The sequence below is a fragment of the Musca vetustissima genome, unplaced genomic scaffold, assembly GCF_032173495.1.
Source record: "Musca vetustissima isolate MV318-11 ecotype Yass unplaced genomic scaffold, APGP_CSIRO_Mvet_v1 utg8116, whole genome shotgun sequence".
Taxonomy (NCBI): Eukaryota; Metazoa; Arthropoda; class Insecta; order Diptera; family Muscidae; genus Musca; species Musca vetustissima.
The window spans coordinates 94,196-238,374 of NW_026878450.1; the positions used below are offsets into that span (position 1 = coordinate 94,196).

Consider the following 144,179-nt stretch of genomic DNA (forward strand, 5'->3'; position numbering starts at 1 on the left):
TGTGTCTGTTAAATATGGTTAAAAAAATTACAGTATTTGGTGGAATAGGCTCGTACTGCCGTTATACCTTTCATTACTAGTACACCAAGTAATTGTTTTACAGTTCTAAGAGTACTGATGTCGTCTTTTAATTCTTCCTACTGGTGATAAAAGCGTACACAAAACATAGAAGACTTGTATTTGATCCATTGATATTGTCTATATCTGGAAAGGTGCTCCGTACAAAGAATAGGTCTAGATGTAGACTTTAGATTTCATATAGTAAACCAAAATTTAATCGGGTAAACCGTATATATAGTAGCCCTTTAGTTTTGTCATAGCAAAACTAAATGCTTTCTGCCGCCAACGTATATTGCAATGTTTTACTATTCACAAACTCAGTACGGCCATACGTACCACCAAGCCTTATGTTCTTTACATTGAAAATCAAGATCATTTTCATTTTCGACAAAGTTAAATACTTCAAGAAAGGTACAAAGACATTTTGAGAAAATAGAATCTTCGAGCACATGTCACGAATCATGGATCTATGTGTATGAGAGCATTTCAATGAAGATCGGCAAAACTTGTCATGTTGTGACTACTTCCCTTGAGTAACGTAGGACGGTCAATTATGAGTGGTACACCACAATTTGAATTCAAAATATCTAATTACAGACGATTCGGATGCAAAACGTGTCTGAATTCGTCAAAATTCCAAAAATTGGGAGATACCGTTATATGGAAGCTAGACCTAAACGTAGATGCATATTCATGTCCGTCCGTCTGTCTGTCCATGTTAGATTGTGAACAAAGTACAGGTCGCATTTATGATCCGAATTGGATGAAATTTGGCATAGGGCTCTTATTTGGCCCAAAGACGAACGTTATTGAAATTGGAAAAATCGGCTATATCTATCTCCCATATATATTTTCGTCCGATTTTATATAAATGGTGTACCAAAGTCCCTATATATCTTTCGATTTGCACGAAATTTGGAACAGCGTACTGAATTAGGTCTATAATGATGTGTGTTAAGTTTCCTGAAAATCGGTCCGGATTTAGATATAGCTTCCATATATATTTTCGTCCGATTTAATGTCAATGGTGTACCAAAGTCAATATATAACTTTCGACTTGCTCGAAAGTTGGCATAGCGTAATGAATTAGGTCTAGAAAATCGGTCCGATTTAATGTAAATAGTGCCCAAAAGTCCCTATATATCTTTCGATTTGCACGAAATTTGGCATAGCGTAATGAATAAGGTCTAGATTGATGGGTGTTAAGTTTCCTTTAACGCCTTTAAACGCGTCTAACGCCTAAAAATCGCATTTTAATTTTCTGTGGTGTAAAAGTGCATTGTAAGGCCTTTAAACGCTTCTAACGCCTAAAAATGCATTTTAATTTTCTGTGGTCTAAAAAGGCATTTTAAGGTCTTTAAACGCTTCTAACGCCTAGAAAACGCATTTTAATTTTCTGTGGTCTAAAAAGGCATTAGAAAACGCATTTTAATTTTCTGTGGTCTAAAAAGGCATTTTAAGGCATTTAAACGCTTCTAACGCCTAGAAAACGCATTTTAATTTTCTGTGGTCTAAAAAGGCATTTTAAGGCCTTTAAACGCTTCTAACGCCTAGAAAACGCATTTTAATTTTCTGTGGTCTAAAAAGGCATTTTAAGGTCTTTAAACGCTTCTAACGCCTAGAAAACGCATTTTAATTTTCTGTGGTCTAAAAAGGCATTTTAAGGCCTTTAAACGCTTCTAACGCCTAGAAAACGCATTTTAATTTTCTGTGGTCTAAAAAGGCATTTTAAGGCCTTTAAACGCTTCTAACGCCTAGAAAACGCATTTTAATTTTTCTGTGGTCTAAAAAGGCATTTTTAAGGCATTTAAACGCTTCTAACGCCTAGAAAACGCATTTTAATTTTCTGTGGTCTAAAAAGGCATTTTAAGGCCTTTAAACGCTTCTAACGCCTAGAAAACGCATTTTAATTTTCTGTGGTCTAAAAAGGCATTTTAAGGCCTTTAAACGCTTCTAACGCCTAGAAAACGCATTTTAATTTTCTGTGGTCTAAAAAGGTCTAAAAAGGCATTTTAAGGCCTTTAAACGCTTCTAACGCCTAGAAAACGCATTTTAATTTTCTGTGGTCTAAAAAGGCATTTTAAGGCCTTTAAACGCTTCTAACGCCTAGAAAACGCATTTTAATTTTCTGTGGTCTAAAAAGGCATTTTAAGGCCTTTAAACGCTTCTAACGCCTATAAAACGCATTTTAATTTTCTGTGTTATAAAAAGGCATTTTAAGGCCTTTAAACGCTTCTAACGCCTAGAAAACGCATTTTAATTTTCTGTGGTCTAAAAAGGCATTTTAAGGCCTTTAAACGCTTCTAACGCCTAGAAAACGCATTTTAATTTTCTGTGGTCTAAAAAGGCATTTTAAGGCCTTTAAACGCTTCTAACGCCTAGAAAACGCATTTTAATTTTCTGTGGTCTAAAAAGGCATTTTAAGGCCTTTAAACGCTTCTAACGCCTAGAAAACGCATTTTAATTTTCTGTGGTCTAAAAAGGCATTTTAAGGCCTTTAAACGCTTCTAACGCCTAGAAAACGCATTTTAATTTTCTGTGGTCTAAAAAGGCATTTTAAGGCCTTTAAACGCTTCTAACGCCTAGAAAACGCATTTTAATTTTCTGTGGTCTAAAAAGGCATTTTAAGGCCTTTAAACGCTTCTAACGCCTAGAAAACGCATTTTAATTTTCTGTGGTCTAAAAAGGCATTTTAAGGCCTTTAAACGCTTCTAACGCCTAGAAAACGCATTTTAATTTTCTGTGGTCTAAAAAGGCATTTTAAGGCCTTTAAACGCTTCTAACGCCTAGAAAACGCATTTTAATTTTCTGTGGTCTAAAAAGGCTTTTTAAGGCCTTTAAACGCTTCTAACGCCTAGAAAACGCATTTTAATTTTCTGTGGTCTAAAAAGGCATTTTAAGGCCTTTAAACGCTTCTAACGCCTAAAAACGCATTTTAATTTTCTGTGGTCTAAAAAGGCATTGTAAGGCCTTTAAACGCTTCTAACGCCTATAAAACGCATTTTAATTTTCTGTGGTCTAAAAAGGCATTTTAAGGCCTTTAAACGCTTCTAACGCCTAGAAAACGCATTTTAATTTTCTGTGGTCTAAAAAGGCATTTTAAGGCCTTTAAACGCTTCTAACGCCTATAAAACGCATTTTAATTTTCTGTGGTCTAAAAAGGCATTTTAAGGCCTTTAAACGCTTCTAACGCCTAGAAAACGCATTTTAATTTTCTGTGGTCTAAAAAGGCATTTTAAGGCCTTTAAACGCTTCTAACGCCTATAAAACGCATTTTAATTTTCTGTGGTCTAAAAAGGCATTTTAAGGCCTTTAAACGCTTCTAACGCCTAAAACGCATTTTAATTTTCTGTGGTCTAAAAAGGCATTTTAAGGCCTTTAAACGCTTCTAACGCCTAGAAAACGCATTTTAATTTTCTGTGGTCTAAAAAGGCATTTTAAGGCCTTTAAACGCTTCTAACGCCTATAAAACGCATTTTAATTTTCTGTGGTCTAAAAAGGCATTTTAAGGCCTTTAAACGCTTCTAACGCCTAAAACGCATTTTAATTTTCTGTGGTCTAAAAAGGCATTTTAAGGCCTTTAAACGCTTCTAACGCCTATAAAACGCATTTTAATTTTCTGTGGTCTAAAAAGGCATTTTAAGGCCTTTAAACGCTTCTAACGCCTAGAAAACGCATTTTAATTTTCTGTGGTCTAAAAAGGCATTTTAAGGCCTTTAAACGCTTCTAACGCCTAGAAAACGCATTTTAATTTTCTGTGGTCTAAAAAGGCATTTTAAGGCCTTTAAACGCTTCTAACGCCTAAAAAACGCATTTTAATTTTCTGTGGTCTAAAAAGGCATTTTAAGGCATTTAAACGCTTCTAACGCCTAAAAACGCATTTTAATTTTCTGTGGTCTAAAAAGGCTTTTTAAGGCCTTTAAACGCTTCTAACGCCTAAAAACGCATTTTAATTTTCTGTGGTCTAAAAAGGCATTTTAAGGCCTTTAAACGCTTCTAACGCCTAAAAAACGCATTTTAATTTTCTGTGGTCTAAAAAGGCATTTTAAGGCCTTTAAACGCTTCTAACGCCTAAAAACGCATTTTAATTTTCTGTGGTCTAAAAAGGCATTTTAAGGCCTTTAAACGCTTCTAACGCCTAAAAAACGCATTTTAATTTTCTGTGGTCTAAAAAGGCATTTTAAGGCCTTTAAACGCTTCTAACGCCTAAAAAACGCATTTTAATTTTCTGTGGTCTAAAAAGGCATTTTAAGGCCTTTAAACGCTTCTAACGCCTAAAAAACGCATTTTAATTTTCTGTGGTCTAAAAAGGCATTTTAAGGCCTTTAAACGCTTCTAACGCCTAAAAAACGCATTTTAATTTTCTGTGGTCTAAAAAGGCATTTTAAGGCCTTTAAACGCTTCTAACGCCTAAAAAACGCATTTTAATTTTCATTTTAATTTTCTGTGGTCTAAAAAGGCTTTTTAAGGCCTTTAAACGCTTCTAACGCCTAAAAACGCATTTTAATTTTCTGTGGTCTAAAAAGGCATTTTAAGGCCTTTAAACGCTTCTAACGCCTAAAAAACGCATTTTAATTTTCTGTGGTCTAAAAAGGCATTTTAAGGCCTTTAAACGCTTCTAACGCCTAAAAACGCATTTTAATTTTCTGTGGTCTAAAAAGGCTTTTTAAGGCCTTTAAATGCTTCTAACGCCTAAAAAACGCATTTTAATTTTCTGTGGTCTAAAAAGGCTTTTTAAGGCCTTTAAACGCTTCTAACGCCTAGAAAACGCATTTTAATTTTCTGTGGTCTAAAAGGCATTTTAAGGCCTTTAAACGCTTCTAACGCCTAAAAAACGCATTTTAATTTTCTGTGGTCTAAAAAGGCATTTTAAGGCCTTTAAACGCTTCTAACGCCTAGAAAACGCATTTTAATTTTCTGTGGTCTTAAAAGGCTTTTTATGGCCTTTAAACGCTTCTAACGCCTAAAAATCGCATTTTAAGGCTTTTAAACGCTTCTAACGCCCATAAAACGCATTTTAATTTTCTGTGGTCTAAAAAGGCCTTTTAAGGCCTTTAAACGCTTCTAACGCCTAAAAAACGCATTTTAATTTTCTGTGGTCTAAAAAGGCATTTTAAGGCCTTTAAACGCTTCTAACGCCTTAAAATCGCATTTTAATTTTCTGTGGTCTAAAAAGGCGTTTTAAGGCCTTTAAACGCCCCAAAAAGGGTTTAATATGGTTCCATTTAAACTATGTTTACAATTCTGATATTTAACTTCAGAAAATATTGGAGAAATACTCAGTTTTAAGAAAAGGCTCATAAAGCGTTAACTATAATATGTTCGCCTTCAGATCCTTTTATACTGTAACTTCTTTTGATTTTTGCAGAAGAAATCTTGTAACTTGTACATTGACATTGCGAACTACAAACTGGCACAAGTATATCTAAAATCAAAGGGTAATAAATTAATACCATTATACTGAAATTCCAAATTCGATTAATAGAAGACATTTACATGACACACACACTGCTATTGTTCATTAAATGACATATTTACTCTTAATTGTGTTTCGCAAAAAATGCAACCCAACATTTATTTGATCGGCATAATTAGACAAATTAAATTAATTCGAAATGTGCACACATGTTTTGACATCCAGTTCGAACAATAGCACCGTTCGTACAATAACTGGAATTCAAGCAAAAAAGGGGTATCCCAATGTAATAAATCTCCACTATTGGAATAAATCAAAATAGTAATAAAGCATTTTTGTGATGAGTCCATTGGCAGGGAATCGATGTTTGTTTGCAAAAAAAAAAAAAGGGGTAAAAGAGGAAAGAAAAAGAAATTGTCTTAAAGAATCAAAGCAAAGTGTTAACAAATTGCAGTGACTACACAATTGGGATCGTCAATACACAATGATGTATTACTGTTTGCTGAGAATGTGACGCATTTAAGGATCTTCTTCAAGGGTTTGTTGTCATTTGCAACTGTTGTTATTGTTGTTGATCTTGAAAAGACGAATACAATCTGTTACACGAATAAAACAAGCTGCCACCTCCCTTGGTATGGGAATGATAAAAATCTAACACGCGAAAAGGGGGTTGCAGGACATTTGGTTGCATACTCCCTTATCTGTGGCAAAGGTATAAATTTAACGTTTGCCACCAACACTGCAGAAAAGATAATCCGCTGGAAAATCATTGCTGGCTATATGTGTATGTGTGTGTGCCTTTGTATTTGTATCGCGTTTTGAGGTACGTCACATGTTTGCCTTATTACCCCAAATGAATTGATGATGTCTTATGAATTTATTTCTGTTTAGCCATTTGTTGCAACTTTAATTAATTTATCGCCAACTTTGTCAATGTGTGACAGTTATGTTTCATGATTCCTGCTCAAATTTTATTATTGTCTAATTAAAATCTTTGCTTTTTGGGGATAGAATTATATGCCTATGTCAAGTGTTGCTAGCTTTGGATTAATATGATTTTATCAGATTAATATCAACTAGAAGTCTTTCACACCCTCCACAAAGTCTTAATATTGCAATTCTGTTAATAACTCACCGAAATATTCACTTTCAACAGGATTTTTTTCTTTATTTTGAAGGAGTGAGCTATATTATTCATAAGACAATTCCAATAGACAGATCCAGTCCAATTATTCATCTTTTTATGTCCCAAATTGCATTTTCCAGAATTCCCAATCACAAATTTCCATAAGGGTCCATGCATTGATAAAGTGTTCATATTAACCTAGCGCCCAATTTTCCATATTTTGCGGATTTTAACCGATTTTTTTACAAAGTGTCTGCAATTTTATCTTCCTGGTTCATAGGGGTTGGAAAATATGTTTAACATGGGCCAAGATCCCACCAAATTTAAGGTATTTTCATGGTCTAAGTCGCATTTTCTGATTAATGTGACTGTAATGGCCCAAATTACAGTTTGGTATTTTGGTTTGTTAGTGGATAAAAAATTGTTCACATTTCTATATAGATCCATATTTTGATATAGTACCTAAATATACCTGAATTTTCCAAGCGAAGTAGCTGTATTTTAATTGACCCAATACCTTTTCGTTATTTTTATGATTTTAGCCACGTATTCCTATCGATGTGACTAACTGGGTTCTTGAAGGATGAAAAACATATCCGAAAAATATAATAGACATGTTTAGTATGGACACATGTAGAGGTCTTAGCCCATTTGACTGCAACATGGCAATTCGAATTTGCGGTCAATGAAAAAAACTTTTTCCCACAAGATGTCCATTAGTTGATATAGCCACCATAATGACTGAAATTTAGCATTCCGGGAAGTGTAAATAAACAAGTGAAAAAGCGTTAAGTTCGGCGGGGCGGGACTTTGGATACCCTCCACCATATATATTCTGACAGGTACTTGAAAAGAAAATAGAGGGAACATACCAAAAAGTGACCTTTCTACAAACTGATGATGTAAACCATAATTTACACCAAATACAAATTTCAGCAATTTTTAATGAATATTTATACCCTCAGCCTTATGGCTATTGAGGGTGTATACACTTTGATACAATGAAAATGTGCCTCGTCGAAATATTGGTTCTAGTCCCCAATTTTTTTTTTTTTTTTTGGACCAAATCCATTTCCTTTATAGTACATTATCGAACCTTACGTTATATCCTCCGCAGAAATGATTGCAACAGAGTCTTAGAACCGAACCCAAAACGCAGAACAAATCAGATAACTATTTAAATATAAACAAGTGAAAAAGCATTATGTTCGGCCGGGCCGAACTTTGGATACCCTCCACCATAGGTATACTGACAGGTATTTGAAATGAAAAAGTGGACCGATATTTATAATTTTTAATAGAAATATTTGGTACCCAATAAGAACCCAATGTACCAAATTTCAGCGAATTCGGTTGAAAAGCGCGCTCAAGAACCCCAAAATACCGAACATTGGGGGGTACCCTTATATGGAGGATATCCGAAAAAATTGACCTATATTTATAATTTTTTGTGGAGAAATTTGATACGTACGGGCCGAACTCAAAATACAAAATTACAGCCAATTCGGTGTAAAATGCGATAAACCCCCCCCCCACCCAAAAAATACTGAAAATTAGGAGGTACCGTTATATGGGGTCTACAAGAAAAAGTGGACCTATATTTATAATTTTTTGTGGATACATTTACTACCCAACAAGAACCCAAGACCCCCAAAATACCGAAAATTGGGGGGTACTGTTATATGGGAGCTATACCTAAACTTGGACCAATATATCCCTATCTCAATTCCTTTAAAAGATAGCGTGATTACAACAGACGGACGGACGTGGCTAGATCATCTTAGAATTTGACCCTTATCAAGAATATATATATATATATCTTTATAGGATCGGAAATGAATATTTCGATGAGTTACAAAATTAATATACCCTCCATACTAGGGTATAAAAAACCAATTTGCAGAAAATGCTCGATATTGGCCCATGTTTTGAAATAGTTCTCATAAATTCACTGCCTTATTTTTATGATTTTAGTCGTATTTCTTCATCATGGCCCTTATATGATACCCGCACACTTTTCGGTATTTTGAGGATTTAAACGGATTGTCCTCGCCGAGATGGCCGTAATTTGTACTCCCGGGTTCTTGGATGATGAAAAAATCTTCACAAAAATGTTTTGATATGGTTTCATTTCCACATGCTTATATATAACCCCCCCACATAAAAGTTGCACATATTTTTCGGTATGTTTAAGTTATTGGCCAAAGTTTTATTCACAGTTCCCATATAAAGGCCCCTGGCGAATTAAGAAATTTTGAATGGACACCACATGCTGAAAGGGAGACCACTATTTTTCATTACGATCGATATACCTGGCAAAAATGCGGTTTTTAAATGCTTAAACAACAACTAGTGACAAAGAAATCATAGAACACACTTTTTCCGATTTCGTTGGGCGCCATGTTTTCACCGATTAAAAAGTCTATCAGAATTGACAGTGATACGTTGGGTAAGCGGGCAATTGTTAAATGGATATTTTTGCCGGAAAAAAATCCACTGCCTTTCCTTGAACCAATCGACACGAGCCAATCAAATTGTGTATATATACTCCCCTAAATACTGAAATTTGGGGTACGGTTTAAAGTATGTCTAACCTATTTATCAAAATATTTATATATTTATTGAATTATCGTCAAATTTTATTATATAGATTAATACTCGATGGTAACCCTAAATGAAAAACGTTTACAACTTCTGAAAATACAGATTATATTGAGGAGTACCGTGCTAACTAAATAGTGGACCGATAAATCCCATTCCTAATACAAACGAGGAAGGAAAGTAATAAAGTCGGACTGGGCCGACTATATGATACCCTTCACCCATACTCTATTCTACATATGTAGAATAGAATGAATATTGATATGAAATGTAACGAACGCAAATATATGATCTTTACCTATATGTGAACCGACTAACATGAATCCGTACACATCCCTTTCTCAAAGTCACTCAATTTGAATTCAATTTCATTCGGGCTGATTTAGAGTCGTTTGCGTACAATGGGACAAATTTTGGTAAATTGATTTACAGCAAACTTGATACATGCTATTCTGTATGACCCTCTGTTTAAAATCCGTTCGAAGTATATATAGAAGCTATATCTGCATTTTAACAATAAGCAATAACGTTTCGTGTTTATCGGACAAAAATTAGGAGTTTGGTATACTATTACCTAAAATCGAACGAATATATATATATACTAGCATAGGCCCGCTACGTCGTTAGCGGATCTTTTAAAAGTTAAAATAAATAAACACTAATTTAGCTACACAATATACTTTTGGATTAAGTTTAAATTTGAAACAATTTAAATAATGATAGGTCCCATATCTTCAATTTTGTAAGAAAATCTCAGATCTTACTCCGCATTTCTTTCGAACAGGAACATTGATGCCTCTATCCTACTAAATCGAGTGCAGCTTATTTATATTAATACTTTCGGAAAGTGCACTATTGTCTCGATCCTTCAAATAGACTAATATAAATAGGAAGTTTCTCAAATTATGTTGTTCCTTACTGTAATGGGAAAAAGTAGTAAGTTAAGGTACTTGTATATAGCACGAAATAGTAATTTTATATTTTGTACAGCGCACCATTTGTTATACAGAGACCTGCCTTTATAAGGAAGCAATTTCCATTAAATTAAAAAAAACTCTACATCTACTCGTTCTGTCGTATACAATATTTAGTACTTTAAATGTCAATGCCAAACAAAAGTCTAAAAATTGTTGTTTTTCATAGAAAAAGCCTTTTACCAAATTTAATATCCACTCGTACCGCCTTATACTATGTATTATACTTTTTCGTTCATTTTAGAACTTATTTCTGGAAAATATTTATGTATAAATGTTTATTTTTATACAGAATCTCTGATCTTACTCCGTATTTCTTTCGAACAGAAACGTTGATGCTTCTATCATACTAAATCGAGTACAACTTACTTATTTTTATATTTTCTGAATGTGCACTATTTTCTCGATCCTCCCGATGGACACATGCAAATAGTACCATAATACGTTTTTTAAAACATGTAGTAAGTTTTAGTACTTGTGTACCATTATCATCATTTGTTATGCAGAGACATGCTTTTATAGCGAAGATTTCCATTAGAATTGCAGAAATTTAGTATTTCTGGTGCATTACGTGTTAGAAAATCCCCAATGAAAAAACTTTTCGGTATTTTTAGTATATCCTCGTTTCCTATTTAGTAATTTTTACTAACAATTTTCAAAAAAACCTTCTTTAATTTGTTATAGCTAAATATACATATAAAATTTCGGGACTATACCTCTACTCGTTCTGTCGTATACAATATTTAGTACTTTAAGTACAAATATCATACATTGCGAAAATCATTGTTTTTCATAGAAAAAGTATTGTACCCATATTCTATATCTACCCGTACCACCGTATACAATGTGGTGTACTTTTTAATACATTTTAGGACTTAGTTCTACAAAATATTTGTGTATAAATGTTTATTGACATAGTTCTAGATAAGTATCTAATAATAAGTTCCTATATTTATCCGTTCTACCGTACACAATATTTAGTACTTGTATTCCATTCGTACTCTATTTGTTTATAATTTTGTATTGTTGGTGCCATATAGTACGAATTTCCAATAAACCAAGCCTCTTATTTGTATTAAGAATTGAACATTTTTGCACTCTAAACTTACATTTATATTTTTTACCATTCACTGTACAATATTTAGTACAATTTTCCAAAAATACTTATGCATATCGCTCTATTTGTAATAGTTTCAACTACAGACAAAATTTCAGATTTCAATCTTTTTCTCTCCCATTATAATTTAATATTTTGTACTATTTTTGTACTAGTTCCAAAAATTGATTACTGTATAGCATATTATTTGTAATTTCAATTCCCTCAGGTTTCATTATACTACAGTATATATTACTAAGTTTAAAAGAATTATGCATAGCATTCTATTTGCAATAGAGTAAGCTACAACATAAATTCTGGATTTCTATTTATACCAGTTCTATTGTACTTTATTATTTAGCACTAATTTCCAAATGTTATACATTAAATTATATTTGTAATAGTTAAAGCTATATGCGAAGTTTAACATTTAGGCTTTTTATAACTGTTTAATATATTCTAGTACGAATTTCAAAAAATATGTTTGCCCACCATTCTATTCGTAATAGCTTAAGTTACATAGTATAATATTTACGTAGTATAATATTTAGTACTTTTTAGTACTAATTTCCAAAATTGTTCGCACATTCTGAGTTGTTTATCATTTGCAAATCTGCATACAGAATTTATAGACTTGTAGTTCCAAGTGTTTCGACGTAGTACAAGTTTTAGTACTATTTAGTACCATTTTAGTACTAATTTCCATGAAATATTTTTGCACATCATTCTATTTGTAATAGCTTAAGCTACGTACCAAGTTTCAGCTATCTATCACTACCTGTTCCATCGTAGTATAGTATTTAGTACATTTTAGTACCTTTAGTACTAATTTCCACGCACATTCTTATTTGCTTATCATTGACAAAGCTGCATACCAAATTTCAGAGTTCTACTTCCAACCGTTCCGTAATAATACAGTTTTAGTACTTTTTAGTACCTTTTAGTACTAATTTCCAAAAAATATTTTTGCACATTATTCTATTTGTAATAGCTTAAGCTACGTACCATGTTTCAGATATATATTTCCACCGGTTCCATTGAAATATAATATTTAGTACTTTTTAGTACCTTCTAGTACTAAATTCCAAAATTTTTGCACACATACCACTTCACTCATCCTACGCAAAGATGCATACAAAATTTCAGAGTTCTACATCTAACCGTTCCCGCGTAATACAGTTTTTAGTACTTTTTAGTACCTTTTAGTACGAATTTCCAGAAACCCCGCCTTATCACACGACTACTCACCAAACCCGACCTACATTCCAAATTTCGATCATGGTTTCTAGCTTTAGCCGTTTCGTCTGGGCGTTGATGATCAGTCAGTCACTTATAACGCAACTCTTTTATATATATAGATATATATATATATATATATATATGGGAGCTATATGTAAATCTGAACCGATTTTTACCAATTTCAATAGGGTTCGTCCACGGGCCAAATAAATGGGCTGTGTTAAATTTTCTCAAAAGGAACCATGGGTCTATCTCGTTTCCTTTTGACTGTTACAAACAAGACATAATACCCTGTACCACAGTATGGCAATGGGTATAAAAATCGTAGGAGTAGTGGTAATAATAGGTTCACTCAAGTCCAAATTTTACAATTTAGTACATATCAATATACATTTTCATAACTAACTACCAAACCAATCAAATAAAAATTATATTTTCCAATTTCAGAATTTCAACCTGATCAGTTCACTCAATTCCATATTTAGAGCCATTTTGTACACATAAGTACGAATTTCCAAAACTACCTATATTATACAAAAATTGCACAAAATTTAGTACCATTTAGGACACATAATTACAAATTCCCCAAACTGCCTGAATTTTTATACCCTACACAACTATGTTGTCAGGGTATTATAGCTTTGTGCAGCTCCAAAAGTTTGTAACGCCGCGAAATATTGGTCCTGGACCCACCTTTAAGTATACCGACCGTCATATCTCGACTAGCTGAGTCGATCTAGACATGTGTGTCCGTCCGTCCGTCTGTCCATTATAATTTGTAAACACGATCGATTAATATTTAGGGGATGAAATGGACCAAAACATTAATATTTGTCGGTTTTTCTGGCCGCTCCTGAGTTTGCAAACAGCGCGAATTTTTGCATGGAGAAGGGGATCGGGCCAAAGAATAAGCATGCCTGTTTTGATAAAGATCTGTCAATATTTAGCGGGTCAAATGAACCCTGACTTTTGTGTGAAAAATGACAAAATTTGTATTCTATCGCGAATATATTTACCCCTGAATGACTAAGACCCGAGAAGTTTACAGTGTGTTCAAGAGGAGTGGTTGACCTTTAAATTGATACCAATTATATGATCGTATGTACTCAGATGTGGGAGTTACACTTAAATATTTCCAGGTGCTTACGTATTCAGACATTATTTAGTAACCCATTACCACACTAGAGGGAAATATAGCGCTGATCGCTTTGAAAATTTCCATGAGATTCCAGTTACGGTCAAGGACAACGCCTATAATTTTCGGTGATGATCACATAATAATTTTGGGACGAAGTCGACCGACTCAATATATTGGCCACACTTGAAAGCCCAACATCACAACATAACCCACGGTAAAGAGAATCTGGACAAGTACAGCCCTCGTCTACTGAATATTGCTAATATTTGTTGACCTTTAGTCGGGTGTCAAGAGGGTGCAAATAACGCAAAGTTAGATTTTCGTGGAAGTTGTGTAAGGCATTATATGGTCGGCCCCGTCCGACTATACTGCCCCGCTCACTGGTTTTACAATGCAGTAGTAATCTTTTTTTTTTTGCAAATTTCAGTGTTTCAGCTCTATTGGTTCACCCAAATAAAAAATTGTACCAAATATAGTACGATTTAGTTTTTTTCGTACATATATGTACACATTTCCAAAATTACCTTAATATCCCAACCCTACACTCTGACGGTAATGTTAATTTTAAATTTCAGAATTCCACCTCCATCCGTTCCTCCAAATTCAAATTGTACCAAATTTAGTAGTTGAGTAGTTCATACATATCCAGTTTCATACAATGGTCATTTCTGTGGCTCCATGTCATCCCGCTGGTAGTATGTGTATCCATCATAACGATTATATTTAACAGAAACTATAATCAATTGCCCTCAAAGCTGTCCATGTTTTTATGCTCGCCAATTGACTGAGTTTCATTTACATACATGCATATATAGTTATGAATTTATATACACATAACGTATTTCCATATATAAATGGATATCAGAATAATTTAAATTTTGTTGTGGTTATTAATTATATATTCTCTTTCTTTCTTGTTTGTTTGTTCGGGCGCCACCACAAATAGGTGGTTGCTACAAATTTTACATTCATATTTTGTTTGCAATTACAGCTGAATGATGATGGCTCACTGGTTGGATGACTGACTGGCTGTCTGTCTGACTGATATAATTATTCAGCACTTTTTTAACGGATTTTTTATTTTTATTCTATTTTGTTTTTTTTTTAATTCACGGTTTGATTGACATTTTCTTGTTTTCTCAGTTGTTCGATGATCCAGCGAATCATTCATACATTGTGGCAATTTAATGTTGCTGCTGCTCTTGTTGTTGCTATTGTTGTCATTGTGTATGACAGGACATTTGGTAGCAAAAAAGGGTTGTGACGTTCGTTGTCATGGAAATTATTTAATATTTTAATTGTATTTGTATTGTGCGAACTGATTTGTATGTTTGTTTGGTATTTTAAATGAACAAAAAAAAACGGCGTGTTTTCATAACTCTCTCATTTTTGCATAAACAAATATTATTGGTAATGTTATAAGGCAATGCAATGCGAATGCAAATATTTACGATTGTGCGGATATTTATTTTAATGATGTTTGTTTTATTAAAAAATCGGCAACATGCACTATATTAAACTGTGATGTTCTATTTGCAATGCGACGTCTCATTTGGATTTTTCGGTTATAATTCGAAATATTTCAATAATGTGTCAAGTGTGAAGAAGGGCAGTTTTGTTATTTATTTCACTGACACACAAACTATCCTCGATTATAATAGTTCCGTTCCAGAACCTAAAATAATCTACAAATTTTACAAGTTTTGCAACTTGTTACTCGAAAACCGTTCCTGAACCTACAAAACTTGTAAAACATTGAGTCAAATTTAAGAGAGCACAAAACAAAATGGCGTTCTCTTTGAAAACTTTTTACTCAAGAAATTTGGCCGAGTAAAAAGGGTAAACAGGAATGCCTACTTCTGATTGGCTTTTGTGTTGATTTTGAAGTATTGCCATCTAATTTTGGCATATTTACTTGATTTGCGTTCCCGAACTTTTCGAATTGTTTTGTACTCTGAGAGCGATTTTGAAATGTTTCCCTTTTACTAGCTTTACTATTAACAAGGTACTGGGCCAAATGTCCCGAAAAAAAGTGTTGCCCTTTATATGATTTCACCTATTGTGATAAATTTCACAGACCCCTTGACTGTCATTAAAAGCGGTTTTGACTGTTTTTTTTTTCTTCTCTATAGTTCCTTCCCACTAATCCATTTAGCATCTACCATTACCGAATCTGACCTTACCGAAAAACAAATTCAATCATTAATCCAATGTTTCCGTTGGCCACTTTTTGGTTGCATTGGTAGTGAACACAGAAAAAAACACCGAATTTGAACCACATCTCATATTCCGAGTTCATGACTTGGCATGCAACTGTCAGCGGCAGATATTCGAATTTGTAGTTTAATTAAAAATTACTTTCATCCTAAAGGCATTTCGCAAAGCTGATGTTTTGGGAAATAGAACAAACAGAACCAATTTAAAAATGACGAGCTGGTTTTTGTTGCAGTTTTAATGATGAAATTGTATTTTTTTAGTATTTTAGTGGGAAAACAGATTGCGTTCAGTGGAGCCGAACCATAAGGTGGACAGTCCAAATACATACAATCGACAGTCCAAATACATACAAATACAAAACGCGGTCAAGAACCCCAAAATACCGAAAATTCAGGGGTACCGTTATATGGGGGGTACCAGAAAAAATTGACCGATATTTATAATTTTTAGTAGGTTTATTTGGTACCCAATAAGAACTCAAAGTACCAAATTTCAGCGAATTCTGTTGAAAAACACGCTCAAGAACCTCAAAATACCGAAATTTTGGGGTTACCCTTACATGGGGGCTGTCCGAAAAAATGGGCCTATATTTATAATTTTTAGTGGGGATATTTGCTACCTAATAAGAACTCAAAGTACCAAATTTCAGCGAATTCGGTTGAAAAACACGCTCAAGAACCTCAAAATACCGAAAATTGGGGGGTATCCTTATATGGGAGCTATGCCTAAACGTGGACCGATATAGCCCATCTTCGAACTTGACCTGCCTGCAGACAAAAGATTTGGGGCTCTATCTCAATTCGTTTAGACGCTAGAGTGATTACAACAGACAGACGGACATGCATAAATCGTCTTAGAATTTTACGCTGATCAAGAATATATATACTTTATAGGGTCGGAAATGAGTATTTCGATGCGTTACAAACGGAAAAACAAAACTAATATACCCTCCATACTATGGTGGAGGGTATAAAAAGGGGGTTATATGGAGAGGACACCAAGAAGGGGGCGAATATTAAAATTTTTTGGTAGGGAGATCTGTTACCATATACGACTACAAAATACCAAATTGCAGCGAATTCGGTAGAAAAACGCTCTCAAGAACCCCAAAATACCGAAAATTGGGGTACCCTTATATGGGGGCTATACGAAAAAATTGGCCTATATTTATAATTTTTTTGCGGAGAGATTTGGTAACTATTAAGAACTCAAAATACTAAATTACAGCCAACTCGGTGGAAAAATACGATAAAAACCCCCAAAATAATGAAAATTAGGAGGTACCGTTATATGGGAGCTACCAAAAAACGTGGACCTATATATTTATATTTTTTTGTGGAGACATTTTGTACCCAATAAGAACTCAATGTACCAAATTTCAGCATATTCGGTTGAAAAACCCCAAAATACCTATTTTCGGGGTAGCCTTATATGGGGGATATCCGAAAAAATTAAAAAAAAATGGTATTCATCGAATGGAAAATCTTCCTACTAAAAGTGATCAATATCAATGAAACATTTTGAGGGTTTAAGTCATGCTTTCCAACCAAAGTGGCACTAATTTGTTATTTTCAGGACTATAGTCGGACGGGGCCGACCATACAAAACCCTACACAACTACAACGGAACTCTAACTTTCTGCGGATGTTTATTACTATTCTGGGCAATATATTGTGGTATTTGCACCCTCTTGGCCGATTAGATATCAACAGCACCTCTTTCTTACACTGACATATTTTCCGAATATTCCCAACATTCAGATTTGTCCAGATTTCCTTCACCATAGGTTGTGTTGTGATGTTCGGCTTGTGGCCTATAGATCGACTCGAAAAACAAAAAAATAAATTTTAAGACAACTTCATCCCAAATTGTTTATGTGATCATCACCGAAAATTATAGGCATTGTCTTTGACCACAACTGGATGCTCTTGGAAATTTTTAAGCGATCAGCGCTACATTTCTGCCCTGTAATGTTATTGGGTTACCAAATAATATCTGAATACGAAAGCACCTATAAATATTTAAGTTAACCTCTCACATTCGAGTACATACGACAATATAATTGGTCTCACTTTTAAGGATCAACCACTCCTCTTGGATATACTTTCAACCATAGAATACAAATTTTGTCATTTTTCGCACAAAAGTCAGGGACCATTTGGCCCGCTAAATAATGACCGATCTTTATTAAAACAGGAATGCGTATTATTGTGGCCGATCCCCTTCTACATGTAAAATTTCGCGATGTATAAGTTGTTGGTCCATTTCATCCCCTAAATATTAACCTATCTTTAAAAAAAACAATAGGAGTCTTCATTGGCCAGAACCCATCCTACATGCAATTTCGTAAAATCTGGCATATCAGCCAAAAGGTCCCGTTCGACTTTAGAGGATATGAAAAATAGAGCCCGTTAGAACTTAATGTCTTTTTTACTTATTTATCATTATTCGATCGAGTTTGAAAACGTGCGTCAGTCATACTGTTCACAGTGGCTACACTATATTATTCGATTATTAACAGACAGAAACGTGAAAATTTTAAATTTCCCATTCATAGACGCATTTAAATTATAAGATGATAAAATTACGATTCTCAGAAATTTAAAGTGCTTAGTCCCTTAATAAAGTAAAAAATCTTCCCTTATAAAAATATATATTTTCGAATCGATCTTATCGTCAAACCGAAATATGCGTATCATTTTCATACAATATACCTCAATATATATTACAGAATAATTATCCATCGACCACAAAATACCCCTCCCTCTACTGCTCTCTTTCACAGCTAATAATTGATTCATTAATTGCAATAATGAGAAAAATCACAATTCATTAATAATTAATTAATGACAGGAACAAGCGTAGCAAACCGAACCGAACCAAAAACAACAACAGCAACAAAAAGCGTCAGAAAATCATACTATATGAGTTGGATAAAAAAAACCAATTCCATCGACCATTGGCGGAATATCGACCATAAAACATGATTTTAATGTAGTTTTAAAACATTCCGACAACTTGTATATTTGGTTAATATGAACATAATATGTTCGTTCAACTCCGAACTTCCGAACTTAATAATAAATTGTAATGTAATCAATTATGAGTTTTTTTCGCTGTTGTTGTTCCTGTTGGTTTTTTATTTTATATATTGTTGTTGTTGTTTGTAAAAAATGGAAATATTATTATACTTGTTATTATTAATGATGTTGTCGAGCCTGATGTTGATGGGTTTTATTATTTGTTTTCCATTTTTTATATAACGTACATAACGAATACACTCGATTGAAGGTGGTAGGGGGAAGGATCAAAGGGACAGCACAATTAATAAATTATCCTTTTTAAAAATATATATATAGTTAAAATTTTTGGGCAAGTCCCAGCCGATAAAAATATGTATAAATGTTATGATCATAATTTCCCGACTAAATTGAAAATCTTCAGACGAAAATTTGTCCGCAACATTTTGAGAAAAAGCTACATGTTAACACCAACACTGCAAAGATAACCCAGAATCATAAATTACAGCCACTTCGTTTGGGTTACGCCCTCGTACCCTCAGCATATCTAAAATTGGGCGGAACTTTTATATGGATGTTAAAATATGATCCCATATTGACAAACTACATTAAAGATTTTGTTAATGTGGAAATCCGTTTCAAAGGATTCAATAGTGGCGATGTTCGATCAACGACGACGGACCACATTATGGCATTTAAAAATAGGCACCCATGTGTATTATATCGAAAAAGAAACAATCGACCCTATGAAGTTTCGAGGGAAAATCCTTCGGAAAATTTCCGAAGAAACCTCATTTGATGCAACACTCACATTTTGTCTTTGACTGTTCCGCTTTAACAAATATGGGAGGTTATTATTGAGAGGAAAACCACAATTTGTGTATCATGACAATTCGAGCTCCGCAACATGGGATCAAAGAAATATATTTTTTATCGCCCAAAACGTACCTACAATTGATGGTTCATCCTCCGTTCAGCTCACAGATTTCCTATGTATTACATTATTTCAAGACGGGGCCGACTATATGATACCTTTCACCACTTTGTGTATATCCAACAGTTGAATCCCAACAGACGTCAAATTTTTGAAGGATCTATATATATCGAAATCTAAACCGATTTCAACTAAACTTGCCACACGTTATATTATAGTAACTTCAGTACGTAGTGCAAATCGGACGAAAATATATATGGGAGCTATATCTAAATCTGAACCGATTATCAGGAAACTTAAAACACATCATTCTAGACTTAATTCTTTACGCTATGCCAAATTTCGAAATATATATAGGGACTTTGGTACACCATTTGTATTAAATCGGACGAAAATATATATGGGAGGTATATCTAAATCTGGACCGACGTTCAGGAAACTTAACAAACATCATTCTAAACCTAATTTATTACGATATGCCAAATTTCGTGCAAATCAAAAGATATATAGGGACATTGGTACACCATTTATATTAAATCGGACGAAAATATATATGGGAGCTATATCTAAATCTGGACCGATTTTAAGGAAACTTGCCACACATCATTCTAGATTTAATTCTTTACGCCATGCCAAATTTCGTGCACATCGAAAGATATATAGGGACTTTGGTACACCATTTATATTAAATCGGACGAAAATATATATGGGAGGTATATCTAAATCTGAACCGATTTTTCACAATTTCAATTGGGTTCGTCCTTGGGCCAAATAAGTGACCTATGCCAAATTTCATCCAATTCGGATCATAAATGCTATCTGTACTTTGTTTACAATTTAACATGGACAGACAGACGGACGGACGGGCATGCATATATTGATTAAAAAAGTGATTCTATGCATATTCTCAATAGGAGCCATGTGTCTATCTCGTTTCCTTTTGCCTGTTACAAACATATGCACAAAGACATAATACCCTGTACCACAATGTGGTGAAGGGTATAATTAATAACAAAAACAAAATGTTTGTTAAATTTTTGAAGATCGGACATAAGTAGCTTCTTTTGAGCATCACTAGCATCGGATAATATATATATATATATATACATGTATATATGCGAGCTTTATATATTTAAAGTGTACGAATCATTTCATATTGTTAAGAGAACCACAGCTCCATTGATGACCCTGCCAACACCTCATGATGTCTCTGCCACAAAATGGTCCATAATTTGAAGTGAAACTAATTAGACCCGGACTTGAAATAGTAATATTTATTCCAAGCCCACATCACATCCAAGGAAGGACTATTTCGATACTTTCGCCTTCTGGTACCGCATCCACATTTTGAAAGTGCTGGTTTTTATCCAGAACATGTGCATTGTAATGCTTTTATGTGGACCAAGTCATTTCCAATGATGCTACCTATCAGTCTACTTCTTCCGAAACTGTCAATATTTGATGAAATACGAAATATGTTCATTTCATCAAAGTTCTTAAATAACGGCAAAATAAAAATTTCTCTCACCTCATAATTCATTCATACCACATCGTCAAGATTGTCCTGCTGTTGATGATTATACGTATAAAATTATAATAATGTAACATTTTAATTACTTCCTTGTGACCACCCGCCAACGATGGTCGACTGATGTTGCTGCCTGTGCCTTCGGTAGAATGGTCGATTTCGTACTTCCATATTTTCCCTCTATGACCAAATTATTGTTAACACTTCAGAGGCAAGTTAGTTTAACTTATGGCACAAAACACAAAAATTTAACCTTCCCTTACTTGATGTCTATAGATGTATATGTATGTGTGTGTGTGCGTCAGCTCGTAGCTTTTCAAATCAAAGTTAGTCATAAAAAGTTGTTAGATGTCGTTGAATGGTTGCTGCTGTTGGTCTAGCAGTCGCCATTGGATGGATGATTTTTTTAACGCACATTTACAATCATCGTCATCACAGCAGCCTTGGCAGGCAAACCCACGCATACATACATCCAACCTCTCTCACACACACAACCATAAAACAATTGTTTTGTAATAAAGATGCAATTTTTATTAAAAGATGTCTAAAACAGATGTTGTACGCACACACACACACCACATCCATTCATCCAACGAGGCCAAGTCCTTTTTGGGGGTTTTCTACTTTTGCTCACATTTTACTCAGCGACTAAATCATTTACTGTCATATAATTATTTTATATGCGTTATACACTGTGCACAGTGGGGAGAAGTCGGACTATTCGGTGAAGTCGTGACATTCGTGATTTTGTGACATTATTACTATATGTAGAAAAGAAGAGTACATGGTACTAGAGTAATAATTTTTGTTATGTGAATCGCTAAAAATGTTGAGAAATAAAGGTGGCCTTTCCAATTCTACTACTATAGTACGATATTGTACAAAATTTAGTACAATAAATCATGATATTGGCATTTCAAACCATAGACTTTTGTAAATTACCTGTCAGGGGTAGAATAGAGAGTTTCAACATTCCGACAATATGGACTAAGTGAAAACACGGATATTTTTAATAGACATGGTTAAATAAACATAGAGTTTTACTCTGGTCAGAAGTATAAATATTTTTATACCCTCCACCTTAGTATGGAAGGTAAATTAATTTTGTCATTCCGTTTGTAACTTATCGAAATATTCATTTCAGGGTAAAATTCTAAGACGATATGGCCATGTCCGTCTGTTGTAATCACGCTATCTTCTGAAGGAATTGAGATAGGGTGCTGAAATTTTGCATAAGGTTGTCTTTTGTATGCTGGCAGGTCAAGCTCAAAGATGGGATATAGCTCCCATATAAGGGCACCCCCCAATTTTCGGTATTTTGGGGTTCTTGAGCACGTTTTTCAGCCGAATTCGCTGAAATTTGCTACATTGAGTTCGTATTGGGTACTAAATGTCTCCACAAAAAATTATAAGTATAGGTCCACTTTTCTGGTAGCCCCCATATAACGTTACCTCCTAATTTTCAGTATTTTTGGGGTTTTGGTCGTATTTTGCCACCGAATTGGCTGTAATTTAGTACTTTGAGTTATTAATAGTTACCAAATCTCCCCACAAAAAATTATAAATATAAGTCCATATTTTCGGGTAGCCCCCATATAAGGGTACCCCCAATTTCGCTGCAATTTTGTATTTTGTAGTCGTATATGGTAACAAATCTCCCTACTAAAAATTATAAGTATTCGCCCCCTTTTTTGGGGTAGTCCCCATATAACCCCCTTTTTCATATTAAAATAGTTATCTGATTTGTTCTGCGTTTTGGGTTCGGTTCTAAGACTCCGTTGTAATAAATTCACCTGCGGAGGATAGAACTTAAGGTTCGATAATGTACTATAAATGAACTATAGCCCGTATTTAGGCCTAGGCCTAGCCCCTGTAGGCCTAGCCCCTGTACCAGAAGGAGTGCACCGATATTTCCCATCTTCGAACTTGAACAAAGTTTGGAATAAATAATAACAGAGGCAAAGTTTGGATGAAAACTAATTTTTCTGAAATGGATTTGGTCCAAAAAACGTGGGGTCTAGAACCAATATTTCGACGAGGCACATTTTCACTGTATCAAAGTGTATACACCCTCATTAGCCATAAGGCTGAGGGTATAAATATTCATTAAAAATTGCTGAAATTTGTATTTGGTGTACATTATGGTTTACATCATCAGTTTGTAGAAAGGTAACTTTTTGGTTGTTCCCTTTATTTTCATTTCAAGTACCTGTCAATATAACTATGGTGGAGGGTATCCGAAGTTCGGCCCAGCCGAACTTAACGCTTTTTTACTTGTTTTCATTTATTTTTACATTTTTTTATTTTATTGAATGAAAACAAAAATTTCAGAAATAGCAGTCGGAAATTTCAGAATAAGTTTAAAATTATTCAAATTGGTTACCTTTGGCAAGAAATATGGCCTTCAAACGGCCAATGAAACCGTCACACGCTGCCCGAATATTGCTCAGCGGTATTTTGGCCCATTCCGCTTGTTTGAGGTGATCGACACTTTGGTATTTTTTAGTGCCAACCTTGCTTTCCAAAATACTCCAGACACAATATTGCAACGGATTTCCAGACAATATTCGGCATTTCTTCTGATGCCACGGTCGATAAATACGAGCGACCATCGGCTGTTATGGCGGCCCACACCATCACTATGGCCGGCCAACCGAAGGTGGACATTTTCAGCTGACACATCTTCGGCACGTAAACACGAAAATTTGGTTGGTAACAAATATTTTCTCATCGGAGAAAACTAACTTCGGCAGTTCACCACATTCGACCAAGCGAAGCAACACTTTAGTTCTTGTGAGTCTATTTTCTTTCTGTGGCGGTGGAAGTTATCGTACTTTTTCGAATTTCAATGGCTTTACCCCGAGCTCATTTTCAATATAATACACTATAACGCTTGAATTCCATCACGAATAACTTTTTTCTATAAAATTATCACCAAAATGCTTTTGTACGCTTGTAAACAATATAATGAGCTATGACTGGAATAATTTTAACAGCTGCCGATCGAGTGGCATAGAGATGACAGCAGTCTGAAGTTGGGTGCAGTTTTTTCATCTCACCCTGTATACCTCATGGGATCTCCTACGTATATTTCAGATTTTTACAAACGAAGTGCCACTTTTAATTGCAAAAGATATCGGTATAAATCTTTAACCATTTATCCTCACATAGCTTCCGGTGGTTTGGTTTTGGACAAATCACATTTAGAAAATTGCAAATAAGATATTAATCCACTAATTTGTCAAATTATTGTTGAATATAATCAGTTTCGTTCCACTGTACCACCACAGCGATATGTTCACTAGCATTTGCCAAGCTAACACTGAATCTGATGGCAGTTTGGCTGATACGGATACTGATACTACAATAATGACGTTTATGATGGCTATGTCGAAGTCATTGGTTATATACAAAACATACACACAAACAGACATATATATTTGTATATACAACATATTTGCTTTTCTGTTTCTATTCGCTCGAATTACTTTTTTTATAATCTTTTATCGCAGTTTTGTTTTTTCTTTCTAACATATACGAAAATGATCCGCTCAAAAGAAAATCCACCAAATGTCTGTCTAAATGTGACAAAGATTGACTTTTTCTCATTCCTTTTTCTCAATTTGTTATTATTGTCTTGAATGAAAAATGTATAAATGGGAATGTAATGGGTATGGAGACAGGCCATAATTTGTGAACTGATTTCTCATATTTAATGGTAGTCGCTTTTACAATGAACTTGATTAGATAATTTAACTTTGAGATTTTTTTTAATTTTAAAGTTTGATAAAAATCGGTTGAGGTTCCCGCGTTATGTATACCTCTAATATAAAATACACTATGTCATTGATTTTTTATTCCGTGTGTAACTCATCGATATATTCTTTTCCGATCCTATAATGTTTCTTGATTAGGGTAAAATTCTTAGACGATCTAGTCATGTCCGTCGGTCTGTCCGTCCATCTGTCGGTCTGTTGTAATCACGATCTTCTGAAGGAATTGAGATAGGGTGCTGAAATTTTGCATAAGTTTGTCTTTTGTCTGCAGGCATGTAAAGTTCGAAGATGGGATATATCGGTCTACGTTTAGGCATAACTCCCATATAACGTGCCCCCTATTTCGTTATTTTGGGGTGCTTGAGTGCGTTTTTTATCCGAATTCGCTGAAATTTGGTACATTGGGTTCGTATTGGGTACTAATGTCTGCACAAAAAATTATAAATATAGGTCCATTTTTTCTGGTAGCCCCCATATAACGGTACCACCTCATTTTCAATATTTTAACGTATTTTTCCACCGAATTTGCTGTAATTTAAAATTCTGAGTTCTTAATAGGTACCAAATCTTTCCACAAAAAAAAAATTATGAATATAGGACCATTTCTTGGATAGCCCCCATATAAGGGTATTTTGGGGTTCTTGAGAGCGTTTTCTTCCAAATGCGTTGCAATTTGTTATTTTGTAGTCGTATATGGTAACAAATCTCCCCACCAAAAATTATTAATATTCGCCCTCTTTGCGATAGGGTGCTGAAATATTATTATATTACATCATTTCACCTGCAGAGGATATCGAGAAAAAAACTAGAACATAAGGTTCGATAATAAACTATAACCAGCATTTAGGCCTAGCTCCTCTGTGGGAGGTACCAGATGGAGTGGACCGATATTCCCCATCTTCGAACTTGAGCTAAGTTTGGAAGAAATAATAAGATGGGCAAAGTTTGGATGAAAACAAAATTTTCTGAAACAAATTTGATGCAAAGAAACATGGGGTCTAGAACTAATATTTCGATGGGCTCATTTTCACCGTGTCAAAGTGTATACAACCTGATTAGCCATATGGCTGAGGGTATAATTATCCATTAAAAATTTCATGAAATTTGTATCTTGGTTTACACAATCGGTTTGTAGAAATGTCGGTATGAGTCCGCTTTTTGGTATTTTCCCTAAATGTTCATTTTAAGTAGCTGTCAATATATCTATAGTGGAGGGTATCCGAACGTAACGCTTTTTCACTTGTTTTTTTTAAGATTTTAAATGGACTGTTAAATGAAAACTAAAGCTTGTTAAGGTTTGTAACTTTGCACATATATATTTGACGATTTAAAAAGAAGAAAAATAATTTACAAAAATTGTTTGTTGTTGTTCTTTGTGATCAATGAAAAGTCCTTATTTTTGATGGCGGGCATGACAACTCCTCACTGGAACATCGGAATTCGAAAATTCCAACAGTGTTAGAAAGAATACATGTCTGGCTCTCGTATGAGCTAGGATTATTGACTTCGCACAGCAAATAACAAAATGGCGGAGCTTTTTTGGAAAATCGCCTATTTTTGGCCACAAACTAAGTTAAAGAATAACCGCCCGCCCTTCGTAAAACACTGCTTCGAGAAAAATGCGTTTAAAGTTTTAGAATCACTCTTGCCGTCACTTGATGCTGAAAAAATAAGTCGGCTATGGCTGCAAGAGTTCTTGAGATTTTCACTTGAAATTTTGTAGGGACATTCTATAATTAGACTAGATTCGAATTGAATCAAAAAAAAATGTTGACACCGTGGTACAACATCTTACATGCGATAAGATGTTGTACCAACTGTATGTTTCAAACAATATTGACTGTGATTGTAAATTAAATTCAATTTAAATACTTGAATACTTACTAAATCGAACCAACCTATTACTTTCAGAAATTGTTACCTCTTGATATGCCTCAAATGGGAACACATGTACAAATAAATACCAATTTGATGTGATTGCGAATTGCCAGCAACTGTGACGGCATCTGGATTAACAAATCATTCAAAGTCACAACGACATATCGTTGTGATTAACAGTCAATAACACTGTCTGGTAATTTCTTTCATTCGGCAGAGGAAGTTCAGGAGGAACATGTATTTCCTATTAAAGATATTCCGCATATGTGCTTTGTTGTTACACATTTCATATATTTTATTTGATTATTTGAGCAATAAAATGTTAATTTAATACCATCGAATATGTAAAGAAGAACTTAGAACTTTGGAACTATGTAGGTTCATTTTTCATTTACTTCAAATTAAAATGTTTCATTCTTAACCACTATTCTGTTCATGTTTATAAAACGTCAAAAAATATTCTTTAATATAATCCACGCCTTAGTTGGTCCTCCAAAAATATTCTTTAATATAGTCCACGCCTTAGTTAGTCCTTGAACAAATTCTAACGAAAAACCCACATTTATAAGTCTGAAATCCATTGAAAACCCAGTAAGGAAAGAAGTAAAGTCGGACCGGGCCGACTATATGATACCCTTCGCCACTTTGTGTATATTCTACATATGTATCCTTACAGACGTCGTATTTTCGAAGAAACGAACTAAATGTGCGATCTTTATCTATATGTAAACCGACTAGCATCGATACCAACACATACCATTCTGCAACCTATTCTAAATTTTGTAAATATGTTTAAAGCTAACCTTACACACGCTATTTGACATGGGTCTCTGTTTTAAAATGTAATATCAATCAGGCACCCTTTTATTATTTGGTGTGCAATAAACATGAATAGGTCGAAACTATATATGGAAACTATGCTATATCTAAATCTGAACCGATTTCAAGGGAACTTGCCAAAGATTAATTTATATTAATTTCAGTACGTTGTGTCAATAGGCCTAGCTATGGGCCTTTATAGGGCACCATTTACTTAAAATCGGACGAAAGTATATATAGAAGCCATACGTAAATCTGAACCAATTTCAAGAAAACTTGACACACGAAAGGTTATAGTAACAGTACATTTTACAAAATTGTGTGGCGATTGTGTTAAATCGGTCGAAAATATACATTGAAGCTATATCTAAATCTGAACCGATTTCACGAAACTTGACACACGTCATTCTGGACCTAATTCAGCACTCTATGCCAAATTTCGTGCAAATCGAATGATATATAGGAACTTTGGTGCCCCATTTACCTTAAGTCGGACGAAAATATATATGGGAGCTATATATAAATCTGAACCGATTTTCTCGAAACTTGGCACACATCCTTCTGGACCTAATTCAGTGCACTATGCAAAATTTCGTATAAATCAAAAGATATATAAGGACTTTGGTGCACCATTTACCTTAAGTCGGACGAAACTAAATTGGGAGCTATATCTATATCTGAACCGATTTTCTCGAAACTTGGCACACATCATTCTGGACCTAATTCAGTACTCTATGTCAAATTTCGGTCAAATCGATAGATATATATGGACTTTGGTGCACCATTCATAAATCGGACGAAACTATATATGGGAGCTATATCTAAATCTGAACCGATTTTCTCCAAACTTGGCGCACATAATTCTAGACCTAATTCATTACGCTGTGACAAATTTCGTGCAAATCGAAACATATATAGAAACTTTGGTGCCTCATTTAATTTAAATCGGACGAAAATATATAAGGGAGCTATATATAAATCTGAACCGATTTTCTCGAAACTTAACACACATCATTCTAAACCTAATTCATTACACTGTGACAAATTTTGTGCAAATCGAAACATATATAGAAACTTTGGTGCCTCATGTACCTTAAATCGGAAGCAAATATATATGGGAGCTATATATACATCTGAACCGATTTTCTCGAAACTTAACACACATCATTCTAGACCTAATTCATTACGCTGTGACAAATTTCGTGCAAATCGAAAGATATATAGGGACTTTGGTACACCATTTAACATAATTCGGACGAAAATATATATGGGAGCTATATCTAAATCTGAACCGATTTTTCCCATTTTTAATAGGGTTCGTCCTTGGGCCAATAAAGTGACCTGTGCCAAATTTCATCCAAATCCTAAATGCGACCTGTACTTTGTTAAGAAAAATACATGGACAGACGGACGGACAGACCGACGGACGGACATGCATCGACTCAGAAAGTGATTCTATGCATACTCTCAAAAGGACCCATAGGTCTATCTCGATTATTTTTGCCTGTTACAAACATATGCACAAAGACATAATACCCTGTACCACACTGTGGTGAAGGGTATAAATATGATACGAACCCCATGATTACAGTTTAAAATACCTGAAAAATATCCTGAAAACCCAATTTTAAAGGTATGATAATCCTTTAACCACTCTTCTTAAAAATTCCACAAATTAGGATCTGCAGAACCTTGAACCAGTATTCATAAAAACACCTACCCTTAGAGATATGACGATCCTTGAAAATGTTTTTCATAAACCCACTATAAAAAGTTTGATGACCTATCCGCACTTTTCGGTCTGATGATATATGAAAATATGCATTCAAAACCCACATTTGGAGATCTGATGACCGCTAGAAAAAAATTCTACGCGTATAAAACTATTGATCCTTGAAAAATATTTATCAAATGTGATGATCCCAGTAAAATATTTGTTGAAGCCCACGCTTGTAAGTCTGACGATATATCTTTATAGTCAGATGATGCTGTGATAATCCTTGAAAAAATCTCCTCAGAAAAAAAACAAAAACAAAAAAACAACAAAAATATCTATAAACCCAAAATTGAACCACTATTCTTGAAATAATCACACCATTACAGTTCAGAAGATCCTTGAACCAGTACTCTTAAAAAACGACATCCTTAGTGATCTAAAGATCCTTAAAAAAATATTATTGCAACTTATGGACCTGATCATCCTTGAAATATATCATTTAAAAATATACACCTATACCAGTGCTAGTTATCAAGGGTTCTTAAATATGCTTAGAAAGCTCCACAGGTTGTTGAAAATATCCTCATTAACCCACTGAAAAAAAATATTCTTCGAAAATCCGCGCCTTTAGAACAGATGGCCCCTTGAAAATATTCTTCAAAACTTCACGCTTATAAATCTGTGATCCTTCATCCTTGGATCATAGACCAACGCTAGTTGGTTTGATGATCATTGAAAATAACTTCATAAGAAGTTATCATTATCCCTAGAAAATATTTTGAAAAACTCACGCTTGTAGGTCTTGTGGTCCTTGAAATAATATATATATTTTTTTAAACATCACTATCTTAATTGTGATTATCCTTTTAAAATCTTTAAAAAAAAACCCACGATCATAGGTTTAAAATCCCTGAAAAAATATCCTTAATAAACCATCGCTTGTAGATCTGAAGCTCCTTGAAAACCCAATTCATGCTTGTAAATGAGGAATATTCATACAAAAACCCATTCTTTTAGCTCTCATTACTTTGAATAAATACACTTAAAAACCCATGGCTTGTAGGTCTTTATGAATTCCAAAACAATATCCTTAAAAACCAAAACGATATTTGAAAAAAAAAATCTTATAAAATCTATAAAAAAAACACTTAAGGAACCCCCCCCCCCCCCATTCTCGGGGTCAAATTTTTTTTTTGATTTAATTCGAATCTACACTAATTCAAGAAATTCCCTACAAAATTTCAAGTAAAAATTTCAAGAACTCTTGAAGATATAGCCGATTTATTGTGTCAGCATCAAGTGACGGCTAAAGGACTTCTCAAACTTTAAACGCGCTTTTCTCTTTTGCGAATGGCGGGCACGATAACTCAAAAACTAATACCCCAATCGATTCCAAATTTTTACACGTTTCTCTGGGAATGTATAGCTATCGTATGAACTAGGATAAAGCCAATCGGTGAAGATCTTCCTTATTTTTTAACTTGGTTTTTGGTCAAAAATCGGCGATTTTCCAAAAATATTTTTTCAAAGGTCCGCCATTTTGTTAATTTAAGAGCGAAGTCAATAATCCTAGTTCATACGAGAGCCAGGCATGTACTCTTTCTAACACCGTTGGAATTTTCAGATTCCTATGTTCCAGTGAGGAGTTATCATACCCGCCATCCAAAATAAGGACTTTTCTTTAACTACAAAAAACAACAACAAAACAATAACAAAAATTTTTTGTAAATTATTTTTCTTCTCTTTTAAATCTTCAATTATATATAGTAACAAACCTTAAAAAGCATTGGTATTGATTTGTCAGCCCATTGAAAATCTTGAAAAATTAAAATCCAGAATGGGGGGTTCCCTTAAAAGGTCCTTTTAAGATTAAAAATCATTTTATTTTCCAACTTGACCCCCCTTTATTTCTTCCCTCTACCCAAATAATGAATAAAATATTTAATTGATTAAGCAAAAATAACTTGATGCTGCTGTAACTGACAGCAATAAAGGCAAATAATAATGAGATGAATATGAAAATACGTATCAAAAGCTGTTGTCACAAATAAATAAAGAATTTTATTTAAGCCACAATACAACTGTGAGACAGAATGTTGTAATGCACAGCATGGCTTAAATTAATACCTTTGAATAACTTAATAATGTTCACAGCATCCAGATCATCGCATGAATGCCACAAAAGTCAGAGCACAAGAAAAACAAATCTCATTTAAGCAAGAACAAGCATTGTGGGTGGATAAAATTTAATCATTATTATCACATATTTATACGCTTATATGAGCATGTTTTATGTACTCAAAGCAATCCGCAATGGCATTGTCGGCAACAGCAAAAGCATCATCGTCATCATCCGCAGCAGCAGTAGCATCCACATCAACAACATCATTGTCGTAATAGTCATCAAGGTTTTTATACTTGTCATATGTTTCATATATAAATATCCTTTAGTCGTTTGCCGCCGCCCTCTCTCACCCCATAACCATCATAAATGTCCTTAAAACCCCCCCAAAATAATTGCTGGGTTGGTTGTATACAAAAGACACATAGGAACGAAGAGAGCAAATATCGGTGCATTATTCTCGCACACTCGTTATGACCAAAAATAAAAGAAATGACGATAAAATAAAGAAAAAAATCATGGTATGGCTAACAATACAAACAAAGAGCCAAATAAAAATGAATGAAAATACTACCACAAATGTCAGAGCAAAATACAAAGCCGTTCATGTCGAGAGACAATATTTACTCAGAAACTTGAAATCGATGGCCTGAAATATTACTGCTCTATAGAAAAGTTACACTACAACACAAATGCATAAGAACACAATACAACTCTGATTGATGCCAATCTCTATAGAAAATAGCCCAGTTTAGGGTAGGACAAATTTGTCCACAAAAATTGCCTTTGTGATCCCACAACAAACACAGAAAGCCAAAATATAGCGATTGCCTTTAAAAAATTTACGCCACTTGTCCTTGAAAAAATTGTATTTAAAGAAATTCACGGCTATGACTGAGATGGTCTAAAAATCCAGGATGACCCTTGAAAAAATATTTCTTGTTTTAATCCACGATTAATATGATCCTTCAGAAAAAACCCTTCACCCTTGAAAAAAACGTTCTCTAAGAAATTCACGCCTATGTTCCTCGAAAATGTATTCTGTAATATTGATCCCTGAAAAAGAATCCTGAAAACATAGACTTTAAAAATCCATGCTTAGTGTTGTAACGATCCTGGAAAAAGCCATGCATGTAGCATACATGTTCCCTGAAAAAATATTGATTAAAAAATCAGAACCCTATCTGATGGTCCTTGAAACAAAATTCTTTAAAATATTCTTAAAATAAAAAAAATAATCCCCACCTATGGTTCTGATGATCCTTAAAATATATTCCTTAAAAATCCCTGCCTATTGTTTAAATGTACCTTGAAAAAAATCACCGTTAGCGTTCTGATGATCCTTGAAAGAAAATTATTTAAACATCCACTCTTAATATTATCCTTGAAAGAAAATTCTTTATTATCATTGAAAGAAAATTCCACGCTCAAGATGATCCTTGCAAAATATTTTTTTAAAAATCCACGCACAAGATGATCCTTGAAAAATATTCTTAAAAAGATGATCCTTGAAAAATATTCTTTAAAAATCAACGATCATGATGATGCTTGAAAAATATTGTTTAAAAATCCACGATTAAGATGATTCTTGGTTCTGATGATCCTTAAAAAAAATATTTTAAAAAATCCACAGGTTGGGTTGTGATGATCCTTGTTGATAAAATATTCTTTTAAGATGATCCTTGAAAGAAAATTCTTAAAAATCCACGCTTTTGGTTATGATGATCCTTGAAAGAAATTTTTAAAAAATCCATGCTTTGGGTTCTGATGATCTTAAAAAAAATATTCTTTTAAAACCCACGATTAAGATGATCCTTGAAAGAAAATTTTTAAAAATCCACACTTTTGGTTCTGATGATCCTTGAAAGAAAATTTATTAAAAAATTCACGTTTATGATGATCCCTGATCCTTGGTTAAGATGATCTTTGAAATAATATTCTTAAAAAATCCACGCTTCGGGTTCTGAGTGTCCTTGAAAAAAATAGTCTTTAAAAATACTCGCTTACAGTTGTGATGATCCTTAAAAAATATTCTTTAAACCAGTGAGCGGAGCAGTATAGGCGGACGGGGCCGACCATAAGATACACTATACAACTTCCACGAAACTATAACTTTCTGTGGTTCTATATTCTGAGCTTGGGCAATATTTCGCGATATTTGCACCCTCTTGGCCGACTAGAGGTCAACAAATTTTACAAATATTAAGTACAGCCCTTCTAATCACTTGTTCAGATTTCCTTCACCGTGGCTTGTGTTGTAATGTTCGGCTTTCAATTGCGGCCTATAGATCAACTCGAAAACAACACATAAGATTAAGTTTTCGGTCCACTTCATCCCAATATTATTATCTGATCATCACCGAAAATTATAGGCGTTGTCCTTGACCATACCTGGATCCTCATAGAAATTTTCAAAGCGATCCGCGCTATATTTTCGCCCTCTAATGTGGTTATGGTTTACTAAATAATATATGAATACGCAAGCACCTATAAATATTGAAGTGTAATTGATATCAATTTAAAGGTCAACCACTCATCTTGAACATCATCAACTTTTCGGGTCTAGGAGGGTCCAGTTGACCCGCTAAATATTGACCGATGTTTATCAAAACAGGCATACTTATTCTTTGGCCCGATCCCCTTCTCCGTGTTTGGGTCATAATTGCGGCCTCTGGAGCGACCAGAAAAATCGACAAAAATAAAGTAGTTGGTCCATTTTATCCCCTAAATATTAACCGATCTTTTCCAAAAACAATAGGGGTGTTCATTGCCAGAACCCATCCAACATGCAAAATTTCGTGAAGATTGGTCCATAACTATGGCCTGTATCGTGTTTACAAATTATAATGGACAGACGGACGGACGGACGGACACACATGATTAGATCGACTCAGCTAGACGAGATATGACGATCGGTATACTTAAAGGTGGTCTAGGACCAATATTTCGCGGACTAAACTTTTGGGGCTGCACAAAGCTATAATACCCTGACAACATAGTTGTGTAGGGTATAAAAATCCACACATATAAATCGGATTCTCTACATAAATTTATACCAGTGTTGTTAAATTTTTGGCATTCTTATTGTTTCGTTCTCAATATATGTACATAAGTCGATGTAGAGAGTGTGTTTCCTAGTCCCAGTTAGTGATAATAACAATGAATAGAGTCAATTCCATGGTAATTTCAAGTGAACTTACAAATATTGCAGCGTAGTTGTATGAAGAGTATGTTTGTTATGGTATTGTGTGCTAGAGTGTATGTGTGTGTGTGTAGAATACGATTATCCTTCCTTATTCTTGGCCATACAATGACTGAGAGTATCGTATTATACTTGTCCTGTTTTTGCTCATAAACCACGCCTACCATAAAATGCAAGTACACAAATACTCACACACACACACACAGCCACTCTCGCACAGGCACTAAGAATTTCAACCACTTATCCTTTGTATTCTTTCGCACGCACATCTACTGGGGTAGTTATTTTACTCTTAGTGTAGTTCAAAGTAAACTAGTACTAATACATACATGCCATATCTAGGCGATAGGTAGTTTCAATGTGTTACTGCTTGTGAGTGTGTCCTTGGGTCCGAACGATATGAAAAAGAATCACAAGCAAAAGTCAAAAGGACATGCCTATTATGAGAACATATCCCCACTTAACATGTGATACACTATCTGCAAAAGTATGTGAGAGTGATGTGATGTTTGTTGTCATTTATATGTTTGTTATCATTCCAAAGGACTTTTTTCTCTCTTTTTGATATCCTTGAATGTCGGACTGACGGGCATTGTGTGATGCTATTACAAAAAAAGCCATTGGGGTCTGTTGTGTGTACGTCTTTTTTTATTACTTCTTCAATCCAATTAAAACATAATGTAAATGTGTGTGTATCATCTGTTTATTTGTTCATCTTATATACTTGACTTTTATACACTCACATACATATATCTATTTACTAACAATAAAATCGTTTTATTGTTGGCTTTTAGTACGTCATCATATATGTATATATATATTTGGAAACTTCTGAGTAAATATTCGTTAGTAGTAAATTTGCTCGATGATGCGGATGGTGGTAATGGAGGAAGGTGTAGGACAACACTAGAATGGTTAGTAGGCGGGATCTAAGGATTCAACAAAGCACAACAATTACAATAACTACAACTAATTTGTGGTCATAATAAAAGTTAATAATACGAATATTGCCATAATATGTTTGTTTTGTTCTTTGGGATTTATTCGAATAAAAAATAATAATTTCAATTATTTTTATATGTGTGACAGTGGATCAAAATACAGTGGATCAAAATAATTAAACTACTAATATTTCCATGATTAATAAATTTACAATTACAATTCTGCAAGTCATTATTGAAACGTTTTTTTCTGAATTAATGGATATTCTAAAATAATTCCATTCGATTCAATTTAATTATACGATAATTAATGATAGTACTATAAATATAATTACTTATCATTTATCGTTTGACAATAATGTCGTATAAATTATCTTTACTATTAATATAGACTTGACTATTTGTTTCAAAAATGTTTATAAATAAAAAATAACTTTAAACCCGTTTTTACAAGGGTGGATTATTTAGATCTTATTGTGCAAGGATCATCACAGCTATAAGCATGGATTTGAAACAGAAAATAAAATAATTGTTTTAAGGTTTATCATAAACGTTAGCATTGGTTTTTAAAGAATATTTTTTCAAGAATCTGCTAATAATAAGTGTAGATTTTTTAAAGAATATTTCTTTAAGAATCACATTTTTTTCAAAAAAGTTCTACTAAGGATCATCCTAACTGTAGGTGTGAATTTTTTAAAGAGTATTTTTTCAAGGATCGTCTAAGCAATACGCTTGGATTTGTTATATAATATTTTTTCCAGGATCGTCTAAACAATTGTCGTGGATTTTTTATATAATATTCTTTTAAGGATCGTCCAAACAATAGTCGTCGATTTTTTATATAATATTTTCTCAAGGATAAACAATAGGCGTGGATTTTTTATATAATTATACCCTACACAACTATGTTGTCAGGATATTATAGCTTTGTGCAGCCCCAAGAGTTTGTAACGCCGCGAAATATTGGTCCTAGACCCACCTTTAAGTATACCGATCGTCATATCTCGACTAGCTGAGTCGATCTAGACATGTGTGTCCGTCCGTCCGTCTGTCCATTATAATTTGTAAACACGATACAGGCCACAGTTATGGACCTATCATCACGAAATTTTGTATGTAGGAAGGGTTCGGCCCAATGAAGACCCCTATTGTTGTGTTGGTAAATATCGGTTAATATTTAGGGGATGAAATGGACCAAATACTTAATTTTTGCCGGTTTTTCTGGTCGCTCCAGAGGCCGCAGTTATGGCCTAAACATCTTGAATTATTAAATTGAGAAGGGGATTGGGCCAAAGAAGTAACATGCCTGTTTTGATAAAGATCGGTCAATATTTAGCGGGTCAGATGGACCCTGACTTTTGTGTGAATAATTACAAAAGTTGTATTCTATAGCGTATATATTTACCTCTGAAGAACATAGACCCGAGAAGTTGATAATATATCCAAGTATAGTGGTTGACCTTTAAATTGATACCAATTGTATTGTCGTATGTACTCGGATGTGGGAGTTACACCTAAATATTTACAGGATCTTAAGTATTCAGATATTATTTAATAAACCATTAGCACACTAGAGGGCGGAAATATAGCGCGGATCGCTTTGAAATGATGCAGTTATTGTCAAGGACAACGCCTACAATTTTCGGGGATAATCGGATAATAAAATTGAGATGAAGTGGACCGAAAACTTAACGTGTTGTGTTTTTTTTTTCGAGTCGATCTATAGGACGCAATTGAAAGCCGAACATCACAACACATGTTCGAATATGGTTATATGGACAAGTAATTAGAAGGGCTGTTCTGAATATTGGTAATATTCGGAAAATATGTCAGTGTAAGGAAGAGGTGTTGTTGACCTCTAATCGGGCAAGAGGGTGCAATTATCACGAAATATTACCCAAGCTCGGAATAAAAATCCGCAGAAAGATAGAGTTTTGTGGTAGTGGTGTAGGGTATCATATGGTCGGCCCCGTCCGACTATACTGCTCCGCTCACTGGTATTTTTTCAAGGACCGTCTACACAATAGACCTGGATTTTTAAGGAATAGGAGTGGATTTTTTAAAGAACATTGTTTCAAGGATCGTCTAAACAATAGGCGTGGATTTTTGAAATGAATAGGAGTGGATTTTTTAAAGAATATTTTTTCTTAATATGAATGAATTTGGATTTTTAGGAAATTTTATATTTTCTCACAAGGATCATCATAGGAATGGGCGTTGGTTTTTAAGGATTTTTCTCTCAAGGATCATCATAAGAATAGTGGTGAATACTTTTAAAGATTTTTCTCTCAAGTATCGTCATAGGAATATGTTTTAAGGATTTTTCTCTCAAGGATCATCATAGGAATAGGCGTAAATTTTTTTTAAAGAGTTTTCTCTCAAGAAACATCATAGGAATAGGCGTTGATTTTTTCTCTCAAGGATCATCATAGGAATATGAGTGGATTTTTTAAGGATTTTTTCTCTCAAGGATTAGCATAGGAATATTATATGCGTTTTTCCTCTCAAGGATCATCATAGGAATAGTCGTGGAATTTTTGAAGATTTTTCTCTCAAGGATCATCATAGGAATAGGCTTGGATTTTTTAAGGATTTTTTCTTTCAAGGATCATCATAGGAATACAAATGCATTTTTTCTCTCAAGGATCATCATAGAAATACGAATGCATTTTTTCTCTCAATGATCATCATAGGAATACGAATGCATTTTTTCTCTCAAGGATCATCATAGGAATACGAATGCATTTTTTCTCTCAAGGATCATCACAGGAATACGAATGCATTTTTTCTCTCAAGGATCATCATAGGAATACGAATGCATTTTTTCTCTCAAGGATCATCACAGGAATACGAATGCATTTTTTCTCTCAAGGATCATCATAGGAATACGAGTTCAAGGATCATCATAGGAATACGAATGCATTTTTTCTCTCAAGGATCATCATTGGAATACGAGTGCATTTTTGCTCTCAAGGATCATCATAGGAATTCGAGTGGATTCTTTAATGATTTTTTCTCTCAAGGATTAGCTTAGGAATATGAATGCATTTTTCTTCTCAAGGATCATCATAGGAATAGTCGAGGATTTTTTGAAAAATTTTCTCTCAAGGATCATCATAGGAATAGGCGTGGAATACGAGTGCATTTTTTCTCTCAAGGATCATCATAGGAATAGGCGTGGAATACGAGTGCATTTTTTCTCTCAAGGATCATCATAGGAATACCAGTGGATTGTTTAAGGATTTTTTCCCTCGAGGATCATCATAGGAATACGCGTGGATTTTTTTAAGTATCGTCAGCATTTTTTTTATTTTTTATTTATTTATTTTTATTTTTTTTTTTTTTTGGAATTTCAGGGGATGTTCTGAAGGATAGTTTTAGGGATCATTACAGATTTTTAAGTATCATCTGGCGATATTTTTTGACGATCATTCGCGGATATTTTTGAGAATCATCAGGGATATTTTGAAAAATATGTGTATGTATATATTCATGGATTATTAGCGGATATTTTTGAAAAATATGTGTATGTATATATTCATGAATAATCTCCAGCAGTTACTTTTAAAGGTTCATGAACAAATGCTTCGAAGTATATCTTTTATACTTCGAAGTATATTTTTTATACTTCGAAGTATATTTTTTATACTTCGAAGTATATTTTTTATACTTCCTTCTTATAAAAGTGTTTTTGTTAATGGATAAATGGAAACATCTGAGCTATGACTTCTACTCCAATAACACTTCCCTCCGATTTCCATTCCACAGTCACAAAGAAGTTTTTATCTACTCCAATAAGAATGCAAACAAATCGAGTTATCTCATCAACAGTATTCCACTGAAAAAAGATACCAACTTTTGTATAAACTCACAGACACACACACCGCAGATTCAATCAAGTCAAGGATATTTCCAAATGAATAAACTCAGCACACACACACACTGCGAGTATCTGGTCGGAATTTCTGGCAACAAAAAAGCTGTGATAAAAGCCAGATCGGTGAAAGGAACACGAAAATTAAAATTTTATTGTTTCAACACACACAAAGCAGCCAGACAGCCAACAAAGAAAAATATGTAAATAAAATCAAATAAAATAATTGAAAATAAAAACGATAATACACAAAATGAGGGGACGACTGCCGCCAAAAAAAGAAATAAAATAAAAAACTGGAATAATATTAAGTTGTCAAAAAAAACGAAAAGAAAATGCGATAAAGGAAATAATAGAAAACAATGAATGCATTACCAACATACTCAAAATTATACTACCACACTAGGGAGGGGGAGGAGGATGTGGCAGGATAATAATATTTAGGGAGAAATGTATATTGATGCACGCACACACATATAAGGTATTGCTACCCATACCAACATCAACAAGGCCAAAGAAAAAGTACCATGGCCGACAACAGAACTTGCTGAAATATGGGCAGGAGAAACAGACCAACCACCGCCAAGCAACCCTTAAAATTCCACAACGCACACACTCACACACATTGGCAAATGCGCAATCCTCCAACGCTGTATAGGATGCTGTATACACCGACACACACACTCACACAGCCACACATTGTGTGAGAAGAAAAATGATGTTGGCACAGGACAACGAGACTGTTGGTTCACGGGGTTCACCAGGTTCAGTTCGATTTTTGAACGAAACGCGTTTACAAGTCTCGCAGTACGGCAGACTTGATACGACACCAGGATATATTTAGTGTTAATTGCGTGTTTCGATATAAATTACAAGAAAAATAAATAAAATTAATTCATGTCTAACAAAAATTAAGAAAAAAATAATAAATATTAAAACACAACTATTGAAACTGTGATTTTTTCGTAAACTACTATATTATTATCTAACAAAAAAATAAATTGTTTTGAATCTATGTTCGAAAAATGATTTTAAGTCGGAATTCATCATCGGTATCTTCACATGAAGATGGTCCCACAGCTTTTGCCAATGTCACAGCATCGGCCAGCCAAATCGCCACGAACGCCAATGACACCGATCAGCAGCATCTGACCTACAACAGTCACTCTCAGCAAATGGCGTCACAGCAGCAGCAGCATCATCATCATCTGAATCATCAGCACTTGACCCTAACGGCACGTCAGCAGCAACACCAACAACAACAACCCGAATTATGTTGTCAACAATGTGGAAATTTAATTCAAATTACAAATTTAAACGAAAAAAATAAATATGACAATTTGAAATTGGCCAACAATATGAAATGTGAAAAGTGTAAAGTAGGTGTTAATCGTAAAGTGATGCGAAAATCAGCAATGAAAACAAATCGAAAACGCAGTGCATCAAGTGAAAATGTCATGAACGAAAAAATCGCACGCGATGAAAATGAAAATAATCACATTGACAACAACGATGATGATATCGATGATGACGCGAACGATGATTTAGATGAAGATGCTGAGATCGATGAAGACATCGATATGGATGAGCTGGATCATGAGGACGACGATGGCGACGAGGATGAAGTTGATCTCATCCACGACGATGAAGATGAGGAGCTGACGCGACGTATACCCAAAGTTGAGAATATTTCTCCAATTCCAAATACAACGACCCTTTTGAAGGATAACAGCAGTAAACCGATTTTAAAATTTAGTGTTTCGGCAATATTGGGTGATACGCGAGAGGGAGTGCGTGTACGAAATGGTAAGGAATTTAAACAAAAGTGTTGTGTACGTTAGAAGTGCTCAAATGTATATTAATTAAAGTAATTGATAACAAATTACAAGAAAAGACTATTTATGGATGGATACAAATAATCATATGTTAAAAAGGCATTTTGAAAATAATTGTTGACATTACAAAACCCATAACGGCATAACATTCTATTCAAGGGTGGTGAATTATATTTGAACCTTCCATAGATAACTGTATGATTTTATGAGGCCAAAATAATAAAAAAACAATGAGCTGAGCAGTATAGTCGGACGGGGCCGACCATATGATACCCTACACAACATCCACGAAAATCTAACTTTCTGCGGCACTACATTCTGATGTATGGTAATATTTCGCGATATTTGCACCCTCTTGACCGACTAGTGGCCAACTAACAAATATTACTAATATTCACTGAAGCTCTTCTAACTACTTGTCCAGATTCCCTTCAACGTGGGTTGTGTTGTGATGTTCAGCTTCTGGCCTATAGATCGACTCGAAAAAACACAAAAAATTAAGTTCTCGGTTCACTTCACCCCAATATTATAACATAATCATCTCCGAAAATTATAGGCATTATCCTTGATCATACCTGGATCCTCATGGAAAATTTCAAAGCGTTCCAAAAACAATAGGGGTCTTCATTGGCCAGAATCCATCCTACATGCAAAATTTCGTGAAGATTGGTCCATAACTGTGGCCTGTATTGTGTTTACAAATTATAATGGACAGACGGACGTAGGACACACATGTCTAGATCGACTCAGCTAGTCGAGATATGTCGATCGGTATACTTAAAGGTGGGTCTAGGACCAAGATTTCGCGGCGTTATAAACTCTTAGGGCTGCACAAAGCTATAATACCCTGACAACATAGTTGTGTAGGGTATAATTAACCATGGGCATAGTCAGAGCATCCTTTTAAGTTTAATTCTGACTTCAATCTGATTTGTTTCCCTAAAGTTTCTGAGTGTCCCTAAAGTTTCTTTGGAGTAGCCTCCCTATAATGGTTCTCCCAATTATTCGGTATTTTAAGAATTTTGGGAATGTTTTGGGTCGTTGAAATTTTGGAATGGCCCACCATATAAAGTCCAACCACCTTTATATGATTTTTTTTGGTACTGATGGCGCATGTTCCTACCGAAGAGACTTTATATTACATTACGAAATAATGTAACATGTTATTCCCGAAAATTGGGGGTTAAAAAACATAATTTTACAGAACATTTTCAATATAACCCCCAATATAAGGTATCGTCATTTTCGCATATTCAAGCCCTATACCAATTTTCCAGCCAGGGCTTTTGGTATTTCGTTTTCTCCTTTGGGCATTTTATCGTGGCATAGCCACCATAAGTTCCAATCGTTTTGGATATTTTAAATGCCAACCTCATAATGAATGGTATACAAATTTAGGCCCGGCTGAACGTAACGACTTGCAAATTATTCATTAAGTTAATCCACTAATTTTTATTATTTATCTTTTTAAAATTGGAAAAACGCTGTGAAATATTTCTTGCCAAATATAGAAAATGTCACCCCTTCTATTTTTACAATATTCATATTATTTTTTAATAGAGTATAAAAAAAATAATTACCCAGCAATAAATCTGTAACAATAACATTGCCATTAACTTCAAAATGCCAACAATTCCAGTTGCTGTGGATCCTCTCGGTCATGGTCACAGATCACAGCCCTCCTTCTTGTTTTAAGTCCACTTTAGTTATGGATAAAGGATTAGCCAATGATTTAGATCAGTTGTTACTCTCTTTTTTGTTTTGGTGTCTCCTTTTTTACTCATCATTTTAATGAAGGTATTAACGGCATTGTTCGAAGCATTGTTGGGCCTATCAAAACACAATTCGCTTAAGCCTCGAGGCATTAAAACGCTGCTGTAAAAACAAAAAAATTATTTTATATACGTTTTTTTAATCATGTTTAAATTATTGGTTGCGGTAAGTTCCGTTTTTTTAAAAAATAGACAATGAAAAAGAGAGTCAGAGAGCCTTGCACATCCTTTAAATCCCCACACACACACATACACCGAAAATATGCTACAATGTAACAATGAATAGTTTTGAGCACATCTATTTCGTTTTTTAATTCTTATCGGGGGTTAATTTTCAACGTTGGGCCTTTTGACTGCCAGATTCTTTGTTGGGTAGATAAAGATCAACAAGCCACAATGTGAACCCCACACAGGAACACACCGCACACACATCAGACAATGTGATCACATAGAAATGCCCACCAAATGAAAGAGATTCAGTTCGTCATTCTTTCATTCATTTGGAAGGCGTAACTAAATTGCCCATCCGTCACTCATAAACTGCAGTTTTCTCTTCTATGTGTGTGCGAAAGTACACAGCACGCTTTCAATGGTGAGCGGAAATAAAAAATATTGTTTTGTGGTAGACAGTTTACGCAACGATTTTTTATGTGGAAATCCGCCTTTTTTACTAACCGTCGGTATTTATAGATTAATTGTCATAATTTTTTTTTGCGGTATTGGTTGCGTTTTTTTATTAGGGCAATTTTTTGGGTAATTTTATGATTATTTTTTCGCAAAAAAAAAATTAAACGAATATTGAATTTATTGGCATTGTGAGTGGTGATTAGGGCACGTGTGAGGGTTTTTGGGAATTGTTTAGGGCGAATATGTTTTTTTGTAGGTGTTTCGATGTCATTTAAGGTGATTAATTAGAAACAATAGTTTTTTATTGATATACAGGAACTACAAGCTACTACCATACTCCTACCATTTAATTAGAAGGTACCTACGGCATGTTTCTATGGATTTTTTATTCGCTCCACCATAAGGGGTAGACACGTGGACTTAAATTGAAAATATTTAGAGAAAAAGCTGTTTACCCACCAAGGAGTCTGAATGCAAAATTACAACCACTTCGTAATGCGAAAAAATATAGTCACTTCGATTGCAAAAATTGTTGGGGATCATCAAATTTGTCATTACGTTTGCAAAACATCGAAGTATTCACGAGACACTATTCGGTAATTTTAGCAGGTTATCAATAGATTTTGCTGTAATTTGGTATTTTGTGTTCTCATTGTTTGGAAATCCTCCTACCAAAAATTATAATATTAGTCCACTTTTTAGGGTAGCCCCATTATAACGGTATCTCGCAAATTTCGGTAGTTTGTGTTAGATTGGTCAGTGTTTTCAACTAAATCGGCTGTAAGCTCATATTTTGGATTAGCATTTTGTAGAATATTTCTCTATCAAAAATTATCAATATTATCCCAAGTTTCAGGGAAGTCCTCGTTTTTCGGAATTTTGATCACATTTTTTACAGAATTAGCATTAATACAATATTATTACCCTCATCCTTATGACTAATGAGGGAATATACACTTTGATACGGCAAAAAGGTGGATCATCGAAATATTGGTTTTAGACCCCATCTTTCTTTGGACCAAAACCGTTTCTGATAATTTGGAGTCGATTTACAAAAGTCCGTCCGTCCGCCACTCAAAGGGAGTAACTGATTTCCTCCAAACTTTGCACATCATAATATTTCTTCCAAACTTAGTTCAAGTTCGATGATGGAATATCGAATATCGGTCCACTGCTTCTGGTACAAACCCTCAAAATGGTCAAAATTTAGCTGAAATTAAATTTTATAATATCATACTAGCGGACTATACAATATGAACAAGACTTTGCACAATCTATTATCTTTACCAAGCCAATATCAAGTCCGAAGAAAAGACCCATTGGACCACTTCTTCTGGTACCTCTCCCATAAATGGTCAATATTTCCAATGTTTATAAATCCAATATCAGCCGAATGGAATGGCCGATTTTCGCCAAACTTTGCATGACCTGTTATATTTACAAAGCCTAGTTCAATTCCGAAGGTGGGAACCTCTCCTTCTGGCACCTCACCCACAAAAGTTCAATGTTGTATAAACTTGTACATTTAATTTTAAGTAAATTGAATAACCGAGTTGGTCTATAATAAATCCGAAGACCTCCGAATATTATAGACTGGGTGTCTATATCTGTTGGTAATATCGACTGACACTTTTTTACTTCTCATTGGATGGAATATATTCCTAAAAAATATAAATATCCGAGTTTACTTATAGCCTAAATAAATGATAGACCCAGTGTTCGAAATATTAAAGATTTCAGGCATGCTTTTCCACCGACATCTTGAAAAATCTTCATAACAAACAATTATAGATATAAGTTCACATTTTGCTATAACCACCCAAATAATGGTACACCCATCAGAATGGTACACCATTCAGACATATTTTTCTTTTTACCAAAAATGATGCATTTTTTAATCGAAGTGACTATATTTTAGCCTTCTGGGACGATGGTGAGTAAACATATTTTTTACAGAATATTTTTACGCGTCATTTTCGCAATTTTCAAGGTCATAGTAAAATTTTCCAACTTCAGTTTCGAGGGCATCAACAGCACCTCGTGGAAATGAAAATATAAACATTTTTGAAGTACCGCAATTGTATCCTCTATCACACGTATCCTCTATCGCTTTTGGACAACTTTCACGACCTACATCTTTAAGAGAGCGTCAGCTACAATTAAATAAATTTTTTGGCAAACTGATTTTTCATGTTACTGTAAACAACACAACACATGATCGCACGTTAACCCATACTTAGTAGTATTTTTATGCTAAAAACTATTACATTTTCCAATGAAAATTTCAAATGACGCCCAAGTGTTGCATAGGACAGGATATTTTTAATATATATGTAACGCTCGTTTTTCCAGACGTACTCTCAGTTGTCTCGTTTATGTGCACAAAACTGAATGAAAGAGCGACTCCACTTTACAATTGAGAATCGAATCACGTCTGCATCGAAATGATTCGAAAATTGGAAGACACACTGTCATAAGTGGATTATTTCTAGACGTAGCCACCCAAAGGGAGACAAATTAGGCATTACTTCTTCCAAGTCAATATTGAAGCACGTTTTTAATTTTTCCCCCCTTATAATTCCTAAATTTTAACATGTCTAAGGTTCTTGGGACAATTGTCGACCACCAGTGTGTTTGATATTTCACATTGTAAATATAGACCCAGATTTTGATATTGTCTAAATATTGCAGCTTAATTTTAACTCTTCACCGATCTTAACGCACCACCGATTCTAACATAAGTTTGGCATCTTTGAATAGGCAAGGAGTACTTCTCGCAAACAAATTTTCAATATATATCCTGGTTAGAATTATTTTTTATTTTCAAAAAAAGTATCATCTTTTGGGTATAGTAGATGTTCCGACGTTCTGACAACACCATATTATCCTATGATTTTTCACATCATGTTACAAAATCAATCTGTCTGCTATTTGTGTATAGTTGTTGAAGCTTCCAGGTGACATCCTGTTGCCGTTCCCGACTTCGCTAAATGAGTTAACCTTAAAACAAAGGATATTATTAAAGATTCGTACACATATCCTATACGAGGATATTTAAATCATTGGATGGCGGAAATAAACACTCTCTTGCACACTTTCACACACACACACACCCATCATCGTCATATGTAAAATTATGTGTGTATGTATGTTCACATATCCCATATCCGCCTGCAGGCAACAAATTATGACTTCAAAAGAAATTTTAATAATTAAATTTATTCCTTGAATGGTGGCAGTGGATGGGTGGGTGTTGCTGTTTGCTGCTAATGATTATATAACTTAAGTCATTATCGTCACAGTTCTGGGTATTGTTGGAAATAATTATACGCATCATTCACATGATTGTTGTTGTTGTTTGTGTAATCTTTTGACACTTCAAAGTGTGGATTATTTCACTTTTTTTGAGAAAATGCGAAATGTGATGTGAGTTCAACAAATTTATTCCAAGAAGTTGATGTCTGCGATGGAAAGTTTTCAGCGAAACCCTTTGGTTTTGAGACACACATGTAGTCACACACACATACATACAAATGTAAATTTATTTTAATATGGTGTCATTAGATATGAAACGTATAAGGTCTTCAAGAGATAGAAAGTCACTAGGGTCTTCTCTAGAAGACATTCTATATATATAGAATACCAATAAGAGCACTTCTATATAAACAACTCATAAATCTATATATACCTTGGACCTAAAGATTATTTTTTCAAGGACTCAACAAAATTTAAAGCATGGTTCCTTAAAATTAGAAGACGTGGAGTTTTTAAAAACAATATAAACTTTTCATGGACAATCTCACATATTAGGGTGGATATTTTTATTTTTCAAGACCCAACACTATAAGCCAGATTTTTATTAACTATTATTTGAAGGACCCACTCAGCCATGAAGGTCGATTTTTTAGAGATATTTTAAAAGCACCCACATAGCTTTAAAAATGTTTCTTTTTTTAATTTATTCTCCAAGGACCCATATAGCTTTATGCGTAGATTTTTATAACCTACACAACTATGTTGTCAGGGTATTATAGCTTTGTGCAGCCCCAGTTTGTAACGCTGCGAAATATTGGTCCTAGACCCACCTTTAAGTGTACCGATCGTCATATCTCGACTAGCTGAGTCGATCTAGACATGTGTGTCCGCCCGTCCGTCCGTCGGTCTGTCCATTATAATTTGTAAACACGATACAGGTCACAGTTATGGACCAATCTTCACGAAATTTTGTATGTAGGATAGGTTGTGGCCAATGAAGACCCCTATTGTTTTTGAAAGAGATCGGTTAATATTTATTTATTTATTTTTTTCGGTTTTTCTGGTCGCTCCAGAGGCCGCAATTATGGCCGTGAATTTTTGATGGAGAAGGGGATCGGGCCAAAGAATAACCATGCCTGTTTTGATAAAGATCGGTCAATATTTAGCGGGTCAAATGGACCCTGACTTTTGGTTGAAGAATGACAAAATTTGTATCCTATAGCGTATAGATTTGCCCCTGAAGGACATAAACACGAGAAGTTGATAGTATCTCCAAGAGGAGTGGTTGACCTTTAAAGTATGGTCAAGGACAACGCCAATAATTTTCGGTGATTATAATATAATAATGTTGGGAAGAAGTGGACCGAAAACGTATTTTTTTCGAGTCGATCTACAGGCCACAATTGAAAGGCGAACATCACAAAACAACCCACGTTGAAGGGAATCTGGACAAGGAATTAGAAGGACTGTACCGAATATTATTAATATTTGTGGATCTCTGGTGGGTCATGAGGGTGCAAACATCGCGAAATATTGCCCAAGCTCAGAATGTGGTACCACAGAAAGTTAGATGGTCAAGGAAGTTGTGTAGGGTATCATATGGTCGGCCCCGTCCGACTATACTGCTCCGCTCACTGGTTTAAGTTATTTTCCAAGGACCCACACAATTATAAGCGCGGATTTCTTAAAAACTAGTTTCAAGGACCCACACTGCCATAAGCGCATACTTCTGAAACATTATTTTCCACACAGCTTTACGCGTGGATTTCTTTAATTTGTTTTCAAGAACGTAGATTTTCCAAAAATAATAAGCTATAAGCGGGGATTTCCTAAAATTTTTCATCAAAAACATTTTTTTTCAATGACTATATGCAGATTTATTTTACAACTGCTGTAAGTGTGGATTTTTTTTTTAATAATTTACAAGGACCCATTCAGATAAATGCTTGGATTTTTTAATATCCTTAAAAGCTACCCGCAACTATATATAATATTACTTCAATTTTTGTTCAAGTATATTTAACAAAATATAAGCACTAATTTATTAAAATTTATTTGTCAAATACCCAAACTGATAAATGCTTGGATTTTTAAAAAATACAGATACAAGGGCAGATTTTTTTTAATTTTTTTTTAATAATTTTTCAAATACCCACACAGCTGTGAACTTGGATTTTTTAAAAACTTTGTTTAAATCTTTTCTAAAATACTTTACATCCTTTTATATTTTCTAACCCTTTTTTTCTGTTTGTTTTCCAATTAATTTCAGAATTTATGCAACCACAACATATCTGGCCTTATTTACAACAAAATTTCATACATCATTCACATTTTCCGCATCCAGCATTTCTAACGCAACATCAGCACAATCACAACAACATCCATAGCATCCACAGCAGCAGCAACAACAACAATGGCATTGTCGCCGCCAATAGTTGTCAACCGCAAACCACATCATCGTCATCACCTGGCAGTACGATTAGTGATAGTGACAATCATTCCACCTGCACCGCAAACAGTATCAGTACGAATACCAGTAGTAATAACAACAACAACAGCAGCAGCAGCAACACTTTATGCTCCAACAACAATGGCCCAAATGACAAGGATAACAGTCAACACCAGTCTCACGATTCAACGGAGGATAACAATCGAAGACATACAATGCCTTTGGGAACGACGGCGGGTCAAGAAAAGCAAACAATGCCTTTACACAATCCAGGAGGTGGTGGACCCCCATTACACAGCCAACAACAGCAACCGCAACATCCGCAAGCCGTAATTGCCAAACCCCTGCCTAGTCGACCAACACCATTTCTGCCGCATAGTCTTCAGCATCCACACTTGCATTCATTGTTGGCTCACTGTAGGAATCCCTATATGAGTGGTAAGTAGACACACATGCAAACACACCCACCCACACACACACATGTGTGTCTGTGATTTCTAAATATCCTTTCTAATATGAATCAAATGTTATTGGGTGTTGAAATGAATACAGCTGTGCGTGAGTGTTCTAATTGTTGTCAAACGACAACACCATGGACAAATTGCAACACAGCCATGCATGCAACAATTAAATGCAACTGCAACAACCATAAAATTCTCCACACTTCACACATTTGTCCCCAACCTGCTTTTCTCCTCTCCCCACCACCGATTCAGTGCAATTTTATAAATTTTCCCACGCATTTTCATTTCATTTACAGTTGGTGCTCAAGTATTCCCTCTGCCTCCTGGACAAGGCTTTCCCTGGGCACATTCAACACGTGGTAAACCACGTAGGGGTATGATGCGTCGTGCTGTATTCTCTGGTAAGTGTAAATGTGGCCAATACTGGTCAATGGGGGTAAAAACACTTTTAATTTATTGCTGTGGTTTTGTCACAGACGAACGGACGGACATAATTTTCGAAGAGCAAAAGAGCCTAACCTGTAATTTCTACAGTTTGGTTACTTGGGTGGGGTGTTCAGATTATTATTATTGTGGGAACTCTGTTATTGGTAGTTAATATTGGTAGCAATTAATTTTAATTGTTTTTTTTTTCTTCGGACTTAATTTTTGTTCATATTTCTCTTTCTCATTCTTCCGGCTTATTGCAATACAGATTCACAGCGTAAAGGCTTAGAGAAACGTTTCCAGCAGCAAAAGTATATCAGCAAACCGGATCGCAAGAAATTGGCCGAACGTTTGGGTCTTAAAGATTCTCAGGTAAGTTTTTGTAAAGTTTTTTTATAGGTCTTATAATTTTTTTTGCATATGAGTATATGGCGCACGTCCAACACGTCCAATTATATTTATATCGGGAGCAATTTGAAGGGAATATGGAAAGAAAAAAACTTATAAAAAAATAATTTTCTAGAACCTCGTGGATGATAAACATTATTTTTAAAACAACCACACAGTATAGCCTTTTGCCCGATCCCCTTCTCTATGCAAAAATTCACGGTGTTTGGGCCATAATTGCGGCCTCTGGAGCGACCAGAAAAACCGACAAAAATAAAGTTTTTGGTCCATTTCATCCCCTAAATATTAACCGATCTTTTCCAAAAACAATAGGGGTCTTCAATGGGCAGAACCCATCCTACATGCAAAATTTCGTGAAGAATAATCCATAACTGTGGCCTGTATCGTGTTTACAAATTATAATGGACAGACGGCGTTACAAACTTTTGGGGCTGCACAAAGCTATAATACCCTGGCCAAACCAGGACTAACGGTCAAGATGGTTCTGCTATACATTTGGTGGGACTGGAAGCGGATTATTTATTCTGAGTTGTTTCCATATGACCAAACACTAAATTTTGATCTCTACTGTCAACAAATGGACCGTTTGAAGATAGCAATTGACCAGAATCGGCCAGAATTGGCAAACGGTAGAGGTGTCGTGTTCCACCAGGACAACATCTACAGTTACTCGCCAGAAACTTCGGGAGCTTGGTTGGAATGTTTTAATACATCCGCCATACAGTCCGGACTTGGCTACAAGCGACTATCATATTTTTCTTGCATTGCACAATTTTTTAGCGATTAAAAATTGTTATCTAGAGAGGATTGTGAAAATCGACTACTAGAGTTTTTTTGCAAATAGAGATCAGGAGAGAGGCATTATGAAGTTATCTTTAAAACAGCAACAAATCATACAACAAAACGATGCATATTTGGCCCAAATCGGACATTCCAAAGCATGTTAAGTAAAGTCCTATAGTTCATATAATAATGTATTTATGTTTCCCCAACCTCATATTTCTCAAGGTCCTGTATTTTTTAAATAAATGTTCAAGGACCACACCACTTCATCTTCATATTTGGAGTTCTCATTGGGCAGCATATCGGCCTGCTTATCAATATTTTCCCACATTTTGGTTAGCATTGTAAATAAAATACAATAAAATACAAAACCTTGTAAAAAATTTACAATGGCATAACCCCCATATAATAGTCCCGATAAATTTGAGATATTCTGAATGTCGACTTTATGGTGGAGGCTATAAAATGTTCGACCCAGAAGAACTTAACGACGTTAAGCTATAATTAGTTTTCGTGGAACTTCAGAGTAGGTTGGATTTATTTAATATTTCTTTCATTTATCTGCATTTGTAAAATCAATTTTTATGGCGCCTCCAAGAGCGAAGTTTTAACCAGTAAGGAAAGTTCAAAAGTCGGTCGGGGCCGACTATATGATACCCTTCACCACTATGGGTACATGAAACACATGTTAATATCTAAAATGGGACGTAACTATATAAAGCAGCTATATCAAAATCTGAACCGATTCCAACAAAATTTCACATACTTCAGTCGGGACCTAATTTAGTACTCTGTGCAAAATTTTGCTTTAGTCGGAACACTATTGGGAGTTTGGTGAACTTTTACATTAAATCGGCCGATACTATAAATCGGAGCTATATCTAAATCTGAACCTATTTCAACAAAACTTGTCATATAACTATCTAGACCTAATTCAATACTCTGTGCAAAATTTTGCCTAAATCGGTTCACTACCGGGAGTTTGGTCCTTGGGCCTATTAAGTTACATGTGCCAAATTTCATCCAAATCGAATCACAAATGGGGCCTGTATTTTGACGGACATACATAAATCGACTCAGAAAATGATTCTATACATATTCTCAAAAGGAAACATGTGTCTATCTCGATTATTTTTGCCTGTTACAAACATATGCACAAAGACATAATACCCTGTACCAGAGTGTGGTGAAGGGTATAAAAATGTTCCTTTACGCACTCTCAGACGATGTTTTTAATATGAAACCACAGATCAAGCTTAGATTTTTGAATTACTTGTTAATTAATTTGTCTTTAAATTTCAAAGAAAAATATTCACGTTTATCGAACCTCAACATTAATGAATTTAGACCCTCAAGCCCACTTTATCACATCTAAAAATTTCATTTCGTAAAAAAAAAAATTTCAAGGACATCAGACATCTAAATTTGTATTTTTGTTTAAGAATTGATTTTAGACCTCCAAAATATATTTCGTGGTTTCAAAAATACACACAATATATAATAAATATATGCAAATAGTGAAAATTAAGTTTTCGAATTTAAATAACATTCGAATCAGTAATCCCCTATACGCGTTTTTCTCAAAAACAAATATAATACGACATAAAACCATACAATAGAACAACCAGCAGTAAAAAGGACTCCGCCCATTATTCTCTGGTCATATTCCACTTGTAAATAATGGAAATAAAGAAAACCAAAAACAATAAAACACAATCAAATAGTACAAAACCATAAAAATGATTAATAGAAAGACGACGGCAACAATGCCAAAGGCCGACGGTAAAACAAAGACCCATACTTGAAAGCACAAAAGGAAGGAATAGAGACGAAAACATAAAAAAAGTGAACATGACCAGCAATACATATACAAACAGCATACAATACAATGAAAATACATACAGCACACAACAACACATCATTGAGACTCCACTTAAGGTTATACCAAAATACGAATAACTCTCGAAAAGGATATACCAGTAAAATGTAAGCATACGTACGTTTGTGTGTATGTGTGTGCGATGAGAAACTTACAACATTATTTAACTCCAAATACCATAACAGCAGCAGTAGCAAGAACAACAACATCTGGTTAACACCCTCCTAGACTTAAGTGCGCAGTCTCAATCCCCCAGTGCGTCTGTGGAGCAAAATAAAAAAACGTTTTCCAATAAAAAAAAAAACATTCTTGTGGTTCACAGCCATTTTCTTTTACTTCACACACACACACACATATACACACAAATTTATTGTCGGCAACATTATCCCACTTTACATATTTTATTAGAGTAGTATTGCAATATGGAAAGCTGGAAGAAGAAAAAAAATAAAATAAAACAAAGATGTTGAAATTTGAAATCTGTTGGAAATTTATGCATAACCGTGTGGTGAATATAAAATAGGAGAGCTGGATACGAATCAAAAAAAGAAGGCGATATATATTTCAATTATCAAAAGAAATATTTTTAAATATTTTGTTTTATTAAATTGAGAATTAAAAGAAGTTGAAAAGTTTAAAACAAATTAACATTTTTAAAATATTCAATTTGTTTTAGAAGAGTGTATTTGTTAAATAACCAACACAACATTTTTTAAAAATATGCACTTAAACGTGGACTAAAAACAAATCAAGGACACTAATCTTTAAAGCGAGATTTTTAAAAAAAAATATTTTTCAAGCATCCACACAGGTATAAGCATAGATTTTATAAAAAAAAATATTTTTCATGGATCCCCATAGCTATGAGCGTGGATACTTTAAAAATTATTTAAAAAAATACTTTTATGATTCCATTTAGCCATACGTGTGGATTAATATATATATATATATATATATGTTTTTTATGGATCTGTTCAGCTATATGGTTAGTTTTTCATGGACCTGTTCAGCTAAAATCGAGGAATTTAAACAAAAAATACGTTTTCCAGGTTCATTCCTGGATTTATCAAAAATGGATAAATCTATAAGCTTCAATCTGTTACATTTTTTCTCCAAGTATATAAAGTATTTTTTAAAACACATATTTTTAAAAATCTGTTCCACGCCAATACGAATATTTAATATGAGTTTTTCAAGGATTTTTACTGATATATGTTTGAATATTTAAAGAGAGTTTTTTCAAAGACTAATGGTGGATATTTCTTGAATTCGTTACGAGCAGATTTTTAAGAATATTTTTTTGAGAAACTAGCGTTTTAAGGCTAAGATTTAATTTTTAGCACACTTTTTAATGGCGAAGTTTGAGATTTTGGTTGCGAATTGTACTGGCATTTTTTTAAAGATTCTGATAAATTATTTCGTTCAGAATCAAAAATAAATTTTTTTCTAGTACATCTTTTACATCGGAAATCAAACTAATAGGGTTCTAATTTTTATCAAAACTTTGCAAACCTAAACAGAGACCGAATATCGGCTTTATCGTTACACACCTTCTGTGCTCACCTATCCCACGAAGTATCAATATTTTCAAAATTTGTATATGGAAATGGAATTTGGAATTTAAACCTTCATAGCATATCGTAATATTTTTACGATTTAGATGACGAGTAGGTATAATATATTCAGAGGGTTCTTTTTAAAGGGTCAGGCTTATGGAAAAGCTTATTGTCTTCATATGTAACATACGAATAAAATACTATAAAGCTATTGTAGGAGGGCTTATTACAGAAGGCAAAGAGATCTTCTATTAATGGACCAGACTATATCTTTATAGAAGGCAACTTCGTTCTTTTATAGACATTTTAATGGGCCAATAGTAAATATAATGATTTTTAAAAATTATTTCGTCCAGGTTCAAAAATATGTTTTTTTCTGGTACCAACTCAAGTATTAGGTTAGGGAAAAATAAATCCATAATCCATGGCCAGGAAGGTTCTGCTATGCATTTGGTGGGACTAGAAGGGGATTATTTATTATGAGTTGCTTCCATATGGCCAAACCCTAAATTCTGACATCTACTGTCAACAACTGAACGGTTTGAAGATAGCAATTGACCAGAAACGGTCAGAATAGGCCACCAGGATAGGTGTCGTGTTCCACCAGGACAACGCTAGGCCACACACATCTACAGTGACTCGCCAGAAACTTCGGGAGAAGTTTTAATTCACCCGTCATACAGTCCGGACTTGGCACCAAGCGATTATCATTTTTTTCTTGTATTGCAAAATTTCTTTAATGAAAAAAATCGTATGTAGGGAGGCTTGTGAAAATCAACTACTAGAGTTTTTGGCAAATAGAGATCAGAACTTCTATGAGAGAAGAAGTTATGAAGTTACCTTTAAAATGGCAAAAAAAAGCACACAACAAAACGGTGCCAAAATCGGACATTACGAAGCATGTTAATGTTCCTTAAAATCTTTCGATTAGCACGAAATTTAGCACACCGTAATGACTTAGGTCTAGAATGATGTGTGTTAAGTTTCGTGAACATCGGTTCAAATTTAAATATAGCTTCCATATATATTTTGGTCCGATTTAAGGGAAACGTTGTACCAAAGTCCCTTAATATCATTCGGTTTGTACGGAATTTATAGCGTAATGAATTGCAGAATAACATGTTTATGGATCCAATTTCATTTTACTGGTCCTTTAAAAATGCGACGTCTGTTAGGATTCATCTGTTGAATATACCCAAAGTGGTCAAGGATATCATATAGTCGGCTCCGACTTAATACATTCCTTATTGGATTAAAGAAATATATCCAAACGTAAATGTAAGGAAAATTATTTCAATGAATTTTAAAGACGCTTCCTTAAGGGGACCCCCCCCCCCCATTCTCGGGGTCAATTTTTTATTTAATTTGATTCTACACTAATTCAAGAATGTCTCTATAAAATTTCAAGTGAAAACCTCAAGAACTATTGAAGATATAGCCGATTTATTGTGTCAGCATCAAGTGACGGCTAAAGGACTTCTCAAACTTTAAACGCGTTTTTCTCTTTTGCGAATGGCGAGCACTATAACTCAAAAACTAATAACCCAAACGATTTCAAATTTTTACACGTTTCTATATGAGTGTATAGCTAGCTCGTATGAACTAGGATAAAGCCAATCGGTGAAAATCTTCCTTATTTTTTAGCTTGGTTTTTGGTCAAAAATCTGTGATTTTCCAAAAATATTTTTTTCAAAGGTCCGCCATTTTGTTAATTTAAGACGAAGTCAATAATCCTAGTTCATACGAGAGCCAGACATGTACTCTTTCTAACACCGTTGGAATTTTCAGATTCCGATGTTCCAGTGAGGAGTTATCATGCCCGCCATCAAAAATAATGACATTTCTTTAATTACAAAAAACAACAACAAAGCAATAACAAAAAATGTTTATAAATTATTTTTCTTCTCTTTTAATCTTCAAATATATATGTGCAATATTACAAACCTTAATTATTATTGATTTACCAGCCCATTGAAAATCTTGAAAAATTAAAATCGAGAATGGGTGGGGTTCCCTTAAGAGCTAAATGCTTTAACGGACGAAAAAGTTATGTTTAAAATAATGTAGATGGATTTAATAATATTATTTAAAGAATACGCAATTTTGAGTTAAATTTTTTAGGAACATGTGGAGATTTTTATAACATTTTTCTAAACAACCAATATAATTTTGAAATATTCTTTTTGAAAATACATTTTTTCTATTTCTATAAAAATAATTTTTTAATTTTTTTAATAGACTGTAGTTTTTCTTCCATTTCTTCTTCTGCATCTGGCCAGATACATAACAATAATTGCCTTTTCATATTTCCAAAACAACAAAATAAATCAATAAATTAATTAACGTTAATAATTGTAATGACTATTGGGAATTTAGATGACAGCATCAGATGTTTCAGCACAATCTGATTTTCAAAAACGGTAAAATAATGAAAATGTTGCGTAGCAAATTAACGAAAAAGTCAAAATGTAATCGATCACAACTCAATTACAGGGCCAATAAAATTAACGAATATTTGCCAACATCATTATAATGTGTTCATGTGTGTATGTACATTACACACACACACACAACAATTCGTAACAGACATTTACCCACACCACACTCCATGGCATTACAGTAGCAAGAATTTGATTGTTCACAAATGATTTCTAAATGTATTCAATTACTCACATACCAAACACAAGGATAATGTGGAATGTGTGGTTGGATAAATCACACACACACACGCACACACATTATGGTCTCACAAGCACACACATCACACTCTCTGGCAACATATCCTTTTTATCGCCAACCACCAATGTCACTGATGTCACGCCAAATTAGTGCAATTCTTTGTTCAATGCTACAGATTGTGTTTTGGCGTTATTTGTTGTATCATAGTGTAGTTGTTGTTGTTGGCTTGCTTTCTTGCTCCTTTATCCTTGCCTTAACCATAATTACATACGTTGATAGTGTAACTAATTAGTTTTTGACAGCAATCGATCAAAAAACATAAAGATTTTTTGCTTTTAAACATTTGTTTGGTGCCTTTTCCATTGTCCTGTAATTTTTGACTAATGAAGTTATAATCTTGTGTAACATTTTGCTGCACATTGCCCCTTTGGGAATTTGTATAAAATGTTCGACTAACAACTTTTTTTTGAACAATTATGCATATCATAACGTTTAGTTTCAATGGATATCATCAAAACTGTTGAAAGCAAAACAAATTGTTGTTATTTTTTTGTGGCATCCAATCAAAATTTACATCTGCCAAAATATCATGCGGATTTTTGGAATATAAGCCAACATATTTTTTCATGTCAATATACGTACTTTGATACTGCGTATATTTAGTGTATATTGGGTAGAGATGCCAAAGTAGGTTAAATGGGGTTTTTCACCTCTGTAAGAACCTCTAATGAGGAACTTCAGGAACACTAGGATTTTTTGCATTTTGTAGACTCGTTACTCTAATATGGTTGATTATGATTACTACTCAACATAAATTTTAACAGCTATTCAAATGTCCTGAAAAAGTTTTGAAGTTTGAATATCGCTTATAGCGGCCAATTTCACCAGTCCCTTGACTTTTGTTATAAATGATTTCGACTATACCCGAAATCACATTATTGAAATTTTTACTTTTTGTTGACGATATAAAAATATTTGAGAGACTGGGATGTGATTTATGAATGTCTAGAAGATTCATAAATCACATCCCAATCTCTCAATTTTTTTTTATCGACATCCCTATTTCATACATATTTAATTAATTGATATCAATATGTCTAAAATGCATATATTCATATTTAGAATTATTATTTGACTAAAAGTTAATGAATATTTTAGCATTAGATTGATTTTGAAAAACACAATATTGAATTTCATTGTAAACGAATTCAAATTACGAACACAATCTATAGCACATAAATAATGTTGACAATATTACAATCATTTAGTGGATATGAATAGTTTATTGGTGTTTTCTTTTTTAAATATGGAATATCCAAAATAATTGAACATCATAAAAATGAATAAATTGTGAAATAAATTTTTTCAAAAATATTTGGTGAATTCGAATTAACAATAAGAAACAAAATTGGAGCGTTTATATTTACCTTAGCCTCCACATGGAAACTTCCACCTCTTTTATGAACGCATGTTTGAAAAGTTCTTAGCCTAGCACAAACAGCGCGATATAAACAGAAATGGTAAGTGTTTTGAAAACGTACATCTCTGTTATGAACACATGTTAAATTTTGTTTCGATCTGGCAACTCCTTCATTGAGAAAAAGATGTTCAAAAAAGACACATCCGCAACTTTTTACAATGTATAAATAAGGAAATACGCGCTTTCATTTAAAAAAAGTGTGGATGTGTCTTTCTTGAACACATGCTGTTATATGAAGGAGTTGCCAGATCGAAACAAAATTTAACATGTGTTCATAACAGAGATGGAAGTTTCCAAAACACTTAACTTTTTATACCCTCCACCATAGTATGGAGGGTATATTAATTTTGTTATTCCGTTTGTAACTCATCGAAATATTCATTTCCGACCCTATAAAGTATATATATTCTTGATCAGGGTAAAATTCTAAGACGATCTAGCCATGTCCGTCCGTCCGTCTGTCCGCCTGTTGTAATCACGCTATCTTCTGAAGGAATTGAGATAGGGTGCTGAAATTTTGCATAGGGTTGTCTTTTGTCTGCAGGCAGGTCAAGTTCGAAGATGGGATATATCGGTCCACGTTTAGGCATAGCTCCCATATAAGGGTACCCCGCAATTTTCGGTATTTTGGGGTTCTTGACCGAGTTTTTCAACTGAATTCGCTGAAATTTGATACGTTGGGTTCTTATTGGGTACTAAGTGTCTCCACAAAAAATTATGAGTATAGGTCCACTTTTTCTGGTAGCCCCCAATATTCGGTATTTTGGGGTTCTTGAGCGCGTTTTTCAACCGAATTCGCTGCAATTTGGTATTTTGTAGTCGTATATGGTAACAAATCTCCCTACCAAAAATTATTTATATTCGCACCGTTTTTGGGGTAGTCCCCATATATTTTTATATTAAAATAGTTATCTAATTTGTTCCGCGTTTTGGGTTTGGTTCAAAGAGTCTGTCGTAATCATTTAACCTGCGGAGGATATCGAGATAAAGTTAGAACGTAAGGTTCGATAATGAACTATACATGAACTATAACCCACATTTAGGCCTAGCACCTGTGTGGGAGGTATCAGTGGGGGTGGACCGATAGTCCACATTTTCGAACCTGAACTATGTTTGGAAGAATAATAAGATAGGCACAGGTTGGATGAAATCAACATTTTCTGGAACATGGTTTACATTTAGTTTTGGTATTTTCCCTACATTTTCATTTCAACTACCTTTTAGTATATCTATGGTGGAGGGTATCCAAAGTTCGGCCCGGTCGAACTTACAGCTTTTTCACTTGTTTTTGTTTATACTGCGTTGTGATGGGCAAAAAACTTTCCAAACTGCAGAAAAGTGCAGAAGGTTAGAGCCCAGAAATTCGTCATATAAAACTACGGAAATTATTCTTATAAAAGTTCCACAAATTTTGCTGGATTGCCAAAAAAACAAAAAAAAAATCAGGTGGTACTGTACAAATTCATTGCCTAAAAGATAATTTTACAAATATTTTATAAAAATTATACACCTTAAAAAGTATTGTAAAAACAGACACGACTTCCCAAAAATTCAAACATTTAAAAAATATTCTTAAACCAGTGAGCGGAGCAGTATAGTCGGACGGGAGCAGTATAGTCGATACCCTACACAACTACCACGGAACTCAAATTTTCTGCGGATGTTTCTTCCGAGCCTGGGCAATATTCCGAGCCTGGGCAATATTGTCCGATTAGAGGTAAACAGCACCTTTTCCCCACACTGACATATTTTCCGATTATTACGATTATTCAGTACATCTATTGTCCAGATTCTCTTCACCGTGGGTTGTGTTGTGATGTTCGGCTTTCATTTGTGGTCTGTAGATCGACTCGAAAATAACACAAAAAATTAAGTTTTCGGCCCACTTCATTCCAAAATTATTATCTGATAATCACCGAAAATTATAGGCATTGTCCTTGACCATAACTGCAACCTCATGGAACATTTCAAAGCGATCTGCGCTATAAATCCGCTCTCTAAAGTGATAATGGGTTACTAAATAATATACAAATACGGAGATACCTATAAATATTTAGGTCTAACTCCCACATCTGAGCACATACAACAATATAATTGGTATTAATTTAAAGGTCAAACATTCCCCTTGGATATAAAATGTGGTATATGTCCTTCAGGGGTAAATATATACGCTATAGAATACAAATGTCATTTTTCACACAAAAGTCAGGTTCCGTTCACCCGCTAAATATTGATCGATCTTTATCAAAACAGGCATGCTTATTCCTTGGCCCGATCCCCTTCTCCATGCAAAATTTCACGATGTTCGGACCATTATTGCGGCCTCTGGAACGACCAGAAAAACCGACAAATTTTTTTAGAATATTTGGTCCATTCCATCCATTTGGTCCAATAGGGGTCTTCATTGGGCCGAACCCATCCTACATGCAAAATTTCGTGAAGATTGGTCCATAACTGTGGCCTGTATCGTGTTTACAGATTATAATGGACAGACGGATGGACGGACCGACGGACACATATGTCTAGATCGACTCAGCTAGTCGAGATATGACGATCGGTATACTTAAAAGTGGGTCTAGGACCAACATTTCGCGGCGTTACAAACTTTTGGGGCTGCACAAAGCTATAATACCCTGACAACATAGTTGTGTAGGGTATAAAAATCCACCCCTTGAAAAATATTCTTTAAAAACAACACCTTAAAATCCTCGTTATTTGATCCTTAAGGAAAGTCCAAGAAAAAAATATTATTCTAAAAACCCACTCCTATACAGACCTTTAATAAGACTTCGTTAAAAATCAAAGTCTATATGGACATTAAAATATTCTTTAAAACATCCAAGCCTATAGGGTCCCTGAAAAAAAATTATTTTAAAAATCCATACCTATTAATTTGCGAACAAAACTTTTTCTTATAAAAGAACAGGAAGTCACCTTATAGAATAACGTTTGGTTTTCTTATAATTGCGCACAAGATCTACATATAAAAGAACAGAAATTCTTTTTATAAAAAATCAGAAAATTTCGCTGGACACTCATAACACATGAAATCAGAAGGTACTGTACAGTCTCTTACACGCCTTATCTTTTAAAAAATTCAAATTCAAACCTTTAAACAAAATCCATGCCTATAAAATGTGTTCTTAAAAACCACACCAATAAGGCCTTTGATAATTAAAACAACCTCGTCTATAAGATCCTTAAAACAATAGTCCTGGGGCCCTTGAAAATAATTGAAATATTGAAAATCCTTTAAAAAATCCAAAAATGTATATGCTTATTAAAAATATTCTTTAAATATTAAAGTGTACAGGGTCTCTGAAAAAATATTATTATTTTAATAAAAATCCACGCGACCACGAAAATTATCGTAGAATGACTGCTTATAAAAGATCAGAACGTCTTCTTCTAGACTTCTTGATTTGGTCTTTTTTTAATTTTTAATAGTTATGAAACTATCACACTCACACTACTCTTCCTAAATATTTTATCATTTATCATACTAAATTCCATAGCAGTCAATAGCAGATACATACCACAATATCGTTAAATATTTTTTTTTTAACATAAAAAAATTCCCTGGCAATCATTTGTCAAATGCATTGATTTGATGGCATTTCTGTCATGCTGTTTTATGTTTGGGGGTGTGTGTGTGTGTTTGGAGCCACTCGGTAAACTTAATAATTCTATAAATTGATTCAAATCAAAAACCAATAACACCAACAATATTTGTAGAATATTCGATGAACTTTAATGACAAAAAAAGAAAACACAAACAATTTTAGTCGAATATAACGATATTAAAGTCAAATTCAAATGTCCTTTTGAAATGAAAATGGTTGGGTGGAGCATTTTCGAACACTCAACAAAAAATAAAAATAAAAAATCCCGCTGAAAAAGTGTCACAAAAACTGTTGAAAATTGTGATGGCGTTTTTGGCCATAGATGACCGACCACAGCAGGAGACAGAGTTGTTTTTTTTTTGTATTTTTTCTTTTGCCTTACTTCTCGTTGTCCTTGGCTACCATAGTAATCCCTTTTCCCTTGTGTCACACATTGATGCTGACTGACCATGGGTGGTCATGTTGACCATATAACTCTAAAGCCCTGGAAGGTATATTAACAGTCCGGATTGCGTTAAATTTCACACTTGTGCCTGATGACCCAACACCACCAAGAAGTGAATGGGGACATGTCCCCGAATGAAAAAAAACCAACAAAACACTGCTAAAGGCATCGAGATTTACAAAGGACACAATCAGCAATGTGTCAAATGACAGGATATCAAATACATATACACATGTATGTATATACCTATATATCTGTATGTATGGGGAGCTTGGTGTGTTTATGAAGTGTCTATGTGGCACATGCCGCTTTTTTAAATTCATCTATTGAGAAATAAAGAAAAAAATAAAATTTAGGTTGATGAAATATGTAAGTAAAGATAGTTATAAAAATATTATATCGTCTACATGAAGTCTTGATATGTATATATATCCACTTCTGTATAGTTCTAGGGAAAAAAACTAATTTAAAAACCCTCTACTGTAGGGTATTTAAACAATTCTCAATTGAAATTCACTTCTATAGAGTCCTTGAAAAATCATTCTTTAAAAATCCACGTCTAATTTTTATTGTAATTCAAACTTTACTTCTATATTCTATTATAAAAAAGTGATTGCTTTAAAGGCCCTTGAAAATGTGTTCTTTTAAAAATTCACGCATTTTGGGCCCTTGAAAAATCTATACTTATGGAATCCTTGAAAAATCTATACCTATACTACTATTTTATAAATTTGCGGCTATTGGGATCTTCAGAAAAATATTCTTTAAAAATCGACGCCCATTAGTTTGTTTAAAAAAACCATATTGAAAATCCAAGCCTATTTGCTTCTTTAAAAAAGTCGCTCCAATTTGTTCCTTGTTAAACATTCTTTTAAAAATCTGCTCATATCTTGTCCTCGAAAAAATATTTTTTTAAAAAATCCATGCCTATTTGTCCTTGATAAAAAAAAATATTATTTTTTTGAAAAATCCATGCCTATTTGTCCCTCACAAAAAATATTTTTTTTTGGTCCTTGAAAAAATATTCTGTAAAATCCATGCCTATTTGGTCCTTAACAGAAAAATATTCTTAAACCTGTGAGCGGAGCAGTATAGTCGGACGGGGCCGACCATACGATACCCTACAAAACTACGACAGAGTTCTAACTTTCTGAAGGACTTTATTCTGAGCCTGGGAAATATTACGTGACATTGGCGCCCTCTTGCCCGATTAGAGGTCAACAGCACAACTTCCATACACTGACATATTTTCCGAATATTACTATTATTCAGTTCAGCCCTTCTTATTACTTGTCCAGATTGACTTCAGCGTGGGTTGTATGGTGATGATCGGCTTATAACTGTGGCCTATATATCGGTTCGAAAAGTTGCAAACAAATTAAGTTTTCAATCCACTTCATCCCAAAATTATTATCTGATCATCACCGAAAATTACAAGCGCTGTCCTTGACCATAACTGGAACCCCATGTCAAGTGTAACTCCCACATCCGAGAACATACGACAATATAATTGGTATCAATTTATTGGTCTATGTCCTTTAGGAGTATATATATACGCCATAGAATCCAAATTTTGTCATTTTTCACACAAAAGTCAGGGTCCTTTTGATCCGCTAAATATTGACCGATCTTTACCAAAACAGGCATGCCTTTTCTTTCGCCCGATCCCCTTCTCCATGTAAAATTTCACGATGTTCGGGCTATAATTGCGGCCTCTGGAGCGACCAGAAAAACCGACAAAAATTTAGTATTTGGTCCATTTTATCCCCTAAATATTAACCGATTTTTACCAAAAACAATAGGGGTCTTCATTGGCCAGAACCAATCCTACAAGCAAAATTTCGAGAAGATTGGTCCATAACTGTGGCCAGTATTGTGTTTACAAATTATAATGGACAGACGGACGGACGGACACACATGTCTAGATCGACTCAGCTATTCGAGATATGACTATCGGCATACTTAATGGTGGGTCTAGGACCAATATTTCGCGGCGTTACAAACGCTTGGGGCTGCACAAAGCTATAATACCCTGACAACATAGTTGTGTATGGTATAAAAATGCATGCCTATTTGGTCCTTAACAAAAAATATTCTTTAAAAATCCATGCCTATTTGGTCCTTAACAATAAAATATTCTTTTGAAGATCCTCGCTTATTTGGTGCTTGGAAAATACTTTTTTACAAACCCACGCCTATTTTATCTTTGAAAAAAATTGTTTTAAAAACCGACGCCTATTTTGTCTGTGAAAAAATTCTTTTAAAACCCCACGCCTATTTTGTCCTTGAAAAAATCCTTTTAAAACCCCACGCCTATTTTGTCCTTGAAAAAATATTCTTTTAAAAATCCACGCCTATTTTGTCCTTGTAGAAATATTCTTTCAAAAATCCCCACCTATTTTGTCCTTGAAACAAAAAAATTGTTTCCAAAAAGCACACATTTATTTGGTCCACACCTATAGAGTCCTACATAAAAAATATTCTTTAAAAAATCCATAAAAATATTATTTTAAAAAGTACGTGCCTCTAGGACCATTGAATACATATTATTTTCAAAATCTACGGCTATAGGGTCATTGACAACAAAAATATTATTTTAAAAATCAGGCTCCATACTATTCCACCACATTTCTAACGAACCCTAAATTATATTCAAAAATGTCCACAAAAACATTCCACTCCGAAATATCCAAAATAAAATGGATGACCATACATGTTGTTGTTTTTTATTTTCATTTCTAAAGAACAACACAACAAGGACATGCAACCAGAAAAATGTCCATAAATATTATCTTTGTGCATATTCAACAATACAAAGAAATTTCTTGATGGTCGTCGGTTGACCAAAAATGTCTCTATGGTTGCATTGTCCAGGCCAGGCGGTTATGCATTGTGGCGCAATTTATTGCTGTTTTTTATTTCTACTTCTCCCGTGAAGTCTGATTCCGCTGTCCATGCATTCCAGTGCAAAGAACAACAGCCTTGCAATATGTTTTTGTTTTTCCTCCCACACAAAAATAATGGTGATGATGTTGTTGATGCCACATCAAAAATTGTTTTCACTCCGTTGTCAGAGCGATGGCAGCAGTGGTGTTGGTTGTGGCAAAATGACAAACGGTGCATTTCAGGTGCAATTCATCATCTGAAGTATTATTGCAACCATTATTGTCGCGTTAAATGACATTTTCAACAAACGCACTCAAAAAGTGAACAACAGTATTGACTTTTTTGGGGGGATGGGGAGAAGGGGGGAGAGAGTGATTGAGGGAATGGGTGTTTGAAACAAAGTGCATTGAAACACTGCAGATGATTTTATACAATCAACAAACGCAATGGTCATCAGTCATGTATTTTGGCCTTAGATGTTGTGAAGAATTTAAAAAAAAGTGTATTGGATATTATGCGGAATATAACTAGAAAATGTTCCTTCAAAAAAGTATTCTTTAAAATTCCACGCATGTAGGGTACTTGAAAAAAATTATTTCCACAATTTATTTTACAAATCCAAGCCTGTAGGGACCGTGAAAAAATATTTTTGTTTAAAATCCACGGAAAAAAAATTCCTTTAAAAATCCACGCGCAAAGGATCCTTGAATTTTTATACCCTTCACCACACTGTGGTACATGGTATTATGTCTTTGTGCATGTGTTTGTAACAGGCAAAAGGAAACGAGATAGACACATGGTTCCTTTTGAGAATATGCATAGAATCACTTTCTAAGTTCATGTATGCATGTCCGTCCGTCCGTCTGTCTGTCTGTCCATGTTAAATTGTAAACAAAGTACAGGTCGCATTTATGATCCGAATTGGATGAAATTTGGCATAGGTCACTTATTCGGCCCAAGGACGAACCCTATTGAAATTGGGAAAAATCGGTTCAGATTTAGATATAGCTCCCATATATATATATATATATATATTTAACCGATTTAATGTAAACGGTCCCTATATATCTTTCGATTTGCACGAAATTTGGTACAGCCTCATCATTTAGGTCTAGAATGATGTCTGCCGAGTTTCGTGAAAATCGGTCCAGATTTAGATATAGCTCCCATATATAGTTTCGTCCGATTTCATGTAAATGGTGCACCAAAGTCCCTATATATCTTTCAATTTGCACCAAATTTGGCATAACGTACTGAATTGAGCCTAGAATTATGTCTGCCAAGTTTCTTGAAAATCGTTCCAGACTTAGATATAGCTCCTATATATAGTTTCGTCCGATTTCATGTAAATGGTGCCCCAAAGTCTCTATATATCTTTCGATTTGCACGAAATTTGGCATAACGTACTGAATGATGTCTGCCAAGTTTCGTGAAAATCGGTCCTGATTTAGATATAGCTCCTTTATATAGTTTCGTCCGATTTCATGTAAATGGTGCACCAAAATCCCTATATATCCTTCGATTAGTAATAATAAGTAATTGACGCATCAAGGAACCAATAGGCTGATAAGAACAAAACGTTCTGAAATTAGTATAACCTAACCTGGGACAAGTTTGTTTGAAATCGCTTAATAGTTGGATAGAGCTTCCATATATATTTTCGCCCGATTTCAAGTAAATTGGGCATCAAACTCCTCATGTTAGTCAGATTGACATCAAATTTTGCACAACTTACAAAATTGAGCATAGAATTACGTAGTTACGTTTTGTAGAAGTACAGACATAGCCCAGCGGATGACCTATTTATATTTGTTTGAAGCCGATTTACATATTTAATGGATAGATCTAGGCAGATTCACATTTAGATAAATATCAAATATTTTATTTCATACAATTTCATGTTAATAGTCCTGTTTAATATACCAATAGCGGTGAAGGGTATCATATAGTCGGCCCCGTCCGACTTTACTACTTTCCTTACTGGTTTCTTTTAAAAATCTACAGCCTTGGATTTTCCTTGAAAAATCATTTTTTAAAAATCTAATCTTATCGGGTCCTTAGAAAAATATTCTTTAAAAATCTAATCTTATCGGGTCTTTAGAAAAATATTCTTTAAAAAATCCACGCTTACCGGGTCCTTAAAAAAATATTATTTAAAAAATCCAGGCCTTTATGGTCCTTGAAAAAATATTTAAAAAATTCACATTTGAAAAAAGTATACGTTTTTTTTAAATTCACGCCTACATTCCCACGCATATAGGTGCCTTGCACAATGTTTTTTTGTAAATTCCCGCCAATAGGGTCCATGAAAAAATATGTTTTACCTCAAAGAAATGTTCTTTTAAAAATCCAAGTTTGTATTGTCCTTGAAAAAATATTAGTTTCATATCTATAGAATTCTTAAAAAAAAATTTCAAAATTCACATCTATCTGCTTAAGATTCTGATATTAAAAATTCCCAAGCGTGTAATCAACATTTTTATCCACCTTCTCATTTCAACAAGATTTATTTATAAACTTTACTTGTTCCTGTCACATTATACTCAACGAACCATAAAACTAGTCCTTACCACATAATCCCACTTAATCCTTCATGCCAAACCAGACAATAAATATCAATCATAGCAACAACTACAAACAAACAAAAACACATTCCCACAATAAAATACACAAATAATGAAATCGTTGATTGTCATCACTTAAAAACCACGCCGAACAGGCGAAGGAAATCAACATCCAACCTTCGGAACACTCAACCACGCTTCAATGAACTTCTGTTAATTTCATACAACACTTATCTGCCAAACTAAAATCCTTTAAGTTGTAAACAAACACAGCAGGATAAAGGGAAAATACAAAAAGAAAACAACAACAACCACAAAAGAGCGGCAATATCCTTTCGAAATTCATTTAAATCGATGACAAATGCACGCCAAGCTCCACCACCCACCTCATGCGGCAGCAGCACATGGAAGCAAACAGCCAACCGACAACACTTGAGGCCATACCAAAAAGAAAACAACAACTACAAATGAAAAGGAAATCGAATTGGCAAAAGCAATCACACGCACTCACAAACACACACTCCGCTCGCTCGCTCGCTCACTTAAAATCATCGCGTAAACAGCTAAAAGGACTTTAGGCAATAAACCGAATAAAATCTTTATTTGAATATTTAATCGAAACTTGTTTTCGTATTATTGCGGTGAGAGGAAATAACGTTGAACGCAATTACAGAAGATTGTACGCGGGATGAGGGAAAATATTGAATTTTCCAAAATGTTTTTTTTTTTATTTTCTCAGTTCCTGACAAGTCAAGCAAAGCTAAAACGCAGCACGCGTTCTTGGTGGCGTGTGTTGGTTATTTGCTGCAGTCCTGTGTCATCCCACACAGACACACTCACAGCTGTTAAAGGGAATAAAAAGCAAACATTAAAAACATACTTGTGAGCAGAAGAAGTGGGAAGAACAGTGGTTTTAGTTTGAAATTTCTTCATTTTTAATTTTATGAAGAAAAGGACCCTACAGGCGTGGATATTTTAAAAAATATCTATATTTCTAGGAAAAAATAGGCGCGGATTTTTAAAATAATATTTTTTCAAGGACCTAATAGGCGTGGATTTTTTAAATAATATTTTTTTCAAGGACCAAATAGGCGTGGATTTTTCAAATAATATATTTTTTCAAGGACCGAAAAGGCGCAGATTTTTAAAAACATATTTTTTCAAGGACCCAATAGATGTGGATTTAAAAAATATATTTTTTGAAGACCAAATAGACTTGGATTTTAAAAAAATATATATATATTTTTAAAGACCAAATAGACGTGGATTTTTAAAAAATATATATTTTTTCAAGGACCGAAAAGGCGCAGATTTTTAAAAACATATTTTTTCAAGGACCGAAAAGGCGCAGATTTTTAAAAACATATTTTTTCAAGGACCAAATGACGTGGATTTTTAAAAAAATATATATATTTTTTAAGACCAAATAGACGGGGATTTAAAAAAAATATTTTTTTGAAGACCAAATAGACGTGGATTTTAAAAAAATATATATTTTTTAAAAACTAAATAAACGTGGATTTTTTAAAAAATATATATTTTTTCAAGGACCAAATACCAAATAGCCGTGGATTGTTACAAGAATATTTTCTGAACATATAGACATGGATAATTACAAGAGTATTTTTTTTCAAGGACCCTTTCTAGGATTGACGAATTTCTTTCTCCTGCTGCTATCTGTTTTTAACCACTGTTTTCCTTCTATCAAAAATCACTGACAATATTGATAATCGCTTTAATGATGTTAAAAAATACCAAACTGTCTCAAAAATATTTTTATTTGCAATTCCTTATTTTCGCTAACATATCTATACGGTTTTACTATTGTTGTTGTATTTTTATGGTCATATCACATATGTGTGTGTGTTTTGTATTGCCAGCCTATACTCAAGTATTTATTTGCAGCCCTCAAATATAAATATCTATTTATTTGGATTCGTGCTGTTTTTTTCGTGTTCTCATTCCATCTCATCTACCCCCTACCCCAAAAAAAGTTGTTATGTGTCAAATACAGAGTTTATCTGTTTTTGATTTGCTTAAAGAATTAATGTCCTGGCATGCTGCCGCTATAATGATGATACCATCTATAAAAAAATATCATCATCATCATCATCAACAACAACAACATTACAAATCTGATAAATAAACTCGTATGTTGAAAGTGGAACATATTGTTGTTGTCATTGGCATCGTCGTCGCCGTCATCCATTGTCGTTCTCAGGACACACACAGTATAAATAAAAATATATATTTTATTTGCTTGACTGCATCTTAATGGAAATTTTGTTTGATTTTCGATTTGGATTTTTTGTGGGCCAACCTTGTTTGCTCTTTGCCAAATATGACAAGATGTTTGGGGAGATTAAGTGGATTTGATGTGGTTTTGGGCAAATAAAATATTAAGAGGGTTTTTAAAAAATCAAGTTTCAGTTTTTATAAAACTGTTTAAAAAATTTAAAAAAATTACTGTTTTAAAAATCCACGCTTCTGTAGTCCTTGAAAAAAATACAGTTTTTAAAAATCCCCACTTCTATAGTCCTAGAAAAAATATATTTTTTTCAAATCCACGCTTCTGTAGTCCTTGAACACATATTCCTTAAAAATCCAAGTCTTATAGTCTTAGAAAAAAAATATTTTCTTAAAAAATCCACAGTAATGAAAAAATAATGTTAAAATCAGTAAAGAAAATTGTAAAGTCGCACGGGGCCGACTATATGATATCCCTCACCACTTTGGGTATATTCTACAGATGAATCCTAACAGACGTCGCATTTTTAAAGGAGCAATCAAATGAAATTGGATCCATAAATATGTGATTCTGCAACCGATTTGGTCAGATATAGAAGCTGTATCTAAATCTAAACCGATTTCAAGAAACTTAACGCACATCATTCTAGACCTTATTCATTACGCTGTGTCAAATTTCGTGCAAATCGAAAGATATGTAGGGACTTTGGTGCCCCATTTACCTTAAATCGATAGAAAATATATATGGGAGCTATATCTAAATCTGAACCGATTTTCAGGAAACTTAACACACATCATTCTAGACCTAATTCATTTCGCTGTGCCAAATTTCGTGCAAATCGAAAGATATATAGGGACTTTGGTCGACCATTTACATTAAATCGGACGAAAATATATATTGAAGCTATATCTATATCTGAACCCATTTTTCCGAAACTTAGTACACATCATTCTGGACTTAATTCAGTACCCTATGCCAAATTTTGTGCAAATCAAAAGATATATAGGGACTTTGGAGCCCCATTTACCTTAGATCGGACAAAAATATATATGGGAGGTATATATAAATCTGACCCGATTTTCTCTAAACTTGGCACACCAAACTTGGCAACACACATCTAAAGATATATAGGGACTTTGGTGCACCATTTACATAAAATCGGACAAAACTATATATCAGTATTTTCACGAAACTTAGCTATGCCAAATTATAGGGACGTGCAAATCCAAACTTGGAAGGATATATAGGGACTTCGGTGCACCATTTACATTAAATCGGACAAAACAATATATGGGAGCTATATCTAAATCTGAACTGATTTTCACGAAACTTAGTACACATCATTCTGGAGATATATATAGGGACTTTGGAGTCTTAGATCGGACAAAAACATATATGGGAGGTATATATAAATCTGACCCGATTTTCTCTAAACTTGGCACACGTCATTCTGGACTCAATTCAGTACACTGTTCAAAATTTCGTGCAAATCGAATGATACATAAGGACTTCGGTGCAACATTTACATAAAATCGGACAAAACAATATATGGGAGCTATATCTAAATCTGAACTGATTTTCACGAAACTTAGTACACATCATGCTGAACCTAATGCAGTACTCTATGCCAAATTCCATGCAAATCGAAGGATATATAGGGACTTTGGTGCACCATTTACCTTAAATCGGACGAAAATATATATGGGAGCTATATCTAAATCTTGCACCAATTTCAATAGGGTTCGTCCTTGGACCAAACAAGTGACCTATGTCAATTTTCATCCAATTCGGATCATAAATGCGACATGTACTATGTTTACAATTTAACATCTACAGACGGACGGACATGCATAAATCGACTCAGAAAGTGATTCTATGCATATTCTCAAAAGGTTCCATATGTCTATCTCGTTTCCTTTTGCCTGTTACAAACATATGCACAAAGACATAATACCCTGTACCTCAGTGTGTTGGAGGGTATAACAATTCAGGCTTCGTGGTATTTGAAAAACATATTTTTTTACACAAAAATATTTTTTTGCACATTCAGGCCTCGTTGTGCTTGAAAAAAAGTTTTTTTTTAACATACAGGCCTCCTTGTCCTTGAATAATGATTTTTTAAACATCCAGGACTCGTGGTTTTGAAAAAAAAGATTTTTTTAAAACATCCAGACCTCGTGGTTTTTGAAAAAAAAAAATTTTTTAAACATTTAGGCATCGTGGTCTTTGAAAAATATATTTTTTGCACATCCAGGACTCATGGTCCTAAAAAAATTTTTTTTAAACATCTAGGCCTCGTGGTCCTTGAAAAAAATATTTTTTTAAACTTCCAGCCCTCGTTGTCGTAAAAAAAATATTATTTCAAAAAAATGCAAGACTAATGGTCCTTGGAAAAAGTACTTTTAAAAATCCACGCCTTATGGTCCTCGAAAAAAAAATACTTAAAAAATCAACACCTTAAGATCTTTAAAAAAATATTCGTTTCAAAAATCCACGCCTTATGGTCCTTGAAAAAAATATACTTCAAAAAAGTCAACGCCTTATGGTTCTTGAAAAAATATTCTTTTAAGGGGACCCCCCATTCTCGGGGTCAAAAATTTTGTTGATATAATTCGAATCTACACTAATTAATGAATGTTCCTGTAAAATTTCAAGTGAAAATCTCAAGAACTCTTGAAGATATAGCCGATTTATTGTGTCAGCATCAAGTGACAGCTGAAGGGCTGCTCAAACTTAAAACGCGTTTTTTCTCTAAACATTTTTTTGTGAATGGCGGGCACGATAACTCAAAAACTAATAACCCAATCGATTTCAAATTTTTACACGTTTCTCTGTGAGTGTATAGCTATCGTATGAACTAGGATAAAGCCAATCGGTGAAGATCTTCCTTATTTTTTAACTTGGTTTTTGGTAAAAAATCTGCGATTTTCCAAAATTATTTTTTCAAAGGTCCACCAGTTTGTTAATTTTAGAGCGAAGTCAATAATCCTAGTTCATACGAGAGCCAGACATGTACTCTTTCTAACACCGTTGGAATTTTCGGATTCCGATGTTCCAGTGAGGAACATCAAAAATAAGGACTTTTCTTTAAGTGCAAAAAACAACAACAAAACAATAACAAAAATTTTTTGTAAATTATTTTTCTTCTCTTTTAAATCTTCAATTATATATGTGCAAAGTTACAAACCTTAACAAGCATTGGTATTGATTTGCTGCCCATTGAAAATCTTGAAAAATTAAAATCGAGAATGGGGGGGTTCCCTAAATATTTTCTTCACCTTAAGATCTTTAAAAAAATATTCGTCCAAAAAACCACGCTTATGGTCTTTGAAAAAATATTCTTTTAAATAATATCTTCACCTGAAGATCTTTAAACAAATATTCTTTTAAAATATCCACGCTTCTGTAGTCCTTGAAAAATTATTTTTTTAAATCCTGGTCATGCGATCCTTGAAAATCTTATTTTTTTTTTAATCCGTGTCCTTAAAAAACTAATTTTTTAAAGTCCAGGTCTTGCGATCCTTGAAAAACTTTTTTTTAATCCACGCTTAGGTATTAAAAAAATAATGTTTAAATAAAAAAATCCACGCCTAGTGGTCTTGACAAAATATTCTTTAAAAAATCGCTCTTAAAATCCACGCCTTCCGGTCATTGAAAAAATATTCCTTTAAAAACAACCCAAGCTTCTTAAAACCTTGAAAAAAAATATTATATTGAAAATCAACACTTTATAATCCTTGACAAATTTCCTACAAATCGTTTCCTTCATCATTATAAGAAATATGTATTTTTTTACAAAATCCTTTCCTCGTCCAAACATTTTATTATTATAAGCCTTATTAAAATGTCATAAACAACTCCTACCCCATAAATAATAATTACATACAGCTATGAAATCTAAAAATCATTTCCTCCATATCCCCACCCTGCAGAATCATCAAAGTATAAAAGAAATAAAAAAAAAAACAGCCAACAAATGTTACCCAAGGTAAAAATTATGGTGTCTGTCGTTTTCTCAGGATAAAGCTACGCAAAGTGACGAACCATTTAAATACTACCCAGCCTAAATGCCGAACAGCCAACTATCCGAATGTACCCACTCACTCTCCTGGCATATCATAAAAACAATTAAATTATTATAAGTTGGTGTAACATATTTAACTGACACATTATTGCCGTTAACGTTTTGTTGGCCTGCAGCAGCACTGGCTTAGAATATAATCCACTCCATACACAACATCATCTCCCAGTGCCTTTGCAACCCTCATTTTGTGTGTGCGTGTGATTCTTTTTATCCTTAAGGGGGAAACTGAAATGGAAACTAACAAATTGTTTTTCCGGAAAACTGGAGTGCAAAAAAATCACCCACACTGAAAAAGTATCAACTGACTTCATGACTTTTTGGCAATTCGATGGCGGAGGCGGAGGAGTTAAATAAAGGTGGCCAAGTATAAAGGGAAAGTGCCAGCCTGCTCAATCTCTGAAACATATGTTTCACTAATGAGTCTCTAAATACGTTTTGGGTCCAGGATTCAAGAAATGTTTGTATGGGGTAAACACTTTCACAGATTGTTTGCAGAGCAAACATTTCCAAAGCGCCTTTGGCGCCACCACACTTTCAGCACAGGGGTGGAATTGCCTTGCCAAGCATCCATTGAGATGCCATTTAATAGATGGCTTGTTTTTGTTGTTTGTGTTTTGGTGATGATGGCTTTGAATGTTATTCGATATTATGTATACAAACACAGAGACACACAACCACACTACGCGAAGTGTATGAGGGCCCTCATTCACTTATTTTAGTATCTGGCAAATATAGAATTAAATAGTGTCTTGGGAGTTCTACTTTTTGTCAATTTGTTGTGGGGTTGAGTTGTTAAGTGGGTTGGTTTATTAAGGCCACACTCACTCACATATGTATGTATGAATTTCAAATGTAGGAAATATTTATCTAGTTTTACATTTTGTGAGGTAAATATTTTATCAGAAATTTGTTAAATGCTATTTTGCAACATGTGTATGTATCTAAATGTGTGACATCCATTTATTTATTTAGTTTAGATATCTCTGTTTGACACACCCACATGATTTAGAGAAGAACATTTTTTAAATACCACTGTCGATTATAGACCACTGCCTAAAGAGTCCTTAAAAAAATCTTTTAAAAAATCTACGCTTAAAGAGTCCATGAAAAAATAATATTTTAAAAAAATTTACGCCTTAAGCGCCCTTGAAAAAAATCTACCCCCAAAGAGTCCTTGTAAAAAAGGTATTTTAAAAAGTCTACGCCTAAGAGTCCTTGTAAAAAACTATTTTGAAAAATCAAAAGAGTTCTTGAAAAAAAATCTTTTAAAATATGTACGCCTAAAGAGTCCTTGAAAAAAATATTTTAAAAAATCAAAAGAGTACTGGAAAAAAATATTTTTTAAACCAGTAAGGAAAGTTCAAAAGACGGACGGGGCTGCATTTATGATCCGATTTGGATGAAATTTGGCAAAAGTCACTTATTTGGCCCAAGGACGAACCCTATTGAAATTGGTTAAAATCGGTTCAGATTTAGATATACTTACTTAGCTGGCTTGTTACAGAACGGTTGTTCCATAAACCGAGCTTAAAAAAGATTTCCAAGCGCGTCGGTCTTGTGCGCAAGTCCACCAATTTGGAAGACCACGTTCCAAGATGTTGTTTTCTACTTGGTCTTTCCATCTAATTCGTGGCCTTCCCCTTCTACGGGAACCATCAGTAGGCTCATTTTTATATGCCTTTTGAGCTGGGGCATTTTCATTCATCCGCACAACATGGCCTAGCCACCGTAGTCGCTGCAGCTCAATACAACTGACTATGTCGACGTCCGCGTATAAATTGTAAAGCTCGTGGTTCATTCGACGCCGATATTCACCGTCGACGCAGATCGGCCCGTAGATCTTTCGGAGAATTTTTCTCTCAAACACCCCAAGAGCTGCCTCATCTGCTTGCGCAAGTACCCATGCTTCTGATCCATATAATAGCACGGGTAGTATTAGCGTCTTGTAAAGTGTGAGTTTGGTCTGGCGGGAGGTGGCCTTGTTTCTAAACTGCTTACTTAGACCATAGTAGCATCTGTTGGCCATCACAATCCTTCTCCGAATTTCAAAACTGATGTCATTTGTTTTATTTATGGCGGTACCAAGGTATATAAAGTCATTAACTACCTCGAAGCTGTAGTTCTCAATTCCACAGTTGGTCCGAGTCTACTGGACGTCTTGCGCGTTGATACCACCAGCTTGGACTTCTCGCCGTTTACTGCCAGACCCACTTCGGCAGACCGCTCGCAATGTTCGACCCATTATATCGATGGCATCATTTGTTGTTTGGTGTACAGAGTGTCATTTCTGTTCACCTTTGCTTCTCGTATGACCTTTTCCAGTAGGATGTTAAAAAGATCACACGACAAACTGTAACCTTGTCTGAATCCTCGTTCGGTATTGAAGGGCTCCGATAGGTCCTTTCCTACTTTAACTGCTGACCTTTTGCCTATTAAAGTTGTCCTGCATAGCCGTATTAATTTTGCAGGAATACCGAACGCAGACATGGCTTTAAACACCTCTGAACGGATAGGGCTGACGAATGCGGTTTTATAGTCGACAAATAGGTAGTATGTGTCGATGTGTTTTTCGTGGGTCTTTTCCAGGATTTGGCGCAGAGTGAAAATCTGGTCAATGGTGGATTTGCCAGGTCTGAAGCCGCATTGGTATGGTCCGATGATGTCATTGACCATTGGCTTCAATCGTTCACACAGCACACTGGATAGCACTTTATATGCGATGGGAAGGAGACTTATTCCTCTATAGTTGGCACATATCGTCTTGTCTTCTTTTTTTGTGCACGGGACACAGGATGCTGAGGTTCCAATCATTGGGCATGCATTCATCTAGCCAAATTGTGCTAATCAGCTGGTGCATGCTCCTGACCAGCATCTGGCCACCAGTCTTGAATAGTTCGGCTGGTAACCCATCGGCTCCTGCTGCTTTGTTGTTCTTGAGTCGATTAATTGCTTTTATGACCTCATCTTGATAGGTGGTATACACTCTATAGCGTCATATATTATGGGTTCTGGGGTATCTTCTTCATCGCCACTATTTGATACTAGAAGCTTTTCGAAATGCTCCTTCCAGATCCTCAACACGCTGTCTGTATCTGTCACCAGGTTTCCTTCTTCATCTCTACAGGAGGATGTGCCTGCACCAAAGCATTCGGTTTGGTGTTTTACTAGTTCGTAAAATTTCCGGACTTCATTCTGACTCCTGTGCATCTCGATTTGCTCACGCTCACGTTTTTCTTGTTCTTTCTTCTTTTTCCTGAAACACGTTTCTCCCGATAATTCTCCATCACGTTACGTGTTGCTACAGTCTGCAGCGTTGCCATATACGCTGCGTTTTTCACATCAGTAGCATTACGACACTCCTGATCGTACCATGGATTTCTTGGTGGTGGTTTTTGGTACCCAATTGTTCTTTCGATTTAGATATAGGTCGCACATATATACTTTATTCCGATTTTAGGAAAATGTTGCACCAAACTCCTAATGTTTGTCCTATTTACGCGAAATTTTGCACAACGTACCATATATATTTCGAACGGGTGTCTGATTGAGATTATATTTTTACACGCGATTCAGGTGTATCATGTTTGCTATACATAATTCGATTTCCTTATATCTTATTGAAATTAAATTTAGCATAGGTCGACATGACATGAAATTGTTAGGATACATATATACAATAACATATAGTGATGAAGGGTATCATATAGTCGGCCCAGTCCGACTTTACTACTTTCCTTACTGATTTATACATACAGCTTTTCAAATAATTCTTTGTGTGCTGTTTTCTCAAAAATATACCTCAAAATCATAATAAATAATTGTTTCCCGGTGTAAAGTAACTTGCGAACAACTTCGAAGAAACCCCATAAAACTCAAGTCTCACTAATATACAAATAAAATTACACTAAATTGCACACTTTATAATTAATTTCAATCAAAAACAGACATCATCATCTCAACCGTAACAGTCCAACCCACCACTGCTTGTGGATGGAGAGAGAACAAATCACTGTTCGTTCACATCTTGTCCACACCGCCAACCGTACAACCATAACAAAGCTATGCCAGTTGAGAGCAAATCGAAAAAAGCCCGGCAAATCCTGTAGTCCTTTGTGGGAAAATGTGTGAAGGAGGCCTGTCGCAGCAGCATAAAAGCCATAATCATTAATCTTATCGCCGCCTTGGCTTATTATTTCAATTTAGCGATTGTCGTTAGCACAACAAAAACAACGACAACAATAAACAAATGACAGGGACAGTGGTGAAGAACATCTCGGAAAACTTACTAGAAAAGCTCTATGCAATACATGTGTATGTATGAGAGTGTGTGTGTAAGGGGACGTGGAACTTCTAAATGAGTGGCTGGCTGGTTGGGTTGACTGTTTATGCCAGCAAATCTAATGATGCTGCAATGACTGGCTGATTGCGACCAACTTGCCAGTGTAGTTCGCTTTTCTTTTGTTTATGTTTCGAAAGTCTTCGCTCTGCGGTTTAACGCAAACTACAAAACAGTCGAATGCCAGTCATTGGGCGTAACATTTCAATGACCGGAAGCAAAAACCCAGCCATTAGCAGAGGAAACAACTCGTAGCGATACAATTAAATATGCCCTAAGCCATGTAATGGCACGTGTTAAGTTTCAGCAGGAGGGTGGCTGAGGGTATACATAGGTTTTTTTTCGTTTTATTGAAAAGTATTAAAGACCAGCAAAAATATTTATTTATTTGTGCCAAGATTTAGCAGTTAATACAATTTTACGCTTTATTACTTTCTAATTCCTTTTTGGGTGAGAAAAAAATCGATAAAGTGATTTTGAAATTTATTTAGTTGTTGTTGTTGTTCTTGTTGGTGGACAAGGGTGTTAATCTGATGTTTCCACTTGAGTGGACAAATGACAAAAAACATGTTTTATTAAAATATTTTTGAAGTCGTGGATTTTTAAGCAAGGCGTGGATTTCTTTAAAAATATTTCTTCAAGAACATAGAAGTGTGAATTTCTTAAAAAATATTTTTTCAAGAACAAAGAAGAGTGGATTTTTATACCCTACACAACTATGTTGTCGGGTATTATAGCTTTGTGCAGCCCCAAAAGTTTGTAACGCCGCGAAATATTTAAGTATACCGATCTCGACTAGCTGAGTCGATCTAGACATGTGTGTTCGTCCGTCCGTCTGTCCATTATAATTTGTAAACACGATACAGGCCACAGTTATGGACCAAACTTCACCAAATTCTGCATGGAGGATAGGTTCGGCCCAATGAAGACCCCTATTGTTTTTGGTAAAGATCGGTTAATATTTAAGGGATGAAATGGACCAAATACTTAATTTTTGCGGTTATGGTCCGAACATCCTGAAATTTTACATGGAGAAGAGGATCGTGCCAAAGAATAAACATGCCTGTTTTGATAAAGATCGGTCAATATTTAGTGGGTCAAATGGTCCCTGACTTTTGTGTGAAAAATTACAAAATTTTTATTCTGGAGCGTATATACTTGCTCCTGAAGGACATGTACCCGAGAAGTTGATATTATATCCAAAAGGAGTTGTTGACCTACAAATTGATACCAATTATATGGCTGTATGTACTCTGATGTGGGAGTTATATGTAATTAGGTAAAGGTGACTATGTGCATAATATTACTATTACTTCATTAGAGGACGGAAATGTCGCGCTGATAGCTTTGAAATTGTACATGAACTTCCGATTATGGTCAAGGACGACGCCTATAGTTTTCGGTGAAATTGAGATTTCATTCAGGAGGTGCAATGAACCGACAACTTTAATTTTGTCAGATTTTCTAGTCGCTCTAGAGGCAATTATTATATGTAGAACATCACATATTTTACATGGTGAAGGGGATCTGACCAAATACTTAGAGCGGCTGTTTAGATGATGATCGGACAATATTACGCGGGTCAAATCAACCAAAAGCCTAAAGTGACAATTTTTGTATTTTAGGAAATCAGAAAGTTTGGTTTTCGTTGTAGTTGTGTAGGGTATCATAAAAAAAATAAGGACCATAAGGGTTTTCACGATTTTTCAGAAGGGTCAAGAACTTATTGGTATGGATTTTTGCAAGAATCCTTTAGGTGTGATTTTTTCCATTAATCTTTTCAGGAAAATCAGGACCTTATTGGTGCGGATTTTCGGGATTTTTTGTAAGACCAGGATGATTTTTTCAAAAAATACAGTTTTCAAGAACCGAAAAGCGTGGAGTTTTTAAAGGACTATTTCCCCAAGAAGCCTTTTCGAGTGATTTTTTTTAAGAGCCCAGATTTGCGGATTTGGATTTTTTGTAGTGCTCTTTAGGTGCAAAATATTTTCCGAAAATATTTTTTAAAGAAACTTTGATGTTAACATTTTTAAGGACCTAATAGGGTATTTTTCACGATTTTTCAAAAAAGGGAATTTTCAGGAAATCGGCAACTTATTGGTATGGATTTTTGCAAGAATCCTTTAGGTGTGATTTTTTCCATTAATCTTTTCAGGGGTTTTCAGGAGAATCAGGAATCCCAAGAAGCCTTTTCGAGTGATTTTTTTAAGAGCCCAGATTTGCGGATTTGGATTTTTTGTAGTGCTCTTTAGGTGCAAAATATTTTCCGAAAATATTTTTTAAAGAAACTTTGATGATTTCTGGTCTTTTTTAGGAGGATCAGGACCTAATAGGATTTTATATTTTTCTAGGAATACTTTTTCAACGTCCCTATAGGTGTGGAAGTTTTCAAAAAGAAAATTCTTAAGTGTGAATTTTTTTAAAGAATATTTTTCTCAAGACCTTTAAATTGATACCAATTATATCAGGAAATCGGGAGTTACATAAATATTTGCATGTGCTTACCTATTGATATAGTATTCAGTAACCCATTACCACACTAGAGGGCAGAAATATAGCGCTGATCGCTTTTAAATTTTCAGGGACCATACGGCTACTACGGCGATGATGTATTTTTTTCAAAATAATATCTTTATGTTTTTAAGAATATTTTTCTAGTTCCATAAATGTTTCGATTTTATTTTTTTATTATAAGGGCAGTATATAGCCAGTATAAAAATAAGGTTGTCATTTTTTTATTTTTTAATTCTAATGGAAAATAAGTTTTTTTAAATACCCTTAATGCCATGTTGATGGATATAAACCAAAAAATCATTGTCCGTATTTTACATTTTATAAACTTCTAGGCTTATAAAGACTACCATTGTCCCCAATACACCTTTCATAAAAAATCAGATCAATGACTTCAGCACGACTTTCTTCTTTAAAAAGTTGCAAAAATTATTTTTACAATTGAAGTTATTATTTCATTAATTCAAATAAAGTATTATTCCATTTAATGGCAGAATGAATATTTAAATTTCATAAACCAACACATCTTATGAATAGATTATCCTTGCATATCCTCACATATAACTACAACAATTAATTTCAAGTGTTAAAAGTCCTGCTGTGTGTGTGTCGCAACAATAACTTTTCTGGAAACTGACACTGATTATCAACCCAAGTCGCACACACACACATACAGATTATTTACAAAAAATAACAATAGAAACAGCAAAACTTTCCTGGTGGATTCCTCAAGACCACTCCACAACAGTGCCATGAAAAATACATTTACTTTACCTTATAGTTTGCTCTGTATGTAATCCATAAACCAAACCCATACTTCCTATACCTCAATCTCTTCCACAGCATCTTCTCCTGTTTTACTATTTCATTCACTTGCACTCATACTGAGAAAGTATGTACATTCTCCCCAACGTTCCCTCCAAACTGCATACAATAATTCAAAAACAGTTATGGCCAAAAGTTGCCGCCTTTTCTCGTAGCTGTCAGTCACACGGTCTGTATCTATCTCAACTGCTCGTTATTCGTTCCTTGTTTTCTCTTGTCCTTCCTCCCGTTTTCTGTTCATTGTTTTCAGTTTGGTCTTCACTACAACTGCAAATCCTTTCAACCAAACACACATTCTCTACAAGTTTGTTGCAAGCAGGAAAGGAACTTGCAATGGCATGAGACAGGATCCATGTATCAAATAATAATTTGTATCTGCTTTGCAATCAATTTGCAACAAATTATCCTTGTTTTTCTACCATTTCCTACCGAAATCGTTTTTGGCGAAGACAAATGGGTTTAAATTTTAGTTGCAGTGGGGGGTTAGAAAACATGCCTGACGATGTTGGTCAGTTAGTGATTGAAGGATGGATATCTGGCAATGATGATCGGACCAGACATTTAGGCAGGCACACAACAATAGAAAAAGGGTAGAATACTGCAAAAGTTTCTTTGAATATTTAATTGGAATTTGGATAAATTTGGCTGGAAGCCAGAGTTCGAAGGTCATTGTGGAGATTCATTGTTTTACAAATGACAGCTGACTGTGGAGGCATTGTTTTGGATACACATTTAATTAATCTATAATGCAGATAAGTTTAGTTATTTGTAAATATCTTAGATATATGATTATAGCATATGATTCGGTGTAAGTAAAAGGCAGCCTAAAAGTATGCATCAGTTATTATCAATAGAGGTCGTAAGGTTCCAATTAATGGCAAAGGCATTATTTTTGGCAAAACTAATTACAATAAGAAAAAAGTAAATAAATAAAAGTTATGTATTCACTACTTTCTCGTAAAAATGTTTAAAAGCCTAAAAGTATGCAGCAGACTTACTATGTACTTCCATACAGAGCCCACCATTATATGGCATATTATGCTTATGTGCTAATAAATAAAATTTGCCAGATTGATTTTTTTAAAACTTATATTTCTCATGAGTTATAAGATGTTGATTAAATGATTGGTGCATACTTTTAGGCAACAGTAATTCACAAATAAATGGTTACTATTTTCAGGTAATTTTCTAAACTTTTTTTTATTTTTTATATGGCCAACAATTTTATTTATATAAAATTCTAAAGTGTGACTTCCTGTGAATGGAATACAGCCTAAAAGTATGCATCAGTCATTTGTATTAGTGATGGGTTTTTTTAACACAATATTTGTGTAATTTTAGGGACTTTTATATGGGCGCTATAATAAAACATAGACCCTCCAAAAACGCGGTTTGGCTTGGGTGGTTTTGGAAATATACATTGTTTCGATTTTAAGTCTGGTGCATACTTTTAGGCCAAATCATAAAGGTATGCCCGTCCTTATGGAGCATTCAAAAGCCAGAATGCCACGTTATATCCACTCCGGAAGAAAAATTAACCTATAATCATTAAAATACATAAAACAGAAGATTTCAATCTATTTAAACTTTAAATGATTCAAGGGGGATATGGCAAAACAAAGATCCTCCAAAAACACGGAATGACAAATTTCAGCTACTTCAAATGGAAAATGTAGCTACGGACTCATCTATCCCATTTTTTAGTTACCTACACATCGAAGTATTACTAACAGATCAAAGCTCTATTTAAAATATTGGGATCCCTTATATAATATCAGCAGACAGGCGGACTTGGGTTTCCGATAAAATCGGAAATTGTGTGGTGCATACTTTTAGGCATAAACGTTTAATCACTTTAATTTCATATTCACTTCGTACTAAAAATTGTCTAACCTTCCCCATGAGAAATTTAGGAAATAACAAATGTTATGTTCGTAAATCTTTGAAAAGTTCTTCAATTTAGTCATGGGCTAGGAAGCCCAAGGCTGGATTTATAAACAATTTTTGTTTTTCTAAGATTATTGAATAGGTCAACATCCGAGATTTATAACAAGATTATTTAACACATCTCAAACATTTGGAAATATTGACATATATTCGAATAATCGAATAATCTACTATTAAAAAAATTGTCTAATCTCTGAATATTCCTCTTATTTATTCTTGCAGGTTAAAATATGGTTTCAAAATCGTCGCATGAAATGGCGCAACTCCAAAGAACGTGAACTTCTAGCCAGCGGTGGATCTCGTGATCAAACTTTACCCAACAAAAATAATCCCAACCCCGATTTGTCCGATGCCAAATGTGATCGCCCACTCACTCCCTCTCTCACCACTGCAAATGTCTCCCGAACATTCACACAATATGGCATCATCATCACCGCCACTTCATTCGCCGGCTAATTCCAAAGACGAATTACAACAAAGATCGGCAACATCAACCCCCAAACCTGCCAATTCACCAAATTCAATGCAATCACCTCCACCACCACCGTCGTCGTCATCCTCAGTAGTCTCACAATCCGGTCATCTAAATATGCATAATTTGCCACAACCCGTTACAAGTATTGGACCATTTGGTTCACAGTTACATCAATTGTCATCACCACCACCTCTGCTGACAGTGGCCAAATTGCCCACGCAACAACAACATGATCAGTCATCAACATCGACTTCAAATGCCTCATCGCCGCCCAGTAGTGCTGGCGGTCTGATGCCCATGACCAGTGCTGAGTTTCAGGCCAAAATCAATGCGGAGATGCACAAACATTTGGTGGCAGCCGATTTGAAAATGAAACTGGAATCGACGCTGAATGAGGCCAAACAACGACGCATGAATATGTTGAGCATTAGTTGTAGTGGTGGCGGTGGTCCAGGTCCTGATGCCATACATCACATGGCGCTGCATCCGGGACATCCATTCTTTGCCATGCAACATCATTTGCAACAACAACAGCAGCAGCAACATCAACTTCAACATTCGGCTGCTGTTGCTGGCGGTGGTCATCTTAATTCACAACCTCCAGCATCAGCAACACATTTAACAGCGGGTCAACAATTTGCCAATCACCATCACCAACAACAACAACAACAGCACCAACAACAATTTCAAAATTCCGAATTTATGAAAATGTACTATGACGACTATGATGAATCGAATTCCGACAGTGATGAGGAGATCAGTGTAACGTGACCGCCCTAAGCGAAACGCCGTTAAAAGCTATTGCCCCAGCTTGAACATTATTATTATTATTTTTAAATATATTTGTTGTAAATATATTCGAGCATTATTATGTTAAGCTATATTTAAGTATTTATTTATATTAAAATTATTTATTCCATCAGTTTCATAAGCCATAACTTTTTATTGAAAAAAAAGAAAAAAGTATTAATATTTAACTTTTAATAATATAAAAAAACGTGTAAAAAATAAAAATATAATAATAAAAAACAATATGTAAACATTTAATTAATTAATAAAAAAAATCAAAATCACCCTTTTTCGAATTTAAAAACAAAATCATTATGCCTATTATTTGGAAAAATCCGATGGAGATTTTGATCAATTTCATTGAAACCAAATATGGTCCGTTTTCCAGTCGATCATTGCCTATAAAGTAGGTTACCACATGTCCACAGTAGGACATTTTTCATTCACGACCTGTTGTGCGTCCTAGAAAGGAAAAAGTTTTAAGAAACATCTAGATCTAAATATCTTGGCACCATCCTAGACCGCAAACTACTGTGGAATAGGAATGTTGAGGAACGCTCTAAGAAAGGATTGCTGGCACTCTATTCATGCAAGAACTCCATAGGCAAGAGTTGGGGATTGAGACCCGGAATTATACACTGGTATACGACAATCGTCTTACCCATACTTACTTATGGTTGTCTTGTTTGGTGGCAGGGGGTGAACAAAAAAATGCTGCTGACAAAACTGAGCTTAGTACAGCGATCGACTTCAATCTTGATCACCGGAACATTAAGAAGTACACCACAGGCAGCCTTGAATGCAATCTTGAATCTCCAACCATTAGATATTCTGATTAAATTCCAGGCGGCCAGGTGTGCCCTGAGACTCCGGAAAACAGATGCCTTGAAATCCCTGAACTATGGTCATGCCAGCATTCTAAAAATAACGCCAGGTTATGATCTCTTAAGGGGGATAGTCATATCAGTGACTATAAAGTCCCCCCCATAGGGACATTAATGACATCAAAGTTGATTTTCCTAGTAGGGAATCCTGGACCAGTGGCTCCATACCTCTGCCAGGTCTGTCAATCTTCACAGACGGGTCTAAGATGGAGGAAGGCACTGGTGCAGGCGTTTACTGTAGGGACTTAGGTATATACAACTCATATAAACTCAACAATAACTGTAGCGTTTTTCAAGCAGAGATTCTCGCAATCACGAAAGCGGTCGAGATAGTAAAAACACTTAATGCCGACATCACGGGACCGGTGACTATATATGTCGATAGTCAGGCGATCCTGAAAGCGGTGAAGTGGCATACTATAAACTCGAAAGCAGTTCATGATTGTAAGACCCCTCTGAATGATATACGACAGATAGTTGGGTTATGCTGGGTTCCAAGACATAATAACATTGAAGGGAATGAGATAGCCGACGAGCTTGCTCGTGGGTGCTCACAGTCGTCCAATCTTCTGATTGAGACATCAGTGGAACCCCACATCATTGGCAGAATCCGTGCGTTCCATTGCGAGGTAGTCGGTAACAGATGGCTAAGGGAACCTGCTGCTGCCAGGATCTCTAAATCTATCTGGCCTGAATTCTCTCGTAAAAGAACGTCTTCGCTGCTGGAACACAGTAAGAGGGAGATCAAAATCGTTGTGGGGATTATAACTGGTCACTGCAAAATTAGATCCCTCACTTCTAAGTGGGACTCCAGTGGAGAGGATTACTGTCGTCTATGTGAGGACGAAGAAGAACTGGAAATAATTGAGAACATCCTCGGCAAATGTCCATCGCTGATCAGCAGAAGACATAAACAGTTTGGAAGGTATTAAATTCTCCAAAATATACACTAACCGAATTCTAGGCTTTGTCAAAAATTTGACTTGGCTAAAATAATATTTCTTCCGCCCCCTTTTTCTCACTATCTTTTCTCCCCACTCTTCCACTATCTTTTTTCCTTTCTTTACAGGATGATCACAATGGACATAGTCTCCGAGTGGACGGTTTCACAACAACCGTACATCCCTAACCTAACATCTAGTGATTGGTCTCCCCGTCTCTTCTGTATTCTTAGTGAAAGTCTTCACACACTCACATCATTTATATGGTGAATAGTACCATTTTCCAAGAATTGGGTTTAAAGATTTGCAAAAGTTGTGTATAGACATATGAAATGATTCCCAATTACTGATCTTCCACGCCTTCAATTTTGTGTAAATGTGTCTGCATACCGAGGTGACCTGTGAGAATGCCTCTTCAGTCTTGGCTTCCTTTGAGCCTCCCCATAGTATTTTTGTGTTCATCCAGTTCCATTGTTATTTCAAATTTGTTTTTGGTCCTTTTCACCCATGATTTCATTTTACAAGACGTGTTGTGTTAAAATATTTTGCATTGTACACATCGAAAGTGTGTATTTCAGTATCACTTCGGGTGTGTAGGTTGGCTACCTCTTTGACTATGATTCCTGTGTGGCTGATTAAGTTAGGATACATTCCCCTTAAAGTATTATAACGTCGTCGACATAACACACTGGTCCAAATATCACCTAATTAGGTTCCATAACATACTATTAATAGTGTTGACCCTTGTCTTGCCCATGCTCTACTTTCTCCCTGATGTTATGTTGTGTAGACTAAATTGTATCCATCTATTCCTTAATATATCGCTGACCCAGTCTACGATAGTGAACTTAAAAAAGAAACTTTTACACATTGGATAAGCATTTCAATGAACTGCCGTGTGTAAAACGGGTTACATGGTGCTATCTTAATTCTTTTTTTATTGCATTTGGGCGCCATCTACTAAAACGTATATAGTTCCTATAATCATGAATAGTTGTGGTTTGTGTCATTGCTAAATTTATTATCATATTCACCATATACAGTTTATAGGACATTTTAAATAAATATGAAATAACCACAGTGCATAGTTATTCGCTTGCCCAATAGATGGCTAATTATAGAAATAAACGATAACGTTTTGTATTACTTCATAACAATTTTTCAAATATTTTCGTTAGTACTTGAGATGAGATATTGGACCACATAATTCAAGCTTGCAATTTAATGATGATTGGTCACAGTCACAGACGTATTTATGTGGATGCGGAGCACAAAGTTTAATACAACATGAATGCTGTTACTATAATGAGATACATATGGTAGGGAGGGCGGGGTTGTATTTCGGTAAGATCGAATCTTTATTTGTAGGTGTGATCGAGAAGCGCTTAGGAGGAGGAGGAATAAACGGATGTAGTCTTCGCACATAATCCCTACGTATTAACTGGATGCTCTGGTCGGTGGATCGATATAAACAAACATGTTTTGAAAGGGCGCACTCATGTAAGCGAAAAGTACTAAACACTACAAAATTTGGTACAATTTGAATTTGGAGGAAAGTGTTGGTTTGGGATGTGTATGTGTATGTAGTATTGGAAATTTGTACTTATGTTTACGAAAAGTAAAATATTTAAAATCTAGAAATAAGATTACTACTACATTGTAGAATTTGAAAGTCCATACTTATGCGTACTAAATGGTACTAAATTAGTTACAATTTTTATTTTGGATTTCAATTTTGGAGTAAGGATCACTGTTCGGATGTAGGATTGGGGTATGTAGGAAGTTTTGGAAATTTCTACCAATGTGTACTAAATGACACTAATGTGTACTAAATGGTACAATTTGGATTTAGGGTGAACCGATAGAGCTGGAATCCTCAAAGTAGGAAATATATTTCTATTGGATTGTATGACGTGGGTAGTAGAATAGAATGTGTAATATAACAAAATTTGTACTAACTTGTACTAAATTTGATACAATATTGATTTAGATGATCCGATAGAGCTGGACTCCTGAAATTTGGAATTAGGATTGTTGAGGTTGGTAGTTATGGAAATGTATACTAATGTATACTAAATGGTACTAAATCCTGAAATTTGAAATAATTAATACTGTTGGACTGTGAGATTGGGGTATGGATGCAGTTTTGTAAATTTGTAAATGGTTCTGAATTAATACTGTTGGACTGTGAGATTGGGGTATGGATGCAGTTTTGTAAATTTGTAAATGGTTCTGAATATGATAGAATTTTGTTTTAGGTTAACCGATGGAGCAGGAATCCTGAAATTAGAAATTAACATTTATGTTACATAATTGAGCTTGGGAGTCATGCAAATTTATAAAAATATGCAATAAATGACACTAAATGTACAATTTGGATTGGAATCCTTAAATATGGAATTAAAATTATCGTTGGAGTGTAGAATTGGGGTCTGCAGGAAGTTTTAGAAATTAGTATGATTTTCTCGAAAACCGCTTCTGAACCCACAAAACTGGTAAAAAATTAACCAAATTTAAGAGAACGCAAAAGAAAATGGCATTCGTTTTGTAAACTTCTTACTCGAAAAATTTATCCGAGTAAAAATGGCAAACAGGAATGCCAACTTCAGATTGGCTGTTATTATGCCCTTCACCACACTGTGGTACAGGATATTATGTCGTTGTGCATATGTTTGTAACAGGCAAAAGGAAACGAGATAGACACATGGTTCCTTTTGAGAATATGCATAGAATCACTTTTTAGGTCGATTTATTCATGTCCGTCCATCCGTCCGTCTGTTAAATTAAATTGTAAACAAAGTACAGGTCGCATTTATGATCCGAATTGGATGAAATTTGGCATAGGTCACTTATTTGGCCCAAGGACAAATCTTATTGAAATTGGGAAAAATCGGTTGAGATTTAGATATAGCTCCCATATATATATTTTCGTCCGATTTAATGTAAATGGTGCACCAAAGTTCCTATATATATCTCGATTTGCACGAAATTTGGTATAACGTACTGAATTGAGCCTAGAATGATGTCTGCCAAGTTTCGTGAAAATCGGTTCAGATTTAGATATAGCTCCCATATATATTTTCGCCCGATCTAAGGTAAAAGGTACATCAAAGTCCCTAAATATTTTTCGATTTGCACGAAATTTGGCACAGCGTACTGAATTAAGCCTAGAATGATGTGTGCTAATCGGTTAAGAATTAGATATAGCTCCCTTATATTATAGATTGGTTTTAAGTAATTGACGCACCTAGGAATCAATATATGGCTGATAGGAACAAAACGTACTGGAATTAGTATAACTTTACCTGTGACAAGTTTCGTTGAAATCGGTTCATATTTCAATATAGCTTCCATATATATTTTCGTCCGATTTTAAGTAAATTGTGCATCAAACTCCTCATGTTTGTCAGATTGAGATCAAATTTTGCCCAATGTACAAAATTGAGTATAGAATAACGTAGTTGCGTTTTCTAGAAGTACAGACATAGCCCAACGGATGACAATGGATATTTGTTTGAAGTCGATTCAAATACTTTCGTCCCATTGTAACAAACGAACATTTAGACAAATATCACATATTTTATTTCATCCAATTTCATGATAATAGTCCTGTTTAATATACCCATAGTGGTGGAGGGTATCATATAGTTGGCCCCGTCCGACTTTACTACTTTCTTTACTGGTGTTGATTTTAAAGTATTGTCATTCAATTTTAGCATATTTACTACATTTGGGTTCCCGCACTTTTCAAATTATTTTGTACTCGGAGAGCGATTTTAAATCGTTTCCCTTTTACTAGCTTTACTATAAAACCAGTGAGCGGAGCAGTATAGTCGGACGGGGCCGACCGTATAATACCCTACACAACTTCCACGAAAATCTAACTTTGCGTTATTTGCACCCTCTTGAAACCTGACTATAGGTCAACAAATATTACTAATATTCAGTAGAAGAGGGCTATACTTGTCCAGATTCTCTTTACCGTGGGTTATGTTGTGATGTTGAGCTTTCAATTGTGGCCCATAGATCGACTCAAAAAAAAAAAAAAAATTAACACAACATGTTAAGTTTTCGGTCCACTTCATCCCATAATTATTATGTGATCATCACCGAAAATTATAGGCGTTGTCCTTCACCATAACTGGAATCTCATGGAAATTTTCAAAGCGATCAGCGCTATATTTCCGCCCTCTAGTGTGGTTTGGGTTACTAAATAATGTCTGAATACGTAAGCACCTGGAAATATTTAAGCGTAACTACCACATCTGAGTACATACGACCATATAATTGGTATCAATTTAAAGGTCAACCACTCCTCTTGAACATATAATCAACTTTTTGGGTCTAGGTCCTTCAGGGGCAAATATATACGGTATAGAATACAAATTTTGTCATTTTTCACACAAAAGTCGGGATCCATTTGTGCCGCTAAATATTGACCGATCTTTATCAAAACGGACATGCTTATTCTTTGGCCCGATCCCCTTCTCCATTTTTCAGCCCCCAAATCCTCCCGCAATAAAATCAATTATTATTCATTTTATTTTTTGCATTATTTATTTAATTAGATTTGCATGCATTTTCGATATATATTTTTTTTATTTTTTAATCGTTATTAATTTTTCTAAATGAAATCGTAAAAAGGATTTCCATGATTATATTTTAAACTAAAGGGACAAGCCTAGCGGAACTTGTTCGTACATACAGATATAAATACTGGTGCAAATACAAATACAACTAAGTAGTTACTACAAAAGTATGAAAACGAGTATATGATTACTTTTTTGTTGTTGTTTGAGAGAGAGACAGAAAAAAAGAAAAAAATCTTATCACTATATAAGGATTGGGTGTATCACTTGTTGAGGATACAGAATGACCTCATTGACTACAGAGGAATGGGGATGGGATAAAAAATACTTAGCGATTCCATTTCATATATATGGAGGAAATGGACCTCAGCTGTGAACTAAAAACTACGAGGTAATTTGTACATAAAAATAAATACAGGTTTTTGGGGCTAAAATATCTCGGGGTGTAAATGTAATAGGTGGTGAATACAATTGAATATAAATTGTCTTAATGACAAAAATAATAATAAAAAACAATATAGTATTCTAATTATTTGTGCATAATATTATTATTCATCATCCAAACGTATGGCATGGTTTACATGACCACCACTAGCCTCTACAGCGATGGCTTGGACCAATTCAGGATTTTGTGGTTTTTGTGTAGGGACGACTAAGGCTGGCACGGTTTTGGTATCTCTTGGTAAATCGCTACTTCCGTAACTCCTTTTCATATGGCATGTATTCTGGGCTGAGTTGATTTTCAATACGCGACGCTTTTGTACACAATTCACAATGGACGATATCAGAAGTCCCAAGGCCAGTGTCAGTAGACAGCCTATCATGGAATACCACATATAGCTGAGTTTAAATATGGGCCAGTCTCTGCAAGAAAAAAAGAAACAAAAAATATTAAATTTCAATTTTCCCACATTTCGAATCAAGCACAACTTACGTAAATCCAGTCTCTGAAATTTCCACAGCCTCCCTGCGCACCGCAGCTGAGGAAATCAATGTCTGTGTTGCATTCACCAAACAATCACAATTCTCCACCGACAATGGCAGATCCTCAGGATCGACATTGGAAATTTGAGCCACCACACCAATAAAAATTACAATAACCAATGAGACGATGCCACCATAGAAGGCACCCTTGGTATTGGCACTCTTGAAGGCAATGCCCAGAACAAACAGACCCAAGGTAACACCACCAATCAGACCATTTAAAGTCAAGGTGGCTTGCAGTACACCACCCAAACGTTCCACAATAAATACCAGACCAAAGGACAGAATACCAAAGCCCAAGGACATCCATTTGGCATACAAAGCTCCCTTATCAGGGGAGATTTTAATATTCATGCCATTTACCAGCAAATCTTCACATGTCACAGCCGACAACGAATTCAAGGCAGAAGCAACAGTTCTACAAGAATAGAAAATTATATTAGTAACAACAAAAACAAATTCATTTCTTGCCAACTTACCCCAAACTTGCCGCAAAAATGCCAGCCACAAATATACCAGCCATCGTGTAAACATGTTCATAGGTACTAATAATATAGAAAGGCAACAATTGATCTGCAGCTGTAATACGTCCGGCCGTCAATGGATCACAATCGGCATAATTATTGAAAACCATTAGACCCGTATAGAAATTCAGCAGGAATACAACAACTAAACCCAAAATTGCAAAACCCAATGCAATGCGAGCCAATTTCAGAGATTTCAATGACATGCATTTCTGCACCGATGCCTGATTGGTGCAAAACAGCGAGGTCCAATAGAAGAAGCCGCCAATAACCACAGACCATACGGTGTGACGGGTTGTTGGATCCATGTTGAAACTGAAAAAAGAGAAAACATTTAAGAATAAATGTAATAAAAGTCTTTTTTTAATTTTTTTATAGTTGTGATAGGCGTATAAGTAACGACAACAAGTATACGCACTAAAGTATAAGGGGAAAAATAAATTATAAAAGTATAAAAATTGAGATAAATTTTGAACATTTGTCTGCTGATAATTTTGAAAAAAAAATTAAGCACGTGACAGGCGGTTTAAAGATTTCGGTTCTTATTTCAGACAAATAAAATATTTAAAAAACTGCATGGGATTTCCTATATCCTGAGAAACCGAAAATCTAAATTTTATATATTTAGCTGTGGTGGTTTCATATATCCATATTTAAACAGACAAATTTTTAAATCGGACTCTTAAATATTTGATATAAGTTAATTAAAATGTTCAACTTGATGTTTGATGACAATGAGTATACGTATTATAGCACAAAAGGAACAATGAACTGGGTACAAACATAAATCGAAATAACTTCAGAGGACATATTGGAAATCTTAAATATTTTTTAAGACACCAATGGTATCCCAAATAAACCGCCAACACTACTGCAACCAAATATTTTTGAAAATCTAGCAAAAGAAGGAGGAATAAAAGCCATCAATTCGGATTCAAATACATTTACAGTAAGGAAAAGAACTGTCAACCGTATGGCATAGCGGTGTGTTGGATCCTAGGAGTAGAATTTTTTTTTTGTTATTTATGAAACAGCGGAAGTAAAATTAATATAAGTTTACTTTAACATTTCGGCAATACTATAATGCGTATAAGTAACAGTAACAATTATACGTAAGAAGGTACTGGCAAATATACAGATAAAAACAATAAAAACTATCATTGTTCCGGCAAACATAACGGGCGTATAAGTGACGACAGTAGTTATACGTTTTAAACCACCAGCAACAGTTTCGAAATAATCAATTTTTAAAATTTCAGCTGTAATAAGAGGCGTATAAGTGACGGCAATAATTATACGTTCAAAGGTATGGAACTAAAATAAAGAATATAATCGGTTTATAATATCCGCGGTGAGTTAAACATGAATATGTATAGTTAGATCGATAATAATCATTGAAGGGATTTGAATTAAATATCATGAGAGCTCATACTTCGGTTAACCGCTCATGAATACTTGGTGCTCTTCTTTATGTTTCTATAAGGAATATTTCTTTTTATGAAATCCAATAATTGATCACAATTGAATTAGTTATCAGCAAATGGTCACAAACCTAAGACCTTTAAAAAATAGATGCAGGCATAGTGAAACCGAACGTTTTTTGGGAGTATACTTTTGGAAGAACTTCGGGAAAACATAAATTTAAATCAGTATTCCAATAATTGGTATAATAGATTTCGAACACATAAAATTGATACAAAACTGTATGAAATTCCTAAAACATGAACGTTATTCAATGCGTATAAGTAATGACACTATACGCACTGGTGTCCTGTACACGTAGAAAAATTGCCATAAAGTGATCGGCATATCATTAAATGTATTTGTAGTTTGATTTTATTTGCTGTAAGTTTTACTAGCCTACAGCAAATAAACTAAATTTAGCTAAGATTGGTTCAGATAAAGATAATTTCGTCCATCTCCAAAGAGCAATTTCAAGCAGATGGATTTAAAAAAAAAATTATTGGAAAACTCTCTGTATATCTTATGTGGAACATGGATCTCACCTGAGACCCCGAAACAACACATTTTAAAGAAAAAGTACATTATTTAGGGAATTATATATGAAAGAGACTCATAAATGACCAAATTATACCCAATTAAAGTGGATATTCAAAATACTATAAAATACCTATTTATTATTTATGAAAGATACTCATAAATGCCCAAATTATACCTAATTTAAGTTGATCTGCAAAATACATTAAATACACACATTAAATTTAATTAATTTGACAAAAAGCACGTGCTGGCTTTCTAGGTTTCATAAAAACTCTTAAATCTTCAATTGAACATGGTTATTTCTAAAAATATTGAAATAAATTATAAAATCGAATGGTGTCTAAAACCGGTTTAAATCTTATCTTGCATTTCGTCTACATTTTAAACAGTGCAATGAACCTCTATTATAAAAAAATGTACAACAATACAAAAGTATTGCAAATTCTTTGAATAATCATAAAAAATCTGTCAAACTAATTAAAGATCAGAATATTAACATAAAAACAGGTTAAGCGGTATTTCGGCTTCTACAAAATTTCATATTTTGAGGTATTATAAATTATTTGGAATAAAATTAAAGAATATAAAATACGTTTAATGGCGTCAGGAGAAATGACTTTTTTTAATTTATAACTTAATGGAATTTAAAAAAAAAATTGGGTCAATATTTTAATTTTAAAATAAGTTTTTCTTGATAAATTCGAAGTTTTACTATTTTTTATGTAGTAAGGAATACATATCAAATTATGTCAAATATGGGCAGACATTCATTATAAAATGTATTTTCAACGTCTCTAACCGCTATAAACGTGTTTTTTAAATGAGATGTGTTGAAAAGGCTAACGGAGCAATAAACCTGCATTTTTAGTATTTTTTAAGATCCTGCAGTGCCATAACTCGGGTTTAAATGTGCAACTTTTTTTAAGGAACTCTGGTGCTATTCTTTACGATTCTTTTTTGAAGTCTCTTGTAAGATTTCGGCAGAGTTGTATTCAAAAATTGCATGTGTAAACCCCGAGATTAAGCGACGATTTTTTACCAGGAGTACCAGCAGATCTAAAAGGGAGTATTTTAATAGAGAATATTTTTCGTTTAAGGACTGGGAATTAAAAGAATATTTTTACAAAGACTAGCAGAGCTTAAAGCTTGGATATTTAAAGATCAATATTCAAGGCTAAGCGGAGCAATAAGCCTTAATTTTTAAAGGACTACCACAAATATAAGCCTGGAATTTTCAAGAACATATTTTCAGGGACTCACGCCGCTATAAAATTTTTTTTTTTTTTTCTTAAAGATAAGCACAGGGTATCATCATGAGTACAAAGGTATAACATTTTTAATATATAATATATTAATATATAGATATAAATTTACACCCACGCATGTCCTCTTTATCTGGGATCTGTGGGGTATTGTGTAAAATTTAAATAAAAAACATTTGTATTCAATACTTACTTGAAAAATTCCAAACGACCTTTGTCAGCTGCCGTCTTGAAAATTTCTACTGGAGTTCCACTGTAAAAACTACCCAAGGCAACAACTAACACCAACGAAAGAGCCAATACTGCAGCCTGTAAAAAATAAAAGGAAATATGTCAATTAATTTTTTTAATAAGTTAAAAGTTAGAAAATCGAATGGATCGAACTTTTTCCAACCTCCACCAAGTGGTGGACATTCCTAACACCGAACGAAATTCAGGTTGGTCGAACTTTTTCCAACCTCCACCATGAAATGGGCATTTCTAAAACCAAACGAAATTCAGGTTGGGCTAGTACCTCGAACAGACCCAAAATGGCACATGACTTTGGGAAAAGTGTCTGTACCAAAATGGGGACCGATATTGATAATTTTTGGTAATGACATTTGAGACCCAATAATAATCAAAAATATATACTTACAGCCGAATTTGTACCGAATGAGGCTACTCCGAATCATGGATTAATATTAATAATTCTTGGTAGGGGGATACGCTACACATTGAGAAACCCAAAAACCAAATTACAACCTATTCCGGTGAAAAACGTGAGCAAAATCTCCAAAATACCGAATATAAATCGAAAAACTCGAAAAACGTAACGAATATTGGGGGATCCGTTATATGGAGCTACACCGAAACGTGGACCGATATATCGTATCCTAGGAGTAATAGCAAAATCCTAGAAGTAATAGCAATGTCTGTGCAAACTTTCAAAGGTCTGTCATCATTTTTGAGATTTCTTTCGTGATTCCAGCAGACGGACTTGTCTCATTTACCAACCGATGTGGCTGTGACTAGAACCTTTAGGTTCTCTGAAGATAAGAAACTCCGTTGCAGACAATTTCTCAATGTAAGATTTTCGTTTAGTAGTGTTGGCGGGTTATTTGGGATACCATTTCTATTCTTTTTTTTTTTTTTGCAAAATATTCAGGCGCGAACGAACTACTCATAGAGGTCATACAGCTGGTAATGTAAGAACTTCGATTTGTTACAGGAGATATTTGGGTATGAATGTTTTTTTTTTTTTTTTTTTTTTGTAAAGAAGCTATAAATAGCTTCTGGGGAGAATATCGCAACAAAAAGCTAAGGGAACTGATGAGGATCAGTGGCGAGATCCGAAACTATAGTTTTCACTGTCTTACCCCCTCGGCGAACAACAAAATGGGAATCAGCCTGACTATTTTGCAAAAACAAAATTCTTTCGTTTATATAGCGATTCCGGTCTATTTTAAATATTTTGAAGGACCTATCTGCGCTTACTATTTTAAAGCCCTAGCCTCATTTTCTAATCGAAGGGCTGTGATTTGACGTTTTAGGATCTCAGAAGATAACAGACATCCTTGCCGGCATCGAAGTGGCTGTAATATGACATTTCATGTTCTCAGGCATTTTATGGTCTACAGTTTATATACCGGCCCGACCCATTTATGATCTTCCGAAAATCCTATCCTAGTTTTATAACCCAAGTGTCTGTAATTCTGGTTTCACAGAAAAAATATTTTCCCGCAGAAAATTAGTTTACTATAGATCCATAAGCACTCTCAGAATCCAATGTTATGTTGTTAAAATAGTATTTAGGTTCTTATCTTACCTGAAATGAATCTGCAATAACTACAGCCTTCATACCGCCCTGCGACGAATAGAAAACACACACAACATAGATGAGTACTACGGCAATTTTCGTATCCAAACCGGTGGCCTTTGAGAGGGCAATGGCCGGAGCAAGAACTGCAACTGCTGTATAGAAGCACATCTGGAAAAATGTGAAGATTTTTATTTTTAATTTTTTTTTTAAACAATTCTATATAATTTAAGAATCATACTTAGGAAAAAACAAGGGAATATGTTGGTATCCCTCATAAATCTCGGATCACACTAGAGTTATGTTATTGAAAAAAATTAGGTACTCTTAGAGTCATTTCGACACTGTAGCAGTTTTAATTAATTGTGCAGGTTTGAAACTCGATCTAAGGACTCAGAATTTCATAAAATTACTTTAGTGCGGTCCGGAATCGATGTATTCTTTGAAAGCCTAGACAAATATTTGTGTTTTGCAACCTACCTGCAGCACATACAAAACGGCGCCCAACACACGAATTTCCTTGCCAAAACGTATACCCAAATATTCATAACAACTGGTCAGTTCCATTTTGAAATAAATCGGATAGAAAATTTTGACAGCAACTGGTACCACAAATATCATGGGAATAACTGCAAATAAAACAACAACAATACAATTAAATTTATAAGACAAAAATCAATTTGTTGTATTTCCCCTTACCAATCAATACAAATTGTGTTCCCTGGAAATACATTTCCGATGGATTGCCCAACAATTCAATGGCGGTGATAAAACTTGTTGTCAAACTCAGTGTAACCGGAAATATGGACATTTCCGAACCAAGTAAAAATTCATTTGAGGAGCTACCAGATTTTTGGAAAAATCCATAAAAGATGCCAATACCCAATGAGATGACCAACATTCCTAAGAGTACCGTGTAATCATATGGTGAAAATGTGGCCTTATGTGAAGGATTACTACACTCTTCCATGGTTTCTTCATCATCGGAGGATGGATGAATTGCAACTTCAGCTACATCCTTTAAATTTTTCAATAACACCGATGCGGCCAATTTAAAGTGGGGATTTTCCACTGATGAATCCTCGCCGCGTACAATAACATATTCCGATTTCGTGGTTGGTGGATCGGTTGTTGTTTCAAACGATTCAACTATACCCTTGGCTGGTAAGGCCAAACATCCAGCAGTGTGTGCCAAAGCACACAAAAACAACAATTTCAATATAGCCACCATTGGAGCAGGCATTGTGACGATGTTTTTGGTTGATAGGTATTTTGTGGGAGGAGATTTATTTCAAAATTTGTACTGTTTGGGTTTCTCTTTTGAAATTATTTTCTTTGGTTGAGTTCCTTTCTTGTGACTTCCTTTGTGTGCGTGCTCTATATTTGCTTGGTTAGTTTGGGTGAATACTGTGTGGGAGGGGCGAGTAATTTACATTTCCTTTAAAGCTTTTAGCTATCGATAAATAGTTCACGGTTCCGTTTTCCAAAAAAGAATATGTTCAGTAAGCTGTAAATGAAAAATAAAAAAAAATATGTATTTAGTAAGTGAATTTTAACAGAATATGAAAATATAAAGAGTAAAGTCAAACGGGACTGAATATATGATACCCTACACCTCTTGGGATATGTATGTAAAAGATAATCTAAGCCATAGATACATACAAATACCTATAAATAACACATACACTTAACATATTTTCCTTCTTAAAATGTTATTTTTATTTATTTTATTTTTTTATATATACATATTATTTCATGTGATAATTTTGTTCATTAATTGATCGCATCATTAATTAATTAAGAAATTCAAAAGCTACACAAAAATTGTCACACATCCTACACACATGTGTATGTATGTTTTTGTGTATGTGTGTGTGCGTGTATTATTTGCAGCAGACGCCTAAACGTCTTAAATACATTTATTAATTAATAACAATGTATAAAAAATTTCAAGTTCAATATTATTTCCTTACTTATAGAAAGATCAACCACCAACAATAATAATGGATATGTAAGGCGCTTACTCACACACATGCACACACAAACATGTTTATTATGCAAGTCAATGATCTTCAATTAATTAATTGTCATTGAGTTGTTCTTGTTGTGGGACAAATAGTTATGGGTTCATAAAAATACCAACACCAACAGCAAACAAGAAAATCGTAATACGAAAATTGGTCTGGTTATAGGCGGACAAGCCCAAAATAAACCAATTAATGGCAATCGAATTGCCAATGGGTGGACCTGCACATCGTACAGCGTCAAGTGGATTAAATTAAAAACATGAGCATTTTATTTCGAAATTAATTATTAAAAAATAATACTTACTTAAAAATAATCCATAAAAAATAAATACTTTAAAATTGTATCTTATTAAGTGTGTGTTATTTAAAATTATAAGCATTTTAATTAAAATGAAAAGAATATTTTTTAATATGTTATAATAACTAGAATTATAATATTATAACTAAAATAATATAATTAAAAACCAGTGAGCGTAGCAGTATAGTCGGACGGGGCCGACCATATGATACCCTACACAACTTCCACGAAAATCTAACTTTTTGTTGTTCTATGTTCTGAGCTTGGGCAATATTTCGCGATATTTGCACCATTTTGACCGACTAGAAGTTCACAAATATTACTAATATTCAGTACAGCTCTTTTAATTATTTGTCCAGATGCACTTTACCATGAGTTGTGTTGTGATGTTCGCTTTCAATTGTGGCATATAGATCGACTCGAAAAAATACAAAAAATTATGTTTTCGGTCCACTTCATTCCAATATTATTATCTGATCATCGTCGAAATCATAGGCATTGCCCTTGACCATACCTGGATCCTCATGGAAAATTTCAAAGCGATCTGCGCTATATTTCAGACCTCTAGTCTGGTAATGGGTTACTAAATAATATCTGATTACGTAAGTACCGGTAAACATTTAAGTGTAAATCCCACATCCGAATACATACGACAAAGTAATTGGTATCAATTTGAAGGCCAACCACTCCTCGTGAATATATTGTCAACTTCTCGGGTCTAGGTCCTTCAGGAGTAAATCTATACGCTATAGAATACAATTTTTTTAATTTTTCACACAAAAGTCAGGGTCCGTTTGACCCACTAAATATTGACCGATCTTTATCAAAACAGGCATGCTTATTCTTTGACCCGATCCCCTTCTCCATGCAAAAATTCGCGGTGTTTGGGTTATAATTGCGGCCTCTGGAGCGACCAGAAAAATCGACAAAAATAAAGTTTTTGGTCCATTTCATCCCATAAATATTAACCGATCTTTTCCAAAAACAATAGGGATCTTCATTGGCCAGAACCCATTCTACATGCAAACTTTCGTGAAGATTGGTCCATAATTGTGGCCTGTATCGTGTTTACAAATTATAATGGACAGACGGACGGACACACATATCTAGATCGACTCCGCTAGTCGAGATATGACGATCGGTATACTTAAAGGTGGGTCTAGGACCAATATTTCGCGGCGTTAGAAACTTTTGAGCTGCACAAAGCTAAAATACCCTGACAACATAGTTTTGTAGGGTATAAATATAAAACCATAATTTGAAAATCCCCACATATTTTTTTAAACTAAATAATTTTAAAACAACTATGCAGACTTTAAAATTGAATTTTATTAAGTAAGTTATAAAAATAAATTGGAAAAAAAAATATTTTTTTTGAACAACAAAATAAATGAAATACTTGCTCATTTTCTTAAATAAAATGTGAAATAATTTTAAAAAAATTTAAAAACTCAATATTATTTCAATTTAAATAATCACATTTGAAAAAAATCATTGATTAAAACATATATTAAAATATCCATAACTAGCATATGCCCGCAACTTCCTTAGCGAATGTAGGAAATACTTAAACATGTATTAACATATTATTTTAATATCGACCATATATTAAATTTGAGTACCATTTAGTACCAAATTTCATGATTCGAGCTCTAAAAGTTCATCCAAATCCAAATTTGACCAAATTTAGTTCCATTTAGCACACATTATTTCCACAAGTACCCTCCTCAACCATCCAATAAAACTTCCTGCATACCCAGATCGTATACCTCCACAATGAATCCAAATTCATATTTCAGTATTCCAACTCTATTGGTTCACCCACAATTTAATTTGAACCAAATTTAGTACACAGTAGTACATATTTCCAAAACGTCTTACTTACCGCATATCTACACCACCACAGTAATCCTAAATTCTAGTTTCAAGATTCCAACTCTTTCGGTTCACCCAAAAATCAAATCGTACTAAATTTAGTACATAGTAGTACCAATTCCCAAACCCTCCTACATACCCCAATCCTACACCTCCACAGTGATCCTAAATCAAAATTTCAGGATTTCACCCACAATTCAAATTGTACCAGATTTAGTACACAGTTGTACGAATTTCCAAAACTTCCTACTTAACTCAAACCAACACCCGCACAGTGATCCTAAATCCAAATTTCAGGATTCCAACTCCATCGGTTCACCCACAATTTAAATTGTAACAAATTTAGTACACATTAGTACACATTTCTAAAACTTCCTACATATTTCAATCTTAAACCTCCACAGTGATCCTGACTCAAAATTTCATGATTTTAGCTCTATTGGTTTACCTAAAATTCAAATTGTACCCAATTTAGTACCCATAAGTATTAATTTGTTAAACTGAATCCTGACCCTAATCCTACATTCCTACAATGATCCTAACTCCAAATTTCATTGTTCCAGCTGTATTGGTTTACCCAAATCCAAATTGTACCAATTATAGTACGATTTAGTACTTTTCGTACACATAAGTAAAAAATTTCCAAAACTACGTACATATTCCAATCCTACACTCCGACGGTAATGTTACTTTCAATTTTCAGGATTCCAGCTCCATTTGTACCTCCAAATCAAATTTGTAACAAATATAGTACCATTTAGTACTTTTCGTACACGTGAGTACACGCTTTCAAAGCCATCACCTTTAATATACTCTACATCTCAACCCTAATTTGCATTCCAAATTTCAAGTTCTTAGCTCAATCCATTCACATGCTACAGATTTGTACCAAATTTAGTACATTTTCGTACTTTTCGGATAGTTACAGTTCGAATTTCCAAAAACCCTTTGGTACACTCCATCAACGACCACCAAACCAAATTTCAGAGTTCTAGCTCTACCGGTTCGCCAAATACAAATGATACCACATTTAGTACTTTTCATACCGTTCTAGTACGAATTTCCAAAAACCCAGCCTTATCTGTCACATTTGGACCAAGAGTGACCCTCACCCAAAATTTCAAGATTCTAGCTTCAGCCGTTTCGACTGGGCGTTGATGAATCGTTAAGGGGACCCGGCTTCAAAAAATTTGAATTTGTATTTCGATTTAATTTGAACCTACACTAATTCAAGAATGTTCCTATAAATTTTCAAGTGAAAATCTCGACAATTGTTGAAGATAGTGCCGATTTATTGTATTAGCATCAAACTTTAAAAAAACTTTTTTGAAGAATACACGATATTTATATATGTTTTGAAAACAATTATTTTAAGAAATCAACGTTAAAATTGTATACCAAAATAACTTTTTAAAAATCTACGCATAGATTCAGAAAATAATAAATAACCTAAACCTTACACGACAATTTGGTCAAATGGTCAAAAATAGGAACATTTTTTATAGGCCCGCCATTTTCTTAATTACTATGCGGTGTTAATAATCTTAGTTCATACCAGAACCAGACACGTACTAGTTTGCATGCCGTTGAAATTTTTGGATTCGGACAATTTTTTATAATAAAAACCAATATAACAACAATAATTATATCTATTGATTTTCTTATCCTTTAAGCCTTCTAATACATATATATACAAATTTACAGGTCTTCAATATAAGGCCAGTCCTTTGAAAATCGCCGAAATTTCAAATCGTGAACAGGGGATTCACTTAATACTATTTTAAGAATTATTAAAAGACTTTCAAAAATATATTTCTTAAATACAACTTAGATTAAAATTAAAACTAATACATAAAAAAAAAACTTAAAAGTCTGTGTTAATGACTCTGATAAAATCCAATTTTTAACTACGACAATAAATTAATAAAATTAGCATAAATAGAGACCCATCTGTGTGCCATTAACACTACAAAGATCATAAAAACCCATATCATCAGAAACCGGTTCAAAGCCAAAAACTTTGTAATTTAAATATTCGACATAGTTTACTAACTGTTTTATGCTTCTTAGCAGCTTGTGCTACACACTCGGTGCTATGTACGTACATCGGTAATGCATTCGCTGCAAAGCTAGTTACAACGCCACCACCTATGCTGGTGAACCGCATTGGAAAAGAAGAAAACACACACATGAAACCTCCATCCAATCCAACTAACAATAAAAATGTAACCAAGGCAAACACATGAACAAGACAAAAACAACAACAACGACAAACACAAACTACGGCCGATGCTAGCTGCCTGTTTTCCCATTGGTCTTAAGAAAGCAATTTTATCTGGTTTATAGCAGATACTACCAGACATACTGGCACGAGCCAGTTTCTGTATGAAAGCGGAAAGATACACCAATACATAGATGCCTTGATGGGGGTATTGGAGAAGAGAGAAGTCGGCCATTAGCCAGTCTTTCATCCGTCCATTCATCCTCTGGCCACTAACCACTACAATGATGACATTAATAAGAAAAAAAAGAGCGACACACAAGACCGCCAATGAATTTGAAGTAATAGACATTGCCAATAAAGGAGAAGGAATAGCCGAAGAGCTCAATGATCGTTTATGTACATATCATGTACGCTGGTTCGTCTAATGGTGTTGGAGGAGAAAGAGAACTCTTTTTACATTGTGAGTAATTGAATTGAGTACCGCAATGGGTTTCAATCAAAGAATATCAACAACAGCGGTTAGCAGACGCCAATGTAGTTGCCGGCCAAAGGCAACCAGCCAGCCAGCCATCCATGGCATTTCTTCATTGACTGACTCAGTTAATAAAATAACAACAACAAAAAACGAGTGACAAATCACATAAACGTTCTTTGATTAATTCGATGAAATTCGATACCATTGTGCGCCGATATTAGGGTATAACGATTTTCAAAGGCATTTAATTTTGACAGAACGAAGAAGTGGGGTAGAGTCGTTAAGGAAACACCAAGTGAGGGAGTTAAGGAAACACCAAGACTTGAAAACCTGGAGCAAGCTAAGTAACTGAAATGTTCCCTGGAAGGAACTTAAAGGCTAGGGTAACTGAAGAGCCCAAAGGAGTAAAAACGCAAAGTTCGTCCGGGTCGAACTTCTTATACCCTCCACCATAAAGTGGACATTTAAAATATCAGTAATCGATCGGGATCTTAATAAATGACGAGTAAATTTTTGGTGGCAAGATTTAACGCCTAATTAGAACCAAATTATAGCCAATTAAATTAAAAGACGTACCTAAAATGCCGGATTATGGGTACCGTTATATGTGGCGCATTCCTAAAAAGTAGACCAATATCAATCATTTTTGGCAGGGAGATTTGCTATCCAATGAGAATTCAAAATTCTTTATTAAAGCCAATTTGGTTGGAAAACTTGCCTCAAAACTCGCCAAAATATCGAATAATAGGAAGCTCCGCTACATTGGGGACTATGTAGCGGTAAGGAGATTTGCTACCCAAGAGTAACTCTGAGTACCAAATTATGTCAATTCGACTGGAAAAGTGTCCAAAATCCTCAAAATTCCGAATAATGGGGGATGTCGTTATATGAGGGTCATTCTCTATCGTAGACCGATATGGATAATTTTGGTAGAGAGGTTTGCTAACCAATGAGAATTCAAAATTTCAAACTATAGCCAATTTTGTGGAAAACCCTAACCTATTTCCCCAAACTATCGATTAATAGGGAGTATCGTTATATAGGAGCTGACATAAAAAGTTGACCGATTAATTAATTTTTGATAGGGAGATTTGCTATTCAATGGGAACTCGAAATATGAAAATATAGCCATTTCGATTGAAAAAGTGCCAAAAATCACCAAAATCCTGAATATTGAATGTCCCGTTATATGGGGCTACACCAAAAAGTTGACCGATATATACCATCTTCAATACCAAACCTCGTAGGTGTAATAACAATGTATGTGCAAAATTTCGTATCTTAAATATTGCGAGCTCTGTCGCGATTTCAACAGACGGACATGCATAAATCGACATAGACTTTTATTCTGACAGGGTTTCTTGTGAATATTTTGATGTGTTGCAAACAGAATTACTATTTTAATGGTGGAGGGTATAGATGTAAGTTATGATTTTATGGGATTTAAAGCTGTAGTCCAGCGAACCGAAAACTGAAGTGGATATAAATGACCAAACGACTTCTTGTACTGTATTAAATACAGAGATTTATGTGCGAGATTCCTGACCCTAAGAACAGATCTCATGATATGAGGCCCAAAATAAGAGATTACAAGAAGAGCAATAAAATTTAGATACGAAGAACTAAAATGAACTAATGAACGGACGTTAGATATGGAACTGGGAAACTAAAATGAACTAAGGAACCATTTCAAAGCATGAATGGGCAGAGGGATGTGTTAAGCTAAGCAGCTCAGCTGAGCAAGATTTACTTGCGAGATTCCAGACTTCGAGAACAGATCTCAAGATATGTGGTCCAAAATAAGTCGGGAATAAGAGATTACAAGAAGAACAATAAAATTGAGACACGACGATAAAATGAACTAGTGCACGGAAGTATGTTATGAAAGGGGAAACTAAAATGAACTAAGGAATCATTCCAGAGCAAGAAAAGATTGTGAGCTGTGGTAAGGTAAGCGGCTCAGCTGTGCTGCTAGGTTAAAAAAATAAAACAGAATTTGGGCTAAGAAACTAATGAGAGTTGAGGAAACTAAAATGAACTATGGAACCAGTTCAGATCAAGAAAGGACAGTGGGCTGTGTTAAGCTAAGCGGCTTAGCAGAGCTACGATGTTACACGGAAATAGTGATGGGAAATGAACTATGTAACTGAATGTGGGCTATGAAACTGATGCGAGCTGAAGAAACTAAAATGTTCTAAGTAACTCCTTCAGATCAAAGAAAGGTGTTTGTTTTAGTTGGGCTAAGGGACTCAATTGAGATACGGATTAAAAAGAACTAGTGAACGGAATTAAGATATGAAACCGAATGTTATCTACGAAACTAAGGCGAGTTGGGGTAAAATGAGCTAAGAAGCCACTTTTGAGCTATGGAACCATTTCCATTTCAAGAAAGAGTAGTGGGATGTATTGAAGTGGAACAACAAGGTTGAAATGAACTAGTTAATGGAAAATTAAGGTATTGCACAGGATTTTGTTCAAGTAAAACTAAAATGAGCTAAAGAACCAAGAGTCCTTGAGAACAGTTCCACTGTGATAATAAGTGTTGTTAAGTGCTAAGATCTAAGCAATGGAAATAAGCTCGAGAACTGTTAAGTTCTGAAGTCAATTAGAGAACTGTAGTATGCTGGGGATGCATAGTGAACTATGTAATTGAAGTGAACTAAGGCATAGAGTGATCTTGGAACATGAATAGTAAAATGTTCCAGTATTTTAGGGAACGGTGCAGTGCTATGGAAATAAACTAAAGTTAGTGTGATTGACGTATTGAGCTGCAGCGACTACCTTGGCTAGGTCATGTTGTGAGAATGGATGAAGATGCCCCAGCCCAAAAGGCATAAAAAAGCGAACCAGCTGATGGTTCACGCAGAACGGTAAGGCCACGAATAAGATGGAAAGATCAAGTAAAAGACAACATTGCCGAATATAATCTTTCAAATTGGAAAAACTGCGCAAAAGACCGGCACACCTGTAAATCTTTTTTTAAGCTCGACCTATGGAACGAAAGTTCTGTCACAAGCCAGGTAAGTAAGTAAGTAAGTATGTGTTGTGATTGAATCAGGATATGGAAATAAAATAATGAGAAAAGATAAATGTCTGAAAAAGTTTAGGGACCTGATATGAAGTGTAGAACTGCAGAATACTAAAGTGAATCTCGAAATTGAAATAAGGAGTAATGGAGATAAATTAAGAATTATTACAGATGTGAACTAGAGAATGTACGTAATGAAGGTAAGGTGAGATCTTATTCCGAAAACGGATATCGTATTGTATTTCCTTTATAAAAATATTGCATGAAAGAGAAGTGGGTTAGGCAATAGACCTTCTCTTGAAGTTAAAGGTAAAGAGAATGTGAAAAGAAAAATATCGAATTTCATTTTAGTAAGAAAGTTGTCAAAACAGCAATGCTGAAGTATTCATATAACGATTCCTACATCTATTTCCTACATACTCTAATATAAAAATCTATCATTCTTTTTAATATATTTGCATTTCCTCACAATGATAAAATTCAATTGCCAGCCGCACGTTGTAAGTGTTTTTATTTATTATTTGTGTTTTATTTGTCTTTTTTTTGTGATTACAACAAACAAATCAACAGCCAGACAACAGAAGTTTTACAGACGCCGCATCACGTACGACGAGTACTCATCAGTTTTCCTTCAAATTGGTTAATTGATTTTGATTGTTTTGCATGGAATATTACAATTTTCTTAAATTATTTCTATAACAAATTAATGGCAATAAGTCATTTTTTTTAGTTCTGGTTAAGAGGCAAAAACTATATATTCACAGTTGTAAAAAAGAAAAAGAATGTAATCATATAAATTTACAGATGTTTGATTAAAGGTGAGAGTGTGTCTCCGGACTGCAAGAAACTTTGGAATATGACATGAGAAATTTAATTGGTATTGGATGATTGATATGTGTCAGACATCCCATATAGTATAAATAAAAAATATAAATTTATAAAACATATAAAAATATTAAGGAGACAACTGGTCTTTATAAAGACTAATTTGTCTGTATAGAGACCACAGATCTTTATAAAGACCAATTGGTCTGTATAGAGACCACACAGGTCTTTATAAAGACCAATTGGTCTGTATAGAGACCACACAGGTCTTTATAAAGACCAATTGGTCTGTATAGAGACCACACAGGTCTTTATAAAGTCCAATTGGTCTGTATAGAGACCACACAGGTCTTTATAAAGTCCAATTGGTCTGTATAGAGAACACAGGTCTTTATAAAGACCAATTGGTCTGTATAGAGAACACAGGTCTTTATAAAGACCAATTGGTCTGTATAGAGACCACAGGTCTTTATAAAGACCAATTGGTCTGTATAGAGACCACACAGGTCTTTATAAAGACAAATTGGTCTGTATAGAGACCACACAGGTCTTTATAAAGTCCAATTGGTCGGTATAGAGACCACACAGGTCTTTATAAAGTCCAATTGGTCTGTATAGAGACCACAATTAAAGTCCAATTGGTCTTTAGAGACCACACAGGATTCTTTTAGAGTATGTTGCAGACATTCATTTGGTTATATATAATTCACGTTTTTTTACAATTATGTATGCTATTTTACCGGAGGCTTATTTCGATTGAATTTTATTTGTGACTTCAAACAATAGAAAGCAATTCAGATAATTTACCCTAGACATGTCAATCTGATCGATTTGTCATTTATTTGGTAATCATTCAAATATATATACGCAAAATTTATAAAGACCAATTGGTCCAAAGGTTTTTATTCAAAGGTCTTTAAACATTATTTTTCCATGTCGAATTAATTATATCCTACACAACTATGTTGTCATGGTATTATAGCTTAGTGCAGCTCCAAAAGTTTGTAACGCCGCGAAATATTGGTCCTAGACCCACCTTTAAATATAACCATCGTTATATCTCGACTAGCTGAGTCGATCCACACATGTGTGTCCGTCCGTCTGTCCATTATAGTTTGTAAACAACTATGGACCCATTGTCACGAAATTTTCCATGTAGGATGGGTTCTGGCCAATGAAGACCTCTAGTGTTTTTGGAAAAGATCAGGGGATGAAATGGACGAAAAACTTAATTTTTGTCGTTTTTTCTGGTCGCTCCAAAGGCCGCAATTATGGCCCAAACACCGCGAATTTTTGCTTGGAGATGGGGATCGGGTCAAAGAATAAGCATGACTGTTTTGATAAAGATCGGCCAGTATTTAGCGGGTCAAATAGACCCTGACTTTTGTGTGAAAAATTACAAAATTGTTATTATGGGGCGTATATACTTGCTCCTGAAGGACATATACCCGAGAAGTTGACAATATATCCAAGAGCAGTTGTTGACCTTCACAATTTTTTATTTTATGGCGTAAAAATTCACTTCAAGAAAAATAAGTTTGGCAAAAATTCCAGGGTTAGAAAGTGGAGTTGTTGACCTATAATCGGTAAAAAGGGTGCAAATATCACGAAATATTGGCCAAGCTCTAAATATAAAAGCGCAGAAAGTTAGCTTTTCGTGGTAGTTGTGTAGGGTATCATATGGTCGGCCCGTCCGACTATACTGCTCCGCTCACAGTTTTTTTTATAATTTCAACAACATTCCAATACAACAACATTTCAATAACATTCCATTTCTTTAATAATTTGCAAAGATTCTTTTGTATGTTGCAGACATTCATTTGTTTATACATAATTCACGTTTTTTTACAATTATGTATGCTATTTTACCGGAGGCTTATTTCGATTGAATTTTATTTGTGATTCTAAACAAAAGAAAGCAATTCAGATAATTTACCCTAGACATGTCAAACTGATCGATTTGTCGTTTATTTGGTAATCATTCAAATATATATACGCAAAATTTTAAATGTTGTTGTTGGTACGATGTATTTTGCTATAGAGAATATTTTAAACGATATTTTAAAGAGAACCCAAAAAATTTTGAATTAATAATTATTATATATTATCATGTAAATAGTCTGAGACCAAAAAAAAATCACAGTGCTACGAAATTAAATTATTACAGCTTAACGGAAGTATAAACTACAAATGATTAGTACTTTACACATCTCAATTATGTCTTATTTAAATGTATATATTCTGTTTATTTATTTAACAAATTAGCAAATCAATCGAATCAAATACAATTCAATTAAAATATTTGTTAAAAACGAAAGAAAAAAAAATCTTCCACGACATTAACAAGATTGAAAAATTGATTTAATTCATTAAAAACAGCTAATAAAGGTAAATTAGTGTCAATTCACAGATTTCATGTGAAATGAAATGTCGTCACAAAAATTGTTTTTTTGGCAGCAGCAGAGCGTTTACAAATATTTTTTTATTATCATTAACATAATAAATATTTGTAATTTCATTCAACGTGTTTTGAAGATTGTTTGCTTAAGTTGTTTCCCCTGTTTTCTGTAAGAATTTTTTTTTTTGCTTGTCAAATGAAGCGTTATTTTTATCAAAAAAAATTAGACCGTTAAGCAAACGTTATGAATAATAGTATAGAATTTGTTAAATAAATAATAAGATACGATATTAAGGTGTCATCAGTTAATTTGTTAAATATAAGTTTAATGATGTTGTGTGTATATACGTGGAAAGCTTATAATATTGTTATTATATCGAATGAAAATAATAATCTACAGGGGTATACTTATGTGTATTTTGAGAAGTGATACTTCCGAACAATATGTCCTAATTCATATTAGGCGAGTTTAATTGCGGCAAGTCTTTGTTTGAAGGAGAGAGGGGCAAGGGGAATAGAAATTGAAAAAATTGCTCGTACCGGCAATTTTCTTTCAATTCGTTTTGTGTATTTTGTTTGTAGTGTCAGTAATTTGAAATACCAATCCAGAACATTGTCACAAAATGTAAAAAAAAAAAAAAATATTTTTGAAATCGAATTGTCTTGTATAGACGATTGAAGCTAGTTCAAAAGAGAACGATAAAAATTGCCGCAAGTAAACTCGCCTAATATAAATCAGGACTATGTAAAAAATGCCACAGTGGAGTGAAGTAAACGGTGTAAGTAGTAGGTTAAAACCATTGCTTAAAAAAACGTTTATTTATTAAACCCATTATTAAGAAGACTGCAAAACGTTGGAATTTTTATTCGATTCATGACCTAAATGTCATGAATGGGTGTGGGGTGAGTGGAAAGGAGGCCAATTTTAATTTTGTTCTTCGAATTTCTTCCTTTTTAGAGCACACAATGGTTTAAATCCTCCGGTTAAAGACAAGATCATTAGACAAAATATAAGCGAGCTAAAGTTGTTATATCCTTCTGCCTTTTGAAATCCTCTAAGATCAAAGTTTGAAATTTTGCACATACATTCCTACTACTCCTAGGACATTTGGTATTGAAAATGGGATATATCGGTCCACATTTTGGTATAGCCTAACATTAAAATACCCTCAATATTCGGTATTTTGGAGAGTTTGGCGATTTTTTACCGAATCGGCTGCAATTTGATATTTTGGATTCTCATTGGGTAGCAACTCATCCAACCAAGATATTTGAACTTTTTAGGATAGGCCTCACAAACCGTCCCTCCCCAATTTGGATATTTTAAAGAATATTGTCATGTATTTCAACGCAATTTGTTATTAATTTTATATTTTGATTCCTGGTGGGGTAGAAAATCTTCTTAAAATATCACTATTGGGCCAAGATTCGGAATACCTTCCGTGCAACGCTAGACTCTATTATTGATTATTAAGGAAAATTTCAGAACGTTTTCAAGCAAATTGGCTGTAGGTGGATATTTTAGGTTTTTATTCGATATTTCATCATCATACCAAAAATTCGCTAGACTCTATTATTGATTATTAAGGAAAATTTCAGAACGTTTTCAAGCAAATTGACTGTAGGTGGATATTTTAGGTTTTTATTCGATATCTCATCATCATACCAAAAATTGGCAATGGCATAGCCCCCATATAGAACTTTTGATTGATTGTATGTATTTTAAATGTCTACCTTAGGGTGCCGATATTTTAGCGAGTGTTGTCATCTTTTTCAATTTAATTTTTTTTTTAATTTTATATTTCGAATTATTTTTATACCCTACACAACTATGTTGTCAGGGTATTATAGCTTTTTGCAGCCCCAAGAGTTTGTAATGCCGTGAAATATTGGTCCTAGATCCACCGTTAAGTATACCGATCGTCATATCTCGACTAGCTGAGTCGATCTAGACATGTGTGTCCGTCCATTATAATTTGTAAACACAATGCAGGCCACAGTTATGGACCAATCTTCACGAAATTTTGCATATATGATGGGTTCTGGCCCCTATTGTTTTTGGTAAAAATTGGTTAATATTTAGGGGATGAAATGGACGAAATACTTAATTTTTGTCGGTTTTTCTGGTCGCTCCAGAGGCCGCAATTATTACCCGAACATTGCGAAATTTTACATGGAGAAGGGGATCGGGCCAAAGAATAAACATGTCTGCTTTGATAAAGATCGGTCATTATTTAGCGGGCCAAATGGACTCTGACTTTTGTGTGAAAAATTACAAAATTTGAATTATATGGCTTATATATTTACTCCTGAAGGATATAGACCCGATAAGTTGATAGTATATCCAAGAGGAGTGGTTGACATTTAAATTGATACCAAATATATTGATGTATCTATTCGGATGTGGGAGTAACACTTAAATATTTACAGGTGCTTACGTATTCAGATATTATTTAGTAACCCATTACCAAATTAGAGGGCGGAAATATAGCGCTGATCGCTTTGAAATTTTCCATGAAGTTCCAATTATGGTCAAGGACAACGCCTATAATTTTCGGTGATGATCAGAATAAAATTTTGGGATGAAGTGGGCCGAAAACTTTATTTCTTTTTGTGTTTTCTAGTCGAATATAAGCCGAACAACTCAACCCACGGTGAAGGGAATATGGACAAGTAAGTAGAAGAGCTGTACTGAAATTTTGTAATATTCGGAACATGTAAAGAAGATTTTCTGGCAAGTCGGGGCAAATATCACGAAACATAGCCCAGGCTCGGAATAAACATCCGAGTTACGTGGTAGTTGTGTAGGATATCATATGTTCGGCCCCGTCCGACTATACTGCTCCGCTCACTGGTTTTCATTTTACTTTGAGGATTTATTAAAAAAATGTAATTTTGCATTTCGGATTTTGAATCTAAGTTACCGGATTACAACAAATTTGACTCTTTAAAAATTTCAAATTATTTTTAGGCGTATAAAAGGGTAAAATGGATGATATAGTTAATAGTTCGACTATATCGTTAAGTGTACTATATATTGAAAATTCTAGCATTACAAATAAGGGGAAGAATTAAAAAATAAACTATTTTAAAAAGTTGTTTCGCGTTTGTTGACATCCTTGTTTTATATTCCGGTCCTTTAAATATTGATGAGATCAATGTTGAGCATCTACAAAATTTTTCGAAGATTTGGTAATGCCCAAAACGAGCATCTCATTAGATTTTTTTTTTTGTATTTTAAAATTAATTACATTTCAAAGAAATTTTTAAAATTTTTTAAAAAAGGCCTGAATTTTAATTGTGGCAATAATCTGAAATTCCAAAAAAAAATATCAAATTGAGACAATCAAAACTTCCTAATAAGTACATATTTTAGAGTGCGTTTTTAGAGTATAAAATTTAATAGATTAAAAATCGATTCGATTTTATTCTATCTTAATTTGTCATAGTGTAACATGAAATAAAATATTATTAATTAAAGCATAATAATTACATAGATCAACAATTGAGTCCGAATATTCTAGATATGTCAATAAATCATTCATAATAATAGTAAACTATTTTACAACTCAATACTCTATAATTAAAATATTCTAAACAGACACGCACACTCTTATTCTGATTACAAAAAAACAAGTTATAAACATTTACACGAAATTCATTTCAAAGTTCTAAAAAAAATGTGTTCTCTATTTTTCCAGAAGGAGTAAACAACATATTAAACAAAACTATTATAAAATATTATAACAAAAAAATAATAAATTACAAAAAATTAATTAAAACAATAATTGAATAATTTTTGAAGAACTTACCGTCTTGAAAGCACCGTTTCCTATGCCAAAATTGTTTCTTCACCAAAAATGTTCTGAATTGTATTTGCAGTATTGTGCCGCGATTGTTCCGGTATTTCATTAACGTGAATTAAATGCGAATGTTTAAAACAAATCCAAAATTCAGATTTGATTTAAAACCAAAACAAAATTAAATTATTAGTGTTTGCTAGTCCTTTAGCAAACAAAAGGACATTTGTCCAGTTTTAATTGCAACACAAATTTTAAATTAAAATTCGGTTTTAATTGTATAAACTCCAATTAACACACTCTTTACAGATTCTAAAAATAAATCTAAAGCACAAAATTTAAATATTAATTATTATTTATAAATTTTATTTTTTTTTTTTTAATAATAAAACAATATTTTTTTTAATATCAACTAACATTCACGGCAGGAGTTCAGCTCACTTTTCTAAATTCAAATTTCTATTTTCTATTCCTTTTTTTGGATTCGCTATTATTTTTTCTTTTCTTCTTCTTCTTCTGCTTCACAAAACAACAATTTTCGTAGATGTCACCAAAAATTCGTAACGATCGTATTGACAATTTGCGAATAAATGCCTTTGATTATTTGGCCATGCTGGGTTTTATACATTGAGCACACAACATTCGTTTGGATATCTATGAAGCTCAGTTATTGTTATAATGTGTCTATGTATGGGTCCGTGCGTGCGCGTGTGTATGAATTCGCTGAAGCATCTCATGGTAATCAATGAGTTTGATTTTCTCTCACAGAACATCTTAGCCACTGAGTATCAGAGGCCGGTGCTACTCAATTGTTTGGGTGCACACAAACACACACACACGCCCTAATACATACACATAAAAACAAAACAAGGCTTTTACAAACAATTCTCATTTGACCACATCTCATTGGTGTTAGGCTTAAGAGTTTGGGTCTTTTCTATTTGGCATTTTTTTTCTCCAGAAATCTAGGAGATGTTAAACTATCATCGCTCTCCCTCTCTTTTAGGCTCCACAATGGGACTGGACAACACGTGAATTAATTGCCAACAATGTGTTCGTGTGTGTAGGTGTTTTTGTTTACTCTTTCTTCCCCAGATAATCATCATCGTGTTTTTTGCCAGGAAGAAATGTATTGTAATCTACTGTGAAATTCATTCTGTTAATCAATCGGATCGGTTTGAATTTATGTGTTCACACACACAGACACACATAAATATTAATGAAGACATAAAAGTCATTAAATAATTTAAGTTAATTTTATTTTTTATTTAACAACGTCGCATTTCAATTTTTAAAGAAAGAAAAAAAGCGAAACAGTGTTTGTCTTGCCCATTAGGAAAGTGTTTATTTGGAATCAAAAAATATCAAAATAAAGTGCCTTAATATAATCTTTATATCGTCAGAGACGGAATAATTATTTGGACAAATTCAAATTGACGTCTTCGCACTTCGCTCACAAAGAATGGTGGATTTTGAAATTCTGCGAAATATGTTTATTTGATTGTTATGCATGACGAAGTCGATCGATCAATTTGAATGTTTAGTTAACCTGTTATGGGTGTTTTGCATGGACGAGTTTGGTGACAAATGTAACTGGCAAACAAGTAAAACCTTCCATTGTTCGCCTGGGAGCGGAATTTTTATAAAACCTTCACCATCTACGTAGCTATATCTTCATAAATAGTATGACAGATGTTTTTTTTTTTTAATTCTCTGGGAAAACAAAATATCAAACAAAAAACTTTGATGTTCGAAAATTTATCTAAGACCTTGAGTATACCTCAAACGGGGACTGGGAACCATGGTAGGGATCTAGGCCCATGTATAGACCTAAATTGTAAATGATCTGGAAAAAAATAATTTACAGTAATCAAAAACCCAAAATGCTCAATTGTCGGTTCATATGGTATATATCATTAGATTGTTGGTAGAAAGAGAGTTAAAACTCAATGAGAACCCATAACAAGTGATTACAGCCTCTTCAGGTGAAAAATAGCCTGATATCGCCAAAATATCGAAAATTGGGGTATACCATTGTATGGACTGATATTGACAGTGAGAATCAAAAATTTAAAATTACACGATTTTCTGATGAAAACACATTTCTGAAATCTACAAAAGTCCGAAAATTGGAGGGTACCTTTATATGAGGTCTATACCTAAACATTGACCGATATTTACAATTTTCGGTAGTAACATTTGACACACAATGAGAAGTTTTATATATGGTTATATAGAAAGAACGACCGATATTGATAATCTTTGATAGGAACAGTTAAAAGTTGACTAAAGAGTTTTAATACCAACCACCCTGGGTGTAGGAGAAAAAGATATATGACTCAGACCGTGACGGCCAAAGATTCGTATGGTCAATAACTAGAAATACCTATAATTTAACTAGCATTTTAATAGAGGCAATTCGAGAGAAATATCCGGATTTCGAACATTTCCTTCGGCTGTTATTGGATTTAAAAATATTTAAAATGTTGACCATTTATGGAGGGAGGTACCAGAGGGAGTGATGCAATGGGACCCATCTTCGGACTTGATCTAGGCTTAGTAAAGTTAATAGGTTGTGCCAAGTTTGATTTAAAATTCGAATTCGCCTGATATTGGATTTTAAAATATTGAAAATATTTACCATTCGTGGGGGAGGTACCAGAAGGAGTGGACCAATGGGTCCCATCTTCGGACTTGATCTAGACTTGGTAAAGATAATAGGTTGAATAAAGTTGGGTTAAAATCGGACAGTCCGTTCGCATGATATTATAAAATTAATTTTTAGCACAATTTTGTGGGGGAGGTACCTGAAAAAGTGGACCGAATCCACATCCAAGTTTGAATGAAATCGGTTACAACCTTCGAGAGTTATGGTGCGCACCTGCTGCCCAGACAGGCAGACGGACGAACATTTGTAAATCGACTCCAAATGATCTGAAACAGATTTGGTCCAAAGAAATATGGTGTCCAAATCCAATAATTCGATAAGACACATTTTTGCCGCATCAAAGTGCATATACCGTACATTCGGTCGGACCAAACTTTTTGTACCCTCCACCACGTGGTGTGCATTCAACATTCCTTAAATCCGTCGGGACCTTTATATAGGTTGGAAAAACTGGGACTGGAACGCCGGAAATTAAGCGGGATCTTTGCAGCGGGATCTTTGCAGGGACTAGGGATTATTGTAAAACATGGACCTATATCAAACAAATTATACACACATATTTTTCGCCCTCCAAGATCCTAGAATGCCAAAATACACCCTCTTTGGCTGAAACATGCAGCTTAAAACTTTCCGAAATACCGAAAATGGAGTGGGACATAAACTTATACCGAAAATATTCTGCAGATATGTTTATCACATTAAGACACTTTGAAAAAGGGGATAACACCGTGCGGACCTTTATATGGAGGCTATACCAGAAGAACGTGGATCTATATTGATTATTTGCTGCATATATGTATGTCAGGCTCCAAAAACTCACAATAACAAATTTCAGCCTCCTCAGTTAAAAAACACGACTAAAACAAAATATCAAATACCGCAATTCGAGCGTTACCCTTATATGTGGGCTAGATCTAAAACATGGGCGGTTATATGGAGGTTATGGACCGTAATTGGTAGTAGAAACATCTGGCACAAGCACAGAACACAAAATATCAAATTAGTCTACAAAACACCAAATAATGGGGTATAGTGTTATATGGGGCCTACCCTGAAACTTGCGCCAATATTAATAATATTTTGTGTGTGAATCCGGAAATTTGGAGGTAGAATTATATATGGTCTCCAGTGGGGGTACCCACAATAATCGGAGTGACAAATTGAATATACACACTACCTATGCGATATTAAAATAAGGGTATATCCGCTCACCTCCGGTATTTTGAACACACTTTTTTAAATTTAAATTTTGCAGATGGTAAGAAACTATAGATCATGTAGAAGTTATGTATATTCCGATTAGAATGGTAACTCGAATTTTATTAAACATTTAACAAATATTTGATGTAATTAGATCATCGATAGATTGAAAATTTACTTTACTTGCAAGTTTCCTCTAATAACGACACCCTTCAATACATATATTTAGGCTTATATTTATCATTGCTCTACCTTTTATCTGCAAAATTTCTTTTCAAAGTCAATTGCCGCCAAAAAAAAACTGTCTGCACTCATCATAAATTGTTTTTATTGTTTGCCATTAATTGGCGACAATTAATTATTTCGAAAAAAGGGGAAAATTGTTTTTTAATTAGCTTGGTTCATCACTTCGGACACCCCGTATCGAACATTTGTCAAATGAATTTTTGTGTTTTCTTTTTTTCTTTTTTGATGAAAAATACAAATTTATTACACTTTAGATTTGTTATTAATTATCGGGCATATGTACATTTTTGTTCATACAAACATACATGTTGGTATGTATTTCAAAGAATTACTTGGAAGTTTTTCACATATCCATCCATTTTCGGTCCGTGGATGTTATAACATGAAACCATCAGTTGTTCACAGTGTAAATCAATATTTATTGTTTTCTGATTCGATTCCCAGTTTATTCACAACTACGGTATTTATTGCCGATCACTTTCATAATTGGCCGCCGATGTGGGTGCTAACGGAAATAGTTGTAACAATTTCCTAGATGTTGTTATTAGTATTATTACTATTATTATTGTTGTTGTTATATTAATTGTTGTAAAACTGATGTATCAGTAGATCAGCTAACAACCGCATGTTTTCAAACTGCACGTTGCAATTGGCGGAATTTATATACGATATTGTAAATGAAATGTATTTTGGGCGTAACACAAAACCCATAGAAAGGGAAACGTTTATTTGCACCCTACAACATTAACGATAACGAGTAAAAACGTTATGTTGGGCCGTATTAAATTCGATATGCCCTCCAAGAGGTGGTCATTACAAATAATAAAAATTTGTTCTAGATCGTCAAACTGGAGAATATTGTGGGATATACCAAACATCTGTTCATTAATTTTGCGATATCTTATCATAATTTCAACAGACATTTCCATTTGGGCATTTCTAATATTGACTTGTAGAATGACTAGAGATGGGCAGTGGGTAAATACCCAAAGGGTAAATACCCGGTACATTGAGTAAATACCCATTTGTGGGTGTTTATTTGGGTATTTACTATATTGGATCGGTAATACAACATCTTACACCCTATTTACGGATTTCTGTTATCAATTCGATTTAGAATGGATATTTTTACGATACTTTAAAGACATGGGTAAGAACTTGGGTAAATACCCGAGTTTTTACCCAAAATTGGGTATAAACTCATTAACTGCCGAACCACTTGACATAGGCGGCCAAAATTTTGCACACATGTTTCTAACCGGGCTATATCAAAACTTGGACCCAGGGACCCCATGTTGGATTTCTATATTTGCTTTGACATTAGAAACATATGTGCCGCATATATCAAGTGGTTCGGCAGTTAATGAGTTTATACCCAATTTTTGGGTAAGAACTTGGGTATTTACACAAGTTTTTACCCACGTCTTTAAAGTATCGTAAAACTATCCATTCTAAATCGATTTGATAACAGAAACCCGGAAATAGGGTGTAAGATGTTGTATTACCGAGTCAATATAGTAAATACCCAAATAAATACCCGCAAATGGGTATTTACCCACCCCTTGGGTATTTACCCTGTAAATACCCGGTAAATACCATCTCTAAGAATGACTCAATTACAGATGCCCAAACTGGCAGTACACTTATGAAGGTTCTCCATTAGAATTGTCCATATCTCCCTCAATAATATAGTTACAAATCGGGTTAAAGCGTTCATATGATCCAAATATATTATACTTGCTTTCGTCCGTAAAAAATAAAATTTTGCAGAACTCAAAATCATTTGATTCGTACTCATTTGCAAACGCTGTTTTTCGTATTTAAGCGGGTTAACATATAACATTTGTAAAGGATTTATTTCCTTAATCAGGCTAAATTTACCATAAACATTTAAATCATCATGTGGCAGGGTTTATTTTAAATCATAATCGAAATAATGATACCAATGATGGAGGCCGTTCCTCCTCCAGCTAGTCCACATTCTATTAGAATAGAAGGTATAAGACCATAAACCATATGTACGAGATAAACGAGATTTTCTTATAATTATCGTTTAGTTCGATAATAAAACACTTGGGAAGTTAAGCGAAAGCTAAACGCAGCGCACAGTGGGAAAAAAATGCAGATCTAGCGCGCAGAAAATAAAAGTAGATGTTTTACTGTATGTTTATTGATATTTTGGATAAGAATAGATATAGATGGATAATTGTAATTATTTTATGAAAAAAATTGGTAATTTTTTATTAACCCACTAAGCACTGAATTATTTGTTTTAGAAAAAACTTACATTTTTAGGTGAAAATTACTATTTTGAAGCTTTTTAAACTTTTGTTAATTAGCAACATTTTCTGTTATAACTAATAGTACTCCTAAAATGGGAGCTTCTTTTAAAAATTCCGAAACATTTGGAGGGTAACTATTTGATTATTAAATACTAATCACATTAAGAATCCGAGTTTTGATCTGAATTATTTGGTAGCATTGGATCCTCCAGTAGTTTAAAGACTTCTTCAGATAGTGGCTCACTATATCCATGGTTAAGAGATGTACTACGAGACAAACTTGATATTTTTGGATCAGACGAAAATAGCAACCTGTTGAAAAGATCCATCATTGTTTCCTCACGACTAGTTTTTCTGGTGTATAGTTCCCTGTAGTTCCGGAAGTCTTTATTTCTGGATTCCATGGGTTCTTCAGACAACATTCCTATGAGCAAAGCTGCACATTTAATTATATCAGCTCCATGCACTAATATTTTGTGTATGCTTGAAGACATATAGAACCCAGGATATAATTCCACGAAAAGAATAAATGTTTCCTCAGTAAGTTTTTTAAATGACTCTGCGTTAATAGCATATCCTCAGGCCATAGTTGGAATGATGATACTAAATTTTTAATTAATTTTTCATCAACACCAGTTATTGACGATGCCAAGCCAGGTTGGCTAAAAAAACGCCTAGCAGTATTGGCATCGTTTGTTGTTCTGGATACTGAGTTAGGTGTGTCAACAATAATGTGCATTTCTTCCTTCAAATCATTAATGATACGTGCCCTCCTTTCTTCGAAAAGTGGCCGATCGGAGCTATGAATTTTCCACTTTTTCAAAACCAGTAGGTATGAAATGTGCAATATACATTCTAAACATCGAATACTTGCATGTAAGGTAGACAGGGAGTATTCGTATAAGTTGATGCTTGGTGTTAATGACGAAATTTTGTTGTAATCATTCATTACTTCTGGTGTTGCACCGCAAATTCCACATGATTGGTTAGACCTTGCCGTCTTTCATTGCTAAATGGAAGACAACCGAATTCGTTGTATTTTCAATTTTTATTTAGAAAGACATTTGGAATAAATGTATATTTAGCGCATGAGTATAAAATCACTGTTTGGAGCAGCTTACTTACATACCCTCATTTTCTTACATCCATTTCACTGGAACCTTAGAACGGACATTTTGAACTTGTTTTTTTTTTCTTATCTGCTATGCTGTGATCTATTCCAAGTCATATTTTCACAAATTTTTAATTTTATTTGAACAAAACCTTAAAAAAGCTTCCTACACCAAATTGACATTTTTTTTTAAATTGCAATAAATCCGAGAGTCGCAGGAAAAAATTTTGTATGATGTTTTAGACAGACACACAAAAAAAATAAAAAAATCAACGGTGAACTCGACTGCACTCCATACGAAACCCCTATTTTAATTGACGGAATTAAAAAAAACGGACCTTACATATGTCTAGCCCGAAACACCTAAATTAAAATAACTTATGGTTTATATAACTATTCCATTTAATTAAATACCAATACTATATATCGAAAATGGACAAAATTTTATCTATATATATAAAAGAGTTGCGTTATAAGTGACTGACTGATCATCAACGCCCAGACGAAACGACTAAAGCTAGAAACTGGAAATTTGGCATGTAGGTTGGGTTTGGTGGGGAGGCGTGGGATAAGGCGGGGTTTTTGGAAGTTCGTACTAAAAGGAACTAAAAAGTACTAAAAACTGTATTACGGGGGAACGATTAGATGTAGAACTCTGAAATTTGGTATGTAGCTTTGTCTATGGCGAGCGGACTAGAATTTGTGAAAAAAATTTGGAATTTAGTACTTAGATGTACTAAAAAGTACTAAATATTGTATTTGAATGGAATTGGTGAAGATTCATAACTGAAACTTGGTATGGAGCTTAAGCCATTACAAAGAGAATACTGTGCAAAAATATTTTTTGGACATTAGTACTAAAAGGTACTAAAAAGTACTAAAACTGTATTACTCCGGAACGGTTGGAAGTAGAACTCTGAAATTTGGTATGCAGCTTTGTCAGTGATTAGCAAATCAGAATTTGTGAACAAGTTATGGTACTAAAATGTACTAAAGGTACTAAAATGTACTAAATATTATACTACGATGGAAAATGTAGAGATAGATGTCTGAAATTTGGTATGTAGCTTAAGTCATTAAAAATAAAATGATGTACAAAAAATATTTTTTGGAAATTAGAACAAATATGGTACTAAATAGTACTAAAAACTGTATTACGCCAGAACGGTTGGAACTACAACTCTAAAATTTGGTATGCAGCTTTGTCATTTATAAACAAATCAGAATGTGTGAACAAATTTTGCAAATTAGTACTAAATATTATACTACGATGAAACAGGTAGGGATAGATATCTGAAATTTGGTATGTAACTTAAGCTATTACAAGTAGAATGATGGGCAAACATATTTTTTTTAAATTAGTACTAGAATATATTAAAAAGTTCTGAAATTTCACATATAGCTTTAACTATTACAAATAGAATACGATAGTTGCGATAAAAAGTACTAAATATGTAAATACAATGTAACTGTTAGAAATAGAAATCTGTAATTTTGTATGTAGCTTACTCTAAGCATAACGTTTTGGAATTAGTACTAAATACTGTAGTATAATGGAACCGGTAGGAATAGAAATCTGAAACACGGCACATAGATTTAATTATTACAAATACTATGCTATATATTAATATATTTTTGAAATTTGTACTAAAATGGTACAAAATATTAACTTATAATGGAAAAGTCATAGATTGAGATCTGAAATTTAGTATGTAGCTTAACTATTACAAATAGACCGATATGCACAAAACTGTACTAAATATTGTACCATAGGGAATGGTAAAAAATATAAATGTAAATTTAGAGTACAAAAATGTCCAACTATAATTAACAGGCTTGGTTTATTGAAAATTCGTACTAAATGGCATCATTAATACAAAATATTGCACAGTATGGGAACATTTTTTGTATATTATAAACAAATAGAATACGAATCGAATACAAGTACTAAATATTGTATACGGTAGAATGGATGAAGATAGGAACCTGTTATTAAATAATTATCTGGAACTATGACAATAACAATTTATACATAAAAATTTTGCATTAATAACTTCTAAAATGTACTAAAAAGTACAACACATTGTATACGGCGGTACGGGTGGATATAAAAACAATGCTTTTGGCAATATTGTTTGACATTTGTACTTAAAGTACTAAATATTTTATACGACAGAACGAGTAGAGGTAGAGTCCTGAAATTTTGTATGTATATTTTGTTTAAACAAATTAAAAAAAGTATTTTTTTTTAATTCTTAGTAAAAAGTACTAAATAGAAAATGTTAGAGAAAGATATCCGAATTTTAGTATTACTCTTTGACTATGGTAAATAAAATGTTTAATGGAAATATATACGGTTATATGAAATACAGTTTCGAATCCCACATGAATCTATACTACAGCGAATGATTATGTGAATTTTGGTTAAAATTTCTAGTGTAGTGAAAAACAGGCGAGACTTCAAATACAAATAAGTGAAACTATGCAATAAGCCGCTGAACATCACAAGTACTAAAGTGTAGTCAATTTTAAATGCTAAAGTTCCAAATTTTCTAAAATAACAATACTGATATTTCCAATGATGTTTCCAACCACATTGGACCGATCTTTTGATGTAATGAATAATGGGCTGGATCATTATTATGAGGATATACTAAAAATACCGACAATACCATTGAGTATTTTGTAATACGTAACGCTCCAGAAATACTAAATCTCTGAATAATAATCTCTCTGAATGATGCGCTGTGCAAAATTGTAATTTGTACTATAAGGGTACTACTATCAGTACTAAAACGAACTAGATATTTTACCATTAGTATTAAATTACCGGAAGGAACAAAAAAGGGTAACACAGTATTATAGAACTTTTTACATCAGTCCATCGGGACGATCGAGAAAATAGTAAACTTACAGAACTTGTACTCGATTTAGTAGGATAGAAGCATTAACGTTTCTGTACGAAAGAAATACGGAGTAAGATCTGAGATTAAAACAAACATATTAAGATATAAAACCTATAATAAAAATGTTTCAAATTTGTACTTAATCCAAAAGTATATTGCGTAGCTAAAATAATGTTTATTTATTTAACTATAAAAAGTTTCGCTAACAACGTAGCGGGCCTATGCTAGTAATAATATATTCACAGAATGCACATTTTTATCATTGGAAAAAATATCTATTTAAAATGTACCGTTATTCCGTTCTAAGTTATTAATTCGGATTATTTTATACGCACTTAATTACTCTCAACACTCTACTTTAAAACTGCATTAATGTTTTAAAGTTTCCTTCAAGTTTATTTTTTTACTTTCTGCGCGCTAGATCGGAATTTTTTCCCACTGTGCAGCGCCATTTTGTACTTTTATGGCGCAAATTAATATTTTTGTATGTATACTAACAAACATCAGCTGATCGACATTTAGATCACTAAATCCACTTTAGACTACTAAATCCACTCAATCTCAAATGTCAATCTTAATCATGTTCACAAATACCGTGGATTATATTTGACGTTTACGATATGGAATTGACATTTGAGTTCGCGTGGTTTTCGTAAATCTAAACACACTTTTATATTATTTTTTATTAATTTTTCCATTCAAACTATTGGTATGTTCCAGTACAAGAATCCGCTATTTTTTACTATTTTGTTCGATAGCATAAAGAACAAGTGAAAAAGTGTTAAGTTCGGCCGGGCCGAACTTTGTATACCCTCCACCATAGATATACTGGGAGGTACTTGAAATTAATATATAGGGAACATACCAAAAAATGAACCTATACCGACATTTCTACAAACCGACTATGTAAGCAGTAATTTTTAATATAAAATTATTTTTAATTTTTAATATAAATCAGCCTTATGGCTAATTAGTGTGTATACACTTTCACGCGGTGAAAATGTGCCTCATCGAAATATTGGTTCTAGACGCCAAAGACCAAATCCATTTCAGAAAAATTTGATTTCATCCCATCTTATTATGTCTTCCAAACTTAGTTCAAGTCCGAATTTGGGGAATATCGGTCCATGCCTTCTGGTACCTCCCACACAGGAGCTACGGCTAAGCCTAAATGCGGGCTATAATTCACATATAGTTCATTATCTAACCGTACGTTCTAGTTTTTTATCTCAAGTGTTAGAACCAAATCCAAAACGCGGAAAAATCAGATAATTATATTAATATAAAAAATGGGGTTATATGGGGACTACGCCTAAAAGGGGTTGACTATTAATTTTTGGTAGGGGGATGTTGTTTCCAAGAACCTCAAAATGCCGAAATTTGGGGGTACCTTTATATGGGGGCTGCCAGAAAAAATGGACTTATATTTATAATTTTTAGTGGAGATATTTGGTACCTAATAAGAACCAAATTTCAGCGAATTCGGTTGAAAAACGCGCTCAAGAACCCCAAAATACCGAAAATTGGGGGTACCCTTATATGGGGGGCTACCAGAAAAAATGGACCTATATTCATAATTTTTTGTGGAGTAATTTGGAACCTATTAAGAACTCAAAGTACTAAATTACAGCCAATTCGGTGGAAAAATACTACTAAAACCCCCATAATACTGAAAATTAGGAGGTACCGTTATATGGGGGCTACCAGAAAAAGTGAACCTATATTTATAATTTTTTATGGAGACATTTAGTAACAAATAAGAACGCAATGTACCAAATTTCAGCGAATTCTGTTGAAAAACGCGCTCAAGAACCCCAATATACCGAAAATTGGGGGGTACCCTTATATGGGAGCTATGCCTAAACGTGGACCGATATATCCCATCTTCGAATTTGACCTGCCTGCAGACAAAATACAACCCTATGCAAAATGTCAGCACCCTATCTCAATTCCTTCGGAAGATAGCGTGATTACAACAGACGGTCGGACGGACATGGCTAGAACGTCTTAGAATTTTACCCTGATCAAGAATATATATACTTTATACAGTATACTTTCAGCGAATTCGGTTGAAAAACGCGCTCGAGAACCCAAATATACCGAAAATTGGGGGGTACCCTTATATGGGAGCTACTCCTAAACGTGGACCGATATATCCCATCTTCGAATTTGACCTGCCTGCAGACAAAATACAACTCTATGCTAAATTTTAGCACCCTATCTCAATTCCTTCGTGATTACAGCAGACGGACGGACGGACATGGCTAGATCGTCTTAGTATTTTACCCTGATCAAGAATATATATACTTTATAGGGTCGGAAATGAATATTTCGGTGAGTTACAAACGGAATGACAAAATTAATATACCCTCCATACTATGGTGGAGGGTGTAAAAAATTATTAAAAAGTGGAGTTTAATTTACCACGATTTACCATACAAAATTAAACCTTGATTTCAAATACCCAAAAAACATCGCCATTCTTGTACCATAATATTTTTCTAGTAAAATATTGGCAGCAGCTAAAAAAGCTAAATAGCTAGGAGTACAACGATTTAATCTCAACACGCCTCAATGCCAAAATCCAAACAAGAGAGTAATTTTTCCTAGAAAAGTAAACGATCACACCCATTGTACCACCCGCGTAAGATCGAATGTAAATACAATATCAAACGTTTAATACTATTGTAAATTATGACCACCAATATTAACTGTATTAAAAAAGCCCTCATATTATTATAACTTTGCTTACATTATAAAGGTGAACGCTTTGAGCTACGTCATAACACCACGACATTATCCATTAATTAGCATTATATTAAAATTGTTTTTTCCTAAATACTTAATCAGGTAAACAAAATTAATCAAATATGTATATGACACTGTTACACCTTCTTTGCAGATTCGTTTTTTTCGTTTCTTTGATTTAAAATCAGTTTAAGAAATTCCCAGAATTTCAAATACTCCATAAGAAGTTTCTGTTAATGTAAACTATTGTTTTTATGAGTTAATCATTAAAATATTCAAGCCGCTCTCACTCTTTCAGTCGTTCAGTTTGTATTTCTCTTAGACGTTGGCTTATAATTTGTTGTAAATCTATTGAATAGCCCGGCTAACTGCTTCTAACTGCATTTTGTCGGTTCAAATCGATTGTTACATGAGCTTATATATTTTCCATTGTAATACTATTGGTTTGACGCCACATGAAATTATAATATTAAACTGTATTGCGTATTTTCTATGTATTTGATAAGTTCCGCTCGATAAAATCTCTATATAGTTCTAGAAACTAGATATTTGACAGACGGTTAGCGATATTGCGCAGGCGGTTAAATTTATGTCAAAAAATTATAAGATATTTCTTGTGAAAATTTCAAGAGTTATCATGAGCAAAGTAATAGGTTGGTCTTCGGCGTTATACGACGCTTTCTGCGTTGTGCATAGATAAACGACAAGTTTAGAGCGCGTTTAAACTACTAAATCCACTCGATCTCAAATGTCAATTCCATAGTCCGCTTTTCCATAGGCAGATTTTTATTTAGCAAATTTTTTGTTTTCTCTTTTGACATTTTCGCTTGCTTTTCCACTAACAAATTTTTCTTTGCTAAATTTGCGAATCAAAATACAAAAGAAAGAAAAAACGTCAAAAGCGTTTGCATTTTTAAGATTTTTTTAATATTTTATTTAGTTTTTTTATATATTTTATTATATATATTAAAAAAATATTAAAAAATAAATGTCACTTGCACAAATTAAAGCTACAGGCTTGTAAACAAAAGCCAGCTGTGTGTCAGTAAAACGAAAGGTTAAAAAGGAAATGTCAACAAAATAGTTTTCAACAAACAGAGCAAATTCTGAACAGCCAAATTTTTGTTTTTCTTCCTCGCACCCCTCTCGCCTACAAACTCAGAATTTGCCAAATAAAAATTTGCCTGTGGAAAAGCAGACATAGCGTATACGTCACCTAAATCATGTTCACAAATCCAGTGGATTAAATGACGTTTAGATTTACGAAGTCCACATGATCTCAAATGTCAATTCCATTGCGTATATGTCAAATATAATCCACTGGACATTTGAAATCGAGTGGATAAAGTAGTCTAAACGTGCTCTTATATTTGCTAACCAAATTAAATCCCCTCATTATTTTGATTTGCTCGAAATCATGTTTTTGTACCAAAATACCCAATTATATAATTATAATGTATTTTTAAACTTAATAATACATTTTACCGGATTTCGTTAACCTAGTTAAAATTGTCAATTCCATGGTATTCAAATAAATCCACATAAAGGTTCAAACTACTTGTCTAGAAAAAATTGGCCGCAGGTGAAAAAAAAAATTTAAATTTTAAAAAATATTATAATGATTATATAACGATTATAAACAAAAACACATATTTATATGAATTTTAATCTTAAAGCGGATTGTTTTTGCGCAACCGTTTTGGAAGTGTATTGATTCATTCAAATAACAAAAATTAATTTCAGCTGAGCACGGCTAGGGGTCGAACTTAGGTCCTCGGAGCAATGGAAATGTTGCCAGACCACTTAACGTTCAGAGCCATCAACACACTTCCAATACGGTTGCGAAAAAACATGTGTATACCATGGAACCAATTATAGGTGTGTGGATTAATTATTCATCGCTACAACAAAAAATCTGCTTTGAAAAGGACTGTTCCTAGAATGAACACAAATGTCGAACTTTGATTGAATTTAATTCGCATATGCAAGTTTCGCATCAGGGCGGAATAAATACAAGTTATCAACGTACGACCTTTGTAAAGCCACATAGGCCAATATGCCTGATGAGCCGCTTAACCAACGGCGAAACGCGTCGCATAATGGTGGGTACGTAGGTTGTTCTCCTGGCTTTCCTTTTCATTGCAAAACATAGATCATCAAGCTCGCCTCGAAAGAGTATAAATAAACACTTAAAATTACTTTCAAATGATCACTGCCCTTTACAGGCAAAATTCAAATAATAAAAAAATCATGATGATTAAAATTATGTGTAAACAATTTGGGTGTATTTCTGGGTTACGTTATTCGATTAGATTTGAAATCGTATATGTCAATGTACTTGTACGTGAATTTAGAAATTTATACGTAAACAAATACCAGCTGACTAACTTTATACTAGCCCAAACAGCTAGGATTTAGTACAACGATTTAGAAGACATAGTCTAAACGCGCCTTAACGCAAAAGACATTAAAAGAGAGTGAATTGATAGGAAATGTTACTCGGAAAATCATGGCATAATTACAGAAGCTAGTCTTATTTGAAAATTATATGATGACAGTCCTTTTTAATTTAGAACTCTATCATTTTGAAATAATATGAAAAATAAATTCCATAACATTTTATGTATGTCGATTGGCATATTTTAAATAAATTAAACAAAATATATTTTCTAAATGTGAAAATTGCTCTCAGTTACAGTTTTAGAGGCAGGGAACTTTACAATATTTATAAACATAAATTATTTAGCAATTTTTGCCACTGAACACATGATAAGGGTACATTTCGAAGGAAAATATTTCTATTTAAATTTTGATAGCTAAATTCTGTCAAAGGCAATTTTATGACAAAAATTGGACACATATGACTGCATGAGACTACCTTGTATAATTATGCCATGTCGGAAAATGTATTATTTGAAGTTTTTTCAGTCAGCTGAAAGTTGTTCCTTTACGTTTCGCAATATATTTCCTTGTGATTTTTGTTATTTGAATTTTGCCTTGTAAGGGCAGTGATCATTTCAAAGCAATTTTAAGTGATTTTTTATACTCTTTGTAAAGCCACATAGCCCAATATGCCTGATGAGCCATTTACTGCTTCTGTAAAAGATATCTACCAATATTAACTGTATATTATTAAAACTTGGTTTATAGTGTTTTTACACGATATGTATTTTACATATGTCCTGTCACTTTATTTACATATGGAAATCGAACTCGTCATGTGAAACATACGGAAATTTCAATGTGTCAAAACGATATGCAATTACATATGTATTTTTTCCGAATAGGACGCGCTCTATTTTCGTATGTGAAACATAAGGAAATCAGCTGTTTGACTGAAATACATTGTTGGAATAAAATATTCCAATTGCAAATCAAAGTAAAGGATGAAAAGGCAACAATTACAAATTATTATTTCGTTTCTAGGTGTTTAATAAAAAAATTATGTTGATTTAAGAAAAAATAAAAGTGTGTGTGTTTTTTTTTTTTTGTTTATAGGTTATGTCATACGTAAAATACATATGCGGATTTGAACACAAAAAATAAAAGTTTTGTGTACGCTGCTAATTTTGACACACATTAGGAATTACATATGGATGAAATAAGTGACAGCACATATGTAAAATACATATCGTATAAAAACACCATTAGATTACAAAGGCGAATGATTTGAGCTAATCGGAATATATACGTCACAACCCCACTACATTATACATTAAAAGTACATTTACATATACGATTTTTAATCGACTCGATTAACGAAATCCAGAAATACACCCTAATTGGTTACACATACATTTAATCATGATCTAAATACGGATCAGCTGATGTTTGTTAGTATACATACAAAATTATAAATTTGCTGCAAAAATATTTGTTTGCAATTTGAACATGAAACGAAGAATTACAACAATGGAAATGTTTTTGCAATGGTGCGATCGTTTGGAAATTTTAAAAAACAACGAAAAACAAAAAAATTCTATAAATAATTGTTATTTAATTTTTGTATTTGGTAACCGTTAAATTTAAAAACAAACAACATGTGAAAACAGTTGCAAATTTTGGTACATTGTGAGAGAGTTGTATTTTTTAGCACAAAAACCGCGTTGCATCTCAGTAGTACCATGATTTCGGTCATGATTTAAAATAAACCATGCCGCACGATGATTTAATTTTGTATTGTAAATCATGGTAAATTTAGCCTGATTAAGAAAATAAACCCTGATTCAGCCTTTAATCATGATTAAATGTTATATGTAAATTCGCTTTAATTAATATTATATTAAAAATGTTTTTGCCAAATATTTAATAAGGTAAACAAAATAATGAAATATGTATATGACGAAGAGCTTAAGATATTCCCAGAATTTCCAATGATCCAAAAGATGTTTCTTTTAATGTAAAATGTTGTTTTTATGAATTAATCATTAAAATATTCCGCTCTCACTCTCTTTCGCCCAGCTTGTATTTCTCTTAGACTTTGGCTTACAATTTGTTGTAAAACTATTGTCTAGGCCGGTTAACTGCTTCTAACTGCATTGTGTCGGTTCAAGTCGATTGTTACATGAGCTTATATTTTCTGTTGTAATAAGTTTTGGTTTGACGCCAAATGAAATAAAAATATTTAAATGTATTGCGTATATTATATGGGTTTGAATAGTTAAATACAGGTAAGTTCCGCTGGATTAAATCTCAATATAATTCTGGAAAATTCTACAATATTAGTCAGGCGGATAATGCGCAGAAGGATTTATTATTTTGTAACGTATCTTATTGGAATGTTTGTAAATGTATTTACAACAATTTGTCATTCCTTGGTTTGGGCTATATCTTCTTAATCAATTGAATTTTTTGCTAGATGAATTAAATCGTAGCTGTTTTGGCTGAAATTAAAACTATATATATATAAAGTTGTCACTGAGCTTATTGCTTCAAAATATCCCTGATGTCTCTGCACAACGTCATCTAACGGAATTGCGTGACCACAAATGAACTGACAACACAACTCATGTCTGTACATAATGTCATGTGGAACATGTTGATGACAATTTAGTTTATTATTTGTTGTTATCACAAATTTATAAACAAAAGATAAACATTTATTGTGATATTATTAATTTAAAACAAAACAAAAACTACCCACTGCGTGTTATCCCCAGAAGCTGAGGCGCGTGTGATTTCATTCAAATAATTGTAATTAATAATAGTTGTAATAACAATCATTGTAAGCTTCAGTAGCAGCAGTATGAGTATCAGTAGCAGGCAGGGCAAAGACACATTTAGTCTAGCCCGGATCGTTTAGAAACTTTTACATATGACATTGTAGACGAATCCACAGCACCTTTACCTTTTTGTAATGTAATATACAATGGAAAGTTTTTTCTTTTTTGAATTTATTCATTTCCACATGAATGAACTTGTTTTTGCCACGTTGCAACGCTTTTGTGGCTTTTTACGTTTTTATTTGTAGTTCTTTGATTTATTTAGATTATTATTAAATATTATCAAATTACACTAGTCGGCAATTTATAGTGTTTAAAATCATATTTTACAATTACAAATGTAACCGTTCAAAATTTTGGGAATTTCTAAAAGCAACATATTTTTATGTATTTAAATTTTTATTTTATCCCGTCAAATGTAAACATTAGATAAATTACAAGAATTAGAGCACGTTTAGACTACTAAATCCACTCGATATTGAATGTCAACTCCATAGCGTATATGTCATCTTAATCATGTTCACAAATCTTGTAGATTATATTGACGTATACGCTAAGGAAATGACATTTGAGATCGAGTAAATTACCTAAATCTAAACCCGCTATTAGACCATTCATTCTGTATAGATGAACTAAATCCTATTTGTTTAGACATGTATTAAAATGATAGAGTGTAGTTGGTCAGCTGACTACAATGCACATACAGGCTTCATTGTTTTCATAATTTAAATTTTAAATTATGAACAACTTTTGTTGCACAGTGTAATAACTTAAGAGTCATGCAAAATATTTCACAAATTATTAATCGAGTACAAGTATGCAAATAAATACGTAGTAGTTATTTATTATTTAATGCAAAAACAAAAGCCGATAAATAAATGTGACACCAAAAGAAAGCACAATACAGCAAGTCTGACATAGTCATCATAACGTCATATTATGACATGTAAATTTTGTAATTATTTACAAATGTTATAACAACAAAAAATAAATAAAAGGTGGTAATAGTAAAGATGGAAATTTGTACAGTTAAAATGTATTTTCAATTGTTAATTAAATTCACATTTATATATAATATGCGATTTAGTTTTTTATACCGATTATTTCATATATTTTACATATAAAGTGCGTCATATAAAACCAGATAGACCCGTTTGGTTCTTATAGGAGAAGTGTTGCATTTTTTGATGAGGGGGATATATTTTTTATGCTAAATCGAGGTAAATTATGCACATTATGAAGAGGGGTCAATTCCTTTGAATATATGCCAAATATATCCTCATAAAGTAGGTTAATCCGGTAAAAAGTTCTTATGTATATGCCATTTAAAACTAATAACAAAATGTGCCTTAAGTCTTATATAATTTTTATTCCGATAGTGCAATAGAATGTTGGTGCTATTGCACCAAAAAATTCATCACTTTTCCTAAGCGCATCAAAACGGCAAGGCTTTACGCTGCAAAATACATTTAAATTGAAAATATGCGCTATTGAAGGTAAATATATACGTGGTACCGGATTTTGTTAACCCAGTGGGTATAAATTTCCAATTCAATTGTATATATGTCAAATACTCATGATGTAGGTTAACCCGGTACAAAGTTCTAATGTAAATGCCGTTTAAGACCTTATCAATCAGCTGATCGGACTAAATCTATGTCGCTATTAATTGAATATATTGAATTCCTTTTTCTTCAGACATATGTTCCCATATGTCAATTCCGCCACAATTGGGGAGGAATTTAATGCGACAGGAGACACTTAGCCTATGTTGCCACTTTCTCATGTATTTTCTTGAGAATATGCAGTCATATTGTTACGTTCTTGGATTTTACTAAATCCCGTGTAGACGTTGTTTTATTTCCCGATACAATTCGTACCAAATAAAACGCGGGTTCTTTCAGATTACGATTATTACAATGACTTTATTCACACAACTTTACTTTGCACTTTACTTTACACGACGGTTTCAATTCGCGATCTGATTCACAACTGACTCACTGCCTTTCCATTCCCTCTATTTATATGAGCCCTGCCTGTCGCTACAGAAGTTTCTAGACGATCTGGTAACACCTAGATCACGAACAATCTACCAATGCAACAAACACATTGAGTAACAATAACAACCACAAACTTACTGAGTGAACAATAACAACAAACTTGAGTAAACAAACTTACAATAACAACAACACATATACAGGCGAGGGAATAACAAAGAAAGAGGAATAACAACAACACATATACAGGCGAGGGAATAACAAAGAAAGAGGAATAACAACAACACATATACAGGCGAGGGAATAACACAGAAAGAGGAATGACGTTTAACAAGAATTGTACGACAATAACAAAATAGAAAATGAAAGAGGAAATGGAAGGATGTAGAAAAATCTATACAGTGGTTGTTGTTGTGAAGTTATTCAAATAAACTGCGTAGTAGAAATTTACGTTACAATTCAAATTCTTAAATTAACGGAATTCATCTAAATTAACTTAAATCTAAAGTTATATTCGTAACATTGCCCCCCGCTTAAGCCTGTTCGTCCCGAATAGGCACAGTTCCCGTTCCGTAGGGGGTCAGCCGCTCCAAATGTACAACTTTCATCTTCGACCTGGGACTGTCGCTCCTCTGGATGCGATAAACGACGTCATTTATTTTCGTGACAATCTTGTAGGGTCCTTCCCAGTGCGTTTGCAATTTGGGGCATAGTCCTTTCTTTCGTTGTGGGTTGAACAATAGTACCAGTTGCCCTTCTTGAAACCCATCGGTATTTGCCGCTCGATCGTACCTTGCCTTCATGCGGTTGCTTACCATTTTTATTCGATGTCGGACTGCATCGTGGACTTTACTAAAAGAGTTTTGGCTGTCTTCATCTTGGTTCACATCGTCGTTTGGGGTAGCACCGAATATCAAATCGCCAGGTAGCTTTAATTCATTTCCGAACAGAACTTTGGCTGGGGTCCGGGATGTGGAATCATGAATGGCCGATCTATAAGCCAGTAAAAACTTTGGAATATGCTCATCCCAGTCTCGTTGGCCACTGTCCACCACTTTCCGTAGATGTTCTTCCAGGGTGCGATTGAATCTTTCCACCATGCCATCTGATTGTGGATGTAGGGGCGTCGTTCTGGTTTTCTTGATTCCGTAGGAGTCACACATTTCCTTGAAGATCGCTGATTCAAAATTCCTACCTTGATCGGAATGAACCTCAGATGGAACACCATAGCGACAAATCCAATTTTTGCTGAACACATCCACAATTGTCCTGGCTTCTTGATTTGGGATAGCATAAACCTCCGGCCATTTACTGAAGTAATCCATGACCACTAAGACATACCGGTTCCCAGAGTCGCTTGTGGGGAACGGTCCAGCTACATCCATTGCGATTCTTTCAAAAGGGGCTCCTGAATTATACTGCTGCATGTAGCCTCGACTCTTCCGTGTTGGACCTTTAGCTTTTATGCACCTTTCACAATTGGCGATCCAGTCGGCAATGGATTTTTGACAGCCGACCCAGTAGAATCTCTGCTTCACCTTTTCAGCGGTCTTTGCTATGCCAAGATGTCCTCCACTTGGCCCATCGTGAAACTCCGACAAGACATCTCTTATTTTGGAGTCTGGGACGACGATCAAGTTCCGGTGAGATTTACCGTCCTCACTTTCCCATTTGCGATATAGGCAGCCATCTTTTATAAGTAGACTGTCCCACTGGGCCCAATAGGATTTTAAAAGAGGGCTTTCGGAGGTAATTTCTTTACGACTAGGTCGCTTGCCCGTTTCAATGGCCGAAATTACTTTGCCCAGAATGGGATCTCTTCGTTGTTCCGTCGACCAATCTTCACCCGACTCAAACTGCAATAGTCGGACATCAACGATATTCTCCTTATTCTCAGCCTTTGAGCAATGCCTGCATTCTACCTTGCATGGCCGACGAGACAGGGCATCAGCATTACCGTGTTTTCCGCCTTTTCTATGCTCGATTCTGAAATCATAACTCTGGAGCCTCTCGATCCAACGGGCTAGTTGACCTTCCGGATTCTTAAACCGCAGCAACCATTGGAGAGCAGCGTGGTCGGTCCTCAGCAGGAAATGCTGGCCATATAGGTATTTGTGGAAGTGTTTAACGCTCTCAAGGGCAGCAAGCAGCTCTCTCCTCGTCACACAGTAATTCCTCTCAGGCTTCGACAATGTCCGGCTGTAGTACCCGATGACTTTTTCCTGTCCGTCGATTTCCTGGGAAAGGACGCCACCGATGCCGCACGCACTTGCGTCTGTGTCCAGAGCAAACTTTCCGCCAGGTATAGGGTATGCCAAAATGGGGGCTCTGCATAGCATGTCTTTGAGTTTACTGAACGCCTCTTCTTGGTCGTTGCCCCACTGGAACCTCTGGCCTTTTTGCGTTAAGCGGTGTAGACAGGCGGCGATGTTGGCAAAATTTGGGACAAATCGACGGTAGTAGGTGCAGAGACCCAGAAAGCTTCGCAGCTCATGGAGATTTCGGGGCTGCGGCCAATCTCTGACGGCTTGAATTTTCTCCTTATCCGTCGATATGCCCTCCGGCGTCACGTGATGCCCCAGGAACTTCACCTCTCGTTGGAAGAGACTGCACTTCTTTGGGTTCAGCTTGAGGCCTGAAGACGAAAGCTGCTGAAGAACATCCTTTAAATTCTTGATGTGTTCGTCGAAGTTGCGTCCCATGACTATGATGTCATCCAGATATATGAGGCACGACTTCCACTGCAGCCCTTTTAACACACGCTCCATCAGCCTTTCAAATGTAGCCGGGGCGTTGCAGAGTCCGAATGGCATGACATTGAACTGCCAGAGACCCCCATTAACGCCAAACGCTGTTTTCTCTTTATCTTTCTCGGCGATCTCCACTTGCCAGTACCCACTCTGCAGGTCGAGGGTGGAGAACCATGACGTCCCGGCTAATGTGTCCAAGGTGTCGTCGATTCTTGGGAGCGGATAGCTGTCTTTCTTGGTGACATCATTCAACTTTCGGTAGTCCACACAAAATCGGGTGCTTCCGTCTTTCTTCTTGACCAGGACCACTGGGGAGCACCATGGACTTGACGATGGTTCTATTACACCACTCTTTTCCATTTCACTTATCAGCTTCTGGACCTCGTCTCTTTTTGCCAGCGGAACACTTCTTGGAGGCTGTTTAATGGGTCTCGCGTCTGCTGTATGGATTTCATGCTTCACCACTGATGTTCTTCCTTGGTGTTCTTTTGTCAACGCAAAGGTAGAGGCATATTTCCATAATAGCTGCTTAGCCTTGTTCCTCTCGGAAGGTGATAATTGGTGTGTCCATTCTTTTATGTAGCCGTCGAGGTTCTTCTTCTCCATGGCTGCTGGCTTTTCGGTGCTAGTTTCCAAATTAATCACAGCTTCAGCTGGTGTGCATTGTCCAACATCGGAAAATTGGCAAATTTGCTCTTGCTTGTTTGACAGGTTCAAAACTCTAACAGGAATCAATCCGTCCTCGTTGCTTTTCACCAGGGCGTTCGCTATTAGGATGTTACTGTATCTGTTTTCTGCTGGTTCCACCACCCACAACTTCTCGGCTCCACAATCTCCATCCATAGGTACCCATATTATTGCTTCGGCACAGGGCGGTATTATCTCTGGATGGTCCGTAGTCAGACGTCTAATGGGTGTACTTTCATCGTAGCCCACGTTTAACGGAATTTCGACGTTAGACCAGGTCATCACACGCTCTTTCATATCCAGATTGATACCGAAGGCAATCATAAAATCTGCGCCTATTATCACTTCGTCTACGATATCGGCAACTATAAACTCGTAATTCACCGATTTATTGGCAATAGTTAGTCTCAGGGTAATCTTGCCGTGTACTGCCGCGGGCTCCCCCGTTGCTGTGCGCAGTCTGACTCCATTAAGTTGCGTTATGTTTCCCTTTACCAGATCTGATCTTATGATGGACTTTGATGCGCCAGTATCTAACGTCAGAACTCGCTTGTCACCATTGATGTACCCAGTTGTTGTTAGGTTGTGACTTTTCTGTTGTACTATTGCTATGGAGATTGTGGGGCCATCGTCGATGGGAGCCAGTTCATGCCCCGCTGGACTGGCTCGATTTAGTTTAACGGTGACTCATTGGTGGACTGTTGAGCCATTCGTCTACCATCTTTCGTTGGAGGTGGTGACGATGACCTGGATCGTTTGCGCTTAGCTCTGCATTCGCGCGCAATATGACCTGTTTTATCGCAGTTGTAGCATCTAACCCTGGGCTTAGTCATCCCTACTAACTTTGTTTGTTCTATTACCCGCCTCATGGCGTCCTCGATCGAGTTAACGAGAGATTTGGGTTCGAAACTTTCGGTCTCCAGTTGGCGAATCTTGTGGGTCTGGGGCTTAACAATTATTCTTGCCGTCTCTTGGGCAAGGGCAAACGACACGGTTTCGGCAAATGACGTTTTTGGTGACGCATATGTTGCACATTTAATCTCAGGGTCACGTATGCCATTCACAAAGGTTTCGATTTTCATACGGTCCACCAATGGGTGATTCTCTCCTGGATACGCCATTAGCACCAAACGTTCCACCTCAGCTGCAAAGTCTTGCAACGTCTCGTTTGCCCTCTGCACTCTTCCCCTTAATTCCATAAGGTAGATGTTTTGTTTATGTTCGCCACCGTACTTACGTTCCAGTGCAGCAATAACATCTTCATAGTTGTTTCTAGAAGCGACAGGAATACTCTGTATAACATCAGCAGCACTGCCCTTCAATGCCAGAAGTAGTGCAACCGCTTTGTCGCTGTCGTTCCACGAATTTCTAGAAGCCACTGTCTCGAACTGTAACTTGAAAACATTGAATGACGTAGAGCCGTCGAATACAGGAGGTTTGATTTTTAGTGTGTTATCAGGAACTCGCACCGGACCACCCTTAATTTCCAGTTCTGATATTTTCTTCTCCAGATTCGTAACCCTGTGGTCGTGGACCAGAAATTTCTCATCCACAGACAGAATCTTCTCGTCAACCGACTGCACTTTCTTATCCAACTCTTTTATTTGGACCTCCACGGTTTCCACTCTCCTTCCAATAACTTCTGCAATGTTCTCGAGTTTATCCATCATTCTTCTCGAATTTTCCTCGCTCCTTCTGTAATTTTCCTCAAACATTTTAGCCAGCATTTCTCTTAAATCGTCACCCCTGGCAGCTACTGACGAGGCTTCCCCACCGTTGGATTCGCTAATTTCCGATAAATCCACTTCATCCTTACTGTCAAACTCATATGTATCGATGTTCATACCACGGCGCCCGAACTCATCCAACAGACGTTTTTGTAGCTCAGCCTTGTTGCCAGTAGAGGACAATTCCAATTTATTGAGCTCCTTCTTCAAGTCTTCCACTCGTAGATCCTTGAACTTCATCGTAGTATTATCGTAATCCCACTTCTGACACCAATTGTTACGTTCTTGGATTTTACTAAATCCTGTGTAGACGTTGTTTTATTTCCCGATACAATTCGTACCAAATAAAACGCGGGTTCTTTCTGATTACGATTATTATAATGATTTTATTCACACAACTTTACTTTGCACTTTACTTTACACGACGGTTTCAATTCGCGATCTGATTCACAACTGACTCACTGCCTTTCCATTCCCTCTATTTATATGAGCCCTGCCTGTCGCTACAGAAGTTTCTAGACGATCTGGTAACACCTAGATCACGAACAATCTACCAATGCAACAAACACATTGAGTAACAATAACAACAACAAACTTACTGAGTGAACAATAACAACAACAACAAACTTGAGTAAACAAACTTACAATAACAACAACACATATACAGGCGAGGGAATAACAAAGAAAGAGGAATAGCAACAACACATATACAGGCGAGGGAATAACAAAGAAAGAGGAATGACGTTTAACAAGAATTGTATGACAATAACAAAATAGAAAATGAAAGAGGAAATGGAAGGATGTAGAAAAATCTATACAGTGGTTGTTGTTGTGAAGTTATTCAAATAAACTGCGTAGTAGAAATTTACGTTACAATTCAAATTCTTAAATTAACGGAATTCATCTAAATTAACTTAAATCTAAAGTTATATTCGTAACAATATTAAATCGTAATGATCTACCGCATGCTTGTGCATACATGAACGTACGTAAGTACGTATGTGCATAGCAGACATGCATACGTCTATGATACGTAAGCACTAATCTATCCTCTCATGACACAATCACAATAGCCAAGCCCCAATCCATATGTACCGTAACTGTAATAAATGTCATTTGTTGATGGTTCCTGGTGTGATGTGACAACAAAGAGCGGAGAGAATGAATGCCCTGCTCTCTGTGTGATAGTTTAATTTTAAATAAAAGAGACAAATTATTTGCCGTTGTATGGCAAAATTCTATGGCGAAAAAAGAAACAAACACACACACACAAATTAGATGTTCTGACAAATGTCAACTCGATGATATAGCTATTTTAAGATCATTTTGTTATATGCATCATTTGCGGTTACATCATAGCACATAGTACACATACATATGGACTATGGGATGACTGAAAAAAATAAATAATAGCAATTTATATTATTATTTATAGGATTTAATTTAGTTGTAGGGGTTTTTGTGTGTGTGTAATTTCTTTAGAAAGTGATGCCAATGTTCGTAGTTGAAAGCAATGATGACTCTTTGAGGTTAGGATGAACGTTTTTAGAAGAAAAATTATTCAATTATGACATTTATGGAACTAGTTTATAGCATTTTTATTATTGAAGTGAATTCAACAAATCAAAATTCTGGGTAGTGAGAAAATTAAATATTCCGACTTGAGACAATAGGTGTGTCTGGTTAATTTTCCAGTAACATTTATTCAGTAAGTTCTAGTTCATTTGATAAGGGAAGTCAGATGATTTTTCTCATTTCTAATGTCAAAAATTGGACGTTGTTTAAGTTTTCATATCGACGATTCACAATGATGGATTTTGACAGCAAACTTGAGAGTAGCTGGTCTCCCCGAATTACCTTATTAATAGGCCTTTATGAAAATAATTTATATTAAGTGAGGTTCACGCCATTTAATATCTCATGTTGTGAATGTCTCATGGCGTATTTGTAATTTCACGATATTAAATATTTGTGTTTAAACATTAAATTTGTGAATTTAGATCGACTTGGGATATTGCTGTATTTTGAGAACAGCTGATTTCCCTGGGAAACATATTTTCTTACTGGAAAATCAAATGGAACTTGGAAGCAAGTTTAATTTATAGCCAAATCAAAACTATGATAGTGTACTTTTTCGATATAGCTAAGTCTACAATTAAAATCATTATAAAAATTTCCGCAGTACAAAACCTCAAAAATCAACCTTTCCCGCATATCTCCTATAGAAAATCTATTTTTAATTATTGTGGTGAAAAAAAAATTTAACATAAACCTTAAAAATTAATTAATACCACGTAATTTTTGCTATGACATTAACATGACCATAATTACCCACTTTTTTGCATACATTGATGTCGTTTAAAATGTTATTGACATCCAAATGATTGATAACTAACTAACTAGCCTTTTATAATTATTATAAAAACAAAACTAAAATAACAAAAGAAAAAACATTTTTATTTTGACGCACAGTCTATTTAGGTAGACCATAAAAACCAATACAAAACTTATAAATTATGCATAATCTATTTGGAAGTTTTGCACGTTTTCGGGTCAATTGATTTGTACACGATTAAATGTCGAACATCATCATCATTTGTTGTCTGTTAACAGTTTACGAATATGAACATCAAAGAGGAGGAGATACTTAAACAAAAAAAATATACATAAACAATATT

The 144,179-nt window shown here is 34.4% G+C and overlaps 3 protein-coding genes across 3 annotated transcripts; 1 reads left to right on the forward strand and 2 right to left on the reverse strand.

Moving 5' to 3' along the window:
* The first annotated feature begins 40,703 nt into the window (after positions 1 to 40,703).
* Positions 40,704 to 86,009, forward strand: LOC133323185 (homeobox protein 5). Its single transcript, XM_061532136.1, has 7 exons — positions 40,704 to 40,953; positions 41,062 to 41,484; positions 49,437 to 50,054; positions 50,377 to 50,481; positions 50,775 to 50,878; positions 84,983 to 85,181; positions 85,225 to 86,009. The coding sequence occupies exons 1-7, from the start codon at positions 40,704 to 40,706 to the stop codon at positions 86,004 to 86,006; spliced, it is 2,481 nt and encodes an 826-aa protein (XP_061388120.1). The 3' UTR covers positions 86,007 to 86,009.
* Positions 86,010 to 92,986: 6,977 nt separating this feature from the next.
* Positions 92,987 to 99,983, reverse strand: LOC133323186 (sodium-coupled monocarboxylate transporter 1-like). Its single transcript, XM_061532137.1, has 7 exons — positions 99,707 to 99,983; positions 99,488 to 99,636; positions 99,017 to 99,178; positions 97,403 to 97,518; positions 93,902 to 94,261; positions 93,373 to 93,840; positions 92,987 to 93,302 (listed from the first exon to the last, which is right to left on the reverse strand). The coding sequence occupies exons 1-7, from the start codon at positions 99,975 to 99,977 to the stop codon at positions 92,987 to 92,989; spliced, it is 1,842 nt and encodes a 613-aa protein (XP_061388121.1). The 5' UTR covers positions 99,978 to 99,983.
* A 473-nt stretch (positions 99,984 to 100,456) lies between these two features.
* Positions 100,457 to 116,103, reverse strand: LOC133323187 (uncharacterized). The gene is made up of 2 exons (XM_061532138.1): positions 115,966 to 116,103; positions 100,457 to 100,514 (listed from the first exon to the last, which is right to left on the reverse strand). Exons 1-2 carry the CDS (start codon positions 116,067 to 116,069, stop codon positions 100,457 to 100,459), a joined length of 162 nt encoding a protein of 53 aa, XP_061388122.1. The 5' UTR covers positions 116,070 to 116,103.
* Between the last annotated feature and the right edge of the window lie 28,076 nt (positions 116,104 to 144,179).

Coding starts and splice junctions, on each gene's coding strand:
- LOC133323187 (XM_061532138.1), bottom strand. CDS start 116,069: ATGAAATACCGGAACAATCGCGGCACAATACTGCAAATACAATTCAGA. Junction 100,515..115,965: donor CGGTGCTTTCAAGACGGTAA/GTTCTTCAAAAA, acceptor TTTCATTTACAG/CTTACTGAACATATTCTTTT.
- LOC133323185 (XM_061532136.1), top strand. CDS start 40,704: ATGATTTTAAGTCGGAATTCATCATCGGTATCTTCACATGAAGATGGT. Junction 41,485..49,436: donor GGGAGTGCGTGTACGAAATG/GTAAGGAATTTA, acceptor AATTAATTTCAG/AATTTATGCAACCACAACAT. Junction 50,055..50,376: donor TAGGAATCCCTATATGAGTG/GTAAGTAGACAC, acceptor TTTCATTTACAG/TTGGTGCTCAAGTATTCCCT.
- LOC133323186 (XM_061532137.1), bottom strand. CDS start 99,977: ATGGAAGAGTGTAGTAATCCTTCACATAAGGCCACATTTTCACCATAT. Junction 99,179..99,487: donor CCGTTTTGTATGTGCTGCAG/GTAGGTTGCAAA, acceptor ACATTTTTCCAG/ATGTGCTTCTATACAGCAGT. Junction 94,262..97,402: donor GGTCGTTTGGAATTTTTCAA/GTAAGTATTGAA, acceptor CTCTTTTTTCAG/TTTCAACATGGATCCAACAA.